Source organism: Balaenoptera musculus, chromosome 4 (genome assembly GCF_009873245.2).
Source record: "Balaenoptera musculus isolate JJ_BM4_2016_0621 chromosome 4, mBalMus1.pri.v3, whole genome shotgun sequence".
Classification (NCBI taxonomy): domain Eukaryota; kingdom Metazoa; phylum Chordata; class Mammalia; order Artiodactyla; family Balaenopteridae; genus Balaenoptera; species Balaenoptera musculus.
This window is the reverse complement of record NC_045788.1, coordinates 90,870,378-91,014,556: the sequence shown is the minus strand read 5'-3', so window position 1 is coordinate 91,014,556 and position 144,179 is coordinate 90,870,378.

Below are 144,179 nucleotides of genomic sequence, written 5' to 3'. Positions count from 1 at the left end.
CACCTGCCTCTAGTGCCTCAAATGCCCTCAACACTACCGCAAATTATTGGCCATTTTTGGATGCCCACTAAAGTCAAGGCCCTGTCCTAGATCCATTACATACATTATCTCAACTCAATACTGCAGAGACCCTGCAAGGTAGGCATTATTATTCACATGTTATGGATTAGATACTAAGATTCAGAAATGTTGACAGTTTACCCAAGGCTATACTGCGAAGTAGTGAGAAAGCTCAGATGCAAACTTTGGTCTATCAGAATCCACAGCTGATGTTCTTTCTACTGCTCTGCATAAAAATGAGTTTCAGTTGAGATTCAGTGAGGGGTAGCTTTTTTTTAACTATGGGGTGTTTGGGACTCTCATGGAAGGTCTGCAGCTGAAAAGCCTCTCACCTGCTTTCCCGGATGACAGGGAAGCAGTGCCCAGGGCCTGGCTGAGGGCACGGTGAGACTGGCGAGAAAGTCAGAGAAAACTTTCCCAGGTCTAGCTATTGAGGACAGAATTGCTGAGGGGGCAGAGAATAACTGAAAGTGACCTTTTGATCACGAAAATAGGCGTCCTTTTTCCCACACATGTGCATTTCAACATCTTGCATCCATTTTATTGACAGTGTAAACAAGGGAGCGCTCCAGGCAGAGTACTTCAAAGTTCACGAAGCGTTTAATCAATGACTGCCTCTCCACACACTCCCAACAGTCCTGGAGTCTGGCTGGAAACATTACACGCTTTTCAAAAGTACTATCAACTTTTGAGACCCTACCATGTACTAACTACTGTCAATTGAAAGAAAAATGCACAACCTAAATGTTTCAAGTTAAGTTTTATTCGGGGACCTTAACTGAGGACTACAGCCCAGGAGACAGCCTCTCAGTAGCTCCAAGGAACTGCTCTGAAGAGGTAAGGTAGGAGCCAGGATGTATACGAACTTTTTTTGCTGGGAAAAGACATGTAGTCAAACATCAAATGATGACTGCTAATCACAAAGAACAGACATCTCAAGTTAATGGTTTTAGTGCTTTTCTATCTATGTATGGGAAGACGCAAGAATCTGGAGTCATTGAAATTATTTGTACAGTAAGTCCCCTACACACGGACCTTCAAGTTGTGAACTTTCAAAGATGCGAACATGAATTCGCATGTCCAGTCAAGTAAGTTAGTTCACGTGTCTGGTGTACAGTGTCACATGCGTGCATCCTCTGCAAGTGGTTGTGCTTTTGTGTACTTCACTGTACAGTACTGTATAGAGTTCAGTAAGTAGTACAGTACCATCTCCCACCTCCTCTCCCTCCTCCAGTCAGTAACTCTTCTTGCCTGTTCACTCCATGCCAGCCCCTGTATGCCATCTGTTGTACTGGATTATGGTACTTTTCAAGATACTGTACTGTAAGATTAAAAATGGTTTTCTTTATTTTTTGTGTTTTTTTAATGTATTATTTGTGTGAAAAGTATTATAAACCTATTACAGTACAGTACTATATAGCCGATTGTGTTAGTTGGGTACCTAGGCTAACTTTGTTGGACTTAACGAACAGACTGAACTTTTGAACGTGCTCTCTGAACAGAAGTCATTCGTATGTAGGGGACGTACTGTATCTAAATATACATCTGAACTGTCCAAGGCCAGTATCCAAAGCACAGAATGCCTCCTGGTTTTCTCCATCCTGAATTCCCCTCAGGGTATAATGTTGGTGGGTAACTGCAGTGACGAAGGGCTTGATCCTTGAAGAACTAGAATGGTAGGCAACATTCTTTTCTTTACACTACTCTACTGGGGGATGATACATTGCCAAATTTTATCTTCAAAACACCCTTTAGACAAGAGGAAACCCAAGTGTGATTTTAGTTTCCTCCAAATCAAAAAGCTAGTAAAATCAAAGTATAAATAAATGAATAAAGAAATAAATAAGAAAAAGAAATAGTACCTTTATTTTTTACAAAGAAAAATGATTTGTTATGTGAAGACTTGTTGTCAATACAAGTCTCCCAGCTCCCCATTTCAGTCACATTACTGGCCTTAACCACCTTCTACGTAGAACTTCTGGGCTCCCACTGAGGAGAAAAGGCAATCTACGTTTGATTTCACATCTAAAATTAAAGTTAAATCAATAGCATCTGTGTTAGTTTCCTATTACTGCTATAACAAATTACTTAAAGCAACACAAATTCATTATGCTACAGTTCTGAAGGTCAAAAGTCCAAAATGGGCCTTACTGAATGTAAAACCAAAGGGGCAATAGGTTGCATTTCTTTTCAAGGCTCTAAAGAAGAACCAATTTCCTTGCCTTTTCCAGCTTCTAAAGGCCACCTGCAGCCCTTGACTCATGGTTCCTTCTTCCACCTTCAAAGCCAGCTGGATAGCGTCATCATCCAATCTCTCTCTCTGCCTCTGACCACCACTTCCACCTGCCTTTTCTTCTTTTAAAGATCTTTGTGGTTATGTTGGGCCCACTCAGATAATCCACAAATAATCTCCCAGTCTGAAGTTCCTTAGCTTAATAACATCTACAAAGTCCCTTTTCCCATATAACCTAACATTCATTCACAGGTACCTAGGATTAGGACACGGACATCTTTGGAGGGCCATTATTATGCCTACCACAGCATATTTGTCTGGAATTTATACTCACTGATCTGGAAACAAAGACTTAAAAGAGTTTATAACAAAAGATTTTTTGGCCTCTTTTGTATAAAAAATGAGGATGAAAGTACTTTTAAATGTCAGTTAAAGTTCTTAGTATGATTCCAAGGAGCAAAACTCTTCAGTGTGACATCTAAGAAATGGTTTACATTTGGGCTACATAATGCAATAAACCAAACATCTGTGATGAGGGGGAGAAGAAATTCTACTACCGTATGGTAAAAATAAATATAAAATTGGAAAGATATGAGCGGGGTGTGTGTGGAGCAGGTGGGGTCATCTATATTACCACTGAATGACCCGCCGGCTTGAATTTTAGGCTCTTCTGCTTACTAGCTAGGTGACTGTAGGTAAGCTACTGAAGAAATCAATGCCTCAGTTTCTCACATGTAAAATGGAGACCGTTTCTGTATTATAGCCATGTTTTAGGGTGGTCAGGAGAACTGAAGATCATGCCCCTTAAGTACCTATCACAGAGCTTGGTCCAGGGGAGTTGCTAGGTAAATAGTAACTACTCTATTTCCATTTCTTTTAGCTCTTTTATTATACAAGGAACTCCCTATGCAAGGATGTTTTCCATTATTTGGTTAAATGTACAACATTTATATTCCTGAATGGAATCCAGCTTCAGAAGAATTCCTGCAGAGCTATAACTCCTTTCATGATACTACTTTATAAAACTCCCTGATGAACTGCCCAATAACAAATTGAAGAAATGGTCAAGTTTTGACAATTAAATTACACAAAGTTCCAAATGCCACAGTCACAAAACTGAAAACAGACAACACTGGAATGCTAATTCAGCTGAAGGAACACCAATAGGAAGTACCATCTGCAGGCTATCACAGAGGACTTAATTTTCTGACTTGAGTTAGAGGTCAGTTTAATAAAGAGCTATATAGATCTTACATTGTGAATATAATTGCTAACCTCTTTCTGTAGTTTCTTTAGGTCATTAAGTAGTTCCTGACACTACCTCCCCAAGTCAGCATTTGAAATGAAAAGGTTTCTGAGCTAGCTGACCATGACAAGTTATATCAAGCCTCATTTATGCTAGGATATACAGAACATATCTTTTTAAAAATCGAGTGCTAAATATTGAGCAGATAATACATTCCCTACAGAAATCCAAAGCAAAGCTAATTGCAAACAAATATAGAATATTATTCTATAAATTAAAAGCAAAAAGTATTTACAGTTGTTTATAAAAAATACTCTTATTTTTATTGTCAAAATGTCTAGTGTCACACTTTTGGACAAACAATTCAACAAAACAAGCTTGCTTCTAGTAGGAAATCTATCAAACATCAAAGAAGGGGATGTCATCAATAAAACAAGAATAGTTTCCTGGTGCAGTATCTGTGGCATGTATCAAAATGTGTATATTTTATTCTAAAATCTCTTAAAAATCCCACTTGTAAAGTTTATGCTTTCATTAACTAGTTATATAAATTGCAAACTCCACAAGCTTTCATATTCATGAACAAACTAGAAGTATATCAAAGCAACAATAATTTGTCCTTTAATAATATTGTTTCCTATGAGGAAATTACCTTACGGTTTCGTCTTTTTCTTGTGAAATTTGAGTGAAAATCAGAAAACTTTTAATGCCTTTTAAATTTAAAATTACAGCTAGAGACTAGAGACACATATATACTGTCAGCCAAGGCAAAGGAATTCTACTGTTAAAGCACCAGAGATGTTGCTTTCAATGTATGTTGCCAAAGCCCTCCTAATTTCATCAGTGTGATTCCATCAGTCTTGCGATGAGGAATCAGAGAAAGTTTGTATTCCTTTGGCTGCTGAAACGCTGGGGTTTTAACATCTTCATAGACTGAATCTTTGAGGGATTTACAATGGGAGCCTTTAGCTACCTACAACTCTAAGTTTTTGAAGTTGGGAAAACTATTAAAATAAGAAGAATGTAAAATGGCAAGTGCCTTGATGTGAGGCCTTTGCAGCAGGATATGGTGTTAAATGAAGCTAACCAATTTCCACTTTGTAGTTTTGATAGATGTCCAGAGGGCTTTTTGAAAGAAAAACAAAATGAAAAGAACAAAAGCTGAGTGATCATTTCATCAGGGGACCCTTGGTTTATATTGTAGTTCAATTTAGGCAAGCCAGTGTCAGAAAACTCAAGAAATACAAAAGAACTTCTCCTCCTCAAAACTCATTTCATCTCTCATCCAAGAGCATACCCTAATGTGCAGTTCATCATTTCTCTGAAGTTATACTCCTCTTGTGTTCCCATCCAAGAGAAAACATTACTGAATCCACCACCTATAGAAGCTTTAATTCATGACTTTAATACACGGATAAGTGTGTTTTGCATACACCAGGTCAACTTAAAAATTGAATTAGTTTACCAAAAAATATTTCTGAGTATCTATAATGTATTATTACCTATGCTAAGTTCTAAAAATAAAACAATGATCCAGATGGGTACTTCACAGAATTGACAGTTTACATGTAGAAAAAAAAAAAAACAATAAGCAACTAATTATTCATTTCAGTGTGATAAGCACTGTGAAGCAAACAGGGTACTATGGGAGCTTTTAATAGATTTGACTAAGTGGAGCTTTATAGAATGACTCATTGGATATATGAGCTAATTTTGAAGGATGAAGAGAATTAATAGGGAAAGCAGCTGGGAACTAGTTGTGGGAGAAGGAAAACTATTCAGGCTAATAGGCCCCAGAGTGGATTGAAGTGTTGAAACTGTGGTTGGCAACAGCAAATCCTCAGTAAATACTTACTAAATTCATGAATAGACAAAGAAGCAAAAAAAGTGTCTCCAATCACTTCACACCAGTGGTAATTACATTCCCCATTCTCCTCTTGATGATTTCGACAAATATAATCTTTCTATAGATTCTTCCTCTTCCACCAATCCTCCAATGTAAGGCAGAAGAAGGTAGTAGGGTTCAGTGACAAGAGGAGCAAAGGGCTAAGTGGTGTCAAATGATAATGCAGTAGCCTGAAGAAAAGATAAACTAGGGAAGCATAAGATACAAAGAGAATGAGTTAGGTTAGGGCACTAAATCATTCACCTAATGAGGTTCAGGACCCATTAGGGCCTGGTGACTCATAGCTACTGATGACACCCTGCTATGGTCTGGGTGTTTGCACTCCCCCAAATTCTTATGTTGAAACACTAGCCCCCAAAATGATGGTATTAAGAGTTAGATAATTTGAGAGGTGATTAGGTCATGAAGGTGGAGCCCTCATGAATGGCATTAGTGACCTTATAAAAGAGACCCCAGAGAGATCCCTCACCTCTTGGGTCTCATGAGGTTACAGTGAAAAGACAGCAGTAGGAAGCATGATCTCGTACTTCTCAGCTTCTCTATAACTGTGAGAAATGAATGTTGTTTATAAGCCACCTAGTTTATGATACTTTTGTTGTAGCAGCCCGAAAGGGACCAAGACACACCCCTGTCTTCAAGAGTTCATATTGAAAAGCTGTCTTACAGATGATCAGCTGGAAGAGTATGCAGCTCAATTACATATGCACTGTAGCAAAATAACCAAGGCATCTATGGGTGAGGTAGCACTGTCATCCTCTACTGGAAAGCACGTAGGAAAGTAATGTTCAACAGCTTTAGGGTGATGGCTGAGCAGCTCTGTGCCTCCCATTTTTCACTGCAGCAACACTGAACACTTTCTGTGTATTCAATATTCAATCAGCCAGGAGAGACAGATCCTCAAGCATACACCACCCATGCACTATACACACCCTCCACGTGCACACACCCCTACACAGAGAGAAAGGAGAATGTCCCCCTTGGGTGGAAACAGTCTAGGTGAGCGCATATGCTTGAGAGGACTGGCAGGGCCCATAGCAGCCTGTGCCCAGAGACCAGCTTCCAAGTCACCTCATACCCTAGAATTCTATAAACAGACAAACTATTATTCAAAAGTGGGACTAACATAAGGAGATTTTAGATCTATAAGGGCTCACAATATGTGTCCCGGAGAGATATTTTGTAAAAGAAGGTACCACAGAAAGTAGAAAAATGAAGCCAGGAGGAATTATTGGAATTCAGGAAGTAACGGTAAGTTAATTACTCAGTGTTACTGTAAAGTTTAAATAGGTACTGATTATTAAAACATTTAACACATATGTGTATGTGGGGGAAGGGAAGAGGTGCCTGAGGTGAGGGTGGAGCACAGAAGTGGAAATTAAATGATGCAAACACATCTTAGTTTACGTCTTTTAGGGTATATATAGATGTTCAAAAATTTAAATCTTTGTTTTTAAAAGTATAAGTTCGAACACCTGCTAAAGTCACAATGGAAACATTAAAAGCATAGAAGTATCATTTTCAATTTAGAAAACACACAACAAAAGCAGATAGAAAAAAGCAAACATGATGCATCTAACAAAATCCAAGAATGAGGAGAAAAGAAAGAGATACCATGGTGAAGAGAAAACACAAAGCAAGACAGCAGGTCTTCAGTGGACACAGTAAATATAAATATGCTTAAATTAGCTCATCTTTTGGAAGACATTTTCAAATTTGTTAAAACAAACTCATTAACCATATTCTATTTTTAAATGATGCACTTTTTATAAAAAGGACACAAGACACCATACACAAAAATAAACTCAAAATGGATTAAAGACCTAAATGTAAGGCCAGACACTATCAAACTCTTAGAGGAAAACATAGGCAGAACACTCTATGACATAAATCACAGCAAGATCCTTTTTGACCCACCTCCTAGAGAAATGGAAATAAAAACAAAAATAAACAAATGGGACCTAATGAAACTTAAAAGCTTTTGCACAGCAAAGGAAACCATAACAAGACCAAAAGACAACCCTCAGAATGGGAGAAAATATTTGCAAATGAAGCAACTGACAAAGGATGAATCTCCAAAATTTACAAGCAGCTCATGCAGCTCAATAACAAAAAAAAACAAACAACCCAATCCAAAAATGGGCAGAAGACCTAAATAGAAATTTCTCCAAAGAAGATATACAGATTGCCGACAAACACATGAAAGAATGCTCAACATCACTAATCATTAGAGAAATGCAAATCAAAACTACAATGAGATATCATCTCACACCGGTCAGAATGGCCATCATCAAAAAATCTACAAACAATAAATGCTGGAGAGGGTGTGGAGAAAAGGGAACCCTCTTGCACTGTTGATGGGAATATAAGTTGATACATCCACTATGGAGAACAGTATGGAGGGTCCTTAAAAAGCTAAAAATAGAACTACCATATGACCCAGCAATCCCACTACTGGGCATATACCCTGAGAAAACCATAATTCAGAGGGAGTCATGTACCAAAATGTTCATTGCAGCTCTATTTACAATAGCCAGGACATGGAAGCAACCTAAGTGTCCATCAACAGATGAATGGATAAAGAAGATGTGGCACGTATATACAATGGACTATTACTCAGCCATAAAAAGAAACGAAATTGAGTTATTTGTAGTGAGGTGGATGGACCTAGAGTCTGTCATACAGAGTGAAGTAAGTCAGAAAGAGAAAAACAAATACCATATGCTAACACATATATATGGAATAAAAAAAAAAAAAAAAAGGTCATGAAGAACCTAGGGGTAAGACGGGAATAAAGACACAGACCTACTAGAGAATGGACTTGAGGATATGGGGAGGGGGAAGGGTAAGCTGTGACAAAGTGAGAGAGTGGCATGGACATATATACACTACCAAACATAAAATAGATAGCTAGTGGGAAACAGCCGCATAGCACAGGGAGATCAGCTCGGTGGTTTGTGACCACCTAGAGGGGTGGGAGGGAGGGAGACGCAAGGGGGAAGAGATATGGGAATATATGTATATGTATAACTGATTCACTTTGTTATAAAGCATAAACTAACACACCATTGTAAAGCAATTATACTCCAATAAAGATGTTAAAAAAAAAAAAGGACACAAGGAAGTTGAAAATAAAGGTAAATGCTAGCAAAATAAATCTGAATTGGCAATAGCACACAAAAGAGAATTCAAAGCAAAAGCTTTAAAAGAGTTTTCAAGCAGTTCATGACATACTGATAAAACAACAATCTAATATGAAGATATAAAAATCATAAATTTTAAACATCTAACAACAGAAGTACAAAACTTATAAAGGAAGAAGTGATACTCCCAAGGAGAAATGGATAAATCCATAGTTCACAGTAGGAGAATATAACACATCTCAGAAATCAACAGATAAAATAGAAAAGCATATTAGTACAGAGGATTTTAATGCCACACTTTAAAAGTTTGATCTAATACACCCCCACACACAGACACACACACCCCATGAGAAGTTGCATGAAAGAGAACATATGCTTTTTTAAGCACACTTACACAACAAAAAAATGATTTTCTATCAGGCTATAAAGAAGATAACAAGTTTCAAAAAATTGGTATAAGTCTCATAAGGCTTATTCACTGATCTTATTAGAAAAAATTAGAAATCAACAACAAAAATAGCAAGAAAAATTCATACATCTTAAAATTGAAATTCACATTACCAGTCATTGTACTAGATAGGAAATTAAATACAAATTAAAACTACTTATCACAAATATGCCCAAGGAGACATGTACAAAGATGTTTAGTTAATTGTTGTTTTAAACAACAAATAAAATTTCAGGGAAAAGTCTGTTCTTTAATAGGATAAATAAAATTGCTGAATAAAACATGGGACACATACCATGGAATACCAATTATATCTGTAGATACTACCACGGATCCATTTCCAAAATGTATCACTGAAAAAAGCAACTTGCAAAATAATGTGTAGTATATGAGGATATCAATAAAACACAACACTTACAATCTACATGGAGCTTGTATATATTAGTCCATAGAAAAACATCTGACGATAAACACATCTAACAGAGGAGTAGGGAAAAGACACAGATTTAGTTTTCATGGTCAAAGAGGACCTCAGCATCTTCTACAATATTTTATTTCTATAAGGAAAACATAACCATGCAAAGATCTGGTTTGAATCAGATTATAAATTAGTTTATAACATATTGAACTTTGAGCAATTATAGATAGTATGTAGAGAAAAGAGACAGAATGAGAGAGAAAGAGAGAGACAGACCGACAGAGAAAGAGACTTAGTGAGGATGGTGGAAGGGTTCTTCTTTAAAGAGGGTGCTAGATGAGGCATCTCTGAAGAATTAACTTTTGAGCGGAGGTCTGAATTAAGTAAGGAAGTTGACTATTGGGAAAACAGGGAGAAGTGTGTGATAGGCAGAAGGAACAGCAAACACAATGGCCCTGAGGACAACTTGGTATGTTAGAAGAAGAGCAAGGAGAGGGGAGAGGTAAGCAGTAACTATGTATTTTGGGGCTTTGTAGCCATGGAAAGGAGTATACATTTTATTCTAAGAGTTACAGGAAACAATTGGAGGATCTGAGCAAGGAAAGGACATGATTTACATTTTGGTTTTCTTTAGTAACACTTTTTATTTTAAAATAATTATGGATTTATATGCTGTTGTAAGAAATAATACGGCGAGATCCCATGTACCATTTACCCAACTTTCTCCAATGGTAACGTCTTGCATAACTATAGTACAGAATTACAACCAGGATATGGACATTGATACAGTCAAGATATAAAATATTTCCATCACCACAAGGATCCTTCATGCTGCCTTTTAGAGCCACATACCCCCTCCTTTTGACCTGGCAACCATTAATCTGGGCTCCATTTTTATAATGTTGACATTTCAAGAATATTACAGAAATGGAATCATATAGTATGTAACATTTTTGGATTGCCTTTTTTCATTCAGTACAGTTCTCTGGAGGTTTGTATAAGTTGTTGAGTATATTAATAGTTTGTTTCTTTTTATTGCTGAGTCGTAATCTATGGTACTAGAGTTTAACCACTCTCCTCTTAAGAATTAAGAGAGGGGCTTCCCTGGTGGCACAGTGGTTGAGAATCTGCCTGCCAATGCAGGGGACACGGGTTCGAGCCCTGGTGTGGGAAGATCCCACATGCCGCGGAGCAACTAGGCCTGTGAGCCACAACTACTGAGCCTGTGCGTCTGGAGCCTGTGCTCCGCAACAAGAGAGGCCACAATAGTGAGAGGCCCGTGCACCACGATGAAGAGTGGCCCCCGCTTGCCGCAACTGGAGAAAGCCCTCGCACAGAAACGAAGACCCAACACAGCCATAAATAAATATATAAATTAAAAAAAAAAAAAAAAAGAATTAAGAGAACTAAAATTGGGTCATTTGTAGAGACGTGGATGGACCTAGAGAGTGCCATACAGAATGAAGTAAGTCAAAAAGAGAAAAGCAAATATCGTACAATAACACATATATGTGGAATCTAGAAAAATGGTATAGATGATCTTATTTTCAAAGCAGAAATAGAGACATAGACGTAGAGAACAAATGTATGGATACCAAGAGGGAAAGGGGTGGGGAGGGAGGAATTGGGAGACAGGGATTGACACATATACATTATTGATACTATGTATAAAATAGACAACTGATTGGAACATACTGTATAGCACAGGGAACTCTACCTAATGCACTGTGGTAACCTAAATGGGAGGGAAATCCAAAAGGAAGGGGATATCTGTATGTGTATGGCTAATTCATTTTGTTGTGCAGTGGAGGCTAACACAACATTGTAAAGCAACCATACGCCAATAAAAAAATTTTTTTTAAGTCATTAGAAAAATTAGAGAAAAAAAAAGAATTAAGAGAATTAAATCCCTGTATAATCCATGTACAGGTTTTTATGTGAATACAAGTTTTCAGTTCTTCAGGATGAATGCCCAAAAGAACAACTTCTGGGTTGTATGGTAGTTGCATGTTTAGTTTTTTTAAGAAACTGCCAAACTCTTCTCTAGAGTAGCTGTACCATTTTACATTCCCACCAGCAATGTATGTTATCTAATTTTTCTACATTCTTGTCTACACTATGTGTTGTCACTGTCTTTATTTTAGTCATTTTTAGACATTCTGATAGGTGCACAGTGATATCTCATGATGTTAATATCCATTTCACTAATAGCTAATGATGATGAACATCCTTTTTATGTGATTATATGCCATCTGTATATCCTCTTCAGAGAAATGTTTGTCTCTTGCCCATTATCTAATTGAGTGTTTGTTTTACTACTGAGTTTTGAGGGTGCTTTATATATTCTACATACTAATTCTTTGATGGATATATGGTTGGTAAATATTTTCTCCCAGTCTGTACCAGTCTGTAGCTTATCTTTTCATCCTATCAACAGGTTTTTTTTTTTTTTTGGCAGAATAAAGGTTTTCATTTTGATGAGGTTCAAGTTATCAATTTTTCCTTTTATGGATGGTACTTTTAATGTCAATTTTAAGAACTCTTTGTCTAACTGTAGAGCTTAAAATTTTTCTATATTTTTTCTAAGAATGTTATAATTTTACATTTTCAATTTAAGTCTGTGATCCATTTTGAGTTGACGTTTGTGTAAGATGTGAAGGTATGAGACATAGATCAAGGCTCTTTTTTTTTTTTTTTTTTTTTAATGGATATCCAGTTGCTCCAGCTATCCTTCCTCCACTGAATTTCTTTTGCACTTTTGTCAAAAATCAGTTGGGTATACATTTGTGGGCATATTTCTGGGTTCTCTATTCTGCTGCATTGAGCTCTGTGTCTATCTCTCCATCAATACCACACAGCAAGGACTGTGATAACACAAATATTAGATTTTTTGTTTTAGTTCTACAGATCTCTGAGGCTGTGCTAATTTTTTTTCAGTCTCTTTTCTCGTTTTTTTCCACATTGGGCAATTTCTATCGTTGTGTCATCAAGTTCACTGATTCCTTTGTCTTTTCCCACCATTTTGCTGTTGAGCCAATTCATTAGCTTTTTTAAAATTTTGGTTACTATATTTTTTAGTTCTAAAATTTCCACTGGATTCTTCTTTATATCTTCTATTTCTTCCTGAGACATTTTGATTTCTTTGCTGAGACTTTTTTTCTTTGTTTGAGCAAGCTAATAACTGTTCACTGAGGTATTTTCATGATAGTTGCTTAAACCCTTTTTCAGATAATTATTATATCTCTCTCTGCTTGGTGTTGGCATCTATTGGTTATCTTTTTTTATTTCAGTTTGAGATCTTCCCTCTTCTTCAAATAAGGCGTCATTTTTATTGAAACCTGGACATTGTAGATGTTATGTTATGAAACACTTTTATCTTATTTGTCTCCTGCATTAGCTGGGTTTCTGAAACCACTCGGCAGGGGAAGGAGAGGAGCTGACTTTTACAGCCGGGTGGAGGCAGATGCCCAGGTTCCTCACTCAGCCTTCATATATACCCAAGGTGGGAGCTAACTGGTACTGTGGAGCAGTGGTGGAAACTCCATCCCCCGAGCAGGACAACGGTGGTAACTCTCTAGTTGAAAAGATACTGCGTTGTTATTGTTGCCGCTCCCATCCTGGCCTCTACTGACACTGTTTCCTGTTTCTCAGGGTGTCCACGAGGGTCACATTAGAAAATCCTGAGCTACCAGAAAGTCCCCAAAACTCAAGGAAGAAATCTCCCTTCACTCATAGTCTTTTGAACAGCTTCATGCTCGACTCTGGCATGCCCCTAAAATGATCTTAAAATCAAAAGTTACACTGAGCTCAGCTCGCTGCCAAGCAAGCACTTTCCCGAGGCAGGTCTTAAAATATGCTAATAGGAATGTAAAAACATTATATTTATTTTACATCCATAAGACTCACACTGGAATATTCATCTTCAGCTATGGATTCCTATCTGAATGTTTAATTTAATGAAACCAAAGGCATCTGAATAAAAAGTTGCAAAATTTATAATAAACAACTGCTTGTCAAGACAATTTATTACTGGTACACTATATGCCTGCGGATGTGATTTTATGCAGTTTAGATGCCAACATCTAGAACTATCTTTCGTATCTGTAAGTATTATCTACTCTGTCTTTGCTCCTCTCCTGAGATGATTTCCTGAGCCCTTTGTTCCCTGAGCAGCTGTGAGAATGGGTAAGGAGCTGATACCCTCTTACTGCTAAGTCCTCAACTGCAGACTTAACTTTTTAAAGACTCAGCAGGTCTGGTAGAAAACTAAGGCAAAGCAACATACCTCAAGAAATCTCCTCACTCGTTAGTGCACATGGAGTCCCAGGAAAAGAGAAGTAGACTATCAGGCTATCCTTAACTATCACTCACTCAGAACTAATTGCTGGGAACATTTTCCCATCAATACTTCTTTCTCTGGTCACGCACTTGCCTCCTAGACCGATGTGAGGTGTAGTTAGTTCAATTTCCTTTTATAAAAGTTGATGAATATAAAGGTCAGTCTCATCACCACTGGAATATAACTTAGGTATGGCCTTTTAGGTAATGCATACCACCCTTAGAGCAGGGAAAGAGGACGTTGCTCTTGCCCTCCACCACTCGCTCCCAGCATACAAGGGGAGGAGTCTATGGGGCCGTGGGACTAGGTCCAACCAGATACATGCCCCCAATTTTGGGCCACTCTCTTTGTACCTAGGACCCTACTATGTCTTCTCCAATTGACCCAACCTTCTTTCAGGGCCTGCACAAGCACTTCCAAGGGCCTATACTACTAAGGTTATATCAACTGATGTGAGCTTAGGTATAGTCAAGGATGGCTTTTTGCAGAAGATGTGGATGGGGGAGTCCAATAATTCAAATTTGAAGTTGGCCTTCCAGGCAATTATAAAAGTATATTTGTCAAAGAAGGAGGATAGAATATATTTTATCTACCAGTCTGTTGGCTTGATTTATAACTTCTAAATATTTAGACATATGGCAAATGGGCCTCCATCTCTATATTCCTTGCTGAGATCTTGTAACTATTAGGGTTAAAGCCTAGGCTAAATCTGTGTGTAGTAAGAGTAAATGTCTAGAATTATTTGCTAATTATGAGTCAGAGGAGCTGGTTCCAAAGAAAGTGCCAGTATAAAAAAGTTACAATTGTGTATCTTTAAGACCCTGGGAAACAGGATAGTTAAGAATGGAAGAGATGGAGGCAACTCTATAAAACCTGGGAATCAGAAAACACTTTAAGATCATGGGAGTAGCATCCTCCAGAGAGGATTCCTTCACCCCTAAATGAATGAGGTGCCCGCATCCATGAGATCACTGTATCCTGTCCTACCATAGCACTGTACTGTAATTACTTATGTGTCTACATCCCCCACTAGACTGAGTTCTAGGACAGAGAGACTATTAATTTGGTTTACTACTTTATCCTCAGTAATCTGGCATAATGTATAGTAGGTGTTCAATTAACATATTTTGAATGAATAAAAATGAATGAATTGTGCTATCCTAACTGAGATGAAACAAAAAATGAAGAACCAACATTTCCAAATCTTCACATACTGGGCAATCTGAGAAAAGCTCTCCTCAGAAAAATGGATAAGAACAGGTTATAACTAGTAAGAAAATATAAATTTGATTCATCAGAGAAATAAACTCTGGATCAAAAAGTCACAGTATTCTGATAACTAGAGAGAAATTTTCCAGTTTGAGAAAGCTTTATGAGTTCCCTAAGGATAAGACTGGAGTCTAATCCATCTCTGTATCCCCAGAACGTAATGCAGTGTCTGTAATATAGTAGGTGCTCAAAAAGAGTTTGTTGATTGAATAGATTAAGACACTTTCCAAGAAAAAAATGTACTAAACTCTATTTCAGTGTTATATGAACACTGTTCAGAATACGTGCTCTAATAAGTATTGAAATTCAATCAAAAGATACATTTTGATTGTGTAATTGTTACCTTTAAATGTACTGGATTGTAAACTCCATGACATAGCTCATGTGTATAAGGAGTATGAGTACAAAGATACAATGTTTCCAAGAATCATTTAAATAAATGATAGTGTTCCAGTTATCTACAACTGTACAACAAATCCCCCAAAACTTTGTGGCTTAAAACCATAATAATCATTCAATTACCTCTTATGGTTTCTTTGGGTCAGGTATTTGACCAGGGCACAGGGGGAACAACTTGTGTCTTTTCTATGACATTCGAGGTCTCAGCTGAGAAGACTTGAAGGCTGAAGTAACTGAATGGCTGGAGGACAAAATCATCTAATAGCTCATTCATGCACATTTCTGAAGGTTGTTGCTAACTACTGACTTGGGCCTTAGCTGTGGGTTTATTAGGGTTATCTGCTAAAATACTTAGCAGTAATCTCTCATGGTTTTTCTGTTTCTTTAGAGCATAGTGAGAGGGTTCTAAGAGTAAGTACCCCAGAAAGAGCAGGGAGAAGCTCTATCACCATTTGCTGTTTAGATTCAGAAGTCATATAGCTTCACTTCTACCATAGTCACAGGTCCACCCAGACTCTAAGGAAGAGTGTCAACATCACATTATAAGAAAAGCATAAAGGATAGGCGATCTTATTGTTGCTGCCAACATGGAAAATACAATCTGCTACAGTCGACTCTCTGGCCACTATAATTCACATCCCTCAAACATACAAACCGCCTCCATTCCCACCATCAAGACTACCAAGTCTCATTCCATTACAGCAACAGCTCAAAGTCCATGAGAATCATCTAAATCAAGCAGATGGGGCTCCTTAGCTGAGATTCTTCAACTACAGCTCCTTAAGCAGCCTTCCTTTCCAGCTGGAGACTTAAGACATTAGGAGACAAGTTAGGCATTAACAGATTATCAGAGCAGCGTCTTTCCTACAAATGACTCAGGCAGCAATAGCAGACAATACAATAGTGGACAGGACAAACATTCAAAAAGGGGAAAAGCAGGAGGCACATAGTAGTCACAAGTTAACAGCAATTCTGAAATCCATCCTAATATATATTGCCAGTTCCTTAATTACTGCTCCCTAGGAATGATTCTCCATGACTCTTTGTTCTGCCTTATGAATTATCTTTCCTTTTATGTATAAGTCAGCTCATGTTTGCAGCTGAGTAATTTTCTCAAGATGTGTCTTGTTAGTAAAAATTGTGGGGAAAGGGACTGAAAGTCTCTTTTACTCGTACGCTCTGTCCCTTTCAGTCCAAGCTGGTGGTGCCTCCATGAAATTAAAAATTCCATGAGATTTTCTACGACTTTTTTTTGTGTTCATTCACTTCATTAGGCAAAAGTCATAACCACAAATCTCTTCTGGATGAGCTCCTCTACCTAGTCTTCCTTGAAACATTGCTATGGTTCATCATATGTAAGAATCTTGAAGCCTTACTACTTAACAGAGATCTATAAGGTACACCCATAAGGTCCTTAGAGAGGCTTTAGTCTGTCTAAAAGAGTCGATGAAGCACCACCTTAAATCTTTCTGAGGTCTCAAAAAAAGATTATACAGTCATATTCCTGGCTTTTTCTTTAGACCATGTTTTCCTGACAATGACATGGATCTGACAAATATTAGGAAGCCTTTTCTTAATTTTAGAATAATTTTCCATTTGGAGAGGTGGGAATGAAAAACAGTTTCGTTTTTACATGTGATTCCTGGCTTCTTTACTTTTAACAGTTTGTTTTTTAGCTTATCTCCCCATTTTCATATTTTATCATGGGTGCCAAGAAGTTCAGTGACACTTTCAACATTCTCCCTGGAAGGTTCTTTAGCTAGATCATGGAGTTCATTAGATACATATACTATTTTCCATATACTGTAAGTGTCAATGTCACGAAACTTTTCACCACTATATAACCATGGTTCCTTTACCTCTAGTTTCCAATAACATTTTTCTTACTTTCCTTTAAGGCTTCACCAGTAGCCTCCCTGTGGCTTTTAGGTGTCCACTAACTCATTCTTTAGGGTCCTTTAGGCTTCCCTTAACAGTCTTCTCAATGTCCTTCCAGCTTCCATCTGCCATCGAAAGCCAAAGCCACCTGTTTTAATTGTTTAGCTGCTCATTTCCAGCACCCAAATCTGTTCTGGCTTTTTGTTGCTGAGCAAAAATTACTCCAACACCTTATGGATATTTATTATATCTCACAATTTCTGTGCATCAGAAATTTGGACAGGGCACAGAAGTGACGGCTTGCCTCTGCTCCACAACGTCTGGAGTCTCAGCTGGGAAGACTCAAAGGCTGGGGGCTGAAATCATCTGAAGCTTTGGTCACTCAGGTGCCTTGAGGTTAATGCTGGCTATTAGCTGGGCCCTTGGCTAGGGTTATCAGTCAGAACACCTACATATGGCCAATCCATATGGTCTCTTCATCTCCTCACAGCATGGTGATTGTGTTCAAAGAATAAGCTGTATTGCCTTTTATGGCCTATCTTTGGAAGTGACATAGTATGACTCTTGCCTTAGTCAAAGGCATGCCCAAATTCAAGGAAAGGTAACACAGACAACCTTCCTCCTTTGCCCCAACATTTCAGCGGGAGAAATGCCTATAGTATATCATAAGAAGTACAGGTAGAATAAGAGAACTTATTGCAACCATTTTGGTAAATATGATCTGCCACACATACTATTAAAAGAAGACTGAGATGTCTATGCTTACATGCCTCCAAAATTCAAAGTGTAATGATATCTTGTCTTGTATCTTAAGAATACGTATTTGAAATATATACATTTTTTTCTGATTTTAATGCTATAAAGAGGATTTAGTGCTCCTCTACAAAATACCCCAAGTTTACAAATAAATATAGTAAGGCACAGAGAGTTAAAATAACTTGTCTACGTCACTGAACCAATTAATAGTCTTTTAACTTCCAATAGAGTTATCTTCCCATTATATATCCTGTTACATTAAAATGCTTAAAATGCTCTCTCCTCTCTCATCTAACATGGTATCTATAATACCCAAATCATCAACAATACTGCAAGTCTTTCTGAAAAGTTTTAGAAATACAGGTGATGGCTAAACCCATACGTATATGAACAATTAATTTACAACAAAGGAGCCAAGAACATACAATGGAGAAAGGAGAGTCTCTTCAATAAACGGTGTTGGGAAAACTAGACAGTCACATGAAAAAGAATGAAATTAGACCACCGTTACACCATAAACAAAAATTAACTCAAAATGAATTAAAGACTTGAGTGTAAGACCTGAAACTATAAAACTCCTAGAGGAAAACACAGGCGGTAACCTCACTGACATAGATCTTAGCGATGTTTTTGTGGATCTGATTCCAAAGGCAAGGGAAGCAGGAGCAAAAATAAACAAATGAAACTACATCAAACTAAAAAACACAGCAAAGGATAAACCATCATCAAAATGAAAAGGCTACCAACTGAATATAGGTTTTTGCAAATCATACATCCAACAAAAGGGTTAATATCCAAAATATATAAAGAACTCATACCAAAAAAATTCCCTCATACAATTTAACAACAAAAGAAAACCTGATTAAAAAATGAGCAGAAGATCTGAATAGACATTTTTCCAAAGAAGACATACAGGTGGCCAACAGACACTAAAAGATGTTCAACGTAACTTTTATGGAAATGCATATCAAAACCACAGTGATATCACCTCACACCTGTCAGAATGGCTATTATCAAAAAGACAACAAATAACAAATGTTGGTGAGGATATGGAGAAAAGGAAACCCTCATACAACGTTGGTAGGAATGTAAATTGGTGCAGCCACTATGGAAAACAGTATGGAGCTATTCTACGTCTGGGTGTTTATCCAAAGAAACAAAAACACTAATTTGAGGGCTTCCCTGGTGGCGCAGTGGTTGAGAATCCGCCTGCCAATGCAGGGGACACGGGTTCAAGCCCTGGTCTGGGAAGATCCCACATGCCACGGAGCGGCTGGGCCTGTAAGCCACAACTACTGAGCCTGCGCATCTGGAGCCTGTGCTCCGCAACAAGAGGGGCCGCGATAGTGAGAGGCCCACGCACCACGATGAAGGGTGACCCCCCCCACTTGCCGCAACTAGAGAAAGCCCTCGCACAGAAACGAAGACCCAACACAGCCAAAAATAAATAAATTAATAAATAAAAATTAAAAAAAGAAAACACTAATTTGAAAAGATACATATACCCCAATGTTCATAGCAACATTACTTACAATAGCCAAGATAAGAAAACAATCTAAGTGTCCACTGACAGATGAATGAATAAAGAAGATGAGCTATATATACATAATAAACTACTCAGCCATAAAAAAGAATGAAATCTTGCCATTTGCGATGACACAGATGGGCCTTGAAGGTATTATGTTAAGTGAAATAAGTCAAAAGATGAGAAACAAAAACCATATAATTTTACTCATATGTAGAATCTAAAAAAAAGAACAATAACAAACGAAACAAAACAAAAACAAACTCATAGACACAGAGTACAGGTTGGTGGTTACCAGATAGGAAGGGGTTTATAAAGTGGGTGAAATGGATGGAGGTCAAGCATATGGTGATGGATGGTAACTAGACTTTTGGTGATGATCACTACAACAAAGTTGTAGTGACTACAGATATCAAATCATAATGTTGTACACCTGAAACTTATATAATGTTATGTACTTATTTTACCTCAATAAAAAATTAATCTTAAAAAGTTTTATCACCTTATAACTTTGTAGTAAGAATACAATACAAAGTCACATTTCCTGTATGCAAAAAGCTAGAGCTTAACTGGTATCTCTGAACAAGCTGCAGGTTAACCAATAAAACTTGCTTTGAACAGAAAGGAATATAAACATTTCACTCATCTTTCTTTCTCTTTCCTCAGTGCAAACTCTGGGTACATGTGTTTCATTTTACTGTCTGCTTTTAGGACTATATAGGCATTTTTCCCTCTGGTAGTACCGCTGAGATGTTTTAATTGGAGAAAGTATGGGTGGGGCCAGTGTTGCCTAACTGATTCCTGAGCAAAATCTTTGTAAAAACACACAATTAGTTGATTTTTCTTTGTGGGCTACTACCATCAATAATCTAGAATTGAATTATTCATTCTCGAAAATAATAAAAATAAATTAAAAAATACCTACTGTGAAAAAGAAATACAGGATTCCTTTTTTTATAAAGTAATTTCTTTAAGCCCTTGTGAAAGTTGCAGGAACCTTTAAATATTACAATAAGCATTCAGCTCAAGCAAGACCCTCAGGTGTGTTAAGCTTACAACTCCACTTACAGTAACAGGGGCATGAAAGGCAAAAACATAATTACTCCAAATTTGTTTTTAAACATTTATTGACCCTAAGAGTTCAGAGCCTATAATGTTGTTCTCATCCAGAACTAATCACTGACACTTCATAACTCAAATGCTGACAAATTTCCACTCAGCTCCTGTCAAAGATAGCAAAATTATATTTAAGGTACTTTTTTCTGGAATGTTTCATATATGTTGGATAGCAGTGTTGGAGTCTAATTTTAAAGGTGTTCATTTGTCAACAGAATATTTTTAAAATTCTAAATTCTGAAAATAGTGATATATGAATATTAAATGCAGATAAAACCCATTAACATGTAATACTGCCTTCAGTCTTTAGAAAGCAACATGTTACTTCTCACTCAGAACTATGCCTTTAATAGGCCTGAGGTCAGACTGTGAACTACAAAGAAAAACAGTTTTTATTTAAAAATTGACAAAAATAAATAAAAGTAAACCAGCTGACAGTAATAACTTCATATATATTGCTGCTTACCCATAAACATTGAACTATTAACCTATTTTTAGAAAACATTATTAAAAATATTTTATTTATATTTTTGCTTTAAAAATAAAACAGATGCCAGAAAAAAATACCAGTCTACACCGTTACATAACACAATTTTAATGTAATTAAATTAGTCATCCAATATCCACATCAGATAATTTTTTAGACCCTAAACCCAATTAAGAAAAATCATTTACTTCATGGAGAAAAAACCATCTTATCTGTATCTATGAACTACTCACAAAAATTGATATAAATCACAAAGAAAGGTTTAACGTACTTAAAAATGAAGAAATCATACAGTAACTGAGTTGATTACTCTGGAAAAAAAGTACTGTAAAGGTCAATTACAGAAGTTTAAACAATATATCTACAATAATATGGAGATTAAAATCACAACATAAAAATTTTATAATATGAAAAATCATTATTCTTATGTAAAGAACTGATGCAAATTAATAAATAAGTAAACATGAAAGACCCTCCTATCTGTTATGGAAAAATAACAGTTGTGTAAGTAGTTGAAGAAATAGCAACACTAAATGTATAATAAACATCTGAATAAATGTTTAACATCACTAAGAATCATTTACATGCAAATTAAATCAATAGAATCCAATTTTAATTGATAAAATAAAAAATGATTAAAAAATAAGAACATCCAGTTCTGGAAATGGTGCATTGAAGCTAGGCACTCCCCACCACAAGTGATAATAGTCTAAACTGATACAATTTTTATGAAGAACAACCCAGTTATTAGTTGCTTGAAAAGTATCCAAAACCTATAACTAAGTGATTCTACTTTTGAAGGTCTGTTTTATGAAATTAAATTGAAAAGAAGATAAAATTTATGTCAACACCACATATTATTGCATTGTTTATTACCAGTAAAATGGTAGACACAACATAAATATTCAGCTTTAGGAAATGATTAAATCCAATCCTTATATACTTATATAAAGATTTTACGAAGATTTTTACATATTGTGAACAACTGCATATGAAATAATATTAATAAGAAAGGGTACACAAATATTCATTATATTTCCCATTACATAAAATGTACATCAAAGAAGCCTGGAATACATATTCCAAAAAGTTGGGAGTAACTCTGGCTTTACAGAAGTACTATGAGAGATTTAATTTGTTTTTGCTTTCCATGTTTTAAAAACAAGTCTGTATCACTTACTATTAGAAAAAGGGAAAAAGAGAGAAAATGTTTAATCATTTAAGAGGGAAAAATTTAAAAAGATAATATTAGCTTCTGGCAAGCATTAGTATAACAATAGGTAAAAATAATGTTTAAATCTTGGTTGAAAACTTCTATTCATTTTCTTTCATGTAATGATTCACTGATTTTTCTCTTAAAATTCTGTACAAGGATTTTTTTTTTAATACAGAAAATCTGAGTCATTCTTTTTAAGAGACTATGATGATTATACACCTGCTTGTTTTCCTTTCATCCTTGCCTACCAGGAAGTGCAGGGTCAAGTGTCCTTCTGAGAAAAAAAAATCATCTTATTCTATTTTCCTAACAGTCATCTACCTGCCTAGTCAACTGCCATTTTCACTTACATCTACAGCTTTTTAACATGTTTATGATAGATCTGTTATAGCAGATGCTGCCATACTTTTTTTTAAATGTGTATAATGTAGAATATGTGAAAACAACTTAAAAGAATTGCATGATGATGAGAAAATTTGCATAGTTAATTAGGGACAGAAGTTTTCAAATTAATGAAGGTTTAAAAGTAAAAATAAATTTAATCAATGTTTTTCACCTTAAATTTTGGACTCTAGGTAAATCCTGGGTTTTTAAGTATAAAGGTTATGAGGGTGACTAGAAAGAGAAGCCAGGAAAACCATTTTCTCTGCAAGAAAAATTAAGCTAATTGCATGTATGGAGGGCTTGTCAATAGGATTAACAGTTGAAGTGCTTCTGATTATATTATTTGTCTACACATACTATTACTCTGTGGCAGCTTTCTCTTGTAAGAAATTCTATTCTTTATATTCATCCTTGAACAAGTCTTCTCTCTCTGGTGTAAAAAGCTTTCTACCAAATAAATAAGTGAGCCATTGACGCGTAGAAGAATAGGGTGGCTATATTTCATCACCTTCCTGGTTGTGCCGTGGGTCTGTTTTCTGTACAAGGTGATAACTTATGGATATCAAGGTTCCATTTCCGTCAGTTCTCTTTAGGAAATGAATCTTCAGGAAATCGTCTTCAGACTGTGTTATCATCATTGTCTGATACCAAAATGAGGCTTTTTTTCTATCATAATTTGATCACTTCTAAATTACAGCACATTTTGAATATTCTTGCATCTCTGTGCTACAAATATTGTACTATCATTTCCCCGACTTTTAAAGTAAAGCTATTAATTCACTTTCAAAAATGCTTTTAAAAAATCTTCCCAAAGTGGAATTAAATATGTTTGTATTGCTCTCAACAAATGACAATAATGTTTTAGGAAGTTATAGATTTATCCCTATGAATATGTACATGCTTTGAAATATAAACTCTAGAAAATGTCAATGTGGCCTGGAAGATTAACATTAATCTTGTCAAATTCTGCAAGGGACAAAAAAGAGAGGGTTAGCTAGTAGATGAGACTTAGGTGCTGTTGGACACCCATGTAAAGTATAAAAACTTTGGTGCCTTATTTGCGATAACTTAGTTAAATGGTTGTAATTGTTTTTCCAAAATGAACATTGGTTAGAGTGCTTGGTTGTTATATGAACTGGCTTCGGTTACTAATATCTAGAGCTTAGAATTTAGAAAAAATATTTATGTGAACTGCTCATTTTACCTTTTTTAATACCTTATATGTAAATTGATTAAAATAATTTCAAACACACATAACACATATTCTCCCTGTGCAAAATTAAGATGTGAGATTTAAGAAAATGTTGATAACTAACTTAAATTTCAGTCTCCTTCCCAGAGGTACCCAACATTATCAGGTGAGTGTGCATCCTTCCTCCTCCTTTTATCACATTTATGTATAACTATTAAACATAATATATAATAATATATATGTAAAATACCATATACTTTAATGTGTATGTAAAATTTTATAGTATTTTATATATACTACACATACAAACACAAATCCATAAAAATTCCAATAGCAAGGTAGGAATATACCTATTACCACTGAACATGAGCTTTTTTCTCATCTTACATGAATTACTTATACAAGTATTTCCTCCATTTTTCCTATAAGGCTATTTATCTTTTCCTCATTGATTTGTGTAGCTTTTTGTGTATTCTAAATATTAACGTGTCTCTTGCTGTATTTAAATTTTAATTGTAATGTCAATTTCTTCAATTTTTCCTTCATAAGTTTGGCTACTTAATTTACTTTAGAAAGGTTTCTCCGACCTAAAGATCAAATATACATTCTTCTATATTGTCTTCTAATAGCTTTATAATTTACTTTCACATGAATATATTTAATCTATTTTTCGTTTATCTTATAAGTTGTGTGAGTAAGAAATCATATCTTAAAAATTTTATAGAACACACCCAACTTTTATCTTATTTACTGAATAACCCATTCTCCATACTGACTTAAAATGTCTCCTTTAGAATTTATGTCAAATTCAAAGGAAGGAAGAGAGAAGTAAACACTTCTGGGCTCTTTACTCCATTTACCTATTTGCTAATATCTTTTCAATTAATAATTACTTAATTCCTATTTAATTACTATAATTTTTAGCACTTTATTAGGGCAAGCTTCCACCATTGCTTTTCTTTCAATATCGTCTTGGCTATTTTTTCACATTTACTTTTACTTATAAATTGCCATCAGCTTCTCAAGTTCATTGGAAAAAATCTATCGATTTTGAATGGTTTGACTTTAAATTACAGATCTAGATTACAGATTTGCCTTATGGGAATTGAAATATTTAAAATGATAAATTTCTCACCCATAAAATTTTCTCTCTCTCCATTTTTGCAGCTCTTCTAATAAAATTCCTTAAATAACATTTTAGATATTTTAAAATTTTAATACTGAGTTCCGTGGACAGACTTGCTGGCTTTTTTCTTAAGTGATTTATGGTTTGTGTATTTGTTGTTGCTATTAGCTATTTTTATTTGGATTATTAACTCTGTATTCCCTAGTTTGTTAAGTTCACATATATGAAAGTAATTACTTTTGTATGTTGATATTTTATCTAGCCATCTTGTTGAACAAGCTTGAGTTCTGATAGTTTGTCAGCTGATTCTCTTGGATTGTCTATGTGACAATCATCTTCTGCAGGTTATCCGGTTACATTGTTGCTGTCATTGTTTCATTGACCAGGCCTCTGGTGCCCTGTTATATAGCTACAGTAATAACGGCCCTTCTTTCTTGTCCCTCTTTTCAATGGGAATCCTGAAAGTACCATTTAATGGGATATGTATTTTTATAGATTTTTGTAAAAAACCTTGAAGATAATGATAACAACCTTTCTAGTCCTTGCTTGTTAAAGGATGAATTTAAGTTTTATTTAAAAAGTTTTTTGTATCCTTTAATATGTCACTATTGTGTATTGCATTGACAGGTTCTGTGTTGCTGAAACATTTGTTATATTTCGGGGGTAAACACTGGATGTTCATGATATATTTTAATTTCAATGCACGGCTTGATATTATTTATAAATATTTTATTTAAAAATTTTGCATCTATGTTTATATGTTTTTTCTGTGAACCTATGTATTGTTTTCTCTTTACCAGGTTTTTAAATATTTGTACTCCCCCTTTCTTGCCTTTTATTGAATCAATCAACTTTTGTTTGTATCTTTTATTTTTACTAATGGTTAAAACATCTATTTCTCTTCTTCTAGTAGTAACTTTAATTTTTAAACTACTCCTTTATAATGAATTGTAATTCTACTGTTTCTAAAAATGGCATAAACAAATTTTCTCACTAAAAGTTAAGAACTGTAGCGTGTTTATGCTTTTCTTCACCATCCCATTTGCCTTGTTGATATAACCTGGAAATTTTTAATTATAAATAATTAATTTTAGAAAAAATAATTACAGTCAATATTTATTTAGGACTTACAATAATTTTTACTAATTTAGTTGCTTATCAGTGCTTTAGTATCCTTATTCTTCCTCTTGGATCCATATTTGTCTTCTTGCAGGAGAACATCCAACAGTAATTCAACCTTGTCTATAAGTGATACATTCTCTGAATCATTCTATGTACAAACCAACCCTCTTTCTCTCACACAACTGAATGATCAGATAAAGAATTATACAAAGTTATTTACCTCAAATGTACTTTCTTTCCCATTATCTTCTTGCATCTATTTAACCTAGTGAACTTTGAGGTGAATCTAATTTCAATTTGACCATTATTTCCTAGTAAACAATCTCTTCTACTTTCCTTCTCTGGAAGCTTTTCGGGTTTTGTCTTTGTCTTTCTAAATTTCATTAGGATGGGTGGTGCTCTGATAGCTTTCTTCAACCTGAAGACACAACTTTTCCCAATTCTAAGAAATTTTTGACAGTTCTTTCATTTAATGTTACTAATTACCTCCGCTCCACTCTCTTCTTCTGAATCTTTTAGTAAGTGAAGTTTGAGACAGGAGATTACCTTACCTTTAATACTTTTCATCTCTTTTTTTTGTTCTGAATTCTGTAAGAATTCCTCAGTTCTTTTTTTTTTTTTTTAGTATGTAAATTCACTTATCAGCTTCAGGGCTCATTCTGTTATACTTAGTTCATCTATTTTGCTGTTGTTTGACTAACCAATTTTTATTTTCCATGTAAAATAACTGATTACTTTTTAGGTATCAATATCCTCTTGCAACTCCCTGTTGCTAAAATATAATATGCTCTAATAAGAAATCCTTGTTCTAACAGCTCTGTTTCTTTGGTTTTAAGTTCTGTTTATCACCTTTGTTGTCTCTCTTTCATGGCAATGAATTTCCCTGAGTACTTGGTGATTTTTAAATTCTGTGCTCCTTTTAAAAGGGGAGATTCTCCGTTAGGATGTCTGCTGTAGCACTTCACTCTTTTTCTTTGCTATACCAAAATCCTGCTCCTGCACTAGCAATGAATTTACTGCTAACTTACAGAACAGCTAATAGAAAGATCAGCTTTATTGTGTGATTCACGTGCTGCCTGCCACCTTTAGTTTTCTAAAGAGAAGCTGAGTACACTTTTGGCCTTTAAATGAAATAATAAGATAGAAAAGAATATTTACTCTACCTGGAAGACAAAAACAAATAATTTCTTAGAGAACTTTGGGTAGAATAATATCACCAACAGATTCTAGTACAAAAATACCAGCTCCAAAAAAATCCTGGTATAAAAGGAAAAATCATGGTGGAATATTTCACTTCAGATAGAAGATTTTTATTTCAAGAGGTTGTTTTCTTTAGGCTACTCCATGAAAAGAAGTTTGGTAGGAAAAATGTAACCCAGGGCAATCAGAATCTTAGCTCCTTGCAGAGTCATGAGTAGAAAAGCAATATCAATATGAATTGTTCTAAAATTAGATGAGATTTAACTTTGCAAGAGATACTAGATCAAGTCATTTAACCTCTGTGATCTTCCACTGACATTTAGAAACTGAGATTGATCATAGTAACACACATATCACAAGGTTTTGTGAGGACTAAATGGATGAATATATCTGACTTTATTTTTTATAAATGGTAAAATCTTCTAAAAAGTCATTTGCCACATATGCAGGCCCTCACTGTAAAAGAAACTACACGTTATTCATTATTATTAAGTCAATTTGTAATAAAATAAAATTTTGAAATTTACTTTTGCTTTTTTGTGTAATATCTCTTCTTATCCTATCCCTTTTTCATATACAGATGAATAGTTAAATAATATTCCCTTGATGTCCTTAATATCCCAATCTGAAGATTCAATTATAAATCATGTGTCCCCTTCATGCTCGAACGAAAGAATCTCTTGAGTTGCTTGTTACATGAATAACAAGTTCTAGGGCTTCCTCTGGAGATTCAGATTCAGGAGGGGCCCAGACAAATGTTATTTCACAAGCACCCAAATTAAAATTTGTCATCAGGAATATCTGGAAAACACTGGCTTAAAGTAATGAGCTGTAATGGTTTTCTAAGAGTCACAAATTCATCTTCATCTAGTGCTAATGACAAATGGCGAAACATTATAATCCAGAAATAAACTGCCCCAAATGTGTCTGAAGTCCTCCGTATGCTCTCATCCCAATGAAAAATAAGTTAAACTGCTTAGAAAAAACCATTTTCAGGTCGGCTAGTCTGTGTTCCACTTATATTATCCCAGGTAGATGAGAATAAATCCTATTTCCTAAGACTTCCAGGTAAAAAACATTTCCCTCCTTTGTGACAGCCCATTCAAATATTTTTTCAACTGTCCAAAAGCTCATTTTTTTTTAATCGGGCTTAAATATTTAATGTATATAAATTCATTGTTAGTAGATTAGCATTGCCATTGGAATGCAAAGACTTATATCTCGAACCTTACTAAGCTCACAAAATGTCCCCCAAATTAAAAACTACGCTTCATCATCCAGAAGCTAATTCCTTGCTAAGAGGGGCCAAAGAGATCAAAGAACAGAAAAGGAAAAAACCTATAACCTGCATCCACCTAAACACCTCTGTGAATGTGCTGTCAGTAATACATGAGGGGGTGGGGGGGGGGTGGAGGAAGGGTATGTTTTCCACTAGACAAATGATTAGCATGAATGTAGCAGGCTCAGACCTTTAGGATAACAGAATAGCTGGGGTCTAGAAAAAATTGTGCAACTGTTTCTGGAATGCTTTTATTTGTAATTTCATGGACAGTGCATTGTGCCAAAAAAACGTCAGTGGAAGGTATTCATTCATCTGCATGATTGTCTTAAAAGTCCTGACTGCCACAGTGATCACTAATGAATATGCAGAACATTTTTAAGGTTCAACAGTTTTCAGATAGGCTAGTGACAAACAACCGTGACTAAATTTGCTCTCAAGGCTCTTTTTAGAGGGCTAGAGCCCCTGACATGGTGCCAATCTTGCCAGCACAGGAGAAAACTGCCTTGATTGTGCTCTTGTCTGCTAAAAAGCCTAGGCAATTGTATTCAGCTCCTTTCTCAATAGCAGCCTCTTCAACAGCTTGGTGTGAACCAGCCATGCTAAGAATGCCTGTTTAAATCATAGAATGATGAAAAGAGAAAAGTAGACTGATTTGGCATTGAGACTTATGGAACAGGAGGCAACATTAAAATTTAAAGTATTCATGGGTATGCACACATAAAATTTCATTTTGTGATTTTGGTTACTGCACTTTTGGTCTTTTAGTTGGAGATCTCTTATACAGTTAGATATGTAAACTCGCCATACACACACCGAAAGATCCATGCTTGTGGCCCATATAGTGATTCATTTTTTAAAACTGTTTTGACTGGCACAAAAACAGAAATATAGATCAATGGAACAGGATAGAAAGCCCAGAGATAAACCCACGCACATATGGTCACCTTATTTTTGATAAAGGAGGCAAGAATATACAATGGAGAAAAGACAGCTTCTTCAATAAGTGGTGCTGGGAAAACTGGACAGCTACATGTAAAAGAATGAAATTAGAATACTCCCTAACACCATACATAAAAATAAACTCCAAATGGATTAAAGACCTACATGTAACACCGGACACTATAAAACTCTTAGAGGAAAACATAGGAAAAACACTCTGTGACATAAATCACAGCAAGATCCTGTTTGATGCACTTCCTAGAGAAATGGAAATAAAAACAAAAATAAACAAATGGGACCTAATGAAACTTAAAAGCTTTTGCACAGCAAAGAAACCATAAACAAGACAAAAAGACAACCCTCAGAATGGGAGAAAATATTTGCAAATGAAGCAACTGACAAAGGATGAATCTCCAAAATTTACAAGCAGCTCATGCAGCTCAGTATCAAAAAACACCAACAACCCAGTCCAAAAATGGGCAGAAGACCTAAATAGACATTTCTGCAAAGAAGATATACAGATGGGCAACAAACACACGAAAGGATCCTCAACATCACTAGTCATTAGAGAAATGCAAATCAAAACTACAATGAGGTTTCACCTCACGCCAGTCAGAATGGCCATCATCGAAGTCTACAAACAATAAATGCTGCAGAGGGTGTGGAGAAAAGGGAAACCTCTCCCACTGTTGGTGGGAATGTAAATTGATACAGCCACTATGGAGAACAGTATGGAGGTTCCTTAAAAAACTAAAAATAGAACTACCATACGACCCAGCAATCCCACTACTGGACATACACCCTGAGAAAACCATAATTCAAAAAGAGTCATGTACCACAGTGTTCAATGCAGCTCTATTTACAATAGCCAGGACATGGAAACAACCTAAGTGTCCATCGACAGATGAATGGATAAAGAAGATGTGGCACATATATACAATGGAATATTCCTCAGCCATAAAAAGAAATGAAATTGAGTTAATTGTAGTGAGGTGGATGGACCTAGAATCTGTCATACAGAGTGAAGTAAGTCAGAAAGAGAAAAACAAATACTGTATGCTAACACATATGTATGGAATCTAAAAAAAAAAAAAAAAAGGTTCTGAAGAACCTAGGGGCAGGACAGGAATAAAGACACAAACGTAGAGAATGGACTTGAGGACATGGGGAGGGGGAAGGGTAAGCTGGGACGAAGTGAGAGAGTGGCATGGACATATATACACTACCAAATGTAAAACAGCTAGTAGAAAGCAGCCGCATAGCACAGGGAGATCAGCTGGTGCTTTGTGACCACCTAGAGGGGTGGGATAGGGAGGGTGGGAGGGAGACGCAAGACAGAGGAGATATGGGGATATATGTATATGTATATGTATAGCTGATTCACTTTGTTATAAAGCAGAAACTAACACACCATTATAAAGCAATTATACTCTAATAAAGATGTTAAAAAAAACCACAAAAACTGTTTTGTATTATGATATATAATATACATAATGAAAAGTGCAAAAAAAATACAAATGTACAGCTCAGTGAGTTATCACAAAACCAGTTCCTGTGTATCTATCACTAGGTCAACAAAGAACATTGCTAATCCTGCAAAAGCCCCCCCTTCATGGCCACTCACAACCACCATGCTTTCCCATCTCCTCAGAGGAAACCACCATCCTGACTTCTAACACTACAGCTTAGTTTTCACTATTTGATACAATTTTTTTTTTGTTTTTAAGATTTATTGATTGGTTGATTGATTGATTGCTATGTTGGGTCTTCGTTTCTGTGCGAGGGCTTTCTCCAGTTGCGGCAAGCGGAGGCCACTCTTCATCGCGGTGTGCGGGCCTCTCACTGTCGCGGCCTCTCATGTTGCGGAGCACAGGCTCCAGACGCGCAGGCTCAGTAGTTGTGGCTCACGGGCCTAGTTGCTCCGCGGCATGTGGGATCTTCCCAGACCAGGGCGCGAACCCGTGTCCCCTGCACTGGCAGGCAGACTCTCAACCACTGCGCCACCAGGGAAGCCCGATACAATTTTTTTATCAATGAAATTACACAGTATAGACATTTTTGTATCTGACCTTCCCAGCAATGTTATAATTGTGAAATTCATCCCTGTTGTTGGCTGTGATGGTAGTTCCTTCATTTCCATTCCTAAACAGTATTTCATTGTATGACTGTAACACCCTTATTTATCTATACTACTGTTCAGTGGACATTTATGTTTTTCCAGTTTAGGATCATAATGAATAATGATGCTATGAATATTCATTTGTATGTCCATTGGTGTGTGCGTGTGCACACGCACACACACACACACACACACTTTTCTGCTGGATACCCCTATCCAATTTCACTAAGGAGTGAAATTGCTGGGTCATATGTTATGCAAAAGATCAGCTTTAAGAGATACTATTAAGTATTTTTCCAAAGTGATCACACTAATTTATAGTCCAGTCCTAGCAGCAGTATAGGAGGATTCTTGTTTCAGTCATGAAACCCAATACAAAATAAATGTCAAAGTTGAGAAGAATTTCTGCTATTATAAAAATTTGAGCACATGGAAACTTTGAGAGAAATGCTTCATTAGATATCTGAAGGCATGCAATAATACTAATGGCTAATGCCTATATATAGGACTTACTTTGTACCAGACACTGTTTTACTGTTCTAAGAAATACATATATAATGTAGTCTTCACAACAACCCTATGAAAAAGGTACTATTATTATATTATTATTCCCATTTTACAGATGAGGAAACTAGCACAGGAGGTTAAGTAAATTGCCCATGGTCATCTAGTTTGTAAGTATTATAGCTGGAATGTGAACCTAGGCAACACGTCCCCAAAACCTACATTCTTAAACTACTATCTGGTATATTAACAACGGAGTAATTCACAAAAGTCAGTGCCCCTGTAACTTATATCAACCATTAGCAGCACATGTTTGAAATAGGAATATATGAATGTTAGTGTTAGTATTTTTCATAATGGCTCATAATAAAACAGAAAGCAGACATCAGTGAGCTGAGGCCAGTCTTTAAGAAGCATTTTAATTTTAGAACCCAGGTATGGAGTCTTTGTACTGCTTTTATAAATTCCTTTGTTTAGGCTTTCAAACGTTAAATTCAAATCTAATGCTACATTTAACATTAAATTTAGAAATTCCTTCTTTTAGACCTGCAAATGTACATCATCTAAAAATACAGCCTTTGTAATCAAGAAGACATAAAAATAAATGCACTTGATTTGACAAGCTAACTGTAATAAACAGTAATAATAATAATAAAACTCTAGGTCTATGTCTATCTAGTGCTGCTCAGGAATCATGCACACACCACTGCAACATGACTACCTGTATATCCTCAGTCACAGGGGATGATCCCCTCTGAGGGGGCATAACCACCATTTCCAGTCAAGCTCTTATACACACCACACTGACGAAATGGTTCTGCGTTGTGAGTTAGTCAAGCAAGTGGCAGTACTAAGTAGGAGACACAAGTACTCAAATAACCCTGGCTCCAGCTAGTTTGACAACCTTAGTCTCGCCACGCACTAACATAAAATTCAAATCAGACTCTGCCACTCATTTGGAGAGCTCCAACTCCACCATAACCCCCAGTTCTCTCTGTTCCCCGGGGTACATTCAGCTCTCTGATGGTAATCAGCCTTATAGTTTCAAGTCCATGGAGGCCCAAGGAGATCAAATACTGTCAAAGAAGATAGGAATTCTGACAAAATTCTTGAGCTCCTCTAAGTAAAATAACAGTAAATGAGCAAGGGGAGAAGGTTTCCTTGTGTGGAGCTATATTCATCTGAGAGGTTGTGACTCCATCTGTATATATACCTTTCTTTTCCTCTTTCTATTCCTTCCAATTTAAAACAGCACCATTTCTAGCCAGAGTGCCTGAAGAAAAACATATACAATGATTGTAAAATAATTTGCAAAAATATATATTGCTGTAAAATGTTCAATGAGATTTATTTCCTTTCTGGCAGAATAAGTCCCTATTGTATACACAATAGGATATTTCAGATATATTTTGTTGCATATTTAGCACAATTTTGAATATTCACATTGCCCCAAAAGCTACTTACTAGAGCCTTCATAATAATGCTTTTTAATCTTCTATACAACAGCATAAATCCCAAGTCTTCTTTATGAATTCACGAAAGTTGTATTCAAATAAGAGTAATTATCCTTAAGTTTATAAGCCTAAAATATGTAAAGGATATTTATGTATTAAAGCTGGTAGGTTCTGATTGCCTTTATTTTGATGGTGAGTTATAAATCCTCTACATTTAAAAGAAAATGTGTTTTCAAGCCCCAAAGCTAGAAATCTTTTTAAAACATATTGAAAATGAAGTCATATTTCCCTGGTCTATTTCAGCATACAGTACTTTGTAAAATAAATACTCCAAAGTGGTTTGACTTCATAACAATAATTGCTTAAAAACTGCCCCAAGGTTAGGCCTGGCATTGCGGATTTTGTCTGGTGGCCAACTATTATGGTTCTGTTAATGCTCTAAAACACTGTCTATAATAGAAATGTCAACTTCTCTGTAGTCCATATGAATGAAATATTACAAATTGAAGTATGCAGTTGATGTGCAACTTCTCCTATGAAATACGATGATTGCTATTTGCCAGTATATTTTCAAAAAATATATGAGCAACAATTGGTATGAATGCTTAGGGACTACAATTAAAAGTATTGTTCAATTCCGTATAATCCAATCTTTTATTGTTACATTTAGTGACTAGTTCATTATGAGTTACATCAGAAAGTAAGACAGCCTTCCCTAACTCAGTGACATACCATACACTATAATTATTTATTAGGGGCTTGTATACACCTACTAACTCTGTGATTCTTGGTAGACACTTTAAACTGTAATTTATAAAGAATGTAGAATTTGAAACAGAGATAGTTCATCCATTGAGAAAAAGCAGGAATGCCAAAAGCACCATATCAAAAGCCTGCTAACCCATTTCAAATTCTGAATAGTAATAAAAGCATGTCCTACCACCTGCTCTAGCAGTCCTTTCCACAGAATCAAGGACAAAAGAAACAGCAAGATTACTGGGGAAACAACATCCTATGCAGCTTCCACTTGCCTCTTCTCCCTGCTATCTCTATTCTGCCTGTTCCAAGGGTGACAAGATCAAACCATGCATGTGTTTAAACAGCATTTAAGTAATACCAGTAAGTCAGGGGAGCACTTTCGTTTACACTGTGTTGTAGTCAAAGGGCAGAGAGTCTTAAAATTCTGGGGAATAATTTATATAATATTGCATGTGCTACAATTATCACTTACATTAACAGCATTGACCTGAATCTTTAACTCTTTTCTGGAAACATACTTTCCACATTGAAGAAATGCCTTAAATCACATTATAATTTCTTATTCTACAAAAAGCTGTCAATCAAGAAGGAGCTAGTCATCATCAAATATATTCTAGTCACTGTGGAGGTTTAAAAAGAGAGTAAAATATGTGACCTCTACCAGTGAAGAATCATATCTGGTTGTTTTAAAAAAGACGTACAAAAGTAACTAGAAAATAAAGTGTAGTGTGTATTACAACACACTAGAATGTTTTCAAACTATACTTGCTTTGGGAATTTAGCAAGGAATGGAAGAGCTTGGTCTCAAACTGTTATTGAAGGAAATATATGTGTTGAACTGATTGGTGGAGAGGCAAGAAGATATCTCATGTGGAAGGGAGACTGCTTGGAAAATGGTACAAAATGGGAATGAGTATGTAGAACATAGAGGTTAACCAATGTGACTGATTCATCAATGAGATGTTTATCATAGTATCTGGTTAATGGAGAGTATTAAATGGCACATGTGAATCTGTACGGACAGCCACCAAAAGGATTGAAGTAGGAAAATACAACCTGTAAGCTTTTGTCTTAGAAGATTAATCAGGAAGCAGTGGTAAAGTAGGGTATTAAGAAACTAATGATTGCATTGTACACTTTAATATATACAACATACTGGAAACGAGCTCTAGAGTGAGTGTGTCTTGACTGGACTCCCAGCAACTCTACTTACTGAGGTACCCAGAACTGCTGCTGAAATCCTTGTGCAGCAGTTTTCTCATCTAAAATTTTGGTATAATAAAATGCCTAGCTCATTGGGTTATTATGAAAATTAAATGGATTAATACAGGTTAAAAGCTTGGAGTAGAGCAGGCACAACATAAGAAGTCAATAAAAGAATGCCATTATTATTATTGGGAATTACATGTATATGTTGCATATTCACACACACAATTTTTTACATTAATTCTCTCATCGTGTAAAAATTATTAACTTGAGGATAAAGGATTATGAATTTTTCAAAACTACATCCACAGCAGTTTGCAAGGTGCAAGTCACAAATAGGCATACAATAGATATTTCCTAAAGAAAAAAAAATATGGAAAGGGAGAGATAGGCTAATATTGGATATTGATTATTAAGCTAATAGAAAAAATTCATGAGGGTAACAAGACTGCATCAACTACTTTGACCCCCTCAGAACTTAGAGAAATGCACTGAACGAATGCCCACAATGTGTTCCAAGGAAATGTATGAAAATTTTCTGAAATCATACACAAGAGCAAACTGACAGCTTAATCATTCTAGGTCTCCCCAGAAAGATGCAGAATCGCATGTGAAATTTAACAGGAGTCAGCAAAGCTGAAGCAATGAACCAGGAAGGGAACTCTTCAAAGAGAATAGAGTCTTGAGTTTTTAAAAACATATATAGAAGCAGAGACAGAGATTTTCTGTGGGGAGACAAATACTGGGGACAGTTGCTTAGAGAAAAGAGGTTTCACATTCTCCACAAAGGTTAGAGGCGTGTGTGTGTGTGTGTGTGTGTGTGTGTGTGTGTGTGTGTGTCTCCTATGTATTTCAGAGCAAAAGTGAGCCAACAGCATATAGCAATGGCTGCATATAGATAACAAGCCACCAGTGGGTACCACAAATGTGGGAAGCAGACCTCTTGGGTCAAAACAAGGACATAAGAGTATGGAGGAACAGTGCAGATGAGATGGAGCCTGCCTCTGAAATGCTCTTCACACTCATTACCTTACTTTTCAAAGTTCCAGTTAATAGAACAAGGTGAAAGCAATTCAAAATATAAGGAGCTTGGCAGCATGGCTGAGGTAGCAGGTCACCCTGATGTGCTGCTGGCTTAAATTTATTAGACGCTATTTTCTTTCAATTCAACTTCTTAGTATAACTTATGCTCAGAGTTCTTGCAAAAAGTGGTGTATAGAAACAAAAGAATGGCAAATGAGTCAGTATAATACAATTTTGCAATAAAATCCCAAACAAGGGACTTCCCTGGCGGTCCAGTGGTTAAAATTCCACGCTTCCACTGCAGGGGGCACGGGTTCGATCCCTGGTCTGGGAACTAAGGATCCTGCATGCCGCGTGGCAGTGGCCAAAAAAAAAAAATCACAAGCAAAAAGCAATTCCTTAGAATTTTTAATATAGGACCTCTGTGGCAGAGTTGATCAACCCAGAGATTACCTATGCATACAAAGAGATAAATATATAATGAAATTATGTTGGAAAGATACGTCTGAGCCAGTAACCTAATCATTCTATAGATGCTACAAATTATGACTTCACAAGCACTGTATTTGCAATTGGTTCCCTAAAAAGAAAAGAGAGGCTTTGATGGTGATGGTCTGGTTGAGAAGGGAGAAGTTGAACATATCGTTATTTAAATATTACAATGTCATCTCTTCAATGAGGCTTTCCCAAACACTCCTATAGAAAATAGGTGCCCAGCACTCACTCTATCACAGAACTTGCATATGCATTAATTAAGTTTCTTAATTTTTTACTTGGTTATTTTCTTTTTCACCCAATGGAATATAAGGTCCATGAGACAGAGGATAGTAACGATTTTGAAAGGCCACGCAGCATAAAGATTAAGAGCACAGATTTGAGAACTAAACACTAGAATTAGAGTCTTGGGCACATTGCTTAATGTCTCCATGTCTTGGTTTCCTCACCTGGAAAATACAGTTAATAACAGGACTACTACACTTTAAAATATATAATAACAAATATATATTTTATAGATATTAACCACTATGTAAGTGTTAGCTTTTATTGTTTATGTTCACCACTTTCTTCAATGCCTAGAACAGCAAATGAATGGATAAATATTCAAACACACATGTACACATATACATTCTGCACATCCTAACTTCCTACTGAAATGTGGAGTATTCATAATCAGGTGTTTACTTTTAAATAATTAAAACTGTTCAAAGTACCTGTATATGTCAAATATATACAAGTAACATGCAGTGTTACTGTGAAGCTCAGCGCTGCATTTGGCACAAGGACCCATGCTTCAGCCAAATTCAAGGCTTCCCAACCAGCGGTCCTCAGAGTTACCGCAAAGCATCTTCAAGTCCACAGTGCACGAAGAATAGTTGATTGACTACATAAATCTGTCTTGCATTTCTTTGACTATCTTTCCAATATATGCATTGTAATTAATAAAATATGAATGCATTTAAAACTACTACTGAGTTCAAAGGAATTAGCATTGTTTTGTAGTTTCCTCACTGTTTTGTAGTTCCTTCATTATCTTGAAGTTCTTTGGCAATTGATTCAAAAAAATGCAACTAGTGTCTTTGGGGATTCTGAAAAGTTTGACATTTAGATGGGAACCTTAAACGTGGAAAGGTTGAGAATCACAGGTCTAGGTCATGCTGCACCACCAAAATGTCATCTTGCCCTCCCCAAGCTCCCCGGCAAGCAGCAAAGGGCACCTGAGTCAAGGAATATACAGACTAGAAGTGCTCCTGTTCAGCCTTCTCATCTAAACTGCTCTAGGCATCACTGCCCGAGGCTGTCTACATTTGTGAATTCTGTTTCAGCAGAAAGGTCAGGCCTCTGCTCAGAAATAGCTTAAACCATTGAGGATGAAACACGCCTTCTTTTTTAATATAGTTAAGTTGAGACTGAGAGAAGGTAGTAGACCATAAAACTCACACTGTTACAATGTTTCAAAATTTCAGTGGTCTCTTTCGAAATATTTACCTCCATTGAGAGGCTTCTCAAGCAGGTGATAAAATATTAGTTATCTTCACCCATTAATCATGCATAATCACTACAGCCACATTTCAACATCCCTGCAACAAATACAGATGCCTGGACCCTGTGAGAGACACTGGAGGGAAACGATGAAGATGGGAAACATGATAAAGCAATTGTGGAACTCCTGTATCAACAGGAAGGCTTTGATGTCCCACTATATTACAGTTTTCTGGAAATTTCTAAATAAAGAATACTACTATCAGGAAGACATAAGCTCTGTGTTACCCTCTTTCTGTCTATAAGCATAATAATAAAAGATAATGTAGCAGTCCTTCAGTTATCTGCACCATGACCAGTGGTGGAGATACAGCACAGGCAGAACCAATGCTGTGGGTTCATGAAATCTCATTTCATTTTTCTCCTTCTGAAAATGCAAGAAAACCACATTTCCAAATTGCCCTTGCTATTAGGTCAGGGCTGTACGATTAGTCTGTCTAGCAGGATGTAAATGCAATTGATACGTGTAAATTCTAGTCAGAAGTTAAGAGTGGGTATATGTCCTCTGCCCACTCTCTTCTGAAACCATTTAAGACCTGCTGTTAAATTCACATGAGTAAGAAACAGGGAATTCCCTGGTGGTCCAGTGGTCACGACTCAGCACTTTCACTGCGGAGAGCCTGGGTTCAATCCCTATCCCTGGTCCGGGAACTGAGATCCCACAAGCCATGCCATGCGGCAAAAAAAAAAAAAAATCCATATTACATCACTGTTACTGCATGTTCTACTTTGTTACACTGCATATCCTTGCCTAACCTAATACACAGTGTGTTCTAAACAAGTTACTTTCCCAATTAAACTGAAGATTAGTTATTAAACAAAAGTGCATTGGCTTTGGAGTTTGATAAACTTGGTTTTAAATACCAAGTTCACATCTTATGATTGAAATCTTTAGAAAGTTAAATGACTTCTAAGTCCTAATATGCTTTTTCTATAAAATGCATAGAATATCACATGCTATGCAGTTTTACTATACAAAGTACTATACAAAGTACCTTAGGTAACTAAACAAGTGAATAAATTTGTGAGTGTGTGTATGTGTTTAAACTCCTCGGAGTACAAAAACAGCTCAGTGAATATTAATTTCGTGTTTTGTATTATTTCTAATAAATATAATTTGACTAGAAATGAATTAGATGCTTAGAATAAAAGTTTTAAGCATGAAAGGAACCTGAATCCACCCCTTGATTTTGTAGATGGGGCAAACTGAGATAGAGGTTAAGTAAATAGCATTGCCTATAGTGAAATGCTCTTCTTTCCATCATACTATCTGCTGTTGAATTAGATATAATTAGAAAGTATTAAGAAATGTCATAACTTACTTTCCTATATATTAGATACCATGGCATCAAAATGTGGAATTGAAAGAGTTATTCATCTGCAAGTTTTATAAAATATAAAATAACTCCTTGGTCTTGCCCAACCATGTGGAAATAAGAGGCACAGATGTTTCGAGCAGTGTCAAGGATGGTGACAGTGAAGCAGCGGTCTTTCCTCCTCCCAAAGCCAACTGGCTTCTGTATAAACTGACTGTACAGCTGTGGCTTCACTCGTGAGTACTTAAGTTAATTTGTGCAGTCATGTAGCAGAGAGGTTCAGAGCATCAATGCCTACCACATAGACTTTGGCCCGAATTCCAGTTTCACCACCCTCCAAGTCTAGGGCCCTAGGCAGTTTAACCACTTGTTAGCTCTCAGTTTTCTTCTCTGAAACATCAGGATAAGAGTATTTGCTACAAAGAATTTTTCTGAGTATTAAAAGGGTTAACGTTTGTAAAATCATTTAATACAATGTCTGACAACTAGTAAGCACACACTAATGATAATTACCATGATGTGCAGAAATCCATTCCTCTCAGTACACTGTAATCACACAATGGATATACCTGCATATAAATATTCATACCCACATATATATTATGAATGAAAACTTGTTACATCTGCTAAATCACTTATTTTTGTACCTCTATGGAAATGTTTGTAATTGAGTTACCACGGAGAATTTCACATTTGCAAAGTATGAATGAGGTCTGATATTATATAACACAAATTAAAGATTAAAATTTGTAAAAACTGAATTTCAAAAGATATTTACAGTGTTAGTATAGCCTCTTTTTTTTTTATAAATTTATTTATTTTATTTATTTATCTTTGGCTGCATTGAGTCTATGTTGTTGCGCACGGGCCCTCTCTAGTGGCGAGCACGGGCTACTCTTCGTTGCATAGGCCTCTCCTTGTGGTGGCCTCTCTTGTTGCGGAGCACGGGCTCTAGGCGTGCGGGGCTTCAGTAGTCGTGGCACGCAGGCTTAGTTTAGTTGCTCCGCAGCAGCACATGGGATCTTCCTGGACCAGGGCTCAAACCCGTGTCCCCTGCCTTGGCAGGCAGATTCTTAACCACTGCGCCACCAGGGAAGTCCCAGTATAGACTCTTAAAGCAACTCATTAAATAGCAAATTTTTTCTCTGCCTTCTTATGTACAATATAACCAAATTTCACATTTTATCAATTACTTAGAATTATCATTATATGAATTATACATGCCATAGCTGCTCCTGATGTGGGGTATAGGGAGTAAGGAGTATGGATTTAAAGACATTCTCAGACACTTGCTTTCTATATAAAGTAAATGATTAGCTTGCTTTTTGCTCATCTGCATTATTCTTATGAAATTGAATATGTTGAGCTGTTTGTCCTTCAGGGTAACAGAACACCATGAACTTTTTGAAGAATAGATTAATAAATTAAAGAGTGAAGTAATCATCCCTGAACTGCTTTACTTGCCCACCAGAAAAATTATCTTCTTTGCTTGTGCTTCCAGTATCTTTTGAGTTGTCAGCACCATTCAAAACATTTCTTAAGATTCCACCATGCATGTCATTTCAGATCACCTGTGCTGTTTCTCATACTGTCCTTTCCATGCCTGAACCAAATGAACAAACTTGACTGTATAATTTTGAATTAGGGTCTGCAATAACTGTCAGCCCTATAACAGGTGTGAGTTCCAAGATGCTTTTGTGCCTACAGAGCTACTGCTTTCTCCACCCGAATGGAAAACTGTTTCAAGCCCTGATTTATACGCCAGCTTTCTGACTAGGATTGTATCTGGCTTCTCAGTTTCAACAATCATAACAGGGTTCTAAAACAATCCTACTTTCCCTAGGAGCTGGACCCTCTGTCCCTCCTGCCAACAGCTGGCTGGAATCCTGCTTCAACCCAGATGGACTCCCACACTCCGGAAACCACACAATTCCCATCCACCTGTTTCCATAGCACTACTGCAGGGAAACTCAGGCTGAGGGGCCCCAACCACCTGATTTGAATCTCAGGATATCAATTCAAGTCCAGATGGAGAACAAATTTGCTGCATCAACTTGGATCCCAAATCGGATTCCTGCCACCATCCTCACAGGCAAACCCTCTGCTGAGAAAGTTTCCCTAGTCCTGGCACTGCCTGACTGCCTGCTCCTAACTTGTTTTTCTCTTGCTGCAGGCCAAACAATTGAGGATTCATCATGTCACATGACCCATCCTACAAAGTTTATTACAATAAATACCTTCGGCAGCCTAATGTTCTCTTTCTCTCTGGCATCTTTCATTAATACATTGTCAATGAAAAGTACCCTCAGATGTACCCAGTACTTTTCTAGGATATTTTGGGCTCATGACTAATGCCTCACCAACAAAATAAAAAGAGATTCTCTACAGCTATGATACTGAGTTAAAACAATGAAATTTGTATAGTTTACGCTGTATACAGTCTGTTTGTGACACACTGTATTAGTTTGCTCCACCTACCATAATAAAATACCACACACTGGGTGGGTGGCTTAAGCAACAGAGATGTATTTTCTCACAGTTCTAGAGGCTGGAAGTTCAAGATCAAAGTGTTGGCAGGTTTGGTTTCTCCTGAGGCCTCTCTCCTTGGCTTGCAGATGGCTGCTTTCTTGCTGTATCCCAACATGTCCTTTTCTTTGTGCAAGTGCATCCCTGATGTCTCTCTCGTGTGTCCAAATTTCCTCTTATAAAGGATACCAGCCAGATTGGATTAAGGCTCACCCTAATGGCCTTATTTTAAATTAGCTGCCTCAACAACAAGGACCTACTATGTAGCACAGGGAACTATATTCACTATCTTGTAATAACCTATAATGCAAAAAAAATCTGAAAAAAGAATATATATATATGTATATATATATATATATATATATATATATACACACACATATATATGTGAATCACTTTGCTGTACACCTGAAACTAACACAACATTATAAATCAACTAAACTTCAATTTAAAAAATAAATAAATAAATAAAATCAATAGCCTCATTAAAGGCCCTGTCTCTCAATACAGTCGTATTCTGAGGTACTGGTGGTTAGGGCTTCAACATACGAACTTCGGAGGGAAGGAGGGACAATTTAGCCCATAACACACGAAATAATATCCTCTTCACAAGGTCTTAGTATACTGCTTTGAAGAATGAGTCACCCATAGTAGACCTCTTTTAGAGGTTATTAAGTGGCTGAAAAACTATTTCAAACTTTTAATCTTGACCTCACTAGGAACCCGTGAGATAATACTCACAGGCAAAATGAGTAAAATTTTACCATCAAATCTGACTTTCTGAAATGGGCTGGACAATAGTGAAAATAGTTACTGTACTTGATAAACCTCGAGTCTCTAAGCTGTCTTTAAATGATGCTTCAGAAAGAAATATCTTGGTCTATCCATGTACTAGTATGTTTTGTTTATACTACAGTCAATTATATTCCTTTAATGAACATTTCAAATGGCCAGATATTTTATGTCATGCTAGCCTGGAGTATGGACAAACCGAAGATGGCTCCTAGAAGCAGTGTGTTCACTAACAACTACCACTGGTATAAAATTTGACAAGATCTGAGAAAAAAAGACTCATTATTTTTTTTTACTGATAAAATGATCAGAAGATGGTCACTATTCAAAAATAAATTCTATGTAAAGACCCATTTTCATTCTGTGGTTTTTAAGGATTGATTTTTCTCCCCACTGGCTATGCCACTTGGAAATGCCAAAGTTTCCCATCCCTCAATTCAATCCTTCCAGTTAAGGCACTGGCTAATCTTGGATGTGGAAGAATTTTAGAATCCACACAGTGGGGAGGCTCCTGCAAGGCAGCCGGCACTGCTCAGCTGCGTCTGTTACCACTGCCATGCAGGCTGCAGGGATACCTGCACACAGCCTGGCACACAGCCCACTGGGGACCAAGAAGAAGGGGGAGCCCTCACTGCTGGTTCTTCTCTCCCACGTTGTTCCTGAACCTTGCTCCATTACTAGTGCGGCTCCCAGCTCCTGGTCTCTCCTCTTCCCACTGCTCCTATCGTTTCAGCTCTCTGCTGGGCTCAGCTTCTCTTTTTCTTTCCATCCTCAGGCTGCAATGAACGGTTTCATAATAGAACTTTGCACCCTGGTGAGAGTCTATCTGTAGAACAGATTCCTTGAATTGGACTTGTGGGGAATGCTCGTTACTTTTTTAATGCGTAAAGAAGAAGCAAAGGTGATGCACTAAGAAAACCCTTTGCTTTCCCATCACTGTTGAAAGAGCACAGGTTTCTATATTATTCTAAGTTTTGTTAAGAGCATTTGTGGCCATGGGAGGGGTGAGAAGCAGAGAAGAGTCCAGAGAGGAAGAAAAGAAGGAAAATAGAGAAAACAAGGCGAGAGGGAACTGGAAAGTTTTCAGGCAAATGAGGAGAACAGTTGGTAGGGAGGAAAAGATTTAAACTATGCCTAAGCACAGTGACGTTCACTTCCAAAATTAAAATTGTGTGCTGGTTATGGATGAAAACCCACAATTCTTTTTTAAATCTTATTTTCACCATCACAGTCTTCTCAGGCTGACATAATTACCTTTTGGGGTCTCATCAGCATTGGGCAAAATTACAGCATCTCAATTTCAAAAACGTTTTATTTCCAGAAAGGAATCTAAAGCCTCTTATTTTTTCACACATGGCAGGTGGTTAGCTGTTAACAACTAACTTTTTACCTAAAGAGTGACATAATTAACCCAAGCACGTTATGTTCCCATCACTGGATGTTATATCACTAATTTTTTTTTTTTTAGAAATCAGGCTTCATTTAATAATAAACTAGCATTTGAAATTATTATTAGCATCATGGCAGATCTACCCAAGGTTACCTTTCACGGAATAGCCGCCTGTTGTTCTCAGTAGGTTTTGCCCTGCAGCAGGTGACAGATGGTCCATGTGAGGATGAACACTGGAGAAAAGAAAAAGGAAAAATATCAAAGCAGATATACTGTGTCTTTTTTGAAAGTAATTTATCTTTTGATTTCATGTTCACATAAGGCAGCAAAAATTTATGGCTATCCTGTGATAAGGGTGGTAAAGTAGCAGCCTTATGATCTCAGTGATGATGGTGGGCAGGGAATGGCTCATTGTGGCTGCAGAGCAACAGGTGGTCCTTAGATTTGAGACTCAGAAGTTTAACTGTATCAGCTCAGTTGGGGAGATCAGGCCTTGGCAAAGAGAGACAATGTAACCAAATTCTGAATAGGCTGCTTTATAAACCTGTTGCCAATTGGTTAACTTACAATGAGAAACATACTTTTGAATGAAAGAATAGTTTTCTCCAGAATGAAGGCTTTAAAAAAAAAAAAAATTTACCAAAATGCAAAACTATATGAGCTTGGACTCAGGGCAAAGGGGGTTAACATGATAAAAACAATAGCACCTGCTCACAGAGTACAGTCTCTGTCACAGCTACTCGACTCTAACTTTGTAGTGTGAAACAGCCATGGATAGGGCAGGTAAAGAAATGGGCAAGGCCATTTCCCACTATAACTTCATACACCAAACAGGCAGCAGGCAGGCTTTGGCTTTGGCTCGGGTCTGCACTACAAGTCATATGCATGATCATATATGAGAGATTTATCACAACTCCCTGAGGTTAGTGTTACGTATTTCATGGGTGAAGAAACTGAGGCTCAGAGAAATTAATCGACTTATTACCTGAAGTGACACAGGTAATAATGCTAATGAATTTTTCAAACCAGGACTTCCTATTTCAAGTCAGATTCTGTTGCATCAAAGTTGGCTACTCTGGAGGTAATTCCACTGAGGCAATAGTAAAGTCTTATTAACTTTTCTTAATTCAAAATATTTGTATCGGTTGAAATTATCATTTTCCCAAGAGAAACACCAACATTTTAATCCTCAAACTCCATTATTTTTCTAAACTCTATGAAGATTTTAATATTTACTCACTGTGATTGAGCTGCACAAAGAAAATAGCTTCTTAAATTCTTTAAATCTGCATTTATTTTTTTCACAACCTCTAACCATGGGTAGGAAGATTTTTTTTTTCAACTGGCCAGTTAAAATATTTCTGCCTCTTCTTGTTTCAACAATCCTTATTCAGTCTTTCCAAAGTTAAACTTCCTATTAGGGCTTTTTTTTTTTAACCTAGCACTGTTCTTAACACATACATGTAGTTAAAATTTTTTGGCTCTCATCCCTCTTTTTATTTCTTTCTTTCTTTATTGATTTTTGGCTGCGTTGGGTCTTCATTTTTGCGCGTGGACTTTTTCTAGTTGCGGCAAGGGGGGGCTACTCTTCGTTGCGATGCTCGGGCTTCTCATTGCGGTGGCTTCTCTTGTTGCAGAGCACGGGCTCTAGGCGCGCGGGCTTCAGTAGTTGTGGCTCACAGGCTCTAGAACGCAGGCTCAGTAGTTGTGGTGCACGGGCTTAGTTGCTCCGTGGCATGTGGGATCTTCCCGGACCAGGGCTTGAACCTGTGTCCCCTGCATTGGCAGGTGGATTCTTAACCACTGTGCCACCAGGGAAGCCCCCTATTAGGGCTTTTTAAAATTTGCCTCTTTCACAGAATTTAGTCTTTTAAGGTAAATGTCCAGTCTTTCAGATTTACCCCCTTAGTCCTCTCAAGTTTATATGAGTGTGTGAGGGGGTTTGACCTTGTCCTCATAGAAGTAGGTGAAGGACACATGAAAGGATGGTGGAGAGATTCATTCCTCAGATCCATGAGGTATCACCTGGATCTCTATATTCTCTTATACAGAATATATGGAGTAGTCTCCACCCCAGATTGGTGACTGCTGATGGGCAGGTGGCTGGACCAGGCTTTTGGGGTGACACGCTGGCACCACTGCTAGGACCCATAAGGACTTTTCACCCAGTCTCAAAGTCCTTACCTATGGTGGCCACTCTGTCTTTATCCCTGGTCTCTGCTACCTGCCAGCAATTTCAACATCTCTTCATCACTTCATTGGAGAAATTCTGGGATCCCAGAACACCGTGCAGACCATCTATCTAGCTGCCTTACAGCAAGGATATGCATAACCACTCCATGCCGAGCTGGAAGTATCTGAGGGATAGAGGCTCAAAGGCTTCCATTCAGTCTTGCCAGGGAAGCATGACCAGCCTGAATGGACTCAGGCCCCGCATACCCATGTGAATATACCAACTCTTTTTTTTTCAAATTTAGGCAGATAGTAAGAGCCCTTATTCCTCATCTACTCACCCTCCTCTCTGTCCTCTCCCCACAAACTACCAAGACAAGCAGCAGTTTTTCTCTCCCTCTCTCTCCCTGCCCCTGCTTGATAAGGACCACCTGAAAATGGAACTCTGCAGTCCAGTTTTATCAGCCTCACTCATGTTATGCTTCATGAAGAAATAAAAGAATCTAGAAAATCCTCTGTTTTACCAAAGCCAGGCTTTTAAGTCTATTGTCTTCTGTAAACTTCTATCTGTATAGTGTCAGAAGCTGAATATTAATTCACTCTCTTTGATTTCCTCTTCTGGCATTCTTAATCCCTACCTGAGATAGATACACTTCTAAAATTGGCTAGGAAATTGAATGTGGATATCACACACACACCCATTTAAAAAATATAAATTCTATTATATACCATTACAGTATTTCACACTATACTGGCATATTTTCATAATATTAAGTTTCCATATTCCTAAAACATTTTTCATTGTTCACACTTTAGGTTGTGTGCTTCCTGAAGACCCAAAGAAATAAATCTGTATTTATTTCCAAATGGAAAGTTGTACTTCAGAGAGAGTACAACATTTGAAAATTTATGGGTTCTTTTAACAGCAATAATAGAGAACTGCACATTTTCACTTTTTCAGTAGACTGTATTTGTATCCTAGTCCTCATTCCATAGACCCTTGCAAATAAGAGAGACTTTTGCAGATAAGAGGAAGGGTGTGTCTAGAAACTATTATGTGAGACAGCCCGGGCAGCATAGTAAGAAGTTCATTTGCGGCCTTTATTAGAATTCCCACACCTTAGAACCTAGATTAGAATTCAAGCCACTGAATTAACACATGGCACTTCCATAAAACCTAAAAGGCAAAATTTCAAGTCTCTGAGGGACACAAGGTCTTAATTTCTTGTGGTAAGAATCTCTTAACTTTCTAGAGTCAAAACTAAAATAATTTCCTCCTACTCATGGCATCATAACAACCATCTTCTCTGATCCACTCTATCATTTGACTATTTTATAGGGAGAAACTTTACTCTGTAACTTTAATTTTTCAAATCCCTTTTCTGAAAGCATGTTAATTTAACCCACTAATGCTTTATTAAATGAATAAACCAAGTATAATCCCCATGTATAAATGAGGAATCACACACATGTTTTATGGTATATCCATGTGCTACAAAGAACTGGAATTAGAATAGTTTCCTAAGTTTTAGAAGAGTCCACTGCCATTATCACAAATCATTCATCTTCTTACATTGCTTCCACAATTTGTTGGTTCACCACATAAAGAATTATTATAAAGAGTTATTAAGTCTGCTCTTATCTTTCTCTTTCCAAGCGCAATTTCAGTGCTAATGTAGGGAATAGAACTATTACCTTATACGCTAAAAATTTTATAATTTTATTGTGAAGTTTTCTTTGGGGAGTCATGTGACTGTGTTATATTCAAATTTGTGATATGAGGTGTGGTAATGAGGGGTTTGCTCTGGTTATATTTCTAATTAAAGTTTTCTCTATAGCTCCTTTTTTCTGACCCTTTGATCATTTTTGTGATATCTGAGCCTTTCCAACATTCCTATTAATTAGATAAACTCGACAGTCTAATAATGTGTTGAATATTGCTTCATATTTTGCCCAAATATGCTGACTAATCCCTGATTTTATTTTTCCTTTATTACTCTTTTCCTGCTTGCTTTTGATATGCTTTTGTTGGACTGTCCATTAATTTCTACACCAAACTTTATCATAAACTCACATCTCACATCATATGTTTACTCCTGAATTTACATCTTTCACTGTATCTTGAAAATATAACCAACTATTTTTAAATTCTGAAAACAAAAGATACGACATCAATATTACACTTAAGCTATCAATGATTAAGTTACTTTTGGCTTAATTCAAATTATGGTATTTGGAGAATTCATGTTGCAACACAAAATTTTTGAATCTGTGTATGTAGAGTGACATATCAAATACACTGTTTTTAAGACAGTTAAGTGTCTCCTGGTCATGAGATACAAGAAATACACCGTTAGCAAGTGTTACTTGCTATTGACTAGCTAAACTGCCTTATTAAAATGCCAAGAAGAACAGTAATTTCTTGGGAGCAAATACAGTTGTGCAGAAAGAAATTCCACTTTCTGAGGAATCCTAAACACTTTTAGACCCTGATGTTCTCAACAAGATACTGAAACATCTGACCCATCTCTCACTCTATTCCATAGCCCTTTTCAGGAACTAGGACTTATGAGGTGAGATAGCACCTGCCTTTTTCCCACCTTCTTTTTAGAGTTCTTTTGCACTTCCCACAGTAGTGCATCCTTTCTGCCTTGTTAATCACCTCAGACTACTCAAGCAGACAAAGCTCTCATCTTCTTAGTGAACAATGGGTAAGCATTAACTGGAATTACATGAATATTTGTGTTCATTTTTTCTATGAAAGCAAAAATAGAGGCGGTCTTTTCCACCACTAAACTGCCAATGCCTAGCACAGTGTCTGGCTGTGTGACATCTACACACATGTTTGTTACATGCTTCACATAGTGATGCTATTCACATGCAGAAGAGACTCCTCGAATTTTCAAAAGATTAATTCTTTTGATTCATATATACATGTATATGCTCTACGTTCCTCTTTTAATAAAACCAGATGTTTTTATTCTTAACATTCTCAACAGTCTCATTTGTAAAATCTCTCCTACCTTTCTTTCCCTTGATGATATGATTTTATAAGCAGGAAGGAAAGCCTTTTTGCTTTTTCACATCTGCTTGCTGATTCAGACTCATGCCAGTTTCCATTTTCTCATCAACAAAATGGTGAGCGAACAAGAAACAACCTCTTCCTCACAGTATGGTTATGAGGATTAAATGCAACAATACATACAAAGCGTTGCTCCAGAGTATATTTATTCAAAATGCCTATAGGGCATTCCCAGTGCTCAGTAAACATCAGCTGCCTTTTTTCTCCTTCTCATTTTATTCCAGCTACAAAAGGAAATGCCATCTTTTCTACAACTATCTCATTAAGGTAAAATGAGATTCTCTATTTAAACAAAGCCCTTCCTTACCTAAGAAAGTAACCAAAGTCGCCCAGTTGTGCTAAACACAAACAGCAGTTGTGTAGGTGATGGAGAGCTGAAGTCAGTTCGATAAATCATGAAAGAATACAAAGTTTAACGAAGAAGAGTTTAATTGGAAACTGTAGTACCTCCATCTGCTCTAGCGTCTTTTATTGAGTCTCGATTATTATTGCCTGAGGCAGATAAGCTTTAGAGTGATCTGAATGAAGTGAGATGTGACATTAATTGTTACATTTGAACTCTTACCAGATTAGAAATTGTGCAGCTACACACATGGCATATAACAACTTCCAGGTCCTCTTTTTCTTTTCTTTTCTTTTTCTTTTTTTTCTATTTTCAAGAGATTATTCCATCTAGGGTGTTGCTGTGCTATTAAAAAGTAAATCTTGCATAGGATAAAGTGTTCCCTGAGACTTTGTTTCATGTGAGAGAAAGGGATATGGCTCTACCAGACTAGTAATAGCCAGATGCAGTTCGTGTTTACCTTCTCAAATGCAGATTACAGACAGATTACTGTCTTTTGCCATGAAAAGAAAAAAAAAAACCTGTCTTTGGAAGAACTGATCTCCAGGAACAAAAGTAAATTCAGACAAAAGGGAAAATTAACCAACATTTAGAAAGCATGAGGTCAGACACAAAACTCTATTGGTAGGAATTGTTATTCATATTTAATAGATAAATAGGCTCATGGAGGTTAAGTGGAAGTCACACAGCTAGCAAATGGATGAGCAGAGATTTAAATTCAGCTGGGCTGGGTTATTCTCCCTTTCAAACATGGTTCATTCTACTGCTGCTCCCTGTTTTACGAGCAACAAACTCAGAGGACTGTGATTAGGATCAAATTGATACTGTAGATGAAATGTGCTTTGAGGGCTGAAGGATGGAGGTGTCCAGTAGGCATATGGACATACCCTGATCCAGTTTCTCCATCAGTAAAATGTAATGTTATGAAAATAGCATTTAAGGACGCTTTAGAAAGCTAAAATACTATAGTGTATCTTTATTCTGTTCATGCTTGTTTATAATAAAGAAGCAGAAAGCCACATGCCTAGAGACCATCCTTCCTTCCCTCTTACCTTTCCTCCTCACTGCTCTCCCCCATCTCCTCCTATCACAAATTCTCATGTATGTATACTTGAAGACAGTGAAGTCCTTAAAACAAATTTCCAAGAAAATAAAAAGAGAAGGTGAAGAGAAGGACAGTTAACGTCTTCGAGGAGGAACAGACCTGTGTTTCATATCTTGGGGCAGTGCTCTCAGAATTCTTTCAGAATTACAATAATATCATTACGTATTTGATTTACAAGCTCCTTAAGCACAGAGGTGGTATCTTAAGGTTCTTTGTATTCCCAGTATCCAGCACAGTAAAGAAAACTTAATAAATATTTATTCTTGATAGGGAATACATGCGTGTGTATGTGCACGCACACACACACAGAGATTCATGCATTGATAGCGAATTCCTTGTCTGTAAGAATTTTGTTGTACCCATCTTGAGATAACTGAGGCAACTATGGTAAGTTTCAAAAAGCATGTTAGAAGCCCTAGATTTTGTAGGAGGAAACCAGAATTATAAATTCTAATGAAGAGACCAACAGGTAGGGAGAAACTAGAAAATTATGGTGTCAGTAAAGGCAAGGAAATATTTTTATTTCAGGAAGAAAATAGTGTCAAACTCTAAAGTGAGCTCAAATAAAATATATAAGGAAAAGTGTCCAATATATTAAGCAACAAGGAGGACATTGGTAACCTTCTCAAAAGCAGTAAATTGATTCAGTCTTTGCTCACATGGCTATAGTTTTACTTACTGAAATAATGTCTAAAATGTCTAAATCATCTCACATCTGATTTAGGTGGAAAACCAAGATGCCATAATGAATGCATTTACCCATTCAACAAACACAAACCGAGCACTCACTAGCTCTGTGCTGGGCACTAGGGATAAAATATAGATGAATATCACAGACTTTCAGGGCACCATTCATTTAATTTATCATTTTCTTTTCAAACTTCTATTTGCATCAAAATAAGTTTGAGGAGCCTTTGGAAAACATATATTCCTTTGGGTTTTCCCCATGAAGTGAGTGAATCTGAATCATCTATTATAAGACCAAGGTAGCTATATTTTTATAGGCTTCAAAAAATTCTAATGCACATCAGTGTTTTAAACAACTAATACATCATCCCTCTAATAGTCGTAATGTAAAGATAAACTTATGGTTTCTGTTCATATTTCAACAAGATGGAGAAATAAGATGGCCTAAAAAGTCTCAAGCTCAAACATCAGATAGACTATAATACATAGCTGACCTTTCAAGAAAGAGAAAAAGACTTCTGCTTCTGGATAAAATGTATGGGATGAAAAAGACCTTGATCCTAGTGGTAACAACCAGAAAAAACCTACCAAAATAAAAGTCATATTTTCAATGTGACAAAGGAGTCTTGATAAACTGACAGCCTCCATACCTGGAGGTGGGTATACGGTCTAGGCACAGCTGACTAAGGAGAGAGATGCTAAAGATGAAACAATTACGTGGGAACGGGAGAGGTCAGACAAGCCCTGAATGATAGTGTAGACTGAACTGGAGTATAGAAAAGTCCCAAGTACAAGAGCAAATTGCTGAGCCTGACAATTCTCTCCACCAACTCTAACCTCAAAATTCTGCAAACAGAGCTTCAATGGAGGAAGGACTAGAAACGTAATCCATGCATTCTCATGGTGACTGGACTGCTGAGTCCTACAGGTATAGAACCCAAAGATTAACCAACATATCTGAAGCTGCAGCCAACTCACTCCCAGCTCACATATTTATGAGATTTAAAGGGAATGAACTCAATCTAATAAAAGCTGTGACCTAGCCTCAGCTCAACACAAGAAAGGAATTCAGCTCTCTAAACTGCATAACAAACAGTATGACACTTCAATCTCTACTTTTTATGCACAATATCTGGAATAAAATTCTTAAAAAATATAAGCAGGAAATTCAGTCTAAGTAACAAAGAACTGATGGTATAAACAGAAAATAAATAATATGATGATAGACTTAGACCAAAATCATACTGATATCTATGTTAAATGTAAATAGACAAAATATTCTAAGTATTAGTCACACATTGTCACACTGGATTAAAAAGTCAAGAACCAACTGAATGATGTTTGCAAGAGACATACTTTAAATTTAAAGATACAAATAGATTAAAAGGAAGAGAAAAGATAAAATAATCATAAGAAAACGGACGTAGCCATATGAATATACAAAGTAGACTTTAAAACAAGAAGTGTTGCCAGAGAAAAATAGCTCATTTTGTAGTGATAAAGGTCAATTTATCGAGAAAAAAAAATTCTAATGATATATACACCTAATAACACAACTTCAAAATATATGAAGCTATCAGTTGAGAGCACAGGGACATAATCTTGCCAGTGGACAGAGCAAGGGTTCCAATGAACTATAAGCTAGAGCTGCTGCTAGGCACTTTGGAATTGTTGTGTCCAGGGACCAGCAGTCAAGGAGTTACTACCATATTGTCCAGGGTAATTAACCATGATCAACAGGAGGAGTAGAGATGGTTTTGCACAATGGGGAAAGGGAAGAATACATGTGGAACCCAGGTGATCCACTTGGATGGCAACTGGTACTCTTTTGTCCACTGTAGCAAAAAATGAACATAAGCAGCAACCCTGGCCTGGAAATAATTACCAGAGTTTCAGAGCCCTCTGAAAGGAAGATTTGGGTCGCACCACCAGGTAAGCTACTAAGATCCAACAAGGCATTAGCAGAGGGTGAGGGGAATTTGGAATGGAGAGTGGAAGTGGTAAAAGATGAGAACAGTTTTAGCCCCAATATCAACTGCAACTATTAAAGCTGTAGCTTATCTCACTAATCTGCTAGGTTTCCTCTCAGAAAGATAAGCCCGTAGGAATCATGGAGAAGCTGATCCCTGAACTTGTATGGAGAAGCAGATCTGTGTGATGTAAGGGATAGACTATGACAGTCATAAAAAAAAGTACCACTCAAATTTCCAACTGTAGTGACTACAACTGACTGACACCCCCAGCTGCTATGCTTTGAATACATCACTGCATCCTGGCCAAGCGCATGCTTCCACTGAGCTGCTCCCAACCAATGACTTAGTGCAAAGGGATGCTAAGGCAAGCACACTCCAGTGATCTGGGACTCCTCTGACAGACTATTTTGGCACAAAGACACTACAGTGGCCTTGCCAAAACATTCATAAAACGGCACTGCAATCTAAGGCTTTCTTTCTTCCTTCCTTCTTTCCTTTTCTCCTTCACAGGGGTCAGACGGATCACAGTGAGATGCTCGCCCAGCCTCCTCCAGCTCCCTTCTCATTTTTCCTCACAGAGGGAAATCTCCCAATGAAGCTCATGAATGACCAATGCCGTCTTGTCTTCTGTTTCTCAGATGACTCAGATTAATGCTTAATCTTTAAAATAATGTTTACATAAAATTTTGATATCAGTCATCAGATAAAGAATTGCATACTCAAAAAAATTATTTAAAAGACTGAGAAAACCAAACATTGGCAAGGACGTGGGATAAATAAAACTCTCAAAATTTGTGGATGGGAAGGCAAAATGGTATAACCACCTAGGGAAAAAAAAAAAAAAACTACACCATTTGGCAATTTCTTATAAACTTAAACACATGCTTTACCCATGCCCTAGAAATTCCTAGGCATGTCCAAGAAAAATTAAAACATATGCCCATGAAATGACTTGTACATAAATTTACATAGCAGTTTTATTCATATTGGCCAAAACTGGAAAGAGCCCAAATACCCATCTAAAGGATAATGAAAAAAACAAATTATGCTATACTCATAGTTCTCAGCAATAAAAAACAAAACAAAAACTCAACAGCATGAATGAAACTCTCATATTGTTTTGAGTGAAAGAAGTCAGACACAAAAGAGTACTCACTGTTTCATTTCATTTTTATAATGTTCAAGGACAGAAAAAATAATCTATGGTCATAGAAATCATAACAGTGATTTTCTCTGGGGAAGGGGTGAGGATTTATTGGAAAGCAACAAGGCAAAACTTTCTGGGAAGATAAAAATATTTTATATTTTGATCAGGAGACCAGAGTCTAGATTACATGAATATATAAATTTATCAAAAATTTTCAAATTTATTTTCTATCCTTACACCAATACTGCACTACCTTGATAATTGTAGTTTTGTGTTAAATACTGCTGTGTGGCAATATAAGTCCTTCAAACTATTTTCTTCTTTTTCAAGATCATGTTGGCTCTTGGCTATTTTATGTTCTTTGTAACAGCATGCAAATTTCAGAAAAAACTTGGGATTTTGGTCAATATTGCTTTGAATTTACAGATTAGTTTAGGGGAAATTGACATCTTAACAATGTTGAGTCTTCTGGTCCATAAACACTTTATATTGTTCCATTTACTATGGTCTTTAAAATTTTTTTCTAAAATGCGTTTGTATGTTCAGAGAAAAGGTCTAGTACATCTTTTATTGTACTTGTTTTTAGGTATTTAATATTTCATACTATTTTAAATATTGTTCCTAGTATACAGAAATACAATTTTTATATTTACCTTTTTATTCAGGAAAACTGCCAAATTCACTTATTAATTCTAATGTTCTTAGTGAATTCGTTTGGAATTTTCTATATACACACACCATGTCATTTGCAGATAATAGCTGTTTTAACTGATATTTTCAATATTCATGAAATATTAATATTATATAGATACGTGAATAATAAAGTTCATTTTGCACTATTGTACAGATTAGGACCACCAGTATAATGAAGTGATAATATTCCTGTCTCGTTTCATACTTTAAGAAGCAAAGCATTCAATATTTTACTGTTAAGTACTCTATTAAATCTATTAAGTATTCTATTTAAATGTTTATAGATATTCTTTTCAGATTGAGAAAGTTCCCTTCCATTTCTGGCTTACTGAAATTTTCTTCCATGAATATCTGTTTAATTTTATCAAACCTTTTTGGTTTTCTAATGAGATAATCAGGGCTTTTCTCCTTGATTAGGTTAATTTGGTCAATGCAGTGACTGAGGTTTTCAAATGTTAAATCAACATTGCTACCTCAGAATAAACCACACTTGTCACACATGTTAACATAGTTTATGTACTACTGAATTCAATTTTCTCTTTTTTTTAAATTGTGGCCAAAAAAGCCCCACATAACATGAGATCTATTCTGTTCTGAAAGATTTAGTTGTACAGCGCAGTATTGCTAACTATAAGCACAATATTATATAGCAGATCTCCAGAACTTTTAAATCTTGCACGACTGGAACTCAAAGCCCACTGAACAGCAGCTCTCCGTTTCCTCCCCCCCCACATCCCTGGCAACCACCATTCTACTGTCTGCTTCTATTAAGATGCTTTAGAGAACATCAAATAAGTGGAATCATACAGTAGTTGTCCTTGTGTTACTGACTTATTTCACTTAGCATAATGTCCTCAAGGTTCAGCAATATTATGGCATGACAGAATTTATTTCTTTTTTATGGCTAAAAAATATTCCATTATATGTATATACCACATTTTCTTTATTTATTCAGGTATCAATGAACATTTAGGTCATTTCCACCTCTCGGCTATTGTGAGTAATGAGGCAATGAACATGGAAGCGCAAATATCTTCAAAATCCTGATTTCAATTATTTTGGATAAATACCCAGAAGTGGGATACCTGGACCATATAATAGTTCCACTTCTAGAACTTTGTCTTTTGATACAGTCTTTGTTTTAAAAACTATTTTGTCTGATATAAAATAGCTACCCCAGCTTTCTTTTGATTTCCATTTATATGGAACATCTTTTTCCATCCCTTCATCTTCAGTCTGTGTGTGTCCTTACACATGAAGTGAGTCTCTGGTAGGCAGTACATAGATGGGTCTTGTTTTTTCATCCATTCAGCCATTCTGTCTTTTGATTGGACAATTTATTTCATTTACATTTAAAGTAATTATTGATAGGTATGTACTTATTGCCATTTTGTTGCTTTTTGGCTGTTTAGTAGTTCCTCTCTGTTCCTTTCTTCTTCTCTTGCTCTCTTCAATTGTGGTTTGATGTCTTTCTTTAGGGTTATGCTTAGATTCCTTTCTCATTACCTTTTTTTTTTAATAGATCTTTACTGGAGTATAATTGCCTTACAATACTGTGTTAGTTTCTGTTGCACAACAAAGCGAATCAGCCATATGCATACACGTCTCCACATCCCCTCCATCTTGAGCCTCCCTCCCATCCTCCCTATCCCACCCTTCTAGGTGATCACAGAGCACTAAGCCTCTCTCCCTGTGCTATGCTGTTGCTTCCCACCAGCTAACTATTTTACATTCGGTAGTGTATATATGTCAATGCTACTCTCACTACACCCTAGCTTCCCCCTCCCACCCCGTGTTCTCAAGTCCATTCTCTATGTCTACATCTTTATTCCATTCCTGCCCTGAAATTAGGTTTTCAGTACCATTTTTTGTTTTTTTAAGATTCCGTATATATGCATTAGCATACGGTATTTGTTTTTCTCTTTCTGACTTACTTCACTCTGTATGACAGACTCTAGGTCCATCCACCTCACCACAAATAACTCAATTTCGTTTCTTTTTATGGCTGAGTAATATTCCATTGTATATATGTGTCACATCTTCTTTATCCATTCATCTATCGATGGACACTTAGGTTGCTTCCATGTCCTGGCTTTTGTAAATAGTGCTGCAATGAACATTGTGGTACATGTCTCTTTTTGAATTACGGTTTTCTCAGGGTATATGCCCAGTAGTGGGATTGCTGGGTCATATGGTAGTTCTATTTTTAGTTTTTTAAGGAACCTCCATACTGTTTTCCATAGTGGTTGTATCAATTTACATTCCCAACAACAGTGCAGGAGAGTTCCCTTTTCACCACACCCTTTCCAGCATTTATTGTTTCTAGATTTTTTGATAATGGCCATTCTGACCGGTGTGAGGTGATACTTCATTGTAGTTTTGATTTGCATTTCTCTAACAATTAGTGACACTGAGCGTCTTTTCATGTGCCTCTTGTCCATCTGTATGTCTTCCTTGGTGAAATGTCTATTTAGGTCGTCCGCCCATTTTTTAACTGGATTGTTGTTTTTTTGATATTGAGCTCCATGAGCTGTTTGTATATTTTGGAGATTAATCCTTTGTCGGTTGTTTCATTTGCAAATACTTTCTCCCATTCTGAGGGTTGTCTTTTTATCTTGTTTATGGTTTCCTTTGCTGTGAGAAAGCTTTTAATTAAGTCCCATTTGTTTATTTCTGATTTATTTCCATTTCTCTAGGAGGTGAATCAAAAAAGATCTTGCTGTGGTTTATGTCAAAGAGTGTTTTTCCTATGTTTTCCTCTAAGAGTTTTATACTGTCCGGTCTTACATGTAGGTCTTTAATCCATTTGGAGTTTATTTTTGTGTATGGTGTTAGGTAGTGTTCTAATTTCATTCTTTTACATGTAACTGTCCAGTTTGCCCAGCACCACTTATTGAAGAGGCTGTCTTTTCTCCATTGTATACTCTTGCCTCCTTTGTCGTAAATTAGGTGCCCATATGTGCGTGGGTTTACCTCTGGGCATTCTACCCTGTTCCATTATATCTTCTGTGTATCTACAATAGGTTTTTGCTTTGTGGTTACCATGAGCTTTACATAAAACAACACATATTTATAATAGCCTATTTTAAGTTGATAACAACATAAGTTTGAACACATTCTAAAATTCTGTTTTTACTCCCACCACCCTCCCCAGGTTTTATGGGGTTTTTTTTCTTTTTTTTAAAAAGATGGGAAATTTATTTTATTTCATTTATTTTTTTATTTTTTTAATTTTTTAATTTAATTTTTTTTTTATACAGCAGGTTCTTATTAGTTATAAATTTTATACACATCAGTGTATACATGTCAATCCCAATTGCCCAATTCAGCACACCACCATCCCCAGCCCACCATGGTTTTCTCCCCTTGGTGCCCATACGTTTGTTCTCTACATCTGTGTCTCAACTTCTGCCCTGCAAACCGGTTCATCTGTACCATTTTTCTAGGTTCTACATACAAGCGTTAATATACGATATTTGTTTTTCTCTTTCTGACTTACTTCACTCTGTATAACAGTCTCTAGATCCATCTACATCTCAACAAATGACTCAATTTCGTTCCTTTTTATGGCTGAGTAATATTCCATTGTATATATGTACAACATCTTCTTTATCCATCCATCTGCTGATGGGCATTTAGGTTGCTTCCATGTCTTGGCTATTGTAAATAGTGCTGCAATGAACATTGGGGTGCATCTGTCTTTTTGAATTATGGTTTTCTCCGGGTATATGTCCAGTAGTGGCATTGCTGGGTCATATGGTAATTCTATTTCTAGTTTTTTTAAGGAACCTCGATAGTGCTCTCCATAGTGGCTGTATCAACTTACATCCCAACCAACAGTGCAAGAGGGTTCCCTTTTCTCCACACCCTCTCCAGCATTTGTTGTTTGTAGATTTCTGATGATGCCCATTCTAACTGGTGTGAGGTGATACCTCACTGTACTTTTGATTTGCATTTCTCTAATAATTAGTGATGTTGAGCAGCTTTTTATGTGCTTCTTGGCCATCTGTATGTCTTCTTTGGAGAAATGTCTGTTTAGGTCTTCTGCCCATTTTTGGATTAGGTTGTTTGTTTCTTTAATATTGAGCTGCATGTGCTGTTTATATATTTTGGACATTAATCCTTTGTCCGTTGATTCGTTTGCAAATATTTTCTCCCATTCTGAAGGTTGTCTTTTCGTCTTGTTTTTGGTTTCCTTTGCTGTGCAAAAGCTTTGAAGTTTCATTAGGTCCCATTTGTTTATTTTTGTTTTTATTTCCATTACTCTAGGAGGTGGATCAAAAAAGATCTTGCTGTGATTTATGTCAAAGAGTGTTCTTCCTATGTTTTCCTCTAAGAGTTTTATAGTGTCCAGTCTTACATTTAGGTCTCTAATCCATTTTGAGTTTAATTTTGTGTATGGTGTTAGGGAGTGTTTTAATTTCATTCTTTTACATGTAGCTGTCCAGTTTTCCCAGCACCAATTATTGAAGAGACTGTCTTTCCTCCATTGTATATCCTTGCCTCCTTTATCATAGATTAGTTGACCATAGGTGTGTGGGTTTAGCTCTGGGCTTTCTATCTTGTTCCATTGATCTATCTTTCTGTTTTTGTGCCAGTACCATATTGTCTTCATTACTGTAGCTTTGTAGTATAGTCTGAAGTCAGGGAGTCTGATTCCTCCAGCTCCATTTTTTTCCCTGAAGACTGCTTTGGCTATTCGGGGTCTTTTGTGTCTCCATACAAATTTTAAGATTTTTTTGTTCTAGTTCCGTAAAAAATGCCGTTGGTAATTTGGTAAGGATTGCACTGAATCTGTAGATTGCTTTGGGTAGTATAGTCATTTTCACAATATTGATTCTTCCAATCCAAGAACATGGTATATCTCTCCATCTGCTGGTATCATCTTTAATTTCTTTCATCAGTGTCTTATAGTTCTCTGCATACAAGTCTTTTGTCTCCCTAGGTACGTTTATTCCTAGGTATTTTATTCTTTTTGTTGCAGTGGTAAATGGGAGTGTTTCCTTAATTTCTCTTTCAGATTTTTCATCATTAGTGTATAGGAATGCAAGAGATTTCTGTGCATTAATTTTGTATCTTGCAACTTTACCAAATTCATTGATTAGCTCTAGTAGTTTACTGGTGGCATCTTTAGGGTTCTCTATATATAGTATCATGTCATCTGCAAACAGTGACAGTTTTACTTCTTTTCCAATTTGTATTCCTTTTATTTCTTTTTCTTCTCTGATTGCCATGGCTAGGACTTCCAAAACTATGTTGAATAATAGTTGTGAGAGTGGACATTCTTGTCTTGTTCCTGATCTTAGAGGAAGTGCTTTCAGTTTTTCACCACTGAGAATGATGTTTGCTGTGGGTCTGTCATATAGGGCCTTTATTATGTTGAGGTAGGTTCCCTCTATGCCCACTTTCTGGAGAGTTTTTATCATACACGGGTGTTGAATTTTGTCAAAAGCTTTTTCTGCATCTATTGAGATGATCATATGGTTTTTATTCTTCAATTTGTTAATATGGTGTATCACATTGATTGATTTGCGTATATTGAAGAATCCTTGCACCCTGGGATAAATCCCACTTGATCATGGTGTATGATCCTTTTAATGTGTTGTTGGAGTCTGTTTGCTAGTATTTTGTTGAGGATTTTTGCATCTATATTCGTAAGTGATATTGGTCTGTAATTTTCTTTTTTTGTAGTATCTTTGTATGGTTTTGGTATCAGGGTGATGGCGACCTCATAGAATGAGTTTGGGAGTGTTTTTCCTCTGCAATTTTTTGGAAGAGTTTGAGAAGGATGGGTGTTAGCTCTTCTCTAAATGTCTGATAGAATTCACCCGTGAAGCCATCTGGTCCTGGACTTTTGTTTGTTGGAAGATTTTTAATCACAGTTTCCATTTCATTACTTGTGATTGGTCTGTTCATATTTTCTATTTCTTCCTGGTTCAGTCTTGGAAGGTTATACCTTTCTAAGAATTTGTCCATTTCTTCCAGGTTGTCCATTTTATTGGCATAGAGTTGCTTGCAGTAGTCTCTTAGGATGCTTTGTATTTCTGCGGTGTCCGTTTTAACTTCTCCTTTTTCATTTCTAATTTTATTGATTTGAGTCCTCTCTCTCTTTTTCTTGATGAGTCTGGCTAATGGTTTATCAATTTTGGTTATCTTCTCAAAGAACCAGCTTTTAGTTTTATTGATCTTTGCTATTGTTTTCTTTGTTTCTATTTCATTTATTTCTGCTCTGATCTTTATGATTTCTTTCCTTCTGCTAACTTTGGGTTTTGTTTGTTCTTCTTTCCGTAGTTCCTTTAGGTGTAAGGTTAGATTTTTTATTTGAGATATTTCTTGTTTCTTTAGGTAGGCTTGTATAGCTACAAACTTCCCTCTTAGAACTGCTTTTGCTGCATCCCATAGGTTTTGGATCGTCGTGTTTTCATTGTCATTTGTCTCTAGGCATTTTTTGATTTCCTCTTTGATTTCTTCAGTGATCTCTTGGTTATTTAGTAACATACTGTTTAGCCTCCATGTCTTTGTGTTTTTTCCGTTTTTTTCCCTGTAATTCATTTCTAATCTCATAGCATTGTGGTCAGAAAAGATGCTTGATATGATTTCAATCCTCTTAAACTTACTGAGGCTTGATTTGTGATCCAAGATGTGATCAATCCTAGAGAATGTTCCATGCACACTTGAGAAGAAAGTGTAATCTGCTGTTTTTGGATGGAATGTCCTATAAATATCAATTAAATCTATCTGGTCTATTGTGTCATTTAAAGCTTGTGTTTCCATATTTATTTTCATTTTGGATGATCTGTCCATTGGTGTAAGTGAGGTGTTAAAGTCCCCCACTATTATTGTGCTACTGTCGATTTCCTCTTCTATAGCTGTTAGCAGTTGTCTTATGTATTGAGGTACTCCTATGTTGGGTGCATATATATTTATACTGGTTATATCTTCTTCTTGGATTGATCCCTTGATCATTATGTACTGTCCTTCCTTGTCTCTTGTAACATTCTTTATTTTAAAGTCTATTTTATCTGATATAAGTATAGTTACTCCAGCTTTCTTTTGATTTCCATTTGCGTGCAATATCTTTTTCCATCCCCTCACTTTCAGTCTGTATGTGTTATTAGGTCTGAAGTGGGTCTCTTGTAGACAGCATAGATATGGGTCTTGTTTTTGTATCCATTCAGCGAGCCTGTGTCTTTTGGTTGGAGCATTTAATCCATTTATATTTAAGGTAAATATCGATATGTATGTTCCTATGACCATTTTCTTAATTGTTTTGGGTTTGTTTTTGTAGGTCCTTTACTTCTCTTGTGTTTCCCACTTAGAGAAGTTCCTTTAGCATTTGTTGTAGAGCTGGTTTGGTGGTGCTGAATTCTCTTAGCTTTTGCTTGTCTGTAAAGCTTTTGATTTCTCCATCGAATCTGAATGAGATCCTTGACGGGTAGAGTAATCTTGGTTGTAGGTTCTTCCCTTTCATCACTTTAAGTATATCATGCCACTCCCTTCTGGCTTGCAGAGTTTCTGCTGAGAAATCAGCTGTTAACCTTATGGGAGTTCCCTTGTATATTATTTGTCGTTTTTCCCTTGCTGCTTTCAATAATTTTTCTTTGTCTTTAATTTTTGCCAATTTGATTACTATGTGTCTTGGTGTGTTTCTCCTTGGGTTTATCCTGGATGGGACTCTGTGCGCTTCCTGGACTTGGGTGGCTATTTCCTTTCCCATGTTAGGGAAGTTTTCAACTATAATCTCTTCAAATATTTTCTCTGGTCCTTTCTCTCTCTCTTCTACTTCTGGGACCCCTATAATGGGAATGTTGTTGCATTTAATGTTGTCCCAGAGGTCTCTTAGGCTGCCTTCATTTCTTTTCATTCTTTTTTCTTTATTCTGTTCCACAGCAGTGAATTCCACCATTCTGTCTCCAGGTCACTTATGCGTTCTTCTGCCTCAGTTATTCTGCTATTGATTCCTTCTAGTGTAGTTTTCATTTCAGTTATTGTATTGTCCATCTCTGTTTGTTCTTTAATTCTTGTAGGTCTTTGTTGAACATTTCTTGCATCTTCTTGATCTTTGTCTCCATTCTTTTTCCCGAGGTCCTGGATCATCTTCACTATCATTATTCTGAATTCTTTTTCTGGAAGGTTGCCTATCTCCACTTCATTTAGTTGTTTTTCTGGGGTTTTATCTTGTTCCTTCATCTGGTACATAGCCCTCTGCCTTTTCATCTTGTCTACCTTTCTGGGAATGTGGTTTTTGTTCCACAGGCTGCAGGATTGTAGTTCTTCTTGCTTCTGCTATCTGCCTTCTGGTGGATGAGGCTATCTAAGAGGCGTGTGTAAGTTTCCTGATGGGAGGGACTGGTGGTGGGTAGAGCTGAATGTTGCTCTGGTGGGCAGAGCTCAGTAAAAGTTTAATCCACTTGACTGTTGATGGGTGGGGCTGGGTTCCCTCCCTGTTGCTTGTTTGACCTGAGGCAACCCAACACTGGAGCCTACCTGGGCTCTTAGGTGGGGCTAATGTCAGACTCTGGGAGGGCTCATGCCAAGGAGTACTTCCCAGAACTTCTGCTGCCAGTGTCCTTGTCCCCATGGTGAAACAGAGCCAGCCCCCGCCTCTGCAGAAGACCTTCCAACACTAGCAGATAGGTCTGGTTCAGTCTCCCCCAGGGTCACTGCTCCTTCCCCTGGGTCCTGATGCGCACACTATTTTGTGTGCGCCCTCCAAGAGTGGAGTCTCTTTTTCCCCCAGTCCTGTGGAAGTCCTGCAATCAATTCCCACTAGGCTTCAAAGTCTGATTCTCTAGGAATTCGTCCTCCTGTTGTCGGACCCCCAGGTTGGGAAGCCTGACGTGGGGCTCAGAACCTTCACTGCAGTGGGTGGACTTCTGTGGTATAAGTGTTCTCCAGTCTGTGAGTCACCACCCAGCAGTTATGGGGTTTGATTTTACTGTGATTGTGCCCCTCCTACCGTCTCATTGTGGCTTCTCCTTTGTCTTTGGATGTGGGGTATCTTTTTTTGGTGAGTTCCAGTGTCTTCCTGTCGATGATTATCCAGCAGCTAGTTGTGGTTCTGGTGTTCTCGCAAGAGGGAGTGAGAGTACATCCTTCTACTCTGCCATCTTGGTTCCTCCTCAGGTTTTATGTTTTTGATGTCACATTTTACATCTCTTTATCTCATGTATCCCTTAACTAATTATTGTAATTATAATTATTTTTACTACTTTTGTCTTTTAACCTTCATACTAGCGTTGTAAGTGAGTAATCTACCTTTACTATATATTTATTTTTACCAGTGAGCTTTACACTTCCATGTGTTTTATTACTAATTAGTGCCCTTTCTTTTCAGCTGAAAGTGGTTCCTTTATTCTTCAGCTATGTGGCTTCTGTTTGGTATTTTCTTATATTTTCTATCTTTTTGTTGAAGTTCTCGCTGCATTTATCCAGTCTTCTCCCAAGTTTGGTGAACATCTTTAGAAACATTAGTTTGAACTGTTTATTAGGTAAATAATACTTATTCCCATTTCATTAAGGTTTTTCCCGAGGTTTTATCTTGTTCTTTCATTTGGAACATATTCCTCTACTTCCTCATTTTGCTTGACTCTTCTTTGTTTCTTTCTATGTATTAGGTGAAACACCTACCTCTTGCAGAGTTGACGTGTGGCCTCATATAGAGAATAAACCATATTGTTCAACTTTGTCTCGGTTCTTGGTTGTGTCTCAAACCTTTGTGATTATCCAAGCAGCCCACTTTATTTTTATTAGCTCCTAGTTGTTGAAGACGTGCCAAGACCTGTTAGTGCTCCAAAGAAAGGGATCTCAGTCAGCACCTAGTTTCAGGGTGATTGGAAACCAGACCCTCAGGCAACAGCTTGTAAAGTATGCAAACATATACAGGCCCATGGTACCACAGCCATAAACCCCACTGGTCTCCAGACCAGACAATCTGGAAGTGTCCCTTGGGCAACAGTTGCAAAACTCAGGGCTCCAGAAGAGTGGATAAGCTCCTTTCTGGGAGGTATTAGCAAGCTGCCACAAGGCAGAGACAGAGCACAAAGATGGAGTCCCCAGCCTACATTCCCTGGGAGGACCTCCATAGGCCTTTAGGTGTGTGGCAAACCTGAAGATTAGGGGTGCCTGATGTGGGGTGTGAACACTGTGCTCTTTAGGGAGATACTCCAAATTTGTGAGTCCCCTCCCAATTGTGGGTTGCCGCACCAGGGTTTAAGGTGAGATTGTGTCTTTGCCACTCCTACTTGCCTCAATGTGACCCTTTTCTTTGACGTGAAGGAGCTGTTTAGATAGTTTTTAGGTCTTTTTCAGAGGGATTTGTTCTATATGTAGCTGTAGATTCAATGTGTCTATGGGAGGAGGGAAGTTCACGATCTTCCTATGTCACCATCTTGAACTGTCTTCCTTAGTTTCTTCACTTTTTCCTATTGTCTTTCTGCCTTATATTTCATTTATTTTTACTTTAATGTTAATATTTTCTTCCTTTTTAAAATTTTATCTTAGCTTGTTCTTCTCTTTCTAGTTCTTTGAGGTGTAAAGTTATTTTGTTTATAATTGATCTTTCTTCTTTTTCATACAGGCATGTATCACTATAAACTTCCCTCTTAGTTCTGCTTTTGCTGCATCCCTTTAGTTTTAGTATGTTATGTTTTCATTTTCATTTGTCTAGAGATATTTTCTAATTTCTCTTTTGATTTCTTCTTTGATTCATTGGTTGTTCAAGACTGTGTTGTTTCAAATGAACCTATCTATGAAACAGAAACAAAATCATAGACATAGAGTACAGACTGGTGGCTGTCAACAGGGAGGGGGTTGGGAGAGGGATGGCATGGGAGGTTGGGGTTAGCAGATGTAAGCTTTTATATATAGAATGGATAAACAACAAGGTCCTACTGTATAGCACAGAGAACTATATTCAATATCCTATGATAAACCACAATGGAAAAGAATTTTAAAAAAAGAATGTGTATATATGTGTATATATACATATATATATATATAACTGTATCACTTTGTTATACAGCAGGAATTAACAAAACATTGTAAATCAACTATACGTCAATTTAAAAATATTGAAAAAAGACTGTGTTATTTAATTTCATATAATTTTAGATTTTCCTTCTGCCATTAATTTCTAATTTTATTCCATTTTGGTCAGAAATTATACTTTGTATGATTTCCATCTTAAATCTGTTTAGTCTTCTTTATGACTCAACATGTGATCTATCCTGGAGAAAGTTCCATGTGCAGTTGAAGGGAATGGGTATTCTGATGCTGTTGGAATGTTTTATACGTGTCTTTCAGGTCTATTTGGTCTAGAGTGTTGTTCAAGTCCTCTGTTTTTACTGATTTTCTGTCTGGATGTCCTACCTATTTTTAAAGTGAGATATTGAAATCCCCACTATTATTGTGTTGCTGTCTATTTTTCTCTTCAGTTTAGCCAACATTTACTTTATATATTTGCGTTCTCTGATGTTGAGTACATATACTTTTATAATTGCTATATCTTCCTGGTGAATTGATTTTTTTATTATTATGTAATGTACTTCTTTCTCTCTTTTGACAGTGTTTCAAGACCTTATATTAAGTCTATTTTGTCTGATATAAGTATATCCATCTCAGCTGTCTTTTAGTTACCACATGCATGGAAAATCCATCCTTTTACTTGCAGCCTATGTGTGTTCATAAGTCTAAAGTGAGTCTCTTGTAGACAGTATATAGTTGAATCTTGTTGTTTTTTTTTAATCCATTTAGCCATTCTATGTCTTTTGATTGGGGCGTTTACTCCATTCATGTTTAAAGTAGTTACTGATAGGTGAAAACTCATTGCCATTTTGTCAATTTCTTTCTATCTTGTAACATTTTTGGTCCCTTTTTACTTCTCTTGCTGCCTTCCTTTGTATTTCATTGATTTTTTTCCTAGTGACATGTTTTGATTCCTTTCTCAATTTCTTTTATATCTTATATAGATATTTTATGTGTGGTTACCATAAGGGTTACATAAAACACCTTATAGTTATAATGATCTATTTTAGGCTAATAACTTAACTTCAAATGCATACAAAAATTCTACACTTTCACTTCTCTCTCCCACACTTTGGGAGAGAGAATATATTGATATATTGATATATTGAAATATCTACTCATTTAGATATACAATATAAAATACTGTATATATCGATATATCTGCTCATTTAGATATACAATATAAAATATGTAATTTATGAAATGAATAACAAAGTATTGCATACTTTATAGCTAAAGTTACTTTTTTATATTTTTTGTTTTCTAACTTCCATACTATATTTAAAAGTGATTTACACACCATCATTACAGTATTACAGTATTCTGTATTTGTCTATATATTTACTTTTACCAGAAAGCCTCAGACTTTCATATGATTAGCATTGCTGTTTAGTGTCCTTTTGTTTCAACCTGAAGGACTTCTTCAGCAATTTTTAAAGTCAGGTCTACTGCTGATGAACTCTCAGCTTTTGTTTATCTAGGGAAGTCTTTATTTATACTTAATTTTTAAAAGACACTTTTGCTGGCTATAGTATTCTTGATTGGTAGGGTTTTTTTTCATCCCTTTGAATATGGTATCCCACTGCCTTATGACCTGCAAGATTTCTGCTGAAAAATCCACTGATTGGATATATCATCCCACTCCCTTTTGGCCTGCAAAGTTTCTGCTGAGAAATTTTCTTCTAAGAGCTACCTTGTATATGATGAGTAGCTTTTCCCTTGCTGCTTTCAAAATTGTCTTTAATTTTTGACACTTTGATTATAAGGTGTTTCACTGTGGATTTCTTTGAGTTCATACTAGTTGGGTTCTGCTGGGCTTCTTGAATCTGTATGTCCATCTTCTTCCTCAGATTTGAGAAGTTTTTGCCCATTATTTCTTTAAATAAGCCTTCTGCCCCTTTCTCTCTCTCTCTTCTCTTTCTGAATCTCCCATAATTCACATATTGGTCCATTTGGTGGTGCCTCATATGTCTCTTGGGCTTTCTTCACTCATTCTCACTTTCTTTTTCTTCCTCTGACTAGATAATTTCAAATGACCTCTTTTCAAGTTTGCTGATTCTTTCCACTTCATGATAAGTCTGCTGTAGAACTCCTCTAGTACATTTCTCAGCTCGGTTATTGTATTCTTCAGCTCCAAAATTTCTGTTTGGTTCTTTTTTATATTTCCATCTCATTGTTGATATTCTCATTTTGTTCATGCACTGTTTTCTTGAGTTAGTAGAGCAACTTTATTAAGAATATTTTGAATCCTTTGTCAGGTAACTCATTTACCTCCATTTCATTAGAGTTGGTTTCTGGAGATATATTTTGTTTCTTTAATTGGGCCATGTTTCCCTGTTTGTTTATGTGTCTTGTAGCTTTATGTTAACATCCACACATTTGAAAAACAGCCTTCTCTTTGTCTTTATAGACTGGCTTTGTGCAGGGAGAGACCCTCACCAGTCTATCCACCTACAGATTGTGGGGAACTCTGAACCATTTGGGGAAGCAATTTCTCTGGGCCTGTGCATAAAATTTCTCAATTAGAGAGGTTTGCCAGTTTCTTTTTCAGGAGCTTGTAATCTCTTGCTCCCTCTGGTATCTGTCTGTGGCACTGCAAGTTCTCTGGCTCATCAGCAGCAAGATAAAGCCACCAGACATCCAAAGTATGTCAACTCCTTATCAGCACCCTGAGTCAGAAAAGACAGATACCAGTCCCTTGAGGTATCTCTGAAAAGCTGGACTGCCAGAAACACACTGCACTCTTCTTCTTCCCTCTGAGAAAGAATCCTCAGGTTGTATGCTTTTTCCCCACTGAACCAACCCTTCAGTCAACCCTAGCATTCAAACTATCCTGGTCCTCTTAACTCTCTAAGTGAGGTAAGACAGAAACCAGTCCTTTGTGCAGCCCTCCAAAATGCTGGAACATTGGTACACATGTTCCATGCTCCTCTTTCCCCCAAAGTAGAAGTGGTGAGCCACAGCATTCCCTGCTAACATTGAGCTGTGCTGGCCTGGAGGAGAGGTTGATATAGGTAAAGTGAAATTGCTCTTATTTGTTTCAATGCAGCAGTTCTCAGCTTCGAGCTCACCTGGGCTTCTCCAACTTCTTAACTGGATTCTGGAAATCTCATAAAGGTATTCTGGTTTGTATATCATTGTTAAATCAGTATTTCTATGGGGGAATGAGAGCATAGACCTATTCTTCCATCTTGCTGATATCTGCTCATATTTTGTTTTGTATATTCAAGAATGAGGGTAAAATCCAGACATTTTAAAAGTCAGAGTCTGAGAAAATTCAGAATCCTACTCACATTCTCACAATGAGCCACTAAATTTTCATAAGAAATAATCTGAATAAAGGAAAAAATGGTTTGAAAGAAACCAAGATGAGCAAATAAATTGCCAAATTTTATGGTCAATTTGAACAAACACTGATTCTAAAAAATAACAAAAATTTATGTGATATAAAAACTAGATAAGAATGGTGGAAATAGTATTACATAAAATGGGAGAGGGTAATAGGAATTTCCTGAGCTGTGTGTATTGTACTGCTAAAGAATAGAAATATTGATTAAATCAGGCTGCCAATTTAGATATGCATAGGCTTATAAATGATTTAAATATCTTTCTCAAGTCATAATTCCAATTTAAAAAAACATATCTATTTATTCCTCTTCTGCCCACCCTCAGTTCTGGAGTTTAAGAAAGTAGTAAGTCACCAACTATTATTCTATATCTGTTGTAACAGGCAGGTTTTTAAACATGTTTCAATGATTATCTCCCTCTTCAGAGAGCTCTGAGCACCTCACTTATCCTTTCCACCAGAAGCTGAATGTTTCCTACTCATCCATCCTCACCTCTCCTTTTTAAGCTTGATTCAAGATTTAGTCTCTTTATTTATAACCAAAGTAGCAAAGCATAATCAGTGATATGTATCTGAATTACCTGGAGAAAGGTTTACAAAATCTATTTATACTGGATACTACATCCACATTCCCAGATGTACCTATGCAACAGGACCAAGATGAGTCCCAGGCAGGAATATTCTTTAAAAGCTTCTCTCTACCAAAGTTACTCTGATGCACAGCCCGTGATCATCAAATGAGATCCATTTGCATTTTCTAGGACACCATGCAGCAAGATATCATTTATAACAACACTCTATCATGCACTGAATCTACCCTGAAAAGTAACTTTCTGCAGTAAAATCTGAATAGAAAATTATTAACCTATAAGTTGGTATCTTGCAAGATTCCTTTTTGAAAAAATTCTGCAGCAATATATGCTCATTATAGGATACTGAAAAAATGAAAAAAATATATATTTCTTTATTTTTTCACTTTTTATTCTAATATGTATGTATGTGCATGTGTGTGTACACCTTTTGCTTAAATAATTAAATCTTGCTTTATATATCAGTTTGTTCTTGTCTTTCTTCATGTACTATTATATTGTGGGCATTCTCCAAAGTCTTTATAAAAATCTACCAACACTTGAATTTTTGTTTTATATTTCATCATAAAGACATACTATGATTTATCTACCCAGTCTGCATTGTTGAACATTTAATAGTTTTGATTTTTTACTAAGATAAACAATGATGTGAGATCCTTTAGCATAAATCTTTGTACTTAATTTTATTATTACTTCTTTAAAAGAGAGTCTCAGGAATGGAATTAGTGAAGGTGAACATTTTTAAAGCTCTTCATTCCAGATTTGCTGTATTAAGGTTCTATTATTTATATAGATCTTTATTTCTTTATGGAGGGTCATACTACCTTAGAAACTCTATACTCTTTTATAGATCATTATGAAATATGTAGTCTAAGGATAGAACATTTTAATCTTCATAGAGTAGAATGGGAATCCAGGAAAGTGAGAGACCTGAAGCTGCTTCCCTTCATTACAATTTACTTGCTCTGTGGCCTACAGCAATTCACTGAAGTATTTTGTTGAAAAATTGCCTCAAGTGTCTACAGAGTAAGAAAGAATGAGAAAGTTACACCCACATTCTCTTGAAGATTAGACTGTGAGCTATGAAATTCAAGCAGACAAATGAGATAAAAAATGAAGAGCTGAATTCAACACACAAGAGCAAAGAAGTGACTATATTGCTTTAGGGATGAAACTGCAAAAAATTACATTTAATATATCTGTGGAAGTTTCCAGAAATTGCACCACCTTGTTGTCTTTCATAGGCAGGCATTTTCCTTTCTGTTTAAACACACAGTTTTTCACTTAACAAAGCAAATTCATTTTAGAAAGTGAATTCCATAATTTTTTTAACCTAATTTTTATTTAAGACTACAGGTTATTCGCTTTTTCCTATTTCTTTCTCAAATGCTCATTTAAGGTTTAATTGTTTTTAAAAGCACCAACAACAGAAAGTCTCCTGAAGTGACGCTAATTTGGTGTAAGCAGAGAGGAGCCTATTTGAAATGGAACATCTGTTGTAGATTTTAAATTTTGTAAAATCTTTTGGTAATTTACAGAAATCATTCATTCTAAAAATATTTCTGAACACTTTATATGTGCCCAGCACTGTGTTAGACAATAAACATTCAGAAAACAGTAAGGAGATGATCTCTCTCCAAAGGGTTCATAGCACAGTGAGAGAGATAAACATGTATACAGATATTTACAGTGCCATGGATACTAGATTGGAGGAAACATTTAGGCTACTAGACTTGAGGAAACATTTAGGCTGGAGTAAATAATAACAAATTGAGCCTATGGTCAGGTATGGAAAAACTTCTCAGAGGAAGTAACTTTTGAACAGACAAAAAAAGAATAAGCCTTCACAGCAGTGAAAAGAATGGTTCGAAACGCATTAAAAGCATGCAGGATAGCACGTTTCATTAAAAGAACACAGAATTATAGAACATGACTATATATACTATGAATGATCAGAAAAGTCTCAGATTATATAAGATTTCTCTATTAAAATACATTCTGTCACTGTTTACCTTCAGGTATCACTTCTCCCGCTGAAACCCTAAGAGGTTACTAGAAATTGTTTTATTTAGTGCTTTTGTACAGATATTTTGCGTAACTCTCTTTAAACTAAAACTGATTTTTAAGTGAAATTGTAACAAAAACATGAAAAAAAAACAATCATTCAATGATTGTACTAGAACTAGATGGGCAGTGAACCTCGGGATTTGAGATGTTTGCCACAAGGGATAAGTAACTGAGAAGAACTTCAAGAAGTTGATGGTACATAAAAGAGACAGTTTGCCCATAGGTCACACCCACTGCTAGGAGTAGCATTTCCAGGAGAGCTGAGCAAAGTACAAAAGAGCCTGGAATCCTTCCCGGGTCTCAAGAAGTTTCTGATCAGGACTTTTTTCTCTTGGGAGTGAGGCATGGTGCAAATACAAAGTATTTATTACAAACTTTTCACAGAAAAACTATCTCAGAAAAATTAAGAGCTGAACATTAAAATCTCAACCTAGCCAAACAGCATTCTTTATTTAATAACAGCCTGCTCAATTAAAAAATAAAATTAAAATGTTATGAGCAATTAACATCTCTCATACTCATGTGGTGTTTCTGTACAAATGTCTATTAAATATGAAGGTCAATAATGGCTGGCAGCGCTCCAGGACTCCGCAAAACACACGGCACATCGGCAGCCACCATTTGCCTGCATCAGCAGAGGCTGCAATTCAGAGACTATTAAGTTCTTCTCCTCCTCTCTGTGTGCTTCTATTTGTTTCTTTTTTTCCTCCTCCTCGTTGAAAATCAAATTCAGTGAATTAATATTTACCCTTTTTAAAAGCTACATATAAAAAGAGATAAGTTAAACCGCTTTGGGAATTCTGGTACTATACACTCTTTACCCTAATATTTTCTAGAAGGATGCATTAGGCAAGAAAAGGAGAACTTTATTATCTAGAGAGATGGGAAGCCTAGCCTACCGGATGTGGAATTACAGACAGCACAGTAGAAGGTTAGAAGGAAGGAGCATCTTCCAGTAGTAATCCGTTCCTACTTTCCTAGAGCAGCTTTCCTCCCAGATGTCAGTAGCAAATTATCTAGAATTCCCAGATTGCGGAAAAGACCTGATACTTAATAGGAATTTCTCTTGTCCTATTTTGCATGCTTTAGTACATTTATTCCTCATAACAACCTTGAAAGCAGGAAATACTGCACCCATTTTACAGATGAGGAAACTGCGTATCAAGGAAATTAGGTAAAATACGTTGCTAGTAATTGACAGATTCAATCTCTGTAGAACACTAAAGCACATAATATTTTCTTCACTGGGTTTCGCCAATCTTCAGCAGCAACCCGCACCCTTATTTTTTCCTCACAGATTTATATCCAGATGAAATTCACTACATGTAGATTACTGATATCTGCTCCATAAATATCCAGTTTGTAATTCTCTTACTCCCTTCTCTTCATCCAAGTCGTAACAAATCTATCCCATATCGTCACTGGCAGAGCCCATTAACAATTCCCAGGAAATAAAAATAGATCTGGGTAATAAAATAAAGTCTAAGCTTTTTTTTCCCTTTATGCTTAGTCTAGTTTCACTTGCTCACAGGATGCTGTGGGCAGAGGCCTCAAACCCAGCGCTTCAGACCGGAGTTCCTCATGGAAATAGGGACACCATGACACCTCAATTCAAGATGGTGTTGGCGGGGCATGCGCAGAGACACTGCACCTCTACTGCGATCCAGAGCATGAGCAGCGCAGGTGCAACTGACCCACGACAACTCTACCCCCTCCCTGCTGACAAGATTCCTATAAAGCAGCTCCACCCATGGCCTGGTTTGCAGGGGGCAGAGGGAACAGTGTGCTCTAGAGCAGGGCTCGCAGGCACCTCTCCATCCTTTGCTACTGAACCAAACTGCATCTCCTATTGGCTCAAACAACACACCTGGCAGAAGGACCCTTGTTGGGGACCAACTCAGGAGGGTCGGTAGCAATATTAGTTGGATTTTTTTTTTTTAATTAAAATCCTAATCCAAATTCACTTCAAAGGAGTAGGCAGGCCCTTTCACAGTTGACTCCAATCAACAGAGTCATCAGAAATATGTCCAGTGACCTGTGTATTTAAGCTCAACTCTTGCCAGCTACTTCTGGAATCTTTATCCATCCGTTATTGTCATGAAAATTGTATTGTAATAGTGCAACCCAGTCCTCTCCTACAACACGAGCATCCAATGAGACACACCCCTTCGAGTGACCCAACTCCATTCTAACCAGCCCTTCACCAGTGGTCTAGAAGGTGAAGAAAGGTAGTCAGGTAATATAGCATTTACTTGTTTTGTTTGTTTGTTTTCAAATATAAAATGACCATGAAGAATGTTGGGTTAAAAACCTTAATATTTGTTTTTGTTATAATGCATAATAATAATAATAATAATATAGTAATTACAATAATTGTTATATAGTACTAATAATAGTAACTGCTATCACTTATTGAGCCCTTATGTGTCAGAAACTGCTCTAAACTGGCCTAAATTATAAGAATAAACTCATTTAATTTTTATCACAACCCTAAAAACGTATATACTATTTTCATCCACATTTGTTCAAATGAAGAAAAGGAAGTAAGATTTATGGATTAATTTGTCTAAGGGCACAAAGTCAGTAAATATCAGAGCTGACCCTTGATCCCAGGAAGACTGGCTCCAAATACCAAGCTTTTCACCCTGCCCTCTGCCACCTGTGCTAGGTGGCCTCCACGTAAAGAACCATAGATCGAAATCCAGGCCTTTCCAAACTCGATCTCCCTCTTCTAAACTCACTTTCTGAGTACTTTTAAAAGATGGTATTAAATCTGCCCTATGCAGATACTTGAATCATTTGCATGCAAATATTTAAAGATACAGTATTACCTTCAAGGTACTTAAGAAAATCATCCCAGAAGACACTACAGTATACCCAACTCAGCAACGTTTCCACACAGTGCTGTAGCCCATTATCTGTGGTCCAAGAAACATTTCCTTTTCAGAATCTTTATGCTTCCACAGTACCTTGAACTTAGCTCCACTATTATGCTAATCATACTGTCTTAGATTTGTTTATTTAATTCCCTTGCTTAACTCACCATATTGAGAGGGCAGAAGTTGAAATCAGAGCAGAAATAAATGAAATAGAAACAAAGAAAACAATAGCAAAGATCAATAAAACTAAAAGCTGGTTCTTTGAGAAGATAAACAAAATTGATAAACCTTTAGCCAGACTCATCAAGAAAAAGAGGGAGAGGACTCAAATCAATAAAATTAGAAATGAAAAAGGAAAAGTTCCAACGGGCACTGCAGAAATACAAAGCATCATAAGAGACGACTAAAAGCAACCCTATGCCAATAAAATGGACAACCTAGAAGAAATGGAAAAATTGTTAGAAAGGTATAACGTTCCAAGACTGAACCAGGAAGAAATAGAAAATATGAACAGAACAATTACAAGTAATGAAATTGAAACTGTGATTAAAAATCTTCCAACAAACAAAAGTCCAGGACCAGATGGCTTCACAGGTGAACTCTATCAAACATTTAGAGAAGAGCTAATAACCATCCTTCTCAAACTCTTCCAAAAAATTGCAGAGGCAGGGACACTCCCAAACTCATTCTATGAGGCCACCATCACCCTGATACCAAAACCATACAAAGATACTACAAAAAAAGAAAATTACAGACCAATAATATCACTGATAAATATAGATGCAAAAATCCTCAACAAAATACTAGCAAACAGAATCCAACAGCACATTAAAAGGATCATACACCATGATCAAGTGGGGTTTACCCCAGGAATGCAAGGATTCTTCAATATACGCAAATCAATCAGTGTGATATACCATATTGACAAGTTGAAGGATAAAAAATATATGATCATCTCAATAGATGCAGAAAAAGCATTTGACAAAATTCAACACCCATTTATGATAAAAACTCTCCAGAAAGTAGACATAGAGGGAACGTACCTCAATATAATAAAGGTACGTATATGACAAACCCATATATGACATAAACCATATATGAAAAACCATATATGACAAACCATATATGACAAACCCACAGTCAACATCATTCTGAATCGTGAAAAACTGAAACCATTTCCTCTAAGATCAGGAACAAGACAAGGTTGCCCACTCTCATCACTATTATTCAACATAGTTTTGGAAGTTTTAGCCACGGTAGTCAGAGAAGAAAAAGAAATAAAAGGAATCCAAATCGCAAAAGAAGAAGTAAAACTGTCACTGTTTGCAGATGACAGGATACTATACATAAAGAATCCTAAAGATGCTACCAGAAAACGACTAGAGCTAATCAATGAATTTGGTAAAGTAGCAGGATACAAAATTAATGCACAGATATCTCTTGCATTCCTATACACTAAGGATGAAATATCTGAAAGGGAAATTAAGGAAACACTCCCATTTACCACTGCAACAAAAAAATAAAATACCTAGGAATAAACCTACCTAAGGAGACAAAAGACCTGTATGAAGAAAACTATCAGACACTGATGAAAGAAATTAAAGATCATACAAACAGATGGAGAGATATACCACGTTCTTGGATTGGAAGAATCAACATTGTGAAAATGACTATAATACCCAAAGCAATCTACAGATTCAATGCAATCCCTGTCAAACTACCAATGGCATTTTTCACAGAACTAGAACAAAAATTTCACAATTTGCATGGAAACACAAAAGACCCCGAATAGCCAAAGCAATCCTGGAAAGAAAAACGGAGCTGGAGGAATCAGACTCCCTGACTTCAGGCTATACAACAAAGCTACAGTAATGAAGACAATATGGTACTGGCACAAAAACAGAAATATACATCAATGAAACAGGATAGGAAGCCCAGAGATAAACCCATGCACATATATGGTCACCTTATTTTTGATAAAGGAGGCACGAATATACAATGGAGAAAAGACCCTCTGCAATAAGTGGTGCTGGGAAAACTGGACAGCTACATGTAGAAGTATGAAATTAGAACACTCCCTAACACCATACACAAAAATAAACTCAAAATGGATTAAAGACGTAAATGTGAGGCCAGACACTATCAAACTCTTAGAGGAAAACATAGGCAGGACACTCTATGACATAAATCACAGCAAGATCGTTTTTGACCCACCTCCTAGAGAAGTAGAAATAAAAACAAAAATAAACAAATGGGACCTAATGAAACTTAAAACTTTTACACAGCAAAGGAAACCATAAACAAGACAAAAAGACAACCCTCAGAATGGGAGAAAATATATGCAAACGAAGCAACTGACAAATGATTAATCTCCAAAATATACAAGCAGCTCATGCAGCTCAATATCAAAAAAACAAACAACCCAATCCAAAAATGGGCAGAAGACCTAAATAAACATTTCTCCAAAGAAGATATACAGATTGCCAACAAACACATGAAAGGATGCTTAACATCACTAATCATTAGAGAAATGCAAATTAAAACTACAATGAGGTATCACCTTACACTAGTCAGAATGGCCATCATCAAAAAAATGTACAAACAATAAACGCTGGAGGGCGTGTGGAGAAAAGGTAACCCCTCTTGCACTTTTGGTGGGAATGTAAATTGATACAGCCACTATGGAGAACAGTATGGAGGTTCCTTAAAAAACTAAAAATAGAACTACCATAAGACCCAGCAATCCCACTACTGGGCATGTACCCTGAGAAAACCATCATTCAAAAAGAGCCATGTACCACAATGTTCATTGCAGCACTATTTACAATAGCCAGGACATGGAAGCAACCTAAGTGTCCATCGACAGATGAATGGATAAAGATGATGTGGCACATATATACAATGGAATATTACTCAGACATAAAAACAAACAAAATTGAGGTATTTGTAGCGAGGTGGATGGACCTAGAGTCTGTCATACAGAGTGAAGTAAGTCAGAAAGAGAAAAACAAATACCATATTTTAACACATATATATAGAATCTAAAAAAAAAAAAAGCTTCTGAAGAACCTAGGGGCAGGACAGGAATAAAGACGCACATGTAGAGAATGGACTTGAGGACACGGGGAGGGGGAAGGGTAAGCTGGGACGAAGTGAGAGAGTATCACTGACATATATACACTACCAAATGTAAAATAGATAGCTAGTGGGAAGCAGCCGCATAGCACAGGGAGATCAGCTCCATGCTTTGTGACCACCTAGAGGGGTGGGGTAGGGAGGGTGGGAAGGAGATGCAAGAGGGAGGGCATGTGGGGATATATGTATATGTATAGATGATTCACTTTGTTATACAGCAGAAAGTAACACAACACTGTAAAGCAATCATACTCCAATAAAGATGTTAAAAGAAAAAAAGAAATATTGTGTGCCCCCAGCTGAAAATAAAATTAAATTAAATTAAAAATAAACATAATAACAGGCATTCTATTTCAAAATTAAATACTATTAAAATATAATTTAATACACTGATGTTTGAAGGATTACAACCAAGAGATTTCTGAAACCTTGCTAAAATTTCTATTTTTTGATAGTGAAAAAAACTCACATTTCAGATTTTCAATTCAAATGGTTTTATTGTGACATTTTACAAGAGAAGTGCAAAGTATTTCTACTAGTAGTTTGAATTCCATGAATTTGGAAAATATGTGGGGGGTGTTTTGATCCTGAAAAATATGTATTTTTAAAATTAAGAATTAGGCTAAATTTCTAAAGTTTCTTTGAATTTACAAAATATCATTTTATAACCAACACATATTTGATTATAAGTAAGCCTAGTGTATTTTTCTAATGATACTTTAATTTTTTCTCTTAAAAATTATGTCAATTTTCAGCAACGCCTTTCTGAGAATATCCTGCTGAAGGATTCAGGCAATGAGTGCTATAATCACAATGAACTACCTCTGTGCTTTGGCCACCCTTTCCCGTGATTTCTTACAACCCTTCAAACATCCCAGAGATCAAGATTAAATCAAAAAGAACTGACACACATGCGTACAGCTATTGTATTCCAGGAACTATCACTGTTGTTTAAATGGATACTTTATTCAGAAGAGCTGAATAACTTATCGCTTCTGATTTCTGGCATCCAGTGTAGAATTTGACGACTCACAATACTGTGTCTCAAGGCCGTCTTTGATTCCTAAGCTCCATTAGCCTTGCAGGTAGATGGCTGACTTTTTCCTGCACTCTTGAGAAGAGCTGTAGTTTTAAGGCAATACAAAAACAATTCAAGAAGCAATAGAAACAATTTTTAAAGTAATAGACTGAGATTCATCAGAACAGGTAGCTTCGTATCTTGGCCTGTTGTTACCTAACTGTGTGGCCCTCAACTAATCTCTCACTTCTCTGTGTCATGACTCGCTCCCCCATAAACAGAGAGGGTTCTAGGATTCACTCATTTATCCAAGGTATTTATTGTACACTGACCAATTGCCAGGCATTGTGCTAAACTTCAGAAATGTAGCCTTCAGTTTGCTGACTAATAGAAATAACTTATTCTTTTAGGAACTGAGTTAGAAGTTATTCAATTGAGATAGATATTACTTCCAGAGACCCAGAAATTCCTGTCAATCACCCATTCTTTCCAAGGCATCCCCAAGGGAATTACACATACAAGGAGTAACAAATAAGAACCAAAGTATAGTTGTTGTAATAAATCAGAAATGATGATAATGACTAAAATTTTTAATCATCTACTGTGTGTCAGGACTCAGTCTAAGCATTTTATGTGCATTAACTTATACGATCTTCAAAGCAAACCTATAAGAAAGGTTCTATTCTTATCTCCATTTTTCATAAAAGAAAACTGAGTCCAAGAGAGTCAAAGATAAACTGACTCAAACAGCTAATACGCGGCAAATCTCAGATCTGAATCCAGGATTTGAATGCAGAGCCTATGTCCTAAACATTCCCCCAGACTGCCTCCTGTAACAAGATAAGTGCCCAATAATTCAATCCAGAATTTCCTTGTAAGAGCTGAACTAAACAGCTTGCCCTTGATGTCCACTCTGTGAAACTAAATCTGTGTCTGGGTAGGAGGTAACGCTTTTGGAATTGGCCCTCCTGCTCCAAGCAAATAGTCTTATCTTCAGGGTTGCCTAAGGCAACAGGAAAGGTATGTTGTACTTATTAAAACCAATGACAACAGTGCTGTCTGCCTCCTCCAGTTTCCTAGGGAAGGAAATCTCAGGCCATTGAAACAACAACATCCCTATTCTTGGCTAGCAGCCTGTATGACACACTGCCTAGAAAGATGACAGTCTACATGGATCTACATGCTTGTGGAGAAATGGAATCAAAAGAGTCAGCTGGATTTACAGCATGAGCCCTGGCTCACTTATCCCCTCCTCAATATTCACAGAGGTGGTGAGAATAAAAGAAAGTAAAAGACAAGAAATAGCAAGAATGAATGAATCCACCGTTCTGCCCAGCTATATAGGAGAGAATAGAACATAACTACCTAATTTTTAACACAGTCAGCTGCCCACTTGTAAACATAACTCATAGTTTTCTCTCATGGAGGTGGATACAGAAAGAAATAAGCAGAAATGGAAGCTTCCTGGTGCACAGAGAAGAACAGAAATGTTCCTATACCCACATATATGGAGACAGTACTCTTTCTTCTTCAAAGATATTTCCTTTCTTTATTTTCTTTCATCTTCATAACAGCAGTATAAGAAGATGCTTAACCCCATTTCCATAGAACAAAATTGTGGAAAATATCTCCAAATACCTTTTTCCAATATATTCCTTTTTACAGAAACCAGCACACACTCTACCCATAATTCCTGAGACAGATCTAATATTAATTCATATGTGCTATGTATTTAAATCAATAGCGATTTATAAGAACCTGTTTCAATTCAAATACTTCTCTCATTGACACATTCAAGACACCTAATGACAACAAATAAAATGAATAAATCTGAATATATTTGTCCCTTATTTCTCATTTGAGGATGTTCTTCTAGAATTTCACTGTGGATGTGGAATTTGACTGATTCAACTCAAGGCAGAAACTTTGTGTTTGGAGGCTATCCTTTTTATCCATCCTAAAATGAACCAGATTACCATCGAGGAGAATGCCCACTCTTATTTAATTTTACATTATTACTCTGTATTGGACTCTCCATGTCCCAGACTAGCATCCACCAAATTGAACTGATATCTAGATTTCCTCCAGATCAATTATTCTCAGTCAGCATCTTTAGAACCATGTGTGACTCATTCAAATATATGCTAGCACCCAAGCTATCACATTGCTGCTTTAGAATTCTTTTATGCAAATGCTTACCAATATTGTAGCCAGACATTTTCAAAAGATATTAATGACTGTAAATGTGGCTACATTGTCAATGAATGTACAATACTGTGCTCAATTAAGGGTAACCCAATACTGGAAAAAGCACTTTTTTCCAACAATTATTTGAATCGGACTTGGACCCATCATATTTTCTTTTATAAGTTAGAAAGCACATAATACATTTCAGGGATATTTTCCAAATATCTCCAAAAGAAGACTACATACAGTATTTTTTTCTACCTTAGCACCTAGTGTTCTTGGTGAATCAAATATTTATCCAAAGGACAAGGCTTAAATCTAAATGATATCCTAGATTCTCTATCTCCTTCACGGCTCATTTATAACTGATTAACTCCCTCTGCCACACATACATGCACACTTCTCCATCCTCATTGCCACTGCCACTCACTTTCTCATCATCCTGTTCAATCATCTCAAAATAATGTATTGACCACTTTACTATAGACATTGCACCAAACAACATGCTTGTTACTGGGCTCACAAAAATTAAATTTAAAAAAGTAGATATCAAAGTATAGTTGTGAAAACAGATGCGTAATCAATTAGATACAGCATGTTAAATACTTTAGAAACTTGGAGAAGAAAAAACCGATTTTCCTTGAAGGAGTCAGATGCAGATACATGGTTTTGAAGAATATGTCAAGGAGAGGGAATAGCATGTGAGATACTAGAGAGCAAGGCACATTGAGAGATATTCACGTACCTCAATATCCCTGAAACAGATTTACACAATAGTCTCTTTTAAGTGATTTTTCTGCTAGCAGTATTTTCTCATCAAAACCCCTTTTTCACATGGCTACTGTTCATTTTTCTAAAACACGTCATGTCTCATAGTACAACTGCTAAAAAAAGAATGTATGCATCCCCACTACCTGTAGTATAAGACACAAACTCTGTGGCCAAGTATACATAGCCCATGCTTGAAACAGGACAAGAGACATAACCTATTAGTAGTGGTGGCAGTAAGTGGCTTTTGAATCAGCTCTTTTAACATGATTATTCTAACATTCCCATAACAAAATGGTAACATCAAAATACAAAAACATTTTTATTTATTTAGTTCAACTAATCATTCTTAGGTGCATGTTATGAACCAAGTGCTCTTATAGATGCTTAGAATATATCAGTGGACAAAACAAAGATCCCTGCCTTGTGGAGTTTAAATCCTAGTAAGGTGAGAGAGATAATAAAAATAAAGTAATAAGAAATGAAATTAATATGTTACAATATGACAAGCATAATAAAGAAGTTGAAGAGGTTAAAGAATCAAGTATGCTGGGTTTGGGAAGTGGGGGGGGGGCAGTTTGAAATTTTTAATATGGTTATTAGGATTGACTTCAATGAGAACATAAGATATGAGCAAAGAGTTAAAGGAGCTGAGGGGGATATCAGAGAAAGGGTGTTCCCAGCAAAAGAAACTGCCTGTTTAAAGGTTCTAAGGGAAGAAAGGGCACAGCATGTTCAAGGAATAACAAGGAGACTAGTATAGCTGAAATAGAGGAAGTGAATAAAAGAATAGCATAAGATGAGGACAGAGAGTATGAGGGGACAGATTATTTGAGACCTTGGTTGCTATTAGAAGGATATTAGCCTTTATTCTGAGTGAAGTAGGAAATGATTGCAGGGTTTTGAGCAGCATGGCATGATCTAATTTACACTTTCAAGGCAACACTCTAGCTGCTGTCTTGAGGAGGAGAAAAGGGAAGAAGCAGAGAGCAAAGTGAATAGCTTCTGCATTAATCCAAGTGAAAGATGATGGTGGCTCAGAACGAGGTGGGATCAGTGAAAATGATGTTAGATAATGAATATAGTTTTAAGGTAGAACTAATAGCATGTCCTAACAGATTGGATGGGGATTATGAGAGAAAAACAAGAGTCAAGTATAATTCTAAGACTTTTTATGTTTTGTTTTTTTTTTTTTTTTTTTTGGCCTGGAGAAAGAAAAATGGAGTTATTAAATGTAAGAGAAGACTGCAGGTGTAGCAAATTGTGGGTGTGGATCTCATATTAAATATAAATGATCTAAACACCCTAATAAAAAAGCAGATATTTTCAGATTTGACAAGAAAAAAGACCCAATTACATGGTGCCGACAAGAAATATAAAGAAACAAAAAGCTTAAAAGTGAAAGGATAGAAAAAAATTGTTGCAAACACTAAATCAAAAGAAAGCAGGAGTAGCTATATTGTTATCAGACAAACTGGATTTCAAAGCACAGAATATTACCTGAGTTAAAGAAGGTCATTTCATAATGATAAATGGGTCCATTCATCAATAGGACCTAAAAATCCTAAGTTTTGTGCCATAATTTTAAAAAAGCTTTAAAATGTTAAAGCAAATACTGATAGAACTGTGAGGAGAAATAGATAAATCCACAATTACAGTCAGAGAATCCAATGCCCTGCCAATGATTAATGGAACAACGAAACTCAAAATCAGTAAAGATATAGTAGATTTGAATAACAGTATCAATCAATTTGACAAATTTACATTTAGAGAACACACCACCTTACAGCTGCAGAATACACAATCTTTTCAAGTGTATATGGCCTATTTACCAGAGTAAATAAATTGAGCCTCAATAAACTTAAAAGAATTTTATTTATACAAGGCATGTTCTCTGCTCACAATGGAATTAAATTAGAGATTAACAGCAAAAATATATCTGGAAATATCCTAAACACTTGGAAATTGAATAACGTACTTCTAAATGACCCAAGGGTGAAAGAAGAAATCAAAAGGGAAATTAGAAAGTATTCTAGAATGAGTGAAAACACAATATATAAAAATTTGTGAGATGCCACTAAAGCAGTATTTAGAAAGTTATAGCCCTAAATACCCAAATTAGAAAAGAAGAAAGATCTCAAATCAGTGACCTCAGCTTCCACCTAAGAATCTAGAAAATAAGGAGCAAAATGAACATAAAGCAACCAAAAGAAAGGATATAATAAAAACCAGAGCATAAATCAATAAAGTAGAAAACAGAAAAACAATAGAGAATATCAATGAAACAAAAGCTGATTCTTTGAGATCAATTAAATTAATAGACCTGCTATACTGACCAAGGAAAAGAGAGAAGAAACAAAGTACCAATATCAGTAATAAATGAAGTAACAAACTACAAATTTTATTGTTACAAGCACAGTATGGTAATATTATGAAAAATTTTACGCCGATAAACTCATCAACTTGGATTAAATGAAAGTTCCTTAAAAGACTAACTACTAAATCTCACTTAAGAAGAAATAAATACTCTGAATAGTACTATATCTCTTAAAGAAACTGAATTTGTCAAAAACCTTTCCCCAAAGAATACTACAGGACCAGATGGCTTCACTGATGAATTCTTCCAAATATTTAAGAAAGAAATAATACCACTTTTACATAAATATTTCATAAAATTGAAGGACAGGCAATACTTCCCAACTCATTCTACGAGGCCAGCCTTATACTGATACCAAAGCAGACAAAGACATTACCAGAAAAGAAAATGGCAAATCAACGTCCCTTATAAAAACAGAAATAATTCTTAACACAATTTTAGTAAATTAAATCCAGCAATCTATAAAAAGAGTAATATCATAACCAAAAGAGATTTATCACAGTAATGCAATGTTGATTTAATCAATCAAAAGTCAATCAATGTAATTCATCACAGCAACAAACCAAAATGGAAAAAGCATAGGATCGATTCAATAGACAAGAAAGCATCTGACAAAATATCCATTCTCGACAAAAATTCTCACAAAACTAGGAATAGAAGGGAACTTTTTCAACTTCATAAAGAGCATCTACAAAACATCTATATCTAACAATATACCACATACATAACAACATACTAAATAATGAAAGACAGCTTGCTTTTCTCCTAAGATCATGAGTAAGACAAGGATGTCTGCCCCCATCTCTTCTGTTCGACATTATACTGGAGGTTCTACCCCACGCAATTCTTCAAGAAAATTAAATAAAATGCATCCGTATTTTTTTTTTTCGTATTTTTTTAAAAGAAGTAAAACTGACTATTCACAGATGACATGATCATGTTCTCGGAAAATTAGATGAAATCTTTAGAAAAAAAAAAAACAAACATTAAAACTAACAAGTGAATTTAGCAAGGTCACATAGGATTCAAGATCGATATGCAAAAGTCAATTTTATCTCTGTATACTAGCAATAAACAGTTGGTAATTGAAAATAATGACATTTGTAACACAAAATATATAAAAGAAATACTTAGGAATAAATGACACAAAAATATACAGTACCTATACACTGAAAACTAGAAAATGTTGCTAAGAGAAATTAAAGAAAACCCAAATAAATAGATAAACCATATTCTTGAGTCAGAAAAGTCAATATTTTTAAGATGTCAACTTAGTTGTCAACAGTAGATTACTGCTGAAGTGCTATCTTTGAGAAACTAAGTGGAAAGATAATCAAATAGGGGAGCAAGAATGAAATCTGTTAGGATAGCGTTAGATAGGAGCCCAGATTTAAGCACAAAGGCGTAAGAATACGAATGCAAAAGCTGACAGGTGACTAGATGCAGCTGTGGGAGTCCTTAGAAGTTTTTATTTTGGTGTTTCAATTTTCTCAGTGAAGTAGGAACCAATGTCATTAACTGAGATAGGAGATGGAAGGCAAGGTTTGGGAGGTTTGAGGAAAGAGGGGAGAATATGTAATAGTAGTTTAGGAGAGCCCATGGTAGTCTACAAAAACTCACTATGATTGCCAGGTAGCATTAAAAAAAAAAAAAAAAAAATTGATGCTCCTGGCCATGAATTTAAAGTAGGACCATTCAGCATGTTTAAGTATTTTTCTCCCAATCAGTGGACAGGGGCAAGCACTGAGTAGTCAAAGAGCTCTTTTAACTAGAGTTGTGCTCTTTCCAAGTAAGTTCAATGAAGTGAGAAAGGAAGAAAAGAATTGAGCATGTGCGCAAGAAGCATCTATAATGATTGCTCACAGAATTCAAGCCTGGTAAGAGAGTGGAATGAATGAAATTAACATATTAGAAGGGCTGTAATTACTGATAATGATATGGTCTAGAGAAACACCATATGAGTGAGAGCTGAAACAGGGTAAAAGGACAAAATCACTGGAGGATAGCATGTTGAAAGGATCATCAGTGAAACTGAACCCAAGCAGAATTAAGGTAGGAATGGTGTTGGCAAAAGCATCAAGTAACCAGGTGCTAAAATCTATGAAAAAGGAACAGGAACAATCCAGAGATTGAGATGACAGAAAAATAATAGAAAGTGGGTGATATAATCAGGTGACATAAAATTCCTCTTCAGGTTCAAGAGTATGATATCTGTGAGAGAAAAACTATCAATAGCTGAAAGAGCTAAAGGGGAAGTAGTGTCTTAAGGGCCAGGGGGGTAAGCATGTGAAAGAACAGGCTTCCATTAGCTCAAAAAAGGTAATCTGAATGTTTCAATAAGAGAGTAGTCACATATATTGATATACTATTTGGTGATGCTGGACAATGATTTTTAGAAAGCACAACAAAAATATTTCAGGAGTTGGAGATAGGTGGGAAAAGGGAGCATAAGATTCTACAAAGCCTTATGGAGAACACTGGAGCTAAAGGATGACTGATAGTCTAGGGCCCCTCTTATTGTCTGACAGATCAGGAAGAGATAGAAGGCATAAGATTTGTCCTGGTGGATTCAAGGTCAATTGTATTGGTGATGATCTGAGTTCAGAGGTGGGGAGGGTTGGATGTCTGGAACTTTCTCTTAACCCCTTGTCATGGAGTCAAGAAGTCTCTAGAATGGGACCTTAGTCCTGGGACTGGGTAGGAAAAAGTCTTTGGTGAGGCATGGTCTTAGTGTATGGTTTTACCTTTGAGCCCTATTAGAAAAGGGGCAAACTTACAGCTGTTGTGCTGATTCATCTTTAACTATTTTTGTAGTCCAAGATGTCTAAAGAAGACAGCTAATATGAAAAATAATTATTCCTAAATTGTACTGAATCTGGACTTCCACCCTATCTCTCACAGCACCTTACAACTCTGGCCTTCATCCTATCCCTAAGTAGTTTAGGGAATGGCTGACAGCACAGGTGTCAGAGGTGGAGAAAGAGCGTCTTTGTGCACATTATTTGATACTTCTAAAAACAATTTAAAGTAAAACATTTTAACATTTTAGCCTGCATAAAAATATCCTGTGGCTATCTAGCCCTTTATATCCTAATCTCCTACCCCGCCTATTCCCACCTTTCTATTCCATCTCCCCAGCTCCATATACACTTACCATGAACCTTTCATTTTGCACAACTCAAACTTTCCAAATCCACAATACACTTTCACTGATTTGGGCCTTTGCTTATGCTACCCTCTCAGCCTGGATATTGCATCCTCATCCTTTCATATGCCTGATGGACTCTTACTTTGACCTAGTTCAAATGCTCTAACCTCTCCTGGGAAGCCTTCCCTTGTGGTCCCACATCAGATGCTCCATTCTCAGTGTTGTGCACTACTTCATACACACTACTCCCTCAGAGCATATCACACAACATGCTAACTCTTCATGTGCTTGTCTTCCCTGCTGATTACTGAGTTCTTCAAAGTCAGGAGATGCTCTTCAACTTTATACTACAAAGGCCTCAAGTGCCTTGTTGAATTAAATTGAATATAATTTACTATTAAATATTTCAGAATAGGTGGTGTTAACCAAAGCTAGAGTCATATGAAGTTCATCCAAGTTTATAAAAATGTGACTCATATTCACTTTTATCAAAAAATATTTTACTCATAGTTCTAAAAATATTATAAGGAAATAATTTTTTAAAAATTTGTAAATGGAATCATTTATTTTATTTTACAATGATTAGTTTAGTCATCCCAGCAGTATAGCTGGAGTTAGGAGATTCAAACTAGCTTAATAAATATAGTTGGTTTCAGTGAAAAACTAAAGGATAAAATTGCACTCTCTTATCAAGGTGAAATAATACTATGCACCTAAATAGCATAGAGGAAGCAAAAGGTTAACTGGAATTTAAACCAAACCCCGTTTTAGTAGACTAAGCTTTTAATCAAAAGGTGGAATTCAGCATTAAACACTATAATAAATAAGTGTCACTATCTGAGATCCTGGCTTATAAAAGAATGATAAATCAGGATACCTTTATTAGAATACAAACGATTTTGCCGCATATCGGAATACAACTAGCTAAGGCATAGAAAGAATTTGGTAAGGCATAGTTTACAGCATAGTTCAAAATATAATGGCTTTTTCAGAGTAAAAGCATAAGCCACATGCAATTTTTCCAGAGGGATTAATTAACAACACAATGTTGGCCCAATCCAGTTCAAGTATGTGGACATCCCAGGAAGTTACCTCAGATTGTAAAACTTGTTTGAAACTGAATTCAAGTGCAACACCTTGATACAATCAAATGGCCATTGAATGACAATAAATATAGATCTTCAGAGGTTTAATTTTTAAGTGTGAGATTTTATTTGAAATCAAATTTATATTTTATCATGTATTGTTGCATTAACAGGAGAGTTAGTGCATAATAATGTCAATAATTCTTTGAAAGTCAGTAAGAAGAACTGCAAGCTGTCAACAGTTTTAAGAGCTTATGCCAGTCATAATGACAGAAGCAATTCACAGCCTTCTTTGCTGGACACTCACAGAATGTCCAAAATTGACATGCTAGGAAATTCTATTTTCTTTGAACTTATACTTTATCCCAGAAAATTGGTGTTTTATACCACTGGGATAACAAAAAGCTGCAACTCTTCTACACTGCTTTCTCACTTCGAGGCATGTGACACAGATGGCGTCTCCATCCTGAGAAAGGCTTGAGAAAGAAATAAGGGGATGGTAATGTCGTTTTTAAGTAGACAGAAACAAAAAGGTAACATTTTTGTCTCTCTCTCAGAAAAGATCAGCCTCTCAATTAGGTACTTCACTGACACTGTATTTCTCCCAAATGTAAAATTCTATATATTCTTTTAGTCCATCTAAAAAGCTAAAACTTCTCACCAAACTGCAAATCGTTAGCAGAAAGTGACATTTATGAAGTCCTAGATTTGCATAACTGTGTGCTGAAAATTGATAATAAGCTATAAGGACAGTTTTCTCTAGAATTACATTCACATATTAATGTTTTTAATCATAGAAGGGATCATATAGAGATAACTGCAATTATCTGAACAGTTGCTGCAATCACCAGCAAAAGCAGCAGCCCTGAATACACACGGTGTGACCAAAACACCCACAACTCAGTACCAGTAGTTATATGCAAAAGAGTAATAAGACACAGCCTGCCACCCATTGCCTGTTATTTACAAAAGAATGCTTTAACAATAAAAGACTGAATTGAAGAAGGTCAGAATATGTCAGATTAAAACTTAGAAGAACTTGGGTTCTTATAACCTCAAGCCAGCTCTGTACATGCTACAACCTTCTCCTCTTTCCTCTGGGTTCAACATAATACTAACATTGCTTCCTACTGACGATTTATACTCCAAGTCATGGTGACCACTGTATTATCGGTGCATGTTGTATAATTTGAGGCTATCACATTAGGAATTCCAAAAAAATGGCTGCTGATTCCAGAATTCTGCAGACACAACATAGATAACTTCCTTCTCCCTATAGTGTAAACAGACAAGCTAGAGTCCAGATGTCCTGTCAAGGAACTTATTACTGTCAAAAAATGCAAGAGTTCCAGTCAATAATATCTTTGACATTTCAGAAGAGCAGCTCAGTAGTAGTCCTGCCCAGAACGGTCAGTTCCACAATGCCAACAGAAAAACTGATAGAGGCAAAGAGTTTGTAGGTCAATACACTAGGCTGATGCTACACTTGCCACCTCAAGTGACAGGGGACTGACATTCTCCACAGCTGCTTAGAGTCAGTAAGTGAAGCAGCATGAAAAAAAATGGAAGAGACTCCTCTCATCCCATTAGAGCTCATTAATTCTTAGCAGATACTCTGACTTCCCACTTCTGTCTCTGCGTAGAAATTCCTAAACTCTGAGCAATGTTATTATTCCTTGACTATGATCTTCACTTGGACAGCAAAGAATCTTAGATAGTATTTTTGAGCTCCCCCCAAATGAAGGTGATTTAAGTTGCTATTAAATAAATTATGGTAGTAAGGTATAAGCACATACCTAGATATACCTCCAATTGTTTTATTTTGCCACAGGGAGATGCTGAAAATTATAATTATCCATGTGAAAACTTCATAGCAATGGAAAGTTTTCCTGGAAAAAAGCAAGTATCCATCTACCTGACAACACTACACTTAAATTATCCCAAACTACCTCTTTTTTTTTTTAACCAAATTGAGGGATAAAAGATTTGAATCCAGTTATCCCAACAGTAAACATGTGTCTTTAATTGTCTTCTTAAAAGTCTTATTAACATTTTATTGTTACACAGGTTGAAACTCATTTCTATGAATATTTCATAATGGAAAGTATGGCTCATGTAATTTTTTTTTCTACTTTGCAGCAATTGGTAAATTGAGTTCAAGATCTTCAGCTAGTTAGCAATTATTCTGCTGCTGTACTTCATGTAGACAATGGCACAGTAAGGTGGAAAGGGGCACTAGAAGCACAGATAACTAATAGATCTACTTTGGGAAGTGTTTAAATCATTATTAACCTCCCAACTCATCATTTCTTAAAAATTGTCCCTCTGGAATATAATGGTACAAATGAAGCTCAAGAACACATTGGTCACCTAATAACCAGAACTGAATAAGTAATCGAGTTTAATTCAAAATTCAAACCAAAACACCTCTACAGGAGCCCTAAGAGCAAGGCATTCTGGGGAACACAAAGGAGGCTGTCTGCCTTAATAAGTTATCACAAATAACTGGAACACAAGGTCCCAAGTCATTTAACTGGAGTGCAGAGGAAGCCTTAAAAAAGTGAGAGATCATATTTTTTGCAACAACAAGAAAAGTGTTGTGGAGGATTTGACAATGGGAATAAAACCTGGCACAAAGGGTTTTTCTAGAGATTTGTTTAGCTGGTAATTTATTTCTCAAAATGAGCATGAAGAGAAGGTAATTCATATGAATAAATTAAACTTTTAGTAGTCCATGTAATCTTTTTGGCAAAGAACAGGCAGAATCATTCAATTCATGTATTTAATCTTCCTCTTCCTATATCTCCCACTAATACTACCTGGTGCACAGTGTTTTGTTTTGTTTTGTTTTGTTTTGTTTTGTTTTGTTTTTTAATCTAGCTGAATATAATTGAATGGCTAAATGATATATTTTGATATATTCATACTATAGAATAGTACACAGTAGCTTAAAAAACAGACATGTTTACACATAGTTAGATGAATAAACTTCCACAATATATGTTGAATGGAAAAGCCAGTTGTTGAATGCTGTATACTGTATCATATTATATATGCCAAAACACTAAGGAGGATTCGTTATAATTTACATAATTATCTTTATCTAAATTCTAAGACCCTAATGCTCAATTGACTTGAACCTCTAGGCGATAACTTTGAAAACTTGGTATAGGCCAACCCAAGGGAGACATATCCTAAGTTTACAAGATAGGATTCAAGCCCAGGAGCGGTATTACCCTGAGAGAGAGTCAGGAAGGCAAGGACCTCCTGAGAGAGGCGTTGCTCATTCACTCTACCTGAATACAGTATCCAGGAATGACCTGAAAGCAGAGGCTGTTCCCCGCACTGCATCTGTGGCATTCAGCTTAGCTCCTGACAGGTGCTCTAAAAGACACCGGCAAGGTTCACTGAGGAAGTGTGAGAGACTATGAATTTCCTGTCTTGAGTCCTTCTCCACCTTATTCTCACAACTTGCAAGTACACTGGCCATCATGTGTCCAAAGCATATTCTATTAAATAAAATCAGAGGAAGGAGAATGATTAAAAAGGTGCTGATAGACCAGCAATTACCAAATAGAGTCTACAGGAGTCCTGTGATCTTCTCCATTCAGAAAAGAGGTCCAAGTTCGGAAAAGTGCAAGAAACCATCACCCTGTCTTGGAGAGTCACAATTCACATACATACATAGTTAAACACACTAAAAGTTCTGAGAAGTCATGTAGTAACAGAACCTGTTGAACGTTGTTTAATTTCTCTCTAAGCTCCACTCATCTGCCCCTTCGACATATCCAAAGGCATCTAAGCCCTCATGTGTCAAAAAGTGAATATATGGGTTATCTCCCCAAACCTGATCTTCCTCGGGTGATGCCTAAAGTGTGCAAGTCATTCATCTAGTGGTGCAAATCAGCAAGCTCAATACCACTTTCTCTCATCCTATAGACACAATCCAACATCAAATCCCGTCACCTCTACTTACAAAAAGGCTCTCCCTTCTGTACACTTTTCTCAATTTCTGCCGTTCCCATTGTAGTACATACTACATTATCTCTTATCGGAACTACTGCTATGGTTCCCTACCCAGTACTTCATATCCATTCTCGCCACCTGTTAGTATTAGTCTGCTTGGGCTGCCATAACAAAATGCCATAGACTGGGTGACTTAAACAACAGAAACTTTTTTTCTCGCAGTTATGTAGGCTGGAAGTTCATGATCAAGGCGCCTCTTTTCCTGGCTTGCAAATGGCCACCTTCTTACTGTAGGGCCACTTCTTACTCCTCACATGGCCTCTTCTCTGTGCACGGGCTGAGAGGAAGAAAGAGCTCTGTTGCCTCTTCCTCTTCTTATAGAGACCCCAGTTCTATAAGATTAAGGCCCCATACTTATGACCTCAAGTACTTAACCTTTATTATCTCCTTATAGACCCTATCTCCACATACAGTCACATTAGAAGTCAGGGCTTCAAACATATAAATTTGGAGGGTCACAATTCAGTTCATATCACCCCCTTTTACTCTAATGTCCAACTGTAATCAAAGTGCTACTTTAAAAATGAAAATCTGATCATGCCACTCTCCCTCAAAAATGGTCTTTAAAAAAAAAAAATCATTGATGCTTTGCTCATTCTGGCTTCTGTTTACCTCGTTACCTCCCTGTGTGAGCTTCTGCTACAAAGACCTTCTTTAAATTTCTCAAACACCACGTTTCTGTTTATCTCAAGTCCTTTGTACATGCTGTTCCATTTCTGCCTTGCTGACCTCCCTCTTCTCCTGAGAAGCCTTCTCCGGCCCCCAGATACTCCAAAACTAAACAAGACCTCCTAAAATAGCCTGCTATAATGTCCTATACTTTTTATTCATTAGAATTACCTCAGTTAGATATTATATATTTGTGTAATTAGTTAATTAACGTCCTAGTCCATTTGGGCTGCTTTAACAATACAGACTGGGTGGCTTATAAACAACAGAAATTTATTTCCCACAGTTCTGGAGGCTGGAAGTCTAAGATCAAGGTGCCAACATGGTCAGATGAGGACCGCTTCCTAGTTCAGAGCCGGTGTCTTCTTGCTGGGCCCTCACATGGTAGAAGGGGGCAGGAAGCTCTATGAGGTCTCTTTTATAAGAACACCAACCTCATTTATAAGGGCTCTACTCTCATGACCTAAATCACTTCCTAAAGGCTTCACCTTCTAATACTATCACATTGGACATCAGGATTTCAACTTATGAACTTGGGGGGGATACTAACATTCAGACCATAGCAATTAATGTCTGTTTTCCTTCTAGATCATAAACAACATGAGGCAGCAATCATGTCCATTTTGCTCAACATTATATTGACAGCATCTTTCACTGTGTTCACCACATAATAAGTAATAGACATTTGTTCAGTAAATAAATAAATGTACCCAGAATTCCTTTAATTTACTTGAAAAAAGATTACAAGGCCTACTTATAAATATTTTGCTTAACCAGTATTATCCAGAGCACACTTCAGGAAACATGCCAATTATCTAAACTTCCCTGGGATAAAGATATGTCCTGGCAAGTAAATCCACAGGAAATTTGCTCAGATCTAGAATTCAGAAGGTCACATATCTGCAGATATGAAAAACAGAAAGCAGAGTCTGATTAGGAGAATTTTATACAGATTCTTGAAATTTTTCAGATGGATTCTAAAAGGATCTCTTTCCCTCTTTCTCTTGCATCAACTAGTGACCCTGTGATCAAAGTCCTATTTCTCAGGTATAGGGACCCATATGTGTGTGGTTCGAATTAATTATGATATGTTTACTTGGCTCTAACAATAAATTATTTTATCATCTGATTGCTATGAATGTATATGTGTATGATTATGATTAATTAGGGTGCATGTGACTATTTGCCTGGCTCTACATATGGAAAACTCCTCTCATTGCACTAGGGGAACTTTCCAAATAAAAAATTTTCTGGAAATTATGATTTGTGCATCAAAGAGTACTTTTTACAAGCTAATCTTAAAGGTCCTGCCAACTCTGAGATATGATTCTACTTTTTGTACTTAAGAACTAACACCTCAAATAGATGCATGATATATTAAGACCCTAGAGAAATATCATCAAGGATGTCTTTGGACAACAAAGGTACTAGAAGATTCATCCATGTAAATGCCAAGAGAATGAAGGTGCTGCCATTCATATAGGTAAACTGAGTTGCCCGACGTCTAATTCCCAAATACTAATGTAAATTCTATCTCTCAGAATTACCTAGGGATTCACTTAAAAATTAATAGAGAAAAATAAAGACTGAAAGTCATTGTAAAACTATGAGTCATTCATACCAAGTTATGGTATATTATTGTCCTATATTGAATCAGGTGGCAGAGAGGTCTGGAACTTAAGATCATAAAACCTCACTAATTTGTTTTTCCAAACTCAGAATAATTTGTATCCAGCCGATTGTAAAGTTTGCTTTTATTTAATCCATCAGAAAAGGGCTTGCTAAGCAAATGAATATCGTATACAAGATTACGGAGATAATGTTTATCCTTCTTAAGGTAAACTATTCAAGTACTTAGAATCATTTGCATATAAGCAATTAATATGCTCAATACAAGAGATGCTCGTGTATTCATTAGAGTAATTCCTGTGGGACTACTACTTGGCAAGGCTTTGGATGTGATGAAACATAAATTATATTATATATAAATGGTTGAATACAAGCAACAAACATTTAGAAAAGTTCTGTTTATTTACCAGTTAATAGAAGATTGTTTCATTTCATTATTTCTAACTTCTGCAGGTAAAGACGCATATTTACTAGTCAGATCAGATACGATATGTCATTTATACTTCTGAAAATTTAAAGTTCAGTCTTCTCTAAATATCCCTTAATTCAAAACTTTCAGAAATTCTTACTGGCCTTTCTCTGCTTATTCTGAACTGGTCTTCCAATGACTGCAACACCTACAGGGGTCTGAGCCAAAGCAGGCTCTGCAGAAGCAGGCTGCAATGAACGGAGCCTCACCCAAGCACCACCTACCCAACAACAGGTCTGTGTGTCGACGTGATGAGTCTGGTAGTCCTGGATGAGGCCTCCTCAGCAATAGAAAGACTCTCTAAATAAGATGTCCCTGGGAAGTGTCATCTACCTTATTCACAGCACTATCTTAAAAGAAAGACTTTGGATGCTTAGTATACCTTAAACTTTAATGACAAATCCTTAGAGTATTCTAACTATGGAAGAGAATGACAGGAATGAAAAGACATGGCTAAGGATGAAAAAAAGATCAGAGAGAGTCTAGAAAGAAAAGCAGAAAGTGGGACTAAATCAAGCTAAAGCGCACACCAAAGCAGCTACTGAACTCTTTAGTTCCTGCAAAGATGTACATTTTTGACAAATTGAGATATCAACTCCAAAAAGCCTGACACAATGTCTCACATATTTAATTGTCCAAAACCATTTCTTCTTTCCTTGGGCATTAACTCAGAGCAAGTTTTCTGGAAAATCAAAGCAAAACAAAAAATAACACTTTTGTGTTTACAATTCCCTTTCCTCCCTCCCTCCCTCCTTTCCCTCCCTTCCCATCCTTCCCTCCTTCTCTCCCTCCTTCTTTCCTTCCTTCCATCCATCCTTCCTCCTTCCACTTCTCCCTTCCTCCCTCAAAGATACATTATGTCTCCCTGAAATGGAAATTGTGCTGCGTCTGTAACGTAATGATGAATGAAAGCACCACAAAGTTGATTTTTATATCAGAAAAGGGAATAGACCCAATGAAAATTGCGTCATAAATAAAATTTGTGGAAATGACTTGTAAGTTATAAATGCAAGCATTATTATTCTCATCCAGGGGGCATTCAATACATTCCTGCTGATAAAGAATTCCTAAGTGTTCACTAAACTTTTAATGTCTTTCCTGTCACTTATCACTGACAGATGCCATAGGGCATTTTGTCTAAAATTTAATAAAGTCAATGCTCATCAAGAAACCAATTAAAATGCAAGCTGCCTGAAGGCTGACTTCTTCCCTAGGTGATGAGCACGGTGTATTCTCCTCAGAGCAAGCATATCTCTGTGATGATTAAGCAATTCTCAAAAGTTGTGGGTAACCCAGTATACCATCCATGACTGCCACAGAACACTAATTAGTTCTTCCAAGCAGAATTCTATACCAACTTTTATACATGCTACCCATCACTTCCCCTTCCCCAAAACATAATGGGGTGTTAATCACAACACTGGCATTTTAAGGGACAAAATAAAGGTTTTTTTTACTACAGAATTATAACCAATGACTGTATACAAATGACACCCAGAGGAAACAATGAAATACCTGTGTTCTCAGTCAGAATGTTCGCTGCTAATAAACAAACAACAAAAGGATCTCAGGAAACACAAGTGTTCTGATGTGAGTGTAAATCATCATCGCTAGGTTACAAGCTCCTCAGATAATATTTGCATAGTACTTGACATTTACAAAACACCTTTATATATATTCTCAACTTGATATCAAAGCAAACCTATAAAGTTATATTTTGCTATTGACAATTTAGGCACAAGAAAATGGAAACTGAAAGAGGATATATGACTTGTTCAAACTCAAGGAACCAAGTAGAGGCAAAACTGGGTTCAAACTCAGAATTTCTGACTCCGGATAATCTGCTTGTCCCATTCACCCATTCTGTTGTCTCTCTACAGCAACTCTATAAGACATTAGAAACTGTAAACTAATTTCAGGCATGGTACAAGTTCAGTAGTCTTTAGAATGAATAGTTCAGTACTCCCAGAATTCTGGGTTGAGAATTTTGAGTGGGTCCATTCAGCATGAGGATGTCAGTGATAAGGGCTTCTCTTTGAGTTCAATTCCTCTGCATGGAAATCTAAGAATATCAATTTTATCTGGCCCATAACACTTAGGGCCTACATTGAAAATCAGAAGGGTTCTGCTCCTCTAGGCCTGGTTCAAGTGCTGAACTTGTAACAAAGCAGAATCCTGGGCCTCATCCCAAGCCTATTAAATTAGAATCCACATTTTCAAAAGGTCCCAGGTGGTCCATATGCACATTAAAGTTCGAGAAGCATAGCTCTGGTGTAAATCTCACTGGAATTTATATTCCAGAAGATTCAGGGTCCTGCCACTGTCAGAAGCTTGGGACTGTGGGCCAAAACTCTCCTAATACTACGGTGATTAGATGTAACTCTAGATTCAGCTTCTCACTTTATGCTCACATGTATGTCAGCACGTTTCCCTCTCACAGGAATAAGGAGAACACAGTGGTCAGCCAGAGCAAATAAAAGAAAAGCAGAGCTGAAGCTAGGTGACTTGACATTTTCTGCAATAGAATATTGAAGAGAGAGCGTAAGAGACTAACAGTCCACTTGGGGGCAGAGTGTTTTAATATATTAGAAGTATCTTTGTTCAGAAATAATGGTTTCTTGATTAATGAATTCCCTTATTACCAAAGGACTGAAGTTACTACCTGTTGGTCCCAGTCTTACACAGTCCTGAAGAGTAGCATGAGCTAGTCTGTAAGCATCAACAAAACACATTACATGAGTCATCTGGAAGCGTCAATACATACTTTATATCTAATTACGATATACTTTCTAGATGACGCATGTTATTCTGAAATGGTAATTTGCCTAAGGAAAACAAGTAAGTCAGGAGCCTGCGTCGGGTTTCAGAAGTTTCTATCATATACAACTAGAAGTTGACAGTGATTTTGGAGATTTGCTCTCAGAATCATAAGATCCTAGAGTCAGGAGTAAAGCAGACATCTCACATTACAATGAAGCTGTGAATAAGCAGGTGGAGCATCCAGTCCAGGTCCAGCACACCTTTAGGAACTGACCAGATCTGGTGTCAAATGAAACCAACCAACTGGGAGATCCAAAAGGAGGGGTGTTGCAGTTAACTTCCCACAACTGTAATAACTAGACCCTGATTGGTATCTCCCCTGGCAGCTTAACCCATTTTCTTAGCAACCGGTGAAATCCATTCTAACTGTAAGCGCTCATCATGTAAACAACATGGCCCAAATCAAACAAAATCCTGCTTAAATTGTAAAAACAAAAGTTCTTTAAAGAAAAAGCAGATATGGGAATTCCCTAGCGGTCCAGTGGTTAGGACTTGGCACTCTCACTGCCAGGGGCCTCCGGTTCGGTCCCTGGTCAGGGAACTAAGATCCCACAGGCCGCGTGGCCAAAAACAAAACAAACGAAAAAAGCAGATGTGAAAGGAAAACAAAGTCCCAGGAAGAAGCCCTGATTGATATTACGTAATTAATAAACGCTTGTTTAAAGATCGTGAATGAAGGAAAGTCAATGAAACAACAATGGAGGCAGTGGTCATCACTACTCCCACGCCAGGTTTCTGTCTAGAGTCCTCTTTTCTGCTCTCATGTGTAGGGTATTTTGCTTTCACAGCAGCAATGAGGCTCACCAAATTCAATGACGGGGAAAAACTGTTATCTTCCAAGCATCACGCTCAAATGGGTGGCATACACAGAATGTATGATACACATTGTTTCAATTGCAGCCAGTTTCAGTGCACTGAAGTGGAATCTGTAATGCAGAAAATTCAGAAGTAAATTCATAATTTTCACAAAACTTCCTATAGCCTAGCATGTGCCTTGAAAGAGGCAACGTTTTGTCTGTAATTGAAGGAGGGAATGCAAGCCAGGGCACATAAAGGGATACTTATGCAGTAGGAAGAGGAGTGTAGATGGCACTAGAAGTCTTTTGGGGTCATATCAACACACAATTAACCAGGTCACCAGCTATAATATCACCTAGATAATATGAGATCCATAGATATGGATACCTATACCCATATCCATATCTATGGATCTCATATTTTCTAAACACTATGTAAAGCTTTCAAGAGCTATCACAAAATTCAGGATTGGAAAACTGTTAATATCAAGAAACATTTACTGAGAACCTGCTAAGTAGAAGGCACTCGGGAATATCAGTGGTAGAAGTAAGATATCTGCATTAGCTATAAAAGCAACCAAAGTCATGAGTACTTCTTTATGTTCCATTTAAATCACTTTTGAAATTACATTTTGTTGGAGAAAATGATATCCTCACTACCACTTACGCATTTTCACATGAATCTAACTATATCAGTCACAGGATAGTCTTCGTTAAATAAAGAATAATTAGTTCCTTTTCTAAAATGGATGCAATAATTCAAAAGAATAGTAGCCATCATCTCTTGGGGAAAAAGTGAATTAGCAAAAGTCTGTTCGAACTTTCAACATGTGATATTAGTAATGCAGTTAAGAGGTAACCTCTTTGGGAAGAGGTTAGAGTTGAAATGGGAGACAAATTTATCAGAAAGAAGAAATCAGAGCACTGGGTGTTTCTGTATTCCAAAGCAGAATAATTATGAAGGCAATGTATTGTGATAAAACATCTGTAGCTCCCGTGCAAGTACATAAAGAATTACCAAATTAGAGCAGGTTTATGATTCATCCAGGATAGTGTTAGCTCTCTAAATGTGGTGGCTAGTAAATGCTTACTTGCTGAGCTGAAAAAGAAACCAAACGCCTATCCCTAAGGCTGTACGTTGCATATTTATAGTAAAGTTATTCCCCAGTGCAAGGTCTTGTGTCAAAGCAAACATTTTTGTAAAGAAAACTGTTGAAAAATCTGTTAGTAGTAAATCCAAGGTCTAGAAAATATACAAACCAATAGCCATAAAATTTTAAAATTTTCTTCATGTTACAGGTGTATTGTAAAGGCGTGGAAAAGGAAAGAAGGAAAGAGATGTGGGGAAAGAGAGGCAGAAAGGAGGGAAGGAAAAAAGAGTCATTCATGTGCACTCTAGTGCCCCCTGAATTTCTAAATTAAATTCAAAATAAAGCTTTCCAAAATAAAGAAATGCCAGCCAAAATGACTGTTAACAAAAGCGAAATCATCTCTGTTACATAGTCAGCTTATTATTTTTTTCTAAGTTCAGTTCTACAGCCTGTAAGTGTGACCACAGAGGACATAAACTTGAAATGAAAATAATGCGTTTATTAGATGTATAAAGGTGAAGCACATTACAGCAAAAGAAGATGACATTGCTGAGAGAAGTAACTTTGAAATGATAAGGAAAAATGAACAGGGGAGGAGAAGAAAAGAACTGGAAGAAATGAAGCAGGAGAACATTATTTCGTGTAAATTAAAATTAAATGTAAAAGGATGACAGTAGTTCTGATCTTGTCAGGCTGAGATATTTTGGTGGCAGACAGTAATAGGAGAATTATAAGCAATTTGCAAACCACAGGTCAGCAAGCATGCACATTTCTCCTCTCTTAAGATTGTTAATCAAGTTTTTTTTTTTTTTCATTGAGAAAAACAAACTCCAAAACATCAGTTTCATGAATCCCTGCCAAAATCAGGAGCAGTTTGGTCCCTGCCGATGACAGACAGCCCCTGCAAGCCGCAGGCAAAATTTGGCAATGGCTGCATTGCCTTTGATGGCGCCTCCATTTGATAACACCCTTCCTGGAGCTATCTTTCATACAGGATGCAGACTGCATTCCTTGCAATGCAGATTGCCTCCTTCTCCAGGCTTTCTCTCTGATTGAGCAACTGCTCCCTGCCCCCTCCCCTGCCCTGGGTGCAGCCCTCTGGCCTGGGGTTGTCAACGCCACAGACAGGATCCCTCCCTCACCCAGCTCTCTTTCTGTAGGTCCACATGACAATGGTCTGCTTCTACCTCCTCTAGCTAATACCTCGTCCTTGCTCTGTGCCAGGAATGTTGACATATATTAAAACATTAAAAAATATTTCATCCTCAAAACCACCTTATGTGGTTGGTACTATTATCACCCTCATTTTACAAGTGAAGGACCTGAGCACAGAATGAATAATGACTTAGGCAAGTCACACACCTGGGAAAGGATCTGCACTCAGGGAAGTCTGGCCCTAGAGAGTTCTCTCTCTTCACAATGACGGTTTATAGCACCTGTTTCTTCTCAAGTATTCATTCATCAAACAATCATTTATTTTAGCATTATTACATGCAAGTTACTGTCCTAGATGCTAGGGAGTATATCAATGAGTAAAAAAGATACGGCACTTTTTCTTGGGGAGCTAACAGTCAACTTGGGGTGATAGACAAAGGACAAGTGACCCACTATAGTGTCACTACTGTGAAAGCGTTCTAAAGGGAAAAAACAAGGTTAGACAGAATAACAGTAATTTTCCAAATTTGCTAACGAATAGTCCTCACATTATAAAGCTGAAAACTATATATTAAGGGAGAATTAAGAATTAGTAAGGATGCAGGGGAAGGTGCATTCGTGGGAAGAACTGCACTTAATTCATTTTCTCCTTTTCAAAACCAGAAAGGGAAATGGCAACCAAATAACACAATATACAGAGTGTCTGTTTTTCAATGAAAAATGCCAGGTAAAGACGTCTTTGTATTGAAATCCACATAGCATTCTCCTCCACTTCTGAAGATTTTTCCCCCTGCACAAACGGGCAGACGGATTGCTCTGTTTGTCACCCGAAGGCACGGGTAACAGTGACATCTAGTGGCACATGGTGATATAGGAGGGTGAAACAGAAATGCTCAGTGAGAGCTGAGAGCAAAACCTGGGAACCATGGAGCTACATTTAAAGTTTCCTGATTTATGTGGCAACAAAACTGTATTCCAATGGAATCAGTGAGTCCTGTCTCCAAGAAAATGATATTGTTCTGGGTCAACATTTGGAAAAGTCACTTAATATTCACTGCTGGGGAATGAGAAGCCGGTAGTCAAATCATACCACCTCGGTCTTGGAATTGGAAAGGTGGCAGCAGTATTACTGGGATTTTTTTTTTTTTTAAGCATTATCAATATGGCTACAAGAGGTTATGCTTCTCAGATAGGAGAAAGGTAGCTGAATACACTTCTGAATGCCAACCCTAAAAATTACCCAAAGATATTAAATTTCACTTTTCTTTCTTTTTCTCCTGTCAACAGAAGAGGCCACCTCAGGCTACTCTCTAGCAGCTGAAACTCTGGCACTCGGCCCTTTGGATTAGACCTATGAGCTACACCACTCTACCCCTCTCTGCCTTGGGTGCCAGCCACAGTAGCCTTTTGTCTGGTTGCCAGGTCAATAATCTCTCTTGGCATCTGCCTTTTTCACCCCTTCCCTCCTCCTCCCCCTCCATCAAGAAATCTAATTCCAAGTTGGCAGGCAGAAGGTCAGAAATCTTTGAAAGCTGCCATTTCCACCGCCCACACTCAGGTCTCGCCTCCGCACATACTGACAGATGCCAACTTACTTTTCTCCCTCCTCCATAACCTCCCGTATCTCTGCAGTGCCCAGGTTGTCACCTGAATCTTGCCCTCACATCTGCTTCCCTCCCCTTCTTCAGCAGCAGGGCTATCTTTTAATAGTAACATCCTGCCATGTCTGTCCCAAAGGCTCAGCACATCTTGTCATCCGTCCTGGGGTCAGCAGCCTCTTCAGAGTTATCCACTTTGGGACTTGCCTCTGTCAGAGGTGCCCGGAGGCCTCGAGCTGGCCCACAGCATCTGGGGAAAGGAGAGCTGACAGTCCCCCGAAACCCACACAATCACATCTCTGAAGAGTGGGCCAAGCTAAAGCAAACGATTGCAGGCTAGTGTGACAGAAAAGACAAAGGACAAAGTCACACCGAACCCCAATAGGTGACAGTTTTATTTCTTTACACACTTTGAAAAGACATATTCAGGGCTACTTTATTTATTTATTTTTTTAACATCTTTATTGGAGTATAATTGCTTTACAATGGTGTGTTAGTTTCTGCTTTATAACAAAGTGAATCAGCTATACATATACATATATCTCCATATCTCCTCCCTCTTGAGTCTCCCTCCCACCCTCCCTATCCCACCCCTCTAGGTGGTCACAAAGCACCCAGCTGATCTCCCTGTGCTATGCGGCTGCTTCCCACTAGCTATCTATTTTACATTTGGTAGTGTATGTATGTCCATGTCACTCTCTCACTTCACCCCAGCTTACCCTTCCCCCTCCCCGTGTCCTCAAGTCCATTCTCTACGTCTGCATCTTTATTCCTGTCCTGCCCCTAGGTTCTTCAGAACCACTCTTTTTTTTTTTTTTTTAGTCAGGGCTACTTTAGAACAGTCTTTTAGCAAAAAAAAAAAAAAAAAAATTAAATATCTGGCATGATTTTTGCCAGCTATGAAATGAAAGAATTTTTAAAACACATATACTGGGAATTTTATACTTTTTGTTTTAGAAAGGGGATCATGTCAATGTTCAATTTTGAAACTGCAAATTGTATAGAAATTATATTCTGAAAATATAGGACTTTCATCTCACTTGTTTTTAAACTCTTATAAACACTGAGCTATCACTATCAATTCTCCCCCAAAAGAGCAAAGTCAGAGCTACCTAAAAAGGGAGCAAAACAAAACAAGAGCAGAGAATTCCCTGGCGGTCCAGGGGTTAGGACTTGGAGCTTTTCTGGGGCCCAGGTTCAATCCCTGGTCGGGGAACTAAGATCCCGCAAGCCACACAGTGTGGCCAAAAAAAAAAAAAGAGAGAGAGCGAGGTAGATCAAAAGGGAATTATTATCTACGATACAAATATCCATTGAGCAGAAGCTGAAAAAATGACTCCAAAATCTGTGAAACTAGGAAAATGTTTACTTGTAGCAATTCAGAAAAAATGGATAAATCACTAGTAAGAAAAAGTGAAGCTACAAAAAAGTCTTTGTAGTATACTTTAGAGATATTATTACTTTTGTGTCGCTCTGTTATACATGTAACACAGTGTTCAGACTTGACAAAATTATTTAAACTGGGGTATATTATATTAAGGTGTTTTGGTTTTTTTTCCGATAGCAAAGCAGGAACCAGAATCTAACTTTTTGATTACCAATCCAGTGCTATGTATACATTTATGTAGAATTTTTAAATATTAAAAGAATGTGTTATAGTAAATAGATGATTTTATGAACTGAATTGTGTCCCCCCAAATTCATATGTTGAAGCCGTTAAGTCCAGTGTAATGGTATTTGGAGGTGGGACCTTTGCAGGTAGGACCTTTGGAGATGAGGTCATGAGGGTGGGGGCCCCATGATAGGATTAGTGTCCTTACAAGAAAAAGAGAGAGACCAGAGATCTCTCTGTCTCTCCACCACAAGAGCACAGTGAGAAGATGGCCCTGGGACTAAGGCAAACCAGGAAGAAGATCCTCACCAAGAGCCAAATCTTCTGGCACCTTGATATTGGTCTTCCCAGCAGCCAGAACTGTGAAAAATGTCTGTGGTTTAAACTATCCAGTCTATTGTATTTTGTTACGGTGGCTCAAGCTGACTAAGACAGATGACATCTGCCTTACACACTTTTCCATTTCTAAAATAAATATAACCATAATCATGGAATCCTGATTATGCACCACTAAATCAACTAAATCACCTGATCTACCAAAATTGGCAAATGATTGGGAGAAAAGGAAAAAATCAGCCCTTTAAAAGGAAGCAAAGTAAAGAGTAAAGAGTAGGGACTTATAAAAGTAAAGAGTAGAGATGGCATCATACAACACTCTTCACGGAGTGTGTAAAACGAAAAAAAAAAGAATATAGAAACAGATTGAGATGAAGAATGAGGTCTGGAAAGACTGACAATGATTACAAGGTTTAGATTTCACATACTGAGGGCCCAGGGATTGTGTTTGGAACTTGCTTTGTCCTCACCAAGTTTTATTTGTGTTGCTAAGAAGATATTCAGCTTAAGATGACAGGAAGCCAGTATGTCATCCAGGGACTAACGCTAGAGAGGAAGGCGTATGGAATGAACAGGCTTCTGCAAGCTAAAAGAACAATGGAAGGTTTCTCTGTCTTTACAATGTGAGTGATGGATGGATGGTGAGTGTTTGCCTAAGGCTGCAGCTCTCAAAGACATCTTTCATTATTCTTTTAAAAGTGGTGCATCAAAATAATTCTCTGACTCAAAAACAAAGAATTCACTGAAACTGGTTACAGTTTGGTTGAAAAAGAAACCACCATTCCAATGTACCTGAGTTGAAATCCATTTTTTCCTGGTTATGTGACCTTAAACCAAGCAGTTAGCCTCATTGAACCTCAGTTTCAATATTTAGTCTAGAGATAATACATGTCCGTAGTCTCTTACCTGATATCCTTGGGATCAGATTTCAGAATTTTTTATAATGTCCCAGACTCATAATGTTTGGGACAGCAATTAGTAAGCAAACATACTGATATTCCTTCAGAAAAATGAAGTATCAGTAATCTACTAGATGAGAAAAATAAAATTTATTAACAGTTTTCTGGCAGTTCAAGTCAGGTGTTGTCACCAAAATTACAAAAAGAACTTTCCAATTTAGAGCTTTCTGGAGTTTGGAATTTGGGGAGGGCGACCCATAAATATATTCATCCTAGAGTGATTGTGAGGAATAAATGGTGGATAAATGACATATGGTGGATAGACAAATAAATGACATATGGTGGATAGAAACTCATAAGATTATGTAGGATGGATTACAAATGAGAACCCAAGGAATGCAAGTACAAGGGAGATCTTTCCTGAGCACAAACTCCCTCTCCTAAGATAACCAACATCCAGTTGCCAAGTGACCTGAGAGGCACACCGAGAAGGTACATAGATCCCCCTGTTTCTTTCTTCCACTCAGTATTCCCTTCTTCAGACCTGCATCTCCAAGCCCTATGGGAGCCGGCCCTTCTGCAGGTTGGGGAAGGAAAGTGCATATCAACAGTGTTTTCTTTTTTAACACTCCACCTACCTTCTAACTCACTTCTCCCTCTGCGGGCCCCCAGTGAAGAGGAAAGAGCTTCGTGCATTGCTTTGCAGTTTTTAAAACATGTTGCCTCCACTGACTTCTTTAATCATTACACCAGCTGATGACAGGCCAGTCTTATTAACCTACTATTTGCAGTTAGTATCAGGATCTAGGTTCCAAACTTTCTGTATCCCCTTCAGATGGAAGACGTCATCCCAGGATCCCTCCTAGGGTCCAGAAGACCTCTCTCTTCTCAGTTCAAAGCCCATGTCTGCTTTTCCAAGCACTAGTTCTTATCTCTAATCTGAAGAATGCCTCCAATCCTGCCCAGTGACTCATTCAAAAACATCCCACATTAGATGTCATGAGATGTGGCTTTGGATTTGAACTGTGCCCTTTCTGGATGAGTGTGTAATTCTGGATTATACTCTCTATGACTCAGATTTTTCAACCATTTTGTAATGATTCTTATTAGGGGCGATTTCACTCCATTTAGGACATTTTTGAAATTTGCAGGGGCAGTTTTTGTTGTTGCATGATTGGGGAGTACTAGACATTAGATACCCTGTAAAGTCCTATACAATGATTTGTTCAATATTTCAAGCAACTTTTGAAACCCAATGGATGTGTATTTGTAGGTAAAAAACCCAAAGAGGTCCTAAACATTACAATGGGGCTACAGTGGTTAAGATATATTTTTTATATGTGTATGTAGGTTATATTGTCTATAAATTTCACTTCAGGACTGTAAATAGAGCATTGCAAAATACTTACTATTAAAAGGGGGACATTGCATTGGAAAAACAAAACAAAACAAAAAAAATCCCACATGCATCCCCTCCTCAATTCCCCTAGGAATCCACCTTTCCTGCATTCTATTACCATGGGTTTTACAATAGAAAATTGCTTTACAGTCCTAGCAGCAACAGCAGCCGTTCGGCTACCACAGTGAGCAGAGACCTGTTCTTTCATGGTTCCTACGCAGCTTAACAAAAGTCATAGACACAGATATTAAATCTATCATTTATATACCCCAAATCACTACACAGAGATGTAGCTTGATTTGCATCTAAATTCTAATTTTTAAAAGCCCTAGTGACACTTACTAAGATAGGGGTTTAGGAGAGTGAACAATTACCATGGAAAAGCAAACACCCACACAAATATCTTATGACTTAGACATTATATTTCTTAAACACCTTCTTTAAAAGACTATAGTAAGTCAGGGGCTTCCCTGGTGGCGCAGTGGTTGAGAATCTGCCTGCCAATGCAGGGGACACGGGTTCGAGCCCTGGTGTGGGAAGATCCCACATGCCGCGGAGCAACTGGGCCCGTGAGCCACAATTACTGAGCCTGCGCGTCTGGAGCCTGTGCTCCGCAACAAGAGAGGCCGCGATAGTGAGAGGCCCGCGCACCGCGATGAGGAGTGGCCCCTGCTTGCCACAACTAGAGAAAGCCCTTGCACAGAAACGAAGACCCAACACAGCCAAAAAAAAAAAAAAAAAAAAAAGACTATAGTAAGTCAGGACAAGAGTCATCATTTCAAATATTCAAGTAACTAATAACAGGCCTGTTACAGTTGCTATCACTTTTGTTTAAATTCAGACCAGAGCTCAACAGTTATGCGCATGCACATGTGTGTGTACGTTCCTGTGTATTTGCACATGAGCACGTAAGCTTGATGCCTATAATGTACTTAAAAGCATTAAAACGCAGTCTATGCCTATGTTGCTGGAAGGAGTACTTTTCTAAGGTAACAGTTATCCAAGTATCTCCTACAAGAAAGATTACTTTTATTATTATTATTATTTTCAGCAATATAACCATATTCTTATTATTTCATAGGCCGTAATTCTGATCTGATACCAAATTGCACCTGTGAGCCCACTCACTGCCCTTGTACGTGCAGTGTGTGTAGATTCCTTCCCCACGTTACATAATGCGGTACTATATGGCTATTGGGTTTCAAAACACCACGTGGCGAACACTTGGAGAATTCAAGATTCTGTTACCATGGGGACAAGATGCTGGTCCTTCTCAGTGCAGTCAACACACTTCCTCGTTCAGAAAAACTATTTCCACAGAAAAATAAATGAGCTCAAAAACTGAAGCTTTTAGTTTTAAAAGAATGACTATTTTCTTAAAGTTCTGTATTTAATAGCGACAGCAGAACTGGGCAAGCAATGGAGAAATATTCAGGAAGCCTTGTTTTCAAAAACTCATTTCTGACTTCTGTTTTCCTCGCTGGCTAGTACTAGGTGAAGGAACAGATTTCAAAGATCTCATGCTGCACTTCTCAAGTGCCTGTCCTACGTGGTAGATTACTAAGTGGCCATAAATCATTTCTCTTCCTTTTCCTATATCCGTTTGCATTTGACTTTGCAGCTCTTGCCACAAAAAAGTTGGAATCTATTCCCTCACTCCTTGAATATGGCCTGACATTGTGCTTTGTCTGGCCAATAGAATGTGGCAGAGCTGAGAGTGTATCAGTTCCATGCCTTGAGTTCAAGCGCCCTACACTCTTCCACTCTTTCTTGGGATCCTGCCTACTTCCGTGTGAACACACCTGGGCTGTACTGCAGGAAGATGAGAGACGCTGGCTTAGCCATCTCCACTGTCACCCAGTCTACAGCCAGCCAACCCTCAGAAGCAGAGCTGCCTAGATGAAAGACAACTGCTTGCAGACACGTAACTTAGTCCAGTGAGACCAAAAGAACAAACGAACCCACAGAATCATGAACAAAATAAACTTAAGTGTCTTAAGCCACTAAGTTTTGGAGTGGTTTATGTAACAAAAGGAAACCATATACCATATGCTTCTTTGTTAGTTCTGTCAATTTTGAAGGACATATTTATAAACATGCAGCTGGGTTCTTAAAACCAAAGGTTAGTCTGGAGTGACATGAATGCCTATTAAAAACCCCAAGCAGGTATGCACAAGCATAAACAAATACATTGCCCTCACTCTGACAATATGGACAGCAAATAGTTTCCTTTCATATATGAATTCAGAGGATTTTTATGCCAGATTCTGCAGAGTCTGAAAAGAAAATTTAACCCAGATGAACAATCCCTCCCTCTCAATTGCATATTTACTGAATGAAATCACCTTTGCTCTCCCAAGAATGAGTATACTGCTATAGATTCTATGGAGAACACACACACACACACACACACACACACACACACACATACACACACACACACAATGAAAGAGAAAATCCCATTAATGTGTCTACTGCATGCAAAGGAGATCATCATCCTTATTTTATTTATCAGTGGTAGGTGAAATCTCACATAGTGGATAGTAAAGAGTTAAATTTAAAATATCTTGGATTTTTAAATGTTTATCTCTAAAGCAGCTTTTCCTTAAAAAAAAAATTTATATGTTGTTCTTCAAAGCTTCTTTTTCCAACTCTGTTTATGCCACCTTCCCCTCTCTTTTCCTGGCCATGGGGACCCTAGAGCCATGTATTGATCTCACAAGCTGAAGGAACCAGAATCCCTGTGTCACCCTCATGGAGGAGAGCTGCTCTAAAGAGTCATCCAGCACCTGTATAAGCAAGAAATAAATCACTGTTCTGTACATTAAGATTTCAGGGCTTGTAACCACAAACCAGCAAAGCCTACTGTAATAAAGTACTGGGGCATATGGACATGCTGATAGGAATGATCCTGCAGAAAGGAGGGAAGGGCATTGATGCAGGAGAGAAAGGGGACAATTGCAGGAGTCCATTTTCACAGATAAGACTACAGAGTATGTGAAGTTGGTATACTTGCTGAGGGAGGATCAGGGGTACTTTTTTGGTTACCACTATTCTGGCCCTAAATCACGAGGCAGATCATTGGCTGAGACTGTAAAGGGCAGTGCAAGTGTGAGGACTAACTTGATGCTGTAAAACAGTCTTCTCGGGAAGGAGAGAGTAAATGTTGAATGTGAGACGCTCCCACAGGTGCTGAATGAGTGTTGTTTTCCTTTAGCCGTGCTCAGCTGTTTGGCCACGGGCTTCATCCAAGTGGAGAGTGGGATCTAATCAGAGCGGAAGTTTTGCCAACAGGACTTATAAAATATAACAAAAAGATGAGGCACCAGAAAAACAAAGGTGTAGAGAGGGCATGATTATGGTGTTGGACCATGAAATCTGATCTGAGGAAAGATGTGAGAGCATGGTGCTATTAGCGAGCTATGTTAGTCAACATGGGCTACCAGAACTAAATACCACAGACTGGGTAACTAAAACAAGAGAAATTTATCTTCTCACGATTCTGGAGGCTGGAAGTCCAAGATCAAGGTTTCTACTAAGCCTTCTCTCTTTAACTTATAGATCGCCATCCTCTCTCCCTGTGTCTTCTCAGGGTCTTCCCTCTGTGTGTCTGTGTCCAAATTTCCTCTTCTTATAAGAACACCAGTCTATTGAATTAGTCCCACCGTAATGACCTCATTTACACTTAATCACCTCTGTAATCACCTTTGTAGACCTATCTCCAAATACTGTCACATTCTGAGGGATTGGGGATTGGGACTTAAGAGTCAGCACTTTAGAGGAACACAATTCAGCCCATAACAAGGGGGTTGAAATGGAAAAACAAAGCGATGGCCAGGAAGTAAGATGCTCAAAATTGAGGTTTTGGAAGCAAAGGCCTAGAGTGTGATCAAGAAAATAGATGTCAGAGGTGAGGAAAAGACAAAACAGTTGGGGATGAAGCAGTCAAGAATAAGGCACAGAATGAATTATCCTTGTGGCTATTGAAATCACCAAGCTTGAGGACAGAATCCACAAAGGAGAAAAATACAGTAAACCGAAGCAGAGAAAGTGCTAAAATCTTCCATGAACCTGTGTCTGTGTGTGGGAGGTGTGGGGAGGGAGAGTGGGACAGGTGGGAGGGAGAACGGGAGGCAAGGTGACCAGAAGGACAGTTGACGGCTGCAACAAGGAAGGGTATCAGATGCAGATGGTCCGGTCAGACGGTATGTGTTTTAAAGGAACTGAGATTTGTGGGAGTAGCAAGGAAAGCAAGGGAGAGCCACATTCTGGAAGAATAAACAGTGAGCAAAGAATACACTATCTTGCCTACAAGTCCAGGAGTGTATGTGGTACAGGAGAAAAAGCTTTAGGAAACGCCAGATTCTCTTAGAACAAGAAGTTGAAGAGAAATTTAAGAGAAGAGATTGAAGCTGGGGTATTTTTTTAAATTACAGACTGAGATAGTTTTTACTGGCGATCAAAAATATCATTCACCTCCCCTTTCAGCCACTTGGAAGACAGGACTTCTCAACCCCTTCTACTTAGGCAGGGACACCTGAATATTTCTGGCAAAGGAATGTGAGACATGACCCATGTTACTTTTGGGCTGAGGCAGTGAAAAGCCCATGTGCAATTCTCTCATTTCACTCTTACTCTGCTGAGGCCGCCAAGAAGGCTTTATTGCCAGATGTTTTTGATAAGAGACTGGAGCCTCTGTCAGCTTCTTCTCTGGGTGACGATGTAGAGTGGACTCCTTGCCAACCAATGTTGACCATAAAGATTAAGTGAGAAATGAGCTTTTGTTTTGTGAGGGCCAGGGGTGTTTCTGGGTGTGAGTGTGTGTGTCTGCGTGTATGTGTGTTTGATTTGTCACCACAGTAAAACCTAGTCTCTCCTGATTTGTACACACTCCATGATTCCAGATCGTACAGTGGAAGAGCTGGGAAGGGAGGAAGACTATGGCTTATCAGCGAATGTAGTCACATTGAATACATGAGAATAAGGGTCTTGGGGCTGCAAGATGGACAGGCTTGGGCGTCTTGAAGTGATTGAGAAAAATGAAGATGCAGGGTTTGGTGACATCTTAGGGAAAGGCAGACGGTTAGGTGTACTTGTAGCCTCCTTCAATGGGCCTCTCAGGCACATTGTGATGGAGAGACGGGGCATGTGGTCAGGAGTGAGGGGCAGTGGTGAGAGCTCTGTGACTAGCTCCCACCACCCACAGCATCCTGGTGGGGGCAAAAGGGACATATTACTGTGATTATATACATTTTTTTATTCTAAAGGAATATTTTCTTCTTCTTGGAGTTTCCAAATGTTTCACATAGAGAATATATTAATCACCCCCAAGAAATTCATAACAAACATTTCTACAAAGGCAGGGTGGAAGAAATAAGATGGAGGAAAAAGAGATGGAAGGGAGGTGCGTGAGAATGTTCATCATAGTTGTCTCAGGATGATGGGGTTATGTGTGACTTTTGTTTCCTTCTTCGTACTTTTCTGACATTTCAAGACTTCTGCAAGGAACTATACATATTAAAAGGTGGAAAATGTATCACATAGTCATAGTCATAGGTTCATTCACTTCTTCACTAATTCATTTAACAAACAAATATTTCTTTAGTGCACACTATGTGCTTAGCACTTTCATCAGTGCTAGACTTAGAAGCTAAGAGATTATCCAATACGAACTGTTGACTTGACTGGCTGGAAAAACCCAGAGAGGTTATGAGGCAAGCTTAGGAAGTCAGCAAGGGGACTAGAATAGGGATCACGCTCTTCTCGTTCTGGACTCGCCGTCTTTCATCATTTTAACACCACGAACAAGAAGGATGTGATGCGACCAACCACATAATCAAACAGCAATATATCCCTTAGTGGACATCCCTTCCAGCCCCCTTTGATACAACATCCTCACATTCTTCATTGAAAAGTTCCGTTTTGTAAATACCATTTCTCTGTTCCGAAACCTTCAAAGGCTGATCATTACCTCCCAAAGAAAGTCTGGATTTTTTACCCTAACATTCAACGGCTTCTCCAATCTGGTTTTTGCATACTTCACAGATATTATATTTGGTCTGCTCATTTCTCATGTATAAAAAATAACAAATTTATCTATTATTTGTGCACTTCATGCTCCATGACTATTCTCAGTTTTTCTCCCATTATTTAGTAATTTTCTCAACAGAAGTGTGTAGCAGGAGAGGGAGACAGCCAATCAATGAACATGACTGGACCCTAAACTTTCCATCACAAAGGCTTAAATTCTAGTTTGCTCATCATTTAACAGGTGCGTGATATTAGCAAATAATCTTGGCCTCTTTGAAAAGCCTGTGTACTTCACAGGGCTATTGTTCATTTCTTTATTTACGAATTCTCATGTAATGAGCTTTTATTGAACATTTATTACTCACCAGGCTCTGTGTTAGGTACTATGCATTCACCAGAACAAGATGGGCATAGTCTCTGTGCTCACGGATCAGGAGTGAGGTGAATGAGAGAGGAAAATGGCATGAGATTATCTGTGATTATAATTTTTAAGGAAAAAATTACAGAACTAATGCTTCTTGGAACACACATTGGAAAATGCAGGTCTAGAAATATGTTAGATTAATCTTCTGTGTGATTTGATATCTATCAACCATAGGTATTCTTGAAAATGAGAAAATGTGGGAGCACCCTAAAAGGTTTTTTTTGCGGGTTAAGAAGATACTTTTCCTGGCAGGTGCTGCCACAAAGTAGATCTTTTCCCATTTCAAGAGTGAAGTTGCCTAAGCAAAAGATAAGCTTCTGTTTTACTTAGAAAAGAAACAAGTAAATGAGTGGGACCACAGAGTACGTGAAACCAGCTATCCAATGCCCAGGCCTGTAGAGTGAGCTAAATCGTATGTTAGAGGGCAGGCAAGTCCAGAGAATGTAAACAGAGTGTGGTATCAGGCAACACAAAGAAAGGAAATGCAGAGCATACAAGGAAAGGAAATGGCTGACGATGAAGCAGACAAGGCTAAACTCCCAAAACGGAGGGCTGGAATGGGAGTGTGGAGAAGGGGCAGTATCAGGACACACAGCAGCAGGGCATGGAGCAGAGAACATCCTTCGGTGAATATGCTTAGGATAAGAATCACAGAGACACAGAGAAAGAATAGAGTTAAGAAACAGGAAGGTTGGGAAATTGTAAAGCCATTAAGAAGTTCCAAGCCCTCTCAACATCTACCCACTACGCACACAACATTTGTAAGAAAAGAACAGGAGAAAGTGGATCAAAAGAGGAACACTGATGAAAACAAGGAGGTAATATGGCTCAGCACAATTACATTCACTGCCTAGGGTTGCTGCTGCAGCAGCTATAAAGGGTCACCAAAATATGTGCTACATAGAGAATGTTGCACTGAAGAATAATTCTCATTCCCAGAAAGCAAGACTGAAATGTAGATGTATCCACGGATGGCTAGAGAGAATTTACCAGCTCTCAAAATGAGAAAAGATTCTTGGTCCAACTTAAACTCAGGCTTGTGTATTTTATGCTCCATTCAACTCCATAGAAAATTCAGTTAAAGTTCAGGCACAGGGTAAATATTCTCTTTTGCTGCAAGTCTAAATAAAGAACACTAAAATGATACTGACAAATGCAGAGTGGATACCTAAATCCCAGTGGACACTAATGATCATTTGATCATTGGCCTGGAACCCAGGCTAAAAACAATCCCCAATTATGCCAGCCTACTTCTCTACCTGCTGGCAGGAAAATTTGAATGCATGTGTTTATGGGGCTATAATTTAAATGACTGATGACCCCCACACCACCAAAAAAAAGCACCATTACTGATACAGACAGAACTAGGGAGTTAAGAGGGAGGACCACCTTTGCAGATGAGGCTACCATGAGACTGTTCATTAAGTCTTTTCCAGGATGAAGAAACCCAGGCAATGAGCTCTTTGAAAGCAGGGCTGACGCCCACCCTTCTGAGCACAGCCAACACACAGGACCCACTACCAGACCAAACACCAAAGCTGTGCTATCTGTTGGCTGATTGGTGAACACAGGACCCACTACCAGACCAAACACCAAAGCTGTGCTATCTGGTGGTTGATTGGTGAATTTTTTTAAATGGGTAATAGTTTGTGGATTATGCACATTCCTCCAAGTTGTGCTAATCCTTTTACAAAGAGCAGAATGACCTCTTTCTACTCCTTTGATACAAATATGCTTATTGAGAACTTCCTTTATCCCAGGCCACACACTGAGGCCTGAGGATACAAAGATGAGAAGACCCTGTTTTAGTGTGCTAGGGTTACCACAACAAGGTACCACTGGGTGACTTAAACAAGACAAACTTATCTTCTCACAGTTCTGGAGACTAGAAGTTCAAGATGGAAGTGTCTTCGGTTTGAACCCTTGTGAGGGCTGTGAGGGAGGGATCCGTTCCAGGCCTCTCTCCTTGGCTTCACCCTGTATCTTCACATGATCTTCCCTCTGTGTGTGTCTGTGTCCAAATGTCCTCTTCTACTGGATTAAAGCCCACCCCAAGGACCTTATTTTAACCTAATTCCCTCTGTAACGACCCTATCTCCAAACACAGTCACATTTTGAAAGTCAGGACTTCAACAGACAACTTGTGGCAAGGACGTAATTCAGGCCACAACAGACACATGCCCTACTTCAGAATACTCATATTTGATTGCTCAGTGAAGTGCTCCCAGGAAGACCTGGGAAAGCAAAAATATTGTTGCTGTCCAGCACTTGCCTGACAGAGTTCTACTTCCCAGCAATGAGCTTACCTTTCTTCTATTTAAACTGCATTCACAGTAAGTTCTCTGTTAAGAGAATTCTAAGCTCTACTAACTAGCCCCTCTGCCAGAGAGGCATTCTGTATTTTCAAAATCCTTGTGGAACTAAAAATCATAGTGGCTACACTTTGCCAAAAGGTATGCATGCATGTCGGAGATAAAATAGTAGTGAAGTAACTAGACAGGTCCATTCCAGAAAAAGCAAAATGACTAACTGTATACTATCTGCCCTTCTGCTTTATCTGTATAATTCTTACAAAGCGAGTTTATTCATCACAGGACTCTATTCTCTGTTCTTTGTTTCCAGTCCACACTGTGTCCCCAGCTCAGACTTTGAGAATAGAAAGTCCAGTTGCATAAACAAATTTTCTGCTTAAATAATAAGGCTTACAAACTAAAGGCATAATCATCTTAAAGCAAACTACTCCTAGTTCGCTAATTCAATGAATGATATTTACACAATGTTATTAAGAGCCATTTAGCTACCGAAAAACATTCCATTTGTACACAGCATTCCATTCCAGCCAAACTCATAAAGTGTACTCACTTGCTGCAGATCAGTTGCTCATAAAGTGTAGAGTCAATTTCTACTTCTGCATGAGCAATGTCAAAAAGGTAACAGAAGAAAACCTGCAGTCTGAGCAAGGAAGTCAGCCCACTCTTTCATTTGCATAAACACATGCATTAAAGAGGAACTTAAGGTCTATTTATTTTACAATTACAAAGGATAACAGAGCCTTTTCAAGTTTTTTCTCCCAAAACCTAAATTTCTAACTACTCTGCTAGTTACATATTATTTAGTTGGTTGACGATTGCTATTCTTTGGTCATGAGCAAACTCAAGTTTACCAACTTTCCTTCTCACAACCAGATTCATTATCATTCTCTTAAGTCTCCTGTTCCAGTTAATATCATAAAGATCTTCCCAGTTACCCAAAGGAGATATCTTGGAATGATCTTTCACTCTTCCCTCTCCTTTACTTTCCATATCTACTCAATCCCCAAATTCTTGTGATATTACCATGCTCATTCAACTTTATTGGCTTGCCATTATATGCCAGGAGCTGAGCTAAACATTGGGGAAATAAAGACACATAAAAAATGGTACCTTCTATCAAATAGCTCATAAAATATTTGAGAAGGAAAGTCAGTTATCAATGACAGTGATAGGGGCCATGATAGAACCATGTTTTGACTGTTTTGGGAGCTCAGAAGCAATATTCTTGAAGGGAGTTTTAAAGAAAAAGAATTAAATAAGGGCCAGATTGGCCTGGGGAAGGAAGCAGGTAGCAGTGTGGAGATGTCATTTGAAGAACAGGAAAATGCACACACATGAAGCAGCATGATGTCATTGGGAAACTACCAAACTTCAGGATGGCTAGAGCAGAGTCTGTGGTAGATTGGCAAGAGATAAAATTGCATAATAAAGCAGGGAACAGATCTTAGAATACCTTGTGTTTTAAGTTACGGATGATCCATTAAAGGCTCCTAAGTAGTGACACAACCAGATTTCTTTCCTAGAAAGCCTGCTCTATCTGCAGTGGGTAGGTTAGATCGAATGTGTAAATGCAGGTATGCCGAGGGGGGGAAATCGGATAGGAGCTATTGGGTAAATATGGAGGAGAAAGAGAGAAAATTACTTTAACCTATTGTCTCCATTCTCCCCAACATCAGCTACAAATAAGGGTGAAAAAGTATACTTTTTTTAAAAATCAGAATATCAATGCATAAAACTAGATGTGCAATAGCTATTCCAATCAAGAAATTGTACTGGTTACAAAATAGCCATAGAAAAACCATACTGAACAATGCTGGTAGTACAGTATAATTGTTAATATATGGACTCTGGATTGAAACAGATCTTAGTCTAAACTTACTGATAGTGTAAACTTAAGCAGGTTACAAAACCTCACTAAACCTCAGTTTATTCATCACACAAATGAGATTAAAAATCATACCAACCTCTTAGAGCTACTGTGTGGGATAAATGGGCTGATGCATACACTTCGCACAGTACCAGACACACAGTAAGCAACCAATAGAGAGCAGCTGTTTTTAGACCAGTGCAGAATTGTTTGCCTCTACAATAAACCTGCAGGGAACTGGAGAGGAGAGTCCTGAACTGGGACATCTGCGTCTATTTCTTATTGTTATTTAACTTCACATAAGTTACTTAATATCTCTATTTCTTCTGATCAACTGAGATAATTCTTGTTCTATTTATGTAATAAGGTTGTTTCTGACATGAGATAATATATGTGAAAGTAGCCTGAATAATCTAAAGTGATGAACACATACAAGATATTATGGTCTGACCTTGGCATATTTCACTTTGGGCAGCTCTGGTCACATGGTGATAATTATGAACTCCTGCACAGAAATAGTGCCAAAAGAGCAGAGGACTCAGATGAGGTGGGGGGGGGGGGGGCTGGACTCTAGCCCCAGGATCACCACTGACCTGTGACCCAGGCCAAGCCACTCACCTGCTGGAGTCTTCACTTCCTCATCAACAACTCAAGGGGATGTATTCCACACCCTCTAAACCACCTTACTGCAGATCCAACAGTCTAATTCCCTTCATTAAGACAACTTTAAGTGTTCAATATTTCACATTTTCCTCTATGCCAACAAAATGCTCCAAAATGAAGCAAAGGCAGGATTTACTATGGGTCAAGAATCTTCTAACCCAGAGTCAATGCAATCTCACATTATTTAATTTTTCACATGCTTTAATCTGTGATGACATTCAGAAATGAGCAGATTAAACATAATTAACCCATCAGAACACAGTTGTCAGGCTTCACCCTCTGAAAGGGATTTATATAGCACCACTTAACTGAAAGAGGATATCTGTGTAAAGATTCTGGTCATAACCAGATAAAAAGTAGCTGGTAATAAAACTCAGCAAAGGACAATGAACATGGGGCTTGCTATCTATTTTTTTAGTATTTTTCAAACAGATACAGAATATTTATTTGCTATTATTCCCTGCTATTCAAGTTGCATCTCCCTGCAATATGTTGCTTTTTTCCCATTGGCAATATAATCAGAAAGGTTATTTTAAAAAGAGAGAGAGAAAAGGCTAAGGGTAGATAATGTTATGAAAAAATTATTTTCTGGATGAACTAGTAAGACACCAAATTCTTCCATTATGTTCCAAGGTTCAAGAACCTGAACTGTAAACCCAGTGGAAAACTGCATAGGATTTTATTGCTGTTGATGTTATTGCTTATTTTGAGTTGTTTCTCTGAATGAAAATCGTTGTCCCCAAAAGAACAAATGGCAAAGCAGCTAATTTAGAGTTCCTCAACCTTAGCAGTACTGCATCCTGGACCAGATAATTCTGTGCTGTGAGAGGCTGCCCTATGCCTTGTAGGATGTTGCAGCATCCCTGGCCTCTACCCACTAGGTGCCAGCAGTACTCACCCACCCCCAGTCATGACAGTCAACAATGTTTCCAGACACATTGCCAAATGCCCCTGGAGAGACAAAATTGCTTCCATTGTGAACCACTGGTTTAAAGAAAGCACACACACACTTGTCCAGTTCCAAATCTGTATCACCCCACCTGCCATTACCATACTGAGAACATCCTTTACCCATATGAAACAAGACAGTTACCAGTGAGGTAGGGAATTTTTTGTAACATGACTCCTTCTCGGGGAGGGGTGATCAAATGACAGACCACCAGGGCAATAGCCAAGAAACCACCCGTTCCATGAGTTCTCATTCACAAAAGATAGGCTGGGATTCTCAACATCCCCATGGAGAATATGGAAAGCAGGAGGCCTGGAGTACAAATGCACGTGTGTATTTTAATCTCTATTTCCCATCTTGATATATGGAATGTAGAGGGCTCCATTTTCTTTTTTCTTTTTTTTTTTTTTTTAATGGTCTCCTGTTATGTGTTTTCTCTGTATGTCTCTGTTTAACTCTCTCGCAGAGAACAATCTTGGAAGCTAAAATTTGTGATCAAAAAAATTCTGGAAGGAAACTGTTAGAGCATTTGCCTCTGGAAAGGGTGGGCTAGGTGGGTAGGGGTCTCTAGACTTGTTTTTATTGTATTCTCTTCCATGCTATTCGAACATTTAATAGCTTCCATGAATTTGTTTTCAAATTTAAAGAACTAGTTATCAAAATAAATTTAAATTATGATCTGCCACAGACAGTATACAGGGTAATGTGGTTTTAAATTAGAAGGCAGCTGCCAACACTGATTCCCCCTATAGACAGAATAGCAATTATTTAGGTCTGTGATTTCAAAGTCTCTAATATTTTTCCTGAATGACAGAACAGCTACCACTGCCTGTAGCATGAATGATGCAGAGAAATAGGTGAACTTAAGACGGTGGCAGAAAATAGAATCCTGGATCCCTACATTAGGGATTCTATTTTATGGGGAGGGGGATTCTGAGAAGCCCATTGCTTCTGAGAATGTATTCATAAATTCTTGCAATAATTCAGTCTAAAGCGTTGGATTACACCTGCTGTTAGGCAGGGACTTTCACATTACATAGACTGACTATGAATTCATTGTGAGTCACTGAATAACAACTATATGATATGTAAATGCAGAATAGTTGCAAATATATTTTAGCTTCTGATTAATAGATGTGCATTATATGTGTATACAAATTTATAAAATGCAACATATATTTATTCAGGGCCTACTCAGTACCCAGCAATGTGCTGACGAAAGGATATAACAGTGAATCAGACAGACATGGTCCCTCCCCTCATGGAGCACCCCTTTAGCTGAAACATAAGAGAACTGTAACTCTTTAACTTTATACATTTGTAAAATTGTCATTTATAATGAGCATTTACTTTGCTTTTATTATTGAAAAATACCTTAAAAGCAAAAAAAAGAGAATGAATTTATTAAAATAGAGCAGAGTGTCCCAATTTTTTTCCATATACAATTATTTCCACAAAATGTCCCCTCAAAAAAAAATCTATGGTTAAATAAGCTGATGAAACAGCACACACCATATAATAAATACCTCTCTTAGAGAAATGAAATGTAATTAGCTGGAAATTTTTGCTTACCAGAATCCCAGGGTGTTTATCCCCACAAAAAGAAGAAGCAAAGAGAGAAGGTAGGGAGAAGAAGGGAAGAGAAGAAGAGAAAAAGAAAGGAGGAAAGGAAAAGTCAAAAAGAAAATACAGCATAAACTATATTAAACTTCCAAGGGTGCTGCAAAAGACATAAAAGTTTTCATATTGGGAATGTTTTCATATATAGAGAGAGGTGGGGGGGGGCATCCTTTGGTATCTCTGGGGAATGGGTTCCAGGACCTCCACAGATACCAAAATCCCAGGATGCTCAAGTCCCTTATATGAAATGGCATACAGTTTGCAGATAACCTATGCACATCTTCCCATATACTTAAAGTTATCTCTGGATTACTTATAATACCTAATACAGTGTAAATGCTATGTAACTAGTTGTAAATATAATGTAAATGATATGTAAATAGTTGCTGGCATATAGATTCAAGTTTTGCTTTTTAGCTTTTTAGTGGTTGGTTGAATCCACAGATGCAGAACCAGCAGATACGGAGGGCTGCTTCCGTGTGTGTGCGTGTGTGTGTGTGTGTGTGTGTAGAGATATATACACACACTCTGTATAGAGAGAGATACATAGTTATAGATATCTCAACTAAAGAAAAGGAGAGGGAAAAGAAAATGTGTATGGTAAATAAACATGAATGCACGGAAAGAGAGTGAGAATGAATGGAGTAGTAAATGGGTAGAGAGACAGACCGACAAACAGAAAGACAAACAGATAAATGGATAAGTGGGGAAAAGGAAGAAGAGAAAAGGAGAAAATGGCACAGAGAAAATATTTCTGAGCAGCTGCTTTAATGATGGATGTTTGCTTTATAACACACTACATGATCTATGTTTATCTCTTCAAGAATACCTATAGTTAAGATCCACATTCTTCTTAAAGTGTCTGAAATCAAAGCAGTAAGTTTGGGGACCATACCAACAAAGGCAGGCTCCAAAGTAGTCCACTATGCTAGCATCACACATACCTGGACCAATAAGGCTCTGCAAGGCCTGCCTGTATAGGTCATAGAATTAAGGATCAACACATTCTAGGAAGCACTAATGTAGGAAGACAAAGCCTACTAAAACTTGTCAGTAGATAACAAGAACATGATTAAAGAAAACAGAATAATGCTAACTAGATAGATGATAGATGTAGATAGATAGATAGGGAGGGAGGGAGGAAGGAAGGAAGGGAGGGGGCAGGGAGGAAGGAAGGAAGGGAGGGGGCAGGGAGGAAGGAAGGAAGGGAGGGAGGGAGGGAGGGTGAGAGGGAGGGAGGAAGGAAGGAAGGAAGGGGGGATGGGGGAAAGGAAGGAAGAAAGGAAGGAAGGGAGGAAGGGAGGAAGGTTGGTTCTAAAGTGACACTAATTCAAACTGTTTAAACATTTGCCAGCATTAAGGCAGCAGCCTAACTTTTAACATGTTAAAAATCTCACCCAGCAACTGGTTTTGTAGTTCTACCTGAAAGGCATTTCTATTATCATGAAGAGTTTTTGTTACGGTAATCATTTTGAAACTAGTTTACAGTAACACAGTAATATTTACCTTGGTTTAAATAAATGGCCACAGCATATTTTAATGGAATACATTTTTTATATTATTAGACTTATTTGCTAATATTGTACTGAAGATTTCTGTGTCTGTGCTCATGAGGGATACTCATCTGTATTTTCCTTATCCTGAAATGTCCTTCTCAGGTTTTAGTATCAGGGAAATGTTCAAAACACAAGTTAGGAAGTGTTTTCTCTTCCTCTGTATTTTGAAAAAGTTTATGTAAGATCAATAGTTCTCTTCCTTAGATGTTTGATAAGATTCATCATTGAAAATATATGGTCCTGGCGTTTTCTGGTGATTGATTACAAATTCAGTTTCTTTCACTGATATGAGGCTATTCAGATATTGCTTCTTCCTGTATCAATTTTAGTAATATGTGTCTATCAAAGAATTTATTCATTTTATTTAAATGGTCAAATTTACTGGCATAAAGTTGTTTATAACATCCCTTTATTTTCCTTTCAGTGATGTCCCATTTTCAGTTCCTGGTATTGATCATGTGTGTGTGTGTGTGTGTGTGTGTGTGTGTGTGTGTGTGTGTGTGTGTGTGTGTGTGTGTGGGGGGGGTTCCCCTCTTTTTCTTTTGAGCTATCTTGTTAGGGGGTTTTATTGACTTTCTTAATCTTTTTGAAGAACTAGCTTTTGGCTTTTGTTTCTTTGTTAATTTCTCTATTGTTTGCCCGTTTTATATTTTATTGGTTTTTGCTTTTATCTTTATTAATTACTTTCTTCTTCTTAGTTTGGATTTAATTTGCTTTTGTTTTTCTACTTTCTTAAGTAGGAAACTTAGATCATTCATTTTAAACCTTTTGTCTTGTCTAATATAAGCATTTAACTACAAATTTTCCTCTAAGTAGTGTGTTAGTTGCATTCCACAAATTTTGACAGGTTGCATTTTCATTATCATTCAATTTGAAATATTTTCTAATTTCTTCTGGTTTGTTCTTAAAATATATGGTTCATTCTTAAAACCATGGATTATTATAGATGTATTGCTTAATTTCATAACTAGTCTACAAATATGGGTCCCACCAATGCCTACTCTCTCTGTACATGTATGTTACTCCTCACATTGAGATGGAGATTATTTATCTTATCCTCAAATTTATGCTGGCCTTGCTAGCTGGCTTTAATCAACAGAATGCAAGAGAAGTGATGCTGTGCCAGTTCCAGGCTGAGTTGATCTAATTTGTAGTTGAGTTGAGTTTTGATTTGTTGCAGCTGTATTTAATAAATTTTAGTCACCAAAAGTTTCAAATATTTCAAGGGCAAGATCATGGATTGTGATCTGAACACAAGCAATGCTTCAAAGGTCCCTCTATGCTTTATAATCTATCCAATGGCTTTTAAGACCTCTGTGGAGTCCCTCTGTTCTCCCATCCCAGACCATGAAAATCTTTCTCCGCCCTGCTATCCTTCCCCTAGACTTCAGTGTGCCACCGTGTTGCAATCAGTAAATTCCTGGTATGCCAAAGGGGTTTCTCTCAGCTCTCTGGCCCTGCCTCCAGCCTTTAGGCCATGCACCTGCCCTATATGCTAAAAGACACTGTGTGCCTCAGTGGAATTTCTTAGCTCTCCTACTTTGCTCCCACCCTTCAGCATGCTGCCTCTGCTCTCAGTGGCAAGAACTGGGAGGTAGACATGATTTTGCTCTCTGACCAGGGCTCGTTGGGGTCTAATCCAACCGGCATTGTTAAATGTTTATTAGAAGTTCATCTGGTTTCTTCCTATCCAATTTGAGGTGAGTTGGTGCCTCTTTCTGCTGTTCCCCAGGGAAAAGAGCAGTCATGGGTCCTTCGCTGCTAGGAAGGATCATGATTCCTTTCTAGACTTTAATTCACTTGTAATCCTTTAGCTCTTTGCTATTCTTATTTATCGGATTGTTCTCATTCACAGTGGAATCGATGGTCTTTTTCAACTTTCTACCTCAAAACAGGAAGCAGAAGTCCTTGTATTTCAATATATTTAAGGTCCATAACCTTTTCACTCAACAGATGGGCCAGTGATAAATGATCTTTCAATACTTGCTCAAATTTCTCTCCCACTTACTAGCTTGTACAACTACAGTGATTGATGCCCTCCTCCTGGCCCAGTTTATAAGCCAATTTTCATCAGGTCAACAGATAAATTAGCAACCTCACTGCCTTGCCTAGCAGCCTCTGGTTGTATGTACAGGGTTGAGGTGGATGCTTTAGGGTTAGAGTCTGTTTATGGGATTAGGCGGGCTGACTGGATATTAATATACACAGCTCTTCATACTACAAGGACCTTCTCTGATACCTACGATATTGTTTCCATGCATATGTCTAATCTGATTTGTTTCCCATCTGACATTTCAGTGACATGGTGAAATTAGTACCACGCCCTGCTCTCCATCCTACATGGCCAGGATAGTGATACCTAAATTTTGCTAGCCACCCAGCCTTTGCTAGTCACCTACTCATCTCCACATCCACCAACAACTAGTCAGCACCTTGCTGTTGTAAAAAATGATCTGCAAACATGAAGCTCTACTCATCTGCTTTTAAGCATTACCCACCCACATTTTGCTCCAATATTTTATACAGAACTTGTGAGATTTTTTTTATTACTATAGGTCCAGCATAGTGTATGCCACAAAGTGTTCATTCAATAAATGTTCATTATTATTTAATTAAAGATATTACTGGTTAAAATTTCTATCTACATTGCAGGTAAGGTAAACCATGGCAGACAGATGAAGGAAGACAGTTCATGAGTGAGTCTTAATGACTGGCTTCACCTATAAAACCAGTTAAACCAGTTGTCCTAGTAATGGTCAAGAGTGGATTCCCCCCTCTGTACACTACTCCAAGATATGGTTCAATGGTTAGACTTCTGGTTCAAATTCTGATGTTTAAAATTCAGATGTGAAATTGGGTAAGGTGAGACAATGCTACATGAAAGTAATATCGACTGTCAAGGGCTGAGCTGAGTTGAGATGAGTGGTGTTAGAGTGGTCAATTAAGATAACAAGCCAAAATGAAACAGTCAAGCCTTTAATAATTTACTGTGACAGTATAAGCAAGAGGTCAAATAGGTAAAGTGCCAGCTCCCTCACTGTACCACTTTTCCCCATGGATCAGCCCTAGGTCAGGGTCTGGTGAATAAGCCCAGATGGGAATCATCTCACTGCCAAGAGAGCCCAAAATAAAAGACTCTTGAGGTTTTTATGGACCTGAGGGCCAGAAGGAGGGGGAGAGGGAAGGGTTAGGAATGAAAAAGTACTAAGTACAGGGTCAGATGGAGAAAAAGTGTCTTCAAGCTTTCCCCCCTTCCCTAGACAAGGAGGTCTCTGCAGAGGCACCTGAGAAAGGCTTCTGCCAAAGGCCCCCAATAAAGAGACCTCCAAATGGAGGTGCCTGGGCTAGGAATGCAGAAATACTTGAGAGCATGGCCAGCCAGGGGGCTGGAGTCCTCAGCTGTTATTCCCTCCAGACACTGCAAATACATTAGCTTTGCACCAAGCCTGGTGTAAGGAAGGCAGCTTTGCTTGGCGGGCTTTGTTTTTTCCTACAGTCAGGCTTAAAACAAATCACACAGAAGTTCTGGGCCGGGAGCTGGGCTCCTCATCATCCACCAGCAACAAGCAGGAATCGAGGTAGGTGGAAACCTAGAGACTCCACAGGCCCACTCGGTTACACAGCCTGAGAGCCTGGTCTCCTGAAAGGGGCTGGAGGAAATCCAGCACTTTGAGAACTTCTTTTCAACCTAAGGCCCTGCCAAGCTCTGTCCTGTCTCAAGACACTGAGCCTGGTGGTCCACTGCATACACATGCAGAAACTAATCAGGGCAAAGGAAGAAGTTCTGAGACAGTTTATAAAATTATCTACGAGGCAGGGGGATCTTCGAGACTAAAAGCACTGGTGTTGTTATGATTCTCACAATAAATTAGAGTTAAAGAAAACCTAGACTCATCTTCATTACATTCATCATCACTTAATACTTTGCATCCATGGATATTAAATACGATAAATTTAAACGGCACCTTCAAAAGATGTAGCTCCTGTCCTGAAACAATTTATATTCTACAGAAGCACTTAGATCTAGGGGGAAAGGCCTGAGAGAATGTAGCTGTGCTGGTTAATGCCAACAAAAATAAAATAAATGACCAGCAGGAGTTCCATTAAAGGCAGTCTCATGTAAAAGTTTAGTTTCTTTTAAAGACTCAATAGGCATTCTTTTACTATGACATATACACAGATTTTGGACAGTAGAGCCTTTGTTTTGTTTAATAGATCAAAAAAGAAAGCTATGGAGTGGTTTATAATATCAGCCTTGAACAGTGATTCCGGATAAAGTATGGGGTACTTGAAACAATAAATCACATTTTAATGGGACTTGTAATGAAAATGCCATGGAAAGATAATAGTCTAAGGGTCTCTGTCATACTATGTAACTAACAGTAGTAACTGTCGGAGATTATTTCCAGAGTCAATGCTCTATAAAAGAATGACACACAGAAAGAAGTGTGTTTCCAGAGTCAATGCCCTATAAAAGAAAGAAGTGTGCAATCCTGATATTATCCTTGGTAACAGGCTGATATCCAACACCGTGTGCCTGGCAGAGGGAAGAGCAAGTGTATGAATATTTTGAAAGGAAAGAGAAAGAGAAAATCATTCTAGTTTCTAAGTCATTCTTTCTTGTATATCTTTTCAGAAATAAATACTTAGGCTCTACTGCCTATCCAAATACCTAGTTGCTACCTATGGGGGAGGAGGGAGGGAATACTGCCTTGAAAATGACCACCACCACATAAGTCATGTAAGTTGGGCTTAGGTGGAAAGTTTTTTTTTTTAGTTTTTCTTCAAAGGAAATTTTATTTTTCTGACAGTTTTATGGGCACTGTTTTCTGCAAATATCATCTCTAGCCCTAGCTCTCATCTTACATTCACTGGAAACCATTTCTACTTCATTTCACAATCATCAACAAATGAGTGGTGTCTTCTGGATCCGCCATGTAGCAATGCTGTTATATCTAAGGATTCCCACTGAATTGACAGGCTCTCAATGAATCTCCAGAAGTATCTCATTTGGTCAGTAAAACTATTAAACAGATGAGATTTAGGCTGAACCAAAGAGCCACAGCATTATAAATCCCGCCTGGAATAAAGTTTCCAAGAAAGCATCAGTTCACCTATTCCTGAGTATAATCCCTGCAGAAGGAAGCCTGTAGCTGATGATCCTGTCATAACTGATAATAAAGCAAACAATGAATTGTTCAAAAATAGGCAAAAGGTTTTTCAAGAAAAAATGCAAACAACTCACTATTAGAGATGAGACTATTTATTAAATAATCCAAGTTAATTCTTACTTTACTCTTTATACCATTTAATAAGAGTAGATATTATGGAATGGGACAGTTCTAGCAATCGTGTTTCCAGTGCATATATAAGCTGGAAACATTAGATTTTTCATAAAGCTTAAATATTCAGCTTGGTAATTTTAGTAATTGCATTGTCTTTTCTCATTGTGTTTCATTAGAGATATTTCCACTTCTCTCCTGCCTGAGAGAACAGGCAGAGAAATTAATAGAAAATTTCTATTAATTTGTCTTTCTGCATATGTTTGCCCTCCTTTTGTGCCATAGTTCTGCAGTTAGAACTCTTAGAAAAAGCACAATGCTTAAGTATGAGAATTAAGAATGTAATTTTGCTCATTATTTTTCTTTTTGTGATTTCTCACATGTATTCCAGATATTTATTTTAATGTTTTTTTCACCAGAATCATTTGAGGGCAAAGGGCAGTCTCATTTCTCAGCATTTAGTAATATAGTTTGATAAATGTTAAATTATATTCCTTATTCTAGATAAACATTCATGGTGCCCTAAATATAACCAAATGAAAAAAATCCTATTTTATCTTATTTTATCTTATTATGAAACTGACATTTTCAACATTTATTTAAAATTTTTAAAAGGCCTATCCCAAGCAGCTATAAATTTTAAAATCACAACAGCATTGAGCAAATGGGACATGTATATAATTTATTAAAATATAAAGCCAGCAAGTGTTTTCAGGAAAGTCCAAAGTACTTCCTTGTTCCAAGGTAGGAGAGCTCCACTGGTTGACAGGCTCAGGATAAGCTCACTGAGAACACCAATTTTAAGACAGGATTTGGAAATGAATTTGATTTCAATATAATACTCTCTATTTACTTCATTTTTCTTCCTTTATATGGTAAAAAGATTCAAACATTCTATCAAAATACACAAAACAGGAAAGCAGGATTCACAGGTTTTATCTGACCATCTGCATATATACAATGTGTACAGTTGATTCTATTTTTCACATAACAATATGTGAAGTTGAGGAGATAATATTCATAATTATTGGGAAACAGGTACTACAGAAGAAAAAGTATTTGTTAGTTTTCAAGGAACATCCTGCTAATCTTTTATTGATTCCATTATTCACAAAAGGATAAATCTCTAAAAGTGCACCTTACTGAGCCTGAAATAGAAAGATTTTCATGGATGGCCTCATAGAGAGGTGCAGGCTAGCCATGGACCAGGAAAATCTATCATAGTAACACTACATCCCCTAGTTTCTGCTTTCTGATCTCACAAAATTCCAAAGTTACTGACGACAGCATTTATTTCAGCAAATTTAGCATGCCCTTTAAACTGCCACAAGTTAGATGCACAGTTCAAGATACACACAAAATATACACTAAAAGTACATTTACCTCATCCCTAAATGACATATTTATTTTAAATGCAATACCTCAGGGATCCTAAGAAGGATGGAATTAGGAATCAGAGGATGGTACTTGATGCCTTCCCTCCCCCACATCTTAGCTGAGTAACCTCAATCTAGTCATTCCTTCAGAAGAAAAACACATTGAGTACCAGATACTGTTCTAGGTACTAAAGATGAGGCACTTACATTCCAGTGGGGGAAGCAGACAGTAATCCATGTGCATAAGTGAATGTGCACATCGTAACTAAGTATACAGCCCAGCAAAGGTATGACATGCTGCAGAGAAAGACAAACCCAGATCAGGTGACCAGAGAGGTGTTACTTTATAGACAGGACTCAGCGGTCTCACTAATAGGCTCCCTTTGTGCCGAGACTGAAGAAAGTGAGTAAGCAGGCCAGGAATATTAGGGGGCAGAGTGCCCCTTCCAAAGTGGCTCACGTTGGTGTATTCACGGAGCAACAAGGAGGTGCTGGTAGCTGGAGCTGAGTGAGAAGACGTGGGGTTGGTAGGACATGGGGTCAGAGGAGGAAACAGATGTCACCGCCCACTTACATTTTTATTTTGTCCTTTTTCATGTACAGTCTCACTAGTGTTATATTCTTTGAGATTCTTTTTACTTTCTTCATTGTTCTCCTTCCTGAGTACAAAGTTTAATTAATCTGCGGTGAATATGAAAGGGTTTGAACTCATCCAGTGTGAGGGCAGACTTGGTAATGAGATGTAAAGAAACCACTGACTTCTTCTGACTCTGCTAGAACTTCGGGCTCCGGGCTGCTTCTTTTCAAGAACCTTTTCAAATCCCTGCCTCCTAGTGGGGCCCTCCCAGGCCTCACCTCATGCTCTTGGTTTGCAATCCAAAAACAATATGTTCTTCAATACGTGATGATCCTGCACCTTTGGAAGTCATCCAGATTAACCAACCCAGGGAATGAAAAGAGACCTATCTCTTGCGTGGCATACATTTCAAAGGGGGGCTAGCCCAGAACAAAATGGAGAAGGAATTCAAAGGCCTCATATGGAAGGTGATCCTGCTCTCTGGAAAGGAGCCACTAGTTATCAATCATCATAATCCTGCTCCTCTGCTCCCCGCTCAGAGACTGCTCTACTCCATCCACGTGTAGCCAGTGAACAGGAGAGCAATGGGAACAACACTCAGAAATTCACCTGCCCTAAGTGCATTGAATTCTCTATATAAAAGAGAGATAGGAGATCTGTAAATAATTTTAATATGGATAGAAATGCAAATTTTGTTTTCTATCATCACATTTGTATTGGACAGAACAGCCCAAATAAAAATTGATCATACAGCTTCAAGCTTGTTTATGTAAATGCTTGGTTCAAGAATAATGAAAAGAGACTTCCCTGGTGGCAAAGTGGTTAAGAATCCACCTACCAATGCAGGGGACACGGGTTCCAGCCTTGGTCTGGGAAGATCCCACATGCCACGGAGCAACGAAGCCCATGCGCCACAACTGCTGAAGCCCACACTCTAGAGCCCACGTGTCACAACTACTGAGCCCACGCACTGCAACAAAGAGTAGCCCCCGCTCGCCACAACTAGAGAAACCCTGTGTGCAGCAACAAAGATCCAACGCAGACAAAAATAAACAGATACAGCTCTGGTGGGTAGGTGTGGAGATCGACTCGTCCCGCGGCGTCCACAGCAAGCTTCGTATTTTTATTTTATTTTATTTTATTCTCTTTCTTTCTTTCTTTCTATTTTTTTTCTCCCTTTTATTCTGAGCCGTGTGGATGAAAGGCTCTTGGTGCTCCAGCCAGGCAACGGGGCTGTGCCTCTGAGGTGGGAGAGTCAACTTCAGAACACTGGTCCACAAGAGACCTTCCAGCTCCACGTAATACCAAACGGCGAAAATCTCTCAGAGATCTCCATCTCAACATCAAGACCCAGCTTCATTCAACGACCAGCAAGCTACAGTGCTGGACACCCTATGCCAAACAACTAGCAAGACAGGAACACAGCCCCATCCATTAGCAGAGAGGCTGCCTAAAATCATAATAAGGCCACAGACACCCCAGAACACACCACCAGACGTGGACGTGCCCACCAGAAAGACAAGATCCAACCTCATCCACCAGAACACAGGCACTAGTCCCCTCCACCAGGAAGCCTACACAACCCACTGAACCAACCTTACCCACTGGGGACAGATACCAAAAACAACGGGAACTACGAACCTGCACCCTGGGAAAAGGAGACCCCAAACAAAGTAAGATAAGAAAAATGAGAAGACAAAAAAACACACAGCAGGTGAAGGAGCAGGGTCAAAACACACCAGACCTAACAAATGAAGAGGAAATAGGCAGTCTACCTGAAAAAGAATTCAGAATAATGATAGTAAAGATGATCCAAAATCTTGGAAATAGAATAGACAAAATGCAAGAAACATTTAACAAGGACGTAGAAGAACTAAAGAGGAACCAAGCAACGATGAAAAACACAATAAATGAAATTAAAAATACTCTAGATGGGATCAATAGCAGAATAACTGAGGCAGAAGAACGGATAAGTGACCTGGAAGATAAAATAGTGGAAATAACTACTGCAGAGCAGAATAAAGAAAAAAGAATGAAAAGAACTGAGGACAGTCTCAGAGACCTCTGGGACAACATTAAACGCACCAACATTCGAATTATAGGGGTCCCAGAAGAAGAAGAGAAAAAGAAAGGGACTGAGAAAATATTTGAAGAGATTATAGTTGAAAACTTCCCTAATATGGTAAAGGAAATAGTTAATCAAGTCCTGGAAGCACAGAGAGTCCCATACAGGATAAATCCAAGGAGAAACACGCCAAGACACATATTAATCAAACTATCAAAAATTAAATATAAAGAAAACATATTAAAAGCAGCAAGGGAAAAACAACAAATAACACACAAGGGAATCCCCATAAGGTTAACAGCTGATCTTTCAGCAGAAACTCTGCAAGCCAGAAGGGAGTGGCAGGATATACTTAAAGTGATGAAGGAGAAAAACCTACAACCAAGGTTACTCTACCCAGCAAGGATCTCATTCAGATTTGATGGAGAAATTAAAACCTTTACAGACAAGCAAAAGCTGAGAGAGTTCAGCACCACCAAACCAGATTTACAACAAATGCTAAAGGAACGTCTCTAGGCAAGAAACACAAGAGAAGGAAAACACCTACAATAACAAACCCAAAATATTTAAGAAAATGGGAATAGGAACATACTTATCGATAATTACCTTAAATGTAAATGGATTAAATGCTCCCACCAAAAGACACAGACTGGGTGAATGGATACAAAAACAAGACCCATATATATGCTGTCTACAACAGACCCACTTCAGACCTAGAGACACATACAGACTGAAAGTGAGGGGATGGAAAAAGATATTCCATGCAAATGGAAATCAAAAGAAAGCTGGAGTAGCAATTCTCATATGAGACAAAATAGACTTTAAAATAAAGACTATTACAAGAGACAAAGAAGGACACTATATAATGATCAAGGGATCGATCCAAGAGGAAGGTATAACAATTGTAAATATTTATGCACCCAACATAGGAGCACCTCAATACATTAAGGCAAATACTAACAGCCATAAAAGGGGAAATCGACAGTAACACAATCATAGTAGGGGACTTTAACACCCCACTTTCACCAATGGACAGATCATCCAAAATGAAAATAATTAAGGAAACACAAGCTTTAAATGATACATTAAACAAGATGGACTTAATTGATATTTATAGGACATTCCACCCAAAAACAACAGAATACACATTTTTCTCAAGTGCTCATGGAACATTCTCCAGGATAGATCATATCTTGGGTCACAAATCAAGCCTTGGTAAATTTAAGAAAATTGAAATCGTATCAAGTATCTTTTCTGACCACAACGTTATGAGACTAGATATCAATTACAGGAAAAGATCTGTAAAAAATACAAACACATGGAGGCTACACAATACACTACTTAATAACGAAGTGATCACTGAAGAAATCAAAGGGGAAATCAAAAAATACCTAGAAACAAATGACAATGGAGACACGACGACCCAAAACCTATGGGATGCAGCAAAAGCAGTGCTAAGAGGGAAGTTTATAGCAATACAAGCCTACATCAAGAAACAGGAAACATCTCGAATAAACAACCTAACCTTGCACCTAAAGCAATTAGAGAAAGAAGAGCAAAAAAACCCCAAAGCTAGCAGAAGGAAAGAAATCATAAAGATCAGATCAGAAATAAATGAAAAAGAAATGAAGGAAACAATAGCAAAAATCAATGAAACTAAAAGCTGGTTCTTCGAGAAGATAAACAAAATTGATAAACCATTAGCCAGACTCATCAAGAGAAAACGGGAGAAGACTCAAATCAATAGAATTAGAAATGAAAAAGGAGAAGTAACCACTGACACTGCAGAAATACAAACGATCATGAGAGATTACTACAAGCAACTCTATGCCAATAAAATGGACAACCTGGAAGAAATGGACAGATTCTTAGAAATGCACAAACTGCCGAGACTGAACCAGGAAGAAATAGAAAATATGAACAGACCAATCACAAGCACTGAAATTGAAACTGTGATTAAAAACCTTCCAACAAACAAAAGCCCAGGACCAGATGGCTTCACAGGTGAATTCTATCAAACATTTAGAGAAGAGCTAACACCTATCCTTCTCAAACTCTTCCAAAATATTGCAGAGGGAGGAACACTCCCAAACTCATTCTACGAGGCCACCATCACCCTGATACCAAAACCAGACAAAGATGTCACAAAGAAAGAAAACTACAGGCCAATATCACTGATGAACATAGATGCAAAAATCCTCAACAAAATACTAGAAAACAGAATCCAACAGCACATTAAAAGGATCATACACCATGATCAAGTGGGGTTTATCCCAGGAATGCAAGGATTCTTCAATATACGCAAATCAATCAATGTGATACACCATATTAACAAACTGAAGGAGAAAAACCATATGATCATCTCAATAGATGCAGAGAAAGCTTTCGACAAAATTCAACACCCATTTATGATAAAAGCCCTGCAGAAAGTAGGCATAGAGGGAACTTTCCTCAACATAATAAAGGCCATATATGACAAACCCACAGCCAACATTGTCCTCAATGGTGAAAAACTGAAACCATTTCCACTAAGATCAGGAACAAGACAAGGTTGCCCACTCTCACCACTATTATTCAACATAGTTTTGGAAGTGTTAGCCACAGCAATCAGAGAAGACAAAGAAATAAAAGGAATCCAAATCGGAAAAGAAGAAGTAAAGCTGTCACTATTTGCAGATGACATGATACTATACATAGAGAATCCTAAAGATGCTACCAGAAAACTCCTAGAGCTAATCAATGAATTTGGTAAAGTAGCAGGATACAAAATTAATGCACAGAAGTCTCTTGCATTTCTATACACTAATGATGAAAAATCTGAAAGTGAAATTAAGAAAACACTCCTGTTTACCACTGCAACAAAAAGAATAAAATATCTAGGAATAAACCTACCTAAGGAGACAAAAGACCTGTATTCAGAAAATTATAGGACACTGATGAAAGAAATTAAAGATGATACAAATAGATGGAGAGATATACCATGTTCTTGGATTGGAAGAATCAACATTGTGAAAATGACTCTACTACCCAAAGCAACCTACAGATTCAATACAATCCCTATCAAACTACCATTGGCATTTTTCACAGAACTAGAACAAAAAATTGCACAATTTGTATGGAGACACAAAAGACCCCGAATAGCCAAAGCAATCTTGAGAACGAAAAATGGAGCTGGGTGAATCAGGCTCCCTGACTTCAGACTATATTACAAAGCTACAGTAATCAAGACAGTTTGGTACTGGCACAAAAACAGAAATATAGATCAATGGAACAGGATAGAAAGCCCAGAGATAAACCCACGCACATATGGTCACCTTATCTTTGATAAAGGAGGCAAGCATATACAGTGGAGAAAAGACAGCCTCTTCAATAAGTGGTGCTGGGAAAATTGGACAGGTACATGTAAAAGTATGAAATTAGAACACTCCCTGTCACCATACACAAAAATAAACTCAAAATGGATTAAAGACCTAAGTGTAAGGGCAGACACTATCAAACTCTTAGAGGAAAACATAGGCAGAACACTCTATGACATAAATCACTGCAAGATCCTTTTTGACCCAGCCCCTAGAGAAATGGAAATAAAAACACAAATAAACAAATGGGACCTAATGAAACTTAAAAGCTTTTGCGCAGCAAAGGAAACCATAAACAAGACCAAAAGACAACCCTCAGGATGGGAGAAAATATTTGCAAATGAAGCAACTGACAAAGGATGAATCTCCAAGATTTACAAGCAGCTCATGCAGCTCAATAACAAAAAACAAACAACCCAATCCAAAAATGGGCAGAAGACCTAAACAGACATTTCTCCAAAGAAGATATACAGATGGCCAACAGACACATGAAAGAATGCTCAACATCATTAATCATTAGAGAAATGCAAATCAAAACTACAATGAGGTATCATCTCACACCGGTCAGAATGGCCATCATCAAAAAATCTAGAAACAATAAATGCTGGAGAGGGTGTGGAGAAAAGGGAACACTCTTGCACTGTTGGTGGGAATGTAAATTGATACAGCCACTATAGAGAATAGTATGGAGGTTCCTTAAAAAAACTAAAAATAGAACTACCACATGACCCAGCAATCCCACTACTGGGCATATACCCTGAGAAAACCATAATTCAAAAAGAGTCATGTACCAAAATGTTCATTGCAGTTCTATTTACAATAGCCAGGACATGGAAGCAACCTAAGTGTCCATCATCGGATGAATGGATAAAGAAGATGTGGCACATATATACAATGGAATATTACTCAGCCATAAAAAGAAATGAAATGGTGGTATTTGTAATGAGGTGGATGGAGTTAGAGTCTGTCATACAGAGTGAAGTAAGTCAGAAAGAGAAAAACAAATACAGTATGCTAACACATATATATGGAATCTAAGGAAAAAAAAAAAAAAAGGTCATGAAGAACCTAGTGGCAAGACGGGAATAAAGACACAGACCTACTAGAGAATGGACTTGAGGATATGGGGAGGGGGAGGGGTGAGATGTGACAGGGTGAGAGAGTGTCATGGACATATATACACTACCAAATGTAAAATAGATAGCTAGTGGGAAGCAGCCGCATAGCACAGGGAGATCAGCTCGGTGTTTTGTGACCACCTAGAGGGGTGGGATAGGGAGGGTGGGAGGGAGGGGGATGCAAGAGGGAAGAGATATGGGAACATATGTATATGTATAACTGATTCACTTTGTTATAAAGCAGAAACTAACACACCATTGTAAAGCAATTATACTCCAATAAAGATGTTTAAAAAAAAAAAAAAGATGTGGCATATATTCAAGATCGAACATTATTCAGCTATGAAAAAGGAGGATATCCTGCCATTTTCAACAACATGGATGGGGCTTGAGCACATTATGAAAGTGAGAGAGACAAGTACTGTATAGTACCACTTATATGTGGAATATAAAAAAAATCAAATTTGTTAAAAACCAAAAAAACCAGAGAGTAAAATGGTGGTTACCAGGGGATGAGGGAACAGGATAAGACTGACCAGGTTTTACAAATTTGTAATGAGTAATAAATAAGCCATAGAGATCTACTGTACAGTATCATGAATATAGGTAATATTGTACTAAAAGTTATGTAACATAAATAATTTTCGCTACAATGGAAATTATATTACAACTTATAAATGTGTCAGGTAACATGCTGTATGCCTTAAGGTTACACAATGTTACATGTCAAATTTATCTAGTAAATAAAATTTTTAAAAATTAAAAAAAAAAGATACAGAAATTTATAAATAAATAAATAAAATATACCTTAAAAAAAAGAATAATGAAAATACCCCGTATAAAAAATTTACAAAAAAAATAGATTAGAGACAATTAAAGATCTAAATGGTAAAATGTGAAGCAAGATAAAAATACATAAAGAAGAATAAAAATATAAAGTATTATGCAATAGAGGTTTGGAGTGCTTTCTGAAATCAGATTCAAATGCTTAACTGTATAAAAATTTAAATGTATGATCATAAAAGGCTGTGTTAACAAAGTTAGAAAACAGGTAACAGATTAGGAAAAAAATATTTGCAATGTATGTAGCAGTAGAAGAATTAGGAGTCAGAATACATATGAAGAACTCCTACAAATCAGATCATCCATAAAAATGGTAGAGGGTAAGAAATTTGAACAGATCACAAAATTGGAAATAAAGTACACAGATGCTCAACTTTTAGTCATTAGGGAAATATAACAAGATAAAAATCTTTAGTCTCACTAACGAAAAATAAAAGGTTTGATACTATTCAGTGTCGGCAAGGCAAAGGAAAGAACACTCACTTTTGGAAATGTAAATTAAACGAAGGTTTTGAAGGATAATTTGACAGCATCTATCAAAATATAAAATGTGCATTATCCTTGACCCAGCAATTAAATTTCCAGGTATTTTCATCTAAAGCAATGTTAGTACGTGTAACAAAGAGTCACACACAAGGATGGTCAGTTCAGTGTTGCTCCTAATGGTAATAAAATGGAAATATTCTAAATGTCCAACAACAGGAGGAGAGGTAAATAAACTATGGTGTGACCCATACTCTGGATACTGCATAGCAGTTTCTAAAAATTACGGAAATCTCTACACGAGTGGTTTTTCAAGCTGGGAACAGTTTTGGCAATGAACGGCGAGGGACATTTTTGGTTGACACAAATAGAAGGGGTGGGGGTGCTACTAGCATCCAATGAGTAGAGGTCAGGGATGTTGCTAAACATTCTACAATGCACAGGACACCTCTCCCCCAAACAAAGAATTATCCAGTCCTAAATGATAGTGCCAAGGTTGAGAAACCTTGCCTTATACTAACATAGAAAGAACTCCAAGTCATCATGTTAAGTGACAAAAGCAAGCCAGACAACAACACTTACGATATTATCACACTTCGTAAAAACAAAATCAAAATTTAAAAATCTTCACAATGTGTTTGTGTATAAATATCCTTTTTCTGGATAAATAGATATTAAAATATTAACAGTATTTAACTTCTGGGGGAAAGGGAGACAATATAAAGTAGACAGCAACTCTACATTTTTCTGTACAGTTTGAAATTTCCCCACCTAGCACATTTTAAGGTATTATTTATGTAATTAAAAGAACAAAATAAAATTGCAAAAGCATATATTCCATTCCTTCTAAGTGGATTAAATGAAGTTCTCACTTTCTCTCCTGAGCTTTGGAACCTCTGATAAACCATTCCCTACTCTTGCATATTATTGTCTGAAAAGTAGCGATAATACAAACATTTGTTTCAGTAACAATTTTGATTTAAAAGTACTTTGAATTCCCTAGAATACAGTTGCTCTTATGCACTGAGCTGTTTCCAGCCAAAAAATTCAAATGCTGAAGTCCCAACTCCCATTACTTCAGAATGTAACTGTATATAGAGACAAGGTCTTTACAGAAGTGATTAATGTAAAAAATGAGGCCACTGGAGATTGGTTCAAGATGGCAGAGTAGAAGGACACGTGCTCACTCCCTCTTGCAACACCAGAATCACAACTAACTGCTGAACAATCATTGACAGGAACACACTGGAACTCACCAAAAAAGATAACCCACCTCCAAAGACAAAGGAGAAGCCACAACAAGATGGTAGGAGGGGCGCAATCACAATAAAATCAAATCCCATAACCGCTGGGTGGGTGACTCACAAACTGGAGAACACTTGTACCACAGAAGTCCACCCACTGGAGTGAAGGTTCTGAGCCCCATGTCAGGCTTCCCAGCCTGGAGGTTCAGCAATGGGAGGAAGAATTCCTGGAGAGTCAACTTTGAAGGCTAGCGGGATTTGATTGCAGGACTTCGACAGGACTGAGGGAAACAGAGACTCCACTCTTGCAGGGCACACAGAAAGCAGTGTGCGTATCAGGCCCCAGGGGAAGGAGCAGTGACCCCCATAGGAGACTGAACCAGACCTACTTGCTAGTGTTGGACGGTCTCCTGCAGAGGCAGGGGATGGCTGTGGCTCACCGTGGGGACAAGGACACTGGAAGCAGAAGTTCTGGGAAGTATTCCTTGGTGTGAGCGCTCCCAGAGTCTGCCATTAGCCCCACCAAAGAGCCAGGTAGGCTCCAGTGCAGGGTTACCTCAGGCCAAACAAGCAACAGGGAGGGAACCCAGCCCCACCCATCAGCAGACAAGCGGATTAAAGTTTTACTGAGCTCTGCCCACCAGAGCAACACCCAGCTCTACCCACCACCAGTCCCTCTGATCAGGAAGCTTGCACAAGCCTCTTAGATAGCCTCATCCACCAGAAGGCAGAGAGCAGAAGCAAGAAGAACTACAATTCTGCTGCCTGTGGAAGGAAAACCACATTCACAGAAAGATACACAAAATGAAAAGGCAGAGACTATGTACCAGATGAAGGAACAAGACAAAACCCCAGAGAAACAACTAAATGAAGTGGAGATAGGCAACCTTCCAGAAAAAGAATTCAGAATAATGATAGTGAAGATGATCCAGGACCTTGGGAAAAGAATGGAGGCAAAGATCAAGAAGATGAAAGAAATGTTTAACAAAGACCTAGAAGAATTAAACAACAAACACCTAGAAGTATTAAAGAACAAACAGAGATCAACAATACAATAACTGAAATGGAAAATACACTAGAAGGAATCAGTACCAGAATAACTGAGGCAGAAGAACAGATAAGTGACCTGGAAGACAGAATGGTGGAATTCACTGCCACGGAACAGAATAAAGAAAAAAGAAAGAAAAGAAATGAAAACAGCCTAAGAGACCTCTGGGACAACATTAAACGCAACAACATTCGCATTATAGGGGTCCCAGAAGGAAAAGAGAGAGAGAAAGGACCCGAGAAAATATTTGAAGAGATTACACTCGAAAACGTCCCTAACATGGGAAAGGAAACAGCCACCCAAGTCCAGGATGTGCAGAGAGTCCCAGGCAGGATAAACCCAAGGAAAAACACGTCGAGACACACAGTCACCAAACTGACAAAAAAAAAGAGAAAGAAAAATTACTGAAAGCAACAAGGGAAAATTGACAAATAACATACAAGGGAACTCCCGTAAGGTTAACAGCTGATTTCTCAGCAGAAACTCTACAAGCCAGAAGGGAGTGGCATGATATACTTAAACTGATGAAAGGGAAGAAGTTACAACCAAGATTACTCTACCCGGCAAGGATCTCATTCAGATTCGATGGAGAAATCAAAAGCTTTACAGACAAGCAAAAGCTAAGAGAATTCAGCACCACAAAACCAGCTCTACAACAAATGCTAAAGGAACTTCTCTAAGTGGGAAACACAACAGAAGAAAAGGACCTACAAAAACAAACCCGAAACAATTAAGAAAATGGTAACAGGAACATACATATCGATAATTACCTTAAACGGGAATGGATTAAATGCTCCAACCAAAAGACACAGGCTCGCTGAATGGATACAAACACAAGACCCATATATATGCTGTCTAAAAGAGACCCACTTCAGACCTAGGGACACATACAGACTGAAAGTGAGGGGATGGAAAAAGATATTCCATGCAAATGGAAGTCAAAAGAAAGCTGGAGTAGCAATACTCATATCAAATAAAACAGACTTTAAAATAAAGAATGTTACAAGAGACAAAGAAGGATACTACATAATGATCAAGGGATCAATCCAAGAAGAAGATATAACAATTATAAATATATATGCACCCAACATAGGAGCACTTCAATACATAAGGCAACTACTAACAGCTATAAAAGAGGAAATCGACAGTAACACAATAATAGTGGGGGACTTTAACACCTCACTTACATCAATGGACAGATCATCCAGACAGAAAATTAATAAGGAAACACAAGCTTTAAATGACATAACAGATCAGACAGATTTCATTGATATTTATAGGACACTCCATCCAAAAACAGTAGATTACACTTTCTTCTCAAGTGCACACAGAACACTCTCCAGGATAGATCACAACTTGGGTCACAAATCAACCCTTGGTAAATTTAAGAAAAATGAAATCATATCAAGCATCTTTTCCAACCACAATGCTATGAGATTAGAAATCAATTACAGGGGAAAGAAATGTAAAAAACACAAACACATGGAGGATAAACAATACAGTACTAAATAACCAAGAGATCACTGAAGAAATCAAAGAGGAAATCAAAAAATACCTAGAGACAAATGACAATGAAAACACGATGATCCAAAGCCTATGGGATGCAGCAAAAGCAGTTCTAAGAGGGAAGTTTATAGCAATACAAGCCTACCTCAAGAAACAAGAAAAATCTCAAATAAACCATCTAACCATACACCTAAAGGAACTAGAGAAAGAAGAACAAACAAAACCCAAAGTGAGTAGAAGGAAAGAAATCATAAGATCAGAGCAGAAATAAATGAAATAGAAACAAAGAAAACAACAGCAAAGATCAATAAAACTAAAAGCTGTTTCTTTCAGAAGATAAACAAAATTGATAAACCTTTAGCCAGACTCATCAAGAAAAAGAGGGAGAGGACTCAATAAAATTAGAAATGAAAAATGAGAAGTTACAACGGACACCGCAGAAATACAAAGCATCATAAGAGACTATTACAAGCAACTCTATGCCAATTAAATGGACAACCTGGAAGAAATGGACAAATTCTTAGAAAGGTATAACTTTCCAAGACTGAACCAGGAAGAAATAGAAAATATGAACAAACCAATCACAAGTAATGAAATTGAAACTGTGATTTAAAATCTTCCAACAAACAAAAGTCCAGGACCAGATGGCTTCACAGGTGAATTCTATCAAATATTTAGAGAAGAGCTAACACCCATCCTTCTCAAACTCTTCCAAAAAATTGCAGAGGAAGGAACACTCCCAAACTCATTCTACGAGGCCACCATCACCCTGATACCAAAAACCAGACAAAGATACTACAAAACAAGAAAATTACACACCAATGCCACTGATGAATAAAGATGCAAAAATCCTCAACAAAATACTAGCAAACAGAATCCAACAACACATTAAAAGGATCATACACCATGATCAAGTGGGATTTATCCCATGGATGCAAGGATTCTTCAATATACGCAAATCAATCAGTGTGATACACCATAGTAACAAATTGAAGAAAAAAAACCATATGATCATCTCAACAGATGCAGAAAAAGCATTTGACAAAATTCAACACCTGTTTATGATTAAAAACTCTCCAGAAAGTGGGCATAGAGGGAACCTACCTCAACATAATAAAGGCCATATACGACAAACCCACAGCAAACATCACATTCTCAATGGTGAAAAACTGAAAGCATTTCCTCTAAGATCAGGAACAAGACAAGGATGTCCACTCTCACCACTATTATTCAACATAGTTTTGGAAGTCCTAGCCACGACAATCAGAGAAGAAAAAGAAATAAAAGGAATACAAATTGGAAAAGAAGAAGTAAAACTGTCACTGCTTGCAGATGACATGATACTATACATAGAGAATCCTAAAGATGCCACCAGAAAACTACTAGAGCTAATCAATGAATTTGGTAAAGTTGCAAGATACAAAATTACTGCACAGAAATCTCTTGCATTCTTATACACTAACAATAAAAGATCAGAAAGAGAAATTAAGGAAACAATCCCATTCACCATTGCAAAAAAAAAGAATAAAATACCTAGGAATAAACCTACCTAAGGAGGTAAAAACCTGTACTCAGAAAACTATAAGACACTGATGAAAGATGACACAAACAGATGGAGAGATATACCATGTTCTTGGACTGGAAGAATCAATATTGTGAAAATGACTATACTATCCAAAGCCATCTACAGATTCAACGTAATCCCTATCAAATTACCAGTGGC